This window comes from Oncorhynchus gorbuscha, linkage group LG05, assembly GCF_021184085.1.
Source record: "Oncorhynchus gorbuscha isolate QuinsamMale2020 ecotype Even-year linkage group LG05, OgorEven_v1.0, whole genome shotgun sequence".
In the NCBI taxonomy this organism is placed as follows: Eukaryota; Metazoa; Chordata; class Actinopteri; order Salmoniformes; family Salmonidae; genus Oncorhynchus; species Oncorhynchus gorbuscha.
The window spans coordinates 74,029,568-74,145,102 of record NC_060177.1 but is presented as its reverse complement, the minus strand read 5'-3'; the positions used below and the strand labels follow the sequence as shown (position 1 = coordinate 74,145,102).

General features: G+C 42.3%; 1 long non-coding RNA gene and 1 pseudogene across 5 annotated transcripts; both read right to left on the bottom strand.

Moving 5' to 3' along the window:
• Window positions 1-10,556: 10,556 nt before the first annotated feature.
• Window positions 10,557-60,038, bottom strand: LOC124035250. Of its 5 annotated transcripts, none has more exons than XR_006838708.1 (7): window positions 59,736-60,038; window positions 53,542-53,595; window positions 40,234-40,315; window positions 38,653-38,736; window positions 38,514-38,535; window positions 38,161-38,373; window positions 10,557-11,810 (listed from the first exon to the last, which is right to left on the bottom strand). It is a non-coding gene; the product is annotated as an uncharacterized LOC124035250 (long non-coding RNA). The 5 variants fall into 5 exon arrangements; XR_006838710.1 differs by having other exon boundaries at window positions 38,161-38,342; XR_006838709.1 differs by having other exon boundaries at window positions 38,161-38,342; window positions 38,514-38,736.
• A 34,327-nt stretch (window positions 60,039-94,365) lies between these two features.
• The window catches only part of LOC124036479, a 63,880-nt pseudogene continuing 42,710 nt past the window's right edge, over window positions 94,366-115,535 (bottom strand).

Below are 115,535 nucleotides of genomic sequence, written 5' to 3'. Positions count from 1 at the left end.
AAGTCCACTCTAAAATGGAGACTTAAATACTCTGACCAAGTGAGATATACATGGCGGAGGCTTAATCAAGCTAGTCGTCTCGACTACTTTTTTATGCCATTCTCTCAGGCAATAAAAGTTAGAAAAGTGTTGATAGGGGACAGAATGCAGTCGGATCATCACATAATTGGCATATGTATTAACCGTACAATATTTCCACGAGGGCGAGGATATTGGAAATTTAATCAAAGCCTACTAAATGATACATTGTTTAGAACTAGGACAAAATAATTTATAACTGCCTTTTTCCAGACATAACATAGGTACATCAGATCCCCTTATTGTACGGCACACTTTTAAGTGTGCCATTAGAGGCCATGCAATTCAGTACTCATCTATAAAACAAAAGCAATTTATATCAAGAGTCCATATTATCAAAGGAAATTGAAGGATTAACAGTACAGTTAGATAGCAATAAAAACTGTACCATAGAGGCACAGAATAAGTCAGAGGAAAAACTAAAATAAATGGAGGAACTTATTCAAGAAAGATCCAGTGAATAATTAATATATTATAATATATTACATATTATAAAAATAAAGCGAACTTTTTCAATCTTCAACATAAGAAATGCTACCAAAAGATGTATTAAAACTTGTTAAACATGATGGAGTCATGCATGGTTCACCAAATTATATTTTGAAAGAGGAAGTAAAGTTACTTTAAGAATATGTTTTCATTTCAGTCTCCTCCATCTCCACTAACAAACTAATTGTATGGATTTTTTCCCTAATAATAATGTAAAATGAACATCTGTAAAAGGCCAAACATCATGTGAAGGTCAAATTACAGAATAGGAACTTCTTGATGCAATTGGGGCCTTTAAGGATGGGAAAAAGTCAGGGCTGTATGGCATACCAGCAGAAGTATACCAAACTTTTTTTGATATAAACAGAGGACCATTATTAGCATGTTTTAATCACTCTGATATAAATGGTAGATTATCAGACACGCAACAAGAAGGTCTGATTTCATTATTACTGAAACAGGACCCAAATGGTATATATAAAGATCCAGTCCATTAGAAAAATTGGAGACCTCTTACCCTTCAGTGTTGCGATGCAAAAATCCAAGCAAAATGCTTGCCGCAAAGAATTTAAGTAGTATTGTCAGATATTATTTATCCTAATCAGACATTATTTTTACATGGACGATACATTGTAGATAATATAAGACAAGTACTGGAAACAATAGAATACTATGACATTTCGGGGACACCAGGCCTGGTTTTCATAGCTGGTTTTGAAAAGGCTTTTGATAAAGTACGACTGGAGTTTATATTTAAATGTCTAGAGTATTTCAATTTTGGGGAATCTCTTATAAAATGGGTTAAAATTATGTATAGTAACCCTAGGTGTAAAATAGTAAATAATGGCTACATCTCAGAAAGTTTTAAACTATCTAGAGGAGTAAAACAAGGTTGTCCACTATCGGCATATCTATTTATTATTGCCATCGAAATGTTAGCAGTTTAAATTAGATCAAACAATAATATTAAGGGATTAGAAATCTGTGGCTTAAAAACTAAGGTGTCATTCTACGCTGATGATTCATGTTTTCTTTTAAAACCATAATGTTAATCTCTCCATGGACTCATAGAGGATCTAGATACTTCTGCTATCCTCTGTACTGTATTGCGTATTGATCACACAAAAATGCTAATTCTACATTACCATGTAATTTACCAATTAAATGGTCTGACGGAGATGTGGACATACTCTGTATACAAATCCCAAAAGAAAGAAATGATCTCACTCCAATAACTTTTTATAGAAAGTTAGCAAAAATAGATAAGATCTTGCTACCATGGAAAGGAAAATACCTGTCTATTTGTGGAAAAATCACCCTGACTAACTCTTTAGTCATATCACAGTTGACCTATTTGCTTATGGTTTTGCCTACACCTAGTGACCTGCTTTTTAAATTATATCAACAAACAATATTAAATTATTATTTGGAACGGCAAGCCAGACAAAATTAAAAGGGCCTATTTGTATAATGAATATGAATTCGGAGGGCAGAAATGATTAAATATTAAAGCATTAGACCTCTTACTAAAGGCATCATTCATACAAACTTTATACTTAAATCCAAACTGGTTCTCTAGTAAATTGGTAAGAATGTCTCATCCTGTGTTCAAGAAGGGCCTTTTCCCTTTATTCAGATTACACCTGCTCACTTTCGGTTGTTTGAAAAGGAAATAATCTCCAAAATATCGTTATTTTTTAAACAAAATGTTGGTTGCAATTTCACTTTAATCCACCTGAAAAGACAGAACAAATAATACAACAAATAGTGGTTCAACTTAAATATACTAATTGATCAAATATATATATATATTTTAAAGGTATAATGTTTGTGAATGATATCATAAATAGGACTGGTGGAGTTGTCACACATACAGCTAACACAGACATGGACATGTCTGCTCTACCCAAAATTGCAGCATTGCCACAAAAATGGAAGAGGAAAAGGGAAGGAACTTGTATCTCAGCCCTGTGCTAAAGAACATAAATGGTTAAAGAAAAGTGTGATAAATAAAAACATTTACCAATTTAATTTAACTTCTTCGGGGTAGGGGGCAGTATTCAGAAGTTTGGATGACTGAGGTGCCCAAAGTAAACTGCCTAATACTCATGCCTAGAATCTACGATAAGCATATAATTGGTAGTATTTGATGAAAAACACTGAAGTTTCTAAAACTGTTTGAATGATGTCTGTGAGTATAACAGAACTTATTTGGCAGGCGAAACCCCAAGCACAATCCATCCAGGGGAAAAAATGGAGGTCAATCTGTTCTCCATTAGTTTTCTATGGCAAGCCCGTTTTAATAGAAATGTGATTGTAGTTCCTATTACTTCCACTGGATGTCAACAGTCTTTAGTAATGAGAAAGAAGTCACAATAATTATTTTAGCAAAAATGTTTATTTTACAATCTGTAGAAGCTATGAGAATAGACAGTTTCACTACTTTTGTGAAGCATCACTGCACAGTTGAAAAATATATGGCAAATAGAAATCCAAAATGGATGGTGTTAAGAAATAGATGGGAGGGGTTGAATTGAGCTGAAGGGTGGGACTAATAACAAGATAACCAATGTAAAACATACAGGGTCTGTAAAATGTAAATAGGTTCAGAACTTTTGTGAAATAGCACAGTTACAAATAGAAATCAAACTGGATGGACATCAGAAAGAGAGGAAGGACTAAAAACAAATCAAATATAACTATTATAAAATAAAATGTGTATAAGATATAAAATGAAGGTATAAGCCTAAGTGTTTATTGGTTTACTCCAATTGGGGGAAGGGTGGTAGGGTTTGCGGGAAACAATAAAGGTATATTCTATTCTAAAAAAAAGTATGTATTTCTAGATAGGTATGTATATATGTATGCATGCGTGCATATATATTTACCCCAAAATATATGGGGGATTGGAAATGATGCAGACAATTACAGTGATGGAAGCAACATTCTTTCCACAATATTAATGATCCACAAAAAAATCTGAAAAAAGTGCAGTTTTGTCACACAACCCAATGTCACAGATTTATCAAGTTGAGGGATTGTGCAATTGGCATGCTGACTGCAGGAATGTCCACCAGAGCTGTTGCAAGGGAATTTGTTAATTTCTCTACCATAAGCCACCTCCAACGTCACAGGGGCCCACCCAGGAATGCGTCCCTGACCAGTCATGTGAAATCCATAAATTAGGACTTAAAACATTTATTTAAATTGAATAATTTCCTTCTATGAACTGTAATTCAGTACAATGTTCGAAATTGTTACATGTTGTGTTTATATTTCCGTTCAGTAAACTTTGGCCAATACATCACTACATACTTGGTAGTGCACAAGTTTGGCTATTGGGACAAAGACAATGTAATCTACCTTTGATCTGGGCTTGAGGACATTTCAGAATGAATAACAATGATCTCATATCACAACTGTTTCATTGTGATACGCTTACCTCAGACGCACTAAGATGAAGCACAAGGACGCAAATATATGCACATAAAACTCAAGTCCACATCTACAAACTAGAGTGATGACTATTTTTACAGTATATTCAGAAAATAATATTAAAAAGTACTATACTATATATTGGCTCAGCTGGACACCTCAACCACTCAACCTGTCCTTTCAGGAATGAAATATTGGTAATGATTCATATTTGTTTCATGACTTATCTTGAGGCTGGTGAAATGATGAAACAGCCTTTGAAATGGAAGCTCTTCAAAATATGAGGCAGAACAATACATTGTGTTACCTTTTTGATAATGTAAAAATTACTGCAAACATCACTGAAGCCCTTTTGACCACTAAGCAAGCAGGTCTAAATGACGCTTCGAAATGTACTGTAAATATACTTTTTTAAGTAACAAAATGCCCACACCCTCCCCCTCATAGAACTCACTCAAAATGATGTTTATGACCACGAATAACAATTACTCTAGCGACTATAATGGAGAGGCGTGACACTCCACATTATAGTGTTTATAAGCATAGATAATTACTTTGCCACTTTGTAAATGCCACGCAGGGCTACAGGCCAGAAGGTTTAGGGGTGCTGACCACCACAGATAAGCTCACTCTCCCTGCCTATAGGCGTACCATACCATCAGAGCTGGCTGCAGACAATCAGATAGGGGGAAATCAGATTGAACATTTTGATGCCATATTTATAGTTCTATAAAATATATGCAACACATTTTCCACCAATAGGTTTGTGTGCCAATGTACCACACAACCAATAAACAAAGCATACCGACTTTGGGTGTTTCGATATCATGGTTTGCGTTTTCAACACCTAAATAAATGTACTATGACTATGTCAATCTGGACAAACAGAAAATACATCCATCCCTACCTTGTAGGTCTAACCAGTATTGAAGGCTTGGCTTGTCATGAAACCTTTTGGTGTTTTATAACGATTTCTCTTTCCATTCATCAAATGGCCGCTGCACAGTTTGGATTTTGTCAGTTTAAAAAAAATGACTTTCAGAAAGTATTCATACACCTGGACTTATTACACATTTTGTTGTGTTACAGCCTGAATAAAAAATGGATTAAATAAAAATTCTCTCACCCCTCTACACACAATGAATACCCCATAATGACTAAGTGAAAACATGTTTTTATTAAATGTTGCTAATTTATTGAAAGTTATATACAGAAATATCTCACTTAAACAAGTATTCACACCCCTGAGTCAACACGTTGTAAAAGCATCTTTGGCAGCAATTACAGCTGTGAGTGTTTCTGGGTAAGTCTCTAAGAGCTTTACACACCTTTTTCCAATTATTCTTTCAAAAATTCCTCAAGCTCTGTCAAATAGGTTGTTGATCATTGCAAGACAACTCAGCCACTCAGGAACATTCACTGTATTCTTGGTAAGTAACTCCAGTATATATTTCACCTTGGGTTGTAGGTTACTGCCCTGCTGAAAGGTAAATTAATCTCCCAGTGTTTGCTGGAAAGCAGACTGAACCAGGTTTTCCCTTTAGGTTTTGTCTGTGATTAGCTCCATTCCATTTATTTTTATCCTGAAAAACTTCTCAGTCCTGAACAATTACAACCGTACACATAACATGATGCAGTCACAACTATTCTTGAAATATGGAGAATGGTACAAAGTAATGTGTTGTATTGGATTTGCCCAAAACATACACTTTGTATTCAGGACAAAAAGGTCATTTCTTTTCCACATTATTTTAGTGCAAACAGGATGCATGTTTTGGAATATTTTTTATTCTGTACAGGCTTCCTTCTTTCCACTCTGTCAATTAGGTTAGTAATTGTGAAGTAACTATAATGTTGTTGATCCATCCTCAGTTTTCTCCTATCACAGCCATGAATTAAACTCTAATGGTTTTACAGAGTGGTTTCCTTCCTCTCAGGCAACTGAATTAGGAAGGGCGCTTGTATCTTTGTAGTGACAGGGTGTTTTAATTCACCATCCAATGTGTAATTAATAACTTCCCCATGATCAAAAGGATATGTTTTTACCCATCTACCAATAGGTGATCTTCTTTGTGAGGCATTGGAAAACTTCCCTGGTCTAAGTCGTTGAATCTGTGTTTGAAATGCCCTGCTCGATTGAGGGACCTTACAGATAATAATTGTATGTGATTTTTAAAAGTGACCGGGATTGCACAATATAGTCGGGGATTTATTTCCATTGTAGTCCCTATTTTTTACATAAATACATATGCAATTACATAGATAACCACTTTATGTCTGTAATGTGTCTATGGTTGGTATGGCTTTGAGTTGCTATGGTAGTTTTGTTCCACTCAACAGCGCCTGTAGATAAACACAATTTCTTACCAGATAAAGTCTTATATTTAAAAGAGTGAATATTAGAGTCTCTGGCTCTGGTATTATGCTGGTGGACATCTCTGACAAATGTAAAATAGTTAGATAGGTACCTGGGGGCTGAGTCCATGAAAATTCTGTGGACCAGACCATGTTAATTAATGTTACTTTTTTCGCCCCACAGATAGCCAGTTTAGCTGCTTAAAATGCTCAATGTCCAGATGAGTATGAGGGGGTGGGGGCATAGGTGTCTTTAGCCAGGTTTTCATTTAATTGGTGACACATTTCATACGAATGTCTAAAATCAGCATAAAAACAATATGCACATTTTCGTTTCCACCCAATTGACTTGTTACAGATAAAAGTCTGTGCCTAAATACATAGTGCATTTAAAAATAACTTTGTGTTTAAAAATAATAAAATATAAGTTAAATTGGTTTGTGATGGAACATTTTATGTTTGTGCTTTTATAATAACCAATGTCTTTGTACTGTTTGTGCTTTTCTAATAACACATTTCTGTGTTCATGCGAGTGACTGACTAGTGGGGATTCGTTCAGTGTTTTCAATTTGGCAGTAAGCCCAGAACCTTTTTTTGAGAACGAAATTCTCTCAGTTTCAAAGTCTCAGCTTGGAGAGAAGCCTCGTGAGGTATTGGTCAGTCACATGCATGAACCAAGCGTTAATGATTAATTAATTATGAATGATGAATAAGCTAAATCACGCCTGTAAGCAGTATAAGAGATCTTAACGGGACTGCCCCGAGAGAGCTCCTAACAGATATGTGCTATGGTGCCTCTACAGTTAACTGTTAATAAACAATGATTAATTGAAGATTGATTTCGCGTGTCCCTGTGTAGAATTTCCATGACAGGATTCCATCGCACTTTGAGCTCTAGGCCTACTGGTGGTTTTGTCACAGAAAATGTTGCGTAGTTATAGCAAATGTGCCCACTAGTGTTGGCACGTGCGCTCTAGTCAATAGCTCGCAGATACAGTGCGGTATAGCCTAGTGAAAATTCCTGTTTCCATCACAGGTGTCGTGATTTTTATTTTATACATAATGAGTTTACCCACATAACTATAGATGGAAATGTGGTCATTAGCTAGGTTTCCGTCCAATTGGCAACAGATTTTTATGTGAATATTCATCAAAACAAGGCGCACATTTTCCCACCAGAGATGTGTTTCCATCAAATTGACCTGTGGATAAAAGGCTGTGGGTGATGACATAGTGATATAATATACAGCGAGGAGAAAAAGTATTTGATAACCTGCAAAATTGGCAGTGTTTCCTACTTACAAAGCATGTAAAGGTCTGTCATTTTTATCATAGCTACACTTCAACTGTGAGATACGGAATCGAAAACAAATATCCATAAAATCACATTGTTTGATTTTTAACTAATTAATTTGCATGACATAAGAATTTGGTACATCAGAAAAGCAGAACTTTTTGCAATTACAGAGACAATAAGTTTCCTGTAGTTCCTGACCAGGTTTGCACACACTGCAGCAGGGATTTTGGCCCAATCCTCCATAAAGACCTTCTCCAGATCCTTCAGGTTTCGGGGCTGTCGCTGGGCAATACGGATTTTCTATTGGGTTCAGGTCTGGAGACTGGCTAGGCCACTCCAGGACCTTGAGATGCTTCTTACGGAGCCACTCCTTAGTTGCCCCGGCTGTGTGTTTTGGGTCGTTGTCATGCTGGAAGACCCAGCCACGAACCATCTTCAATGCTCTTACTGAGGGAAGGAGGTTGTTGGCCCCATCCATCCTCCCCTCAATAGTGGTCCTGTCCCCTTTGCAGAAAAGAATCCCCAAGGAATGATGTTTCCACCTCCATGCTTCACGGTTGGGATGAAGTTATTGGGGTTGTACTCATCCTTCTTCCTCCAAACACAGTGAGTGGAGTTTAGACCAAAAAGCTCTATTATTGTCTCATCAGACCACATGACCTTCTCCCATTCCTCCTCTGGATCATCCAGATGCTCATTGGCAAACTTCAGACGGGCCTGGACATGCGCAGCTTGAGCAGGGGGACCTTGCGTGCGCTGCAAGATTTTAATCCATGACAGCATAGTGTGTTACTAATGGTTTTCTTTGAGACTGTGGTCCCAGCTCTCTTCAGGTCATTGACCAGGTCCTGCCGTGTAGTTCTGGGCTGATCCCTCACCTTCCTCATGATCATTGATGCCCCACGAGGTGAGATCTTGCATGGAGCACCAGCCCGAGGGTGATTGACCGTCATCTTGAACTTCTTCCATTTTCTAATAATTGCGCCAACAGTTGTTGCAAACACACCAAGCTGCTTGCCTATTGTCCTGTAGCCCATCCCAGCCTTGTGCAGATCTACAATTTTATCCCTGATGTCCTTAAACAGCTCTCTGGTCTTGGCCATTGTGGAGAGGTCGGAGTCTGTTTGATTGAGTGTGTGGACAGGTGTCTTTTATACAGGTAACAAGTTCAAACAGGTGCAGTTAATGCAGGTAATGAGTGGAGAACAGGAGGGCTTCTTAAAAAAAAAACTAACAGGTCTGTGAGAGCCGGAATTCTTATTGGTTGGTAGGTGATCAAATACTTGTCATGCAATAAAATGCTAATTAATTACTTAAAAATCATACAACGGGATTTTCTGGATTTTTGTTTTAGATTCCGTCTCTCACAGTTGAAGTGTACCTATGATAAAAAGTACAGACCTCTACATGCTTTGTAAGTCGGAAAACCTGCAAAATTGGCAGTGTATCAAATACTTGTTCTCCCCACTGTACGTACGTATGTATGTATGTACGTGACTAAATACTTTTTTTGCCCCACTGTATGTATGTATGTATGTATGTATGTATGTATGTATGTATGTATGTATGTATGTTCAATGCAAATTTAGTTAGGTCGACCATGGGTTTACATCACATTTAACTCAACTGATGGTTTTGTAAAAAAAAAAAAGTGTTTTATTGCCACTCTGGCAATAAAAGTCCACTCTGGTCTTTCTAGCTAACAGCTTGCAGATACAGTGTGGGTAAATCAGCCTAAATAATGAGCGAGATTATTTTTATTTGTCAAAAGTCAAAGCATCAATCATCATGTCTCCAGAATAAGACTCTTGATATTTATTGGAAAGGAGCATCCATCACCGTGTGCATTTTCAGCACCTTCATAATTAATTTTCTCTCTAGCCTAATAAAGTGCCTTCTTTCCCAAGTCGTAGTGGGAGAACAACACATCACAACTCCAAGTTTACTCCAATAAGATGGTTATTATATCTGAGGCTAAATGCATTCTCTCATACTTCATTGTACAGACACAAAAAGATCCCATCTTGTCTTAGCGGATTTTATTTTGTCGACATTTGGAAAATATATCAACAAATTTGCTGTTTCCATCAGGCCTGTCGTGACATTGTTCATCCAACATACTTTACTCGCATAAAAGGTTGGATGGAAACCTGATTACTGTCTATGTTGAACATGTTATACCATCCATGGTTTAGAGGCTTTCCTATTGTTGAATGTGAGGTTATTCTAAGACAGCAGGACAGCAGCCAAGTCAATAACCACCATCATGGGACCAGCCTTAACACAGTTAAATTAGTCCAGGGTCTAAAAGTGGCCGATCTTGAGTTCAGTTGTAGCCTACGTTTAATCAATTTATTAGAGTTATCCAAAATTCATCTCTTCTAGTTCAGCGTCAGTTTGACATCATCTTGATTGTTATGTTCATTGGCTTTCTGAATTACCGTCTGTCTCTCAGTTGACAAATACTCAGTTCATTTCTGTAATATCTCTTGGGAAATGTGAAGATAGTGATTCAGTCATAGCAAATTGTGTGCTAAGTGGTTTGTGATAATATTGTTAAGTAAATGTGTACTGTACAGTAGACACGTCAATCTATCTCCAATTAAATGAGACATTCAGTTGGAATCATTCTAATTGTCACCATGACTATTTCTTCCCGCAATATCGGTACATTTAAATGTTTTCATGCCATCTTTTGAAAACATTTTTATTTTACTTGGTACTTATTTTAGACATGATGCTGTAGAATTGAGTTCACTCAGATAAATATAATCCAAGCTAGTGGGCATGGTGGGTATAATGGAGCAGTAATGCCATGCCCATTTTCAATAAAACATTAGATAAGGCAAGAAAAATGTCACAGTAAAGTTTTAAACTTTTTAAACCCATTTACTGAGGCAGCTTTATGGTTGCATTTGACATCTGGGAAAGTTTACTTTTCAAAATGATTTCCAAGACCACAATCACTTCCCCTTAGAAGCATCGATCCTTAATTTCACATTGCATCCTTGACGGAGTCGTGTACAATGATCATTACATGCTCTCTATGGCTGCGTTTACACAGGCAGCCCAATTATGCTATTTTTCCCCCAGCTAATTGCTATTTTGACAATAATTGGGCAAAATCTCAGAATTGGTCTGTCTTTGTTAACATAGCCATTCTATGCTCTCTAAGAATTGTACAATGAGAGACATTTACAACAAGTGACCTTAACCTGACATTTTTTTTCTGTCATTGCCTTTTGCACAGATACATACTGTACCTTCCTGAAACAGCATACTAGAAGGCCACGGAAAACAGTGAAAATATTGTTTGTGTTCCCCTGCTCTGACGTTGATGCCGCATGCCAGATCTTACAACACCTGGATAGGTGTTTTACCTATCCGCTAACCACATATGCTGTCGCAATCTGGTGCCCGACTGCACAGTCGATGATATGGCACGCAACCATTGGTAGACGCATGCAACGTCACATCAGAAGAACGCAAGCATTGCTGACCCTGGCCTGACATATATAGAGGTTGTGTCCGTAATCAAATACCTACAGTATACTTGCATTCTAAATAGTAGTCATTTAGCGTATGCGAAAATATAACCTTTTATAGTATGTAAAATGTATTTTTTTTTTTTAATATAGTTTAAAAGCCAGGATGTCATACTAATTGGTCCAGATCTGCAATAGGCTAAATAGCAATCATATCACACAAAAACATTCTAAGCTGCATACACTTTTTATATTAACCGACAAGAACACATCGGAATAGCTGATAGGGCCGCCAGGCTCTGCCGCTGCCTATATGCTCACTACGGAAGTTGTGTAGGGCCCCGCAAATTATGAAAGGGCCCTTCCTTACCCTCATGTCAAAGCGCGTATCAATGTTTACAACTTCGATGAGAGGATGAAGCGGAACCATCCTTCTGGCCACGAAAAGAGAGAAAAAATGAAAGTGAATTGCGGGATCAGCAATCAGGTAAACTTGTGTTCTCTCCAAGTTTGATGTCAGCAAATAACAGTAAAGTTGATGTGCTAGCTTGCAGTGCATCTCTCTCTAGTCTGTCTGTCTTGGTAACCTAGCTGGGCAGTGCATCTCTTGGTCTGTCTGTGTCTTGCTTGTTTACCAGCCACTTCCAGGGGTGTGTTCAGTGACTTGGTGCCTGACAAAAAAGAGAGGGAAACAACTATTTATTAATTACATTTGATAAAATGGCAATGGTGTTTATAAACTGCAGCTCTGAAAAGAAACGCATTGCGCGTGAACATGCGTTCATATGAGTGTGCACAAAATTAAACTCACGCTTTCCAATAGCAACCTCTGTGGGGACCAGTCCAGACAATATACAGGCGTGATGACACTCCTCATAGGCATACAATTTCAAAACAAGACAATGATTATCTAGTCTCTCAGTCAAGGTATAGTTACAACTCTGGGCTAATGCAAGATGGAAAGCAATGGATTGACATTGACTATTGATTTATATATTGAATTTGAAATGCTGATTAGCTGGGCATATGGATGCGGATCTCTCAGTAAATAATAACCATCAAGTATTTAGCCAAGCCATAGTATAAATACTGTAGTATTTTAGATTTTAAAATGTATAAAAGGAAATCTGGGGGAGACCGTTTGATTGGCCTAATGCAGCTGATAAATTAATAATATTATTGTGATCTATAATATACAGGTGCTATGCTTAAGTTTGTCAGCAGAGGAGATGCTGGATCATCAGCCAGTACAAGCACAGACTCAGTTGATCCACATCCAGCCAGTACTAACACCGACCCAGTACAAAATGGCTTGACATTAACCAGGTTTCCATCCAACCTTTTTATGTGAGTAAAGTAGCATACATGTCTGATAAAATGTCAACACATCAAAGAATGCAGTTTATTAGTCTACAGATGAAATAAGTTATGATGAACTTCATATGATGGTGAAAGTGCACAGTGATGAGGTTGATGCTCCTGTCGATAAATATTGAGGTTCTTATTCTGGTGACATGATGATCGATGCTTGGCTGCCATTTGACAAATAAAAATTATCTTGTGACAAAACCATCAGTATGCCTAGAGTTTAAAATGCAATGGAAACCCATTTAAGTTGTATTTGTTATTGGGTACATGGGAATTTAACCACAAACTGTATTTTTATGTGCATTACATATTTACACACAGTCAATTTGATGGAAAGATAACTGATTGGAAAATGCTCCAGGGTTTCCCTTAGCTGGTAATTGTCAGCATTTGGCCAATATTTTTTGTTTTTAAGCCCATAAATCAAATTGTAATCAGGCCAACTTGTCCAAGAGAGGCTGTCTATCATAGCCTACACCCCGAATTCGTACTTCAGCAGCATTTTCTCACACCTTGTGTGCACTTGATGCTGAGGAGAGAGCAAAAGAGGAGCCTTGACCTAGGCTACTTGTCATTGAAGTAAAACAAAAAGTTAGAGGGAAAAAAGTATGCATGGCAAGTGAAAAGCCTACAAGGGGAATTTAATGTAAGTTTTAATGGATGTAGTGGAATAACCTGAGAATGCAGGCCACTATGCAACTCCCTATTATTATTGTATGGCCATTTGTTAATCTAAACCAGTTCTTTCAATATGCAAAACCTGTTTCGCTTAATTCTGTTGAGACATTCATTGGCTAAATTAAATTAGATCTGTCTTTTTAATTGTGTGCTCCATATTTAGTTTGAGGTCTGTTGTAAAATAAATAACAGCCTATTGCTGTCAAAAGTTGTGTGAAGGTTTAAACCAGTTTGCAAGTGTTTGGTTTCATTCTGTTGAGCCATGTTCTTTGGCCAAATTAAGTTCCAACTGTAATGGTGTGTTTGCCACAATATTGCTTGTATTTTCCCTATAAACAATGACTTGACTTACTTTTGATATTACCCTAATAAAGTTGAAAACCTTTTGTGAAGGTTTGGTGTGGCTATTATTCATCTTTAGCTACTGCAAGCCTATGGTATTAAGGCAGCGTGGCCGACGCTCCAACTAACTCTTGAACTTGAAGTGAGGGAGAATGTTTCAGGCCCACCAGAGTTACTCCTATAATCTAACAATGTAATGCTTATCCCTATACACAATACTCTGATTGAAAATGTATGAATTAGCCTCCTTCTGTACATCTGTATAGCAGACGCAGTAGCCATCTGACTTGGTGTCATGGCATGCCACAGTCCATCTCTCTCTCTCTGGGGCTAAGCTGAAGCTTCTCTTCCTTTTATATAAGCAATAACTTTTTTATATCATAGTGGACACCTAAGCCTATAGGCCAATGCATGCAATGCCCTGATACAATTAGTACTCAAATCTCCAAAACCATACGATATGTAGATGTTTTAGGAAGATTAAGCTCAACATTTCTCCAAATTTTCACCATCATTGTAAAACCCTGGTTATTATTTTTGATTTGACAGTAATTTCTGAATATCAGTATGTATTTAATGTGATTAGTGATTCATTTGAAGGTAATACAAAAACATGATAATTGTCCCTGATTTTAAGGTTTAAGATAGCTAGGTGGGAAAGACTGTTCCTCAATAAGTAGCTATCAGAAAAGTCAGTGCTAGTAAGAAAAGACAAATGAGAGTGTTCGTTCAAGAAGACAATCGACTGAAGGTAGGGAGGGGCATCACTTAGTCATACACACTGTCAAGCTGTATCTACACAGTATGCTTGTTACATCCCTTTAACCTGAATCACACTAAGAGTGTGCAGTATAATGCCTATCTGAAGGAAGCAGCTGGTATTCTGAATGAAACACAAATTGTATTGTTGCTGGGATGGGGACTGATAAATTGCCTACAGAGGGAGAGGTTGAATTTCACAGCAGTTTGTATCAGAGGGATGCCTACAACAGAGAGAAGCAATGTTTTCTGATCAACTTCTTATCAGACCCTACTGGGCATTTCCATGTAAAAGGATCCATGAGCACCAACATGTGATAGGAGCATAACAAATTGGATGTCAAATGAAAGCTAAGAATCTATATTTTGGGGGAAATGAAGGCATAGATGCATTTTTCAACCATTTTCCATCTTTGAAATTAGGCATAAGTAAAGGCTTTGATTTCTGGTCAAACAGATGGAAAAGATGTCTTAGGAAAAAAAATCTTAAAAGCTACCAGAAATACATCAGAACACAATGTTGACGTAAAGACTCCTGCCAACTAACATCAACACTTTTAGGGGGGGGGGCAGAAATTATTTCCCTTCTGTAAGTAGACATTTCCTAAGACCCCTTGTGTAATTCCACTGCCAAAAACCCACATATCTAAGATATTTTCACATTTGTCTCCCTAATGTGGAGGGAGGATAATGAAAGTTCACAGAAGTAACAAGTAATGGAAAACCTACCAATTAGTTAGTGATTTTACTGATATACATTATTTAGTAGTAAAAATCTAAGGGATTTACTGCAGCTGAAGTATCAAAAATGGGAAATCATAAGTTACAAGCCACAGTTGTCACCTGCTAAAATCCTCCCTTCCACCAGCATACTGTTCTGTCCAGTGGAAAGCTGTTCTTTCTTTCTGTCGTCTGGTGGTCAAACCAAGAATGTAACAAATCTGGACAATCACACCCTCCCAGTCTCTCTCTCTTCCTTTATCTCCCTCTACTTACTGTCACCTCTCCCAGTCTCTCTCTCTTCCTTTATCTCCCTCTACTTACTGTCACCTCTCCCAGTCTCTCTCTCTCTTCCTTTATCTCCCTCTACTTACTGTCACCTCTCCCAGTCTCTCTCTCTTCCTTTATCTCCCTCTACTTACCGTCACCTCTCCCAGCTCTTACTAACACCTACCCATGTGTCCCCTCACTTTCCATTTACTCTAACCAGCATCCTCAGCCACTGAACACCAACCGACACCGGACTTCCATGCGTGTTGAAAAGTGGTTGAAATTTGGTCTGTCCACCTTGGCCTTAATGTTAATGTCCACAGACGGACCAGACTGGAACAAATCTGAACCTATCATAGATGTTTCATAAGTTTGGATAGCACAGTACAGTGAGCAGAGCACAGTAGAGAACAGTCCAGTACAATGGTAAAGTCCAATACAATACAGTAAAAGAGTATAGCAAAGAAATGTAGTGTATAGTACAGTAGAGTATATTGTACTGTACTCTAATGTACTGCTATGCTCTACTTTACTGTACTCTGCGGCACTGTCCAAACTTGTGAGACATCGGGAGAATGACATTCATATCCATAATTATGCATTTCTGTATAGTACAGATCAGGCACTCATTGATTTAATTCCATTACCAGGTGTAAATCCACTTCACTTACTGTAACCAAAATAGATTTGTTCAAACTTAAGGTGTCATGTCATAGCTGACACCCCAGTCTTTCTGCAGACATCTTTGAATTGTAATTCGGGACAGATATTTAACAGAGTTTCTGAAAAACGTGGTCACATTAAAACCTGAGAGAATATCGTAATTCCTTTAACAAAGTTTGTGTCTGCACAGTTCTTCCACTAAATACGTTTTTGTACATTTTTTAGTGCAAAGAATATGGTTTGTTCAACACGGAATGCATGGATTTTGTTAGGCATACAGTACATTTAAGTGAAAAAACTGAGTCAAAGCGTAATTCCATAGCCCTACTGCAATATACTGTACCTCTCATACAAAGTACAGTGGTTGACTTGTTGCTGACCTCTGGAACGTAGTGTACTGTACACCTGGAGAACATGGCGTCCACTCTAAAGACCATGGGTCTCATAAAGTAGGCCTATACAGTGGGTATCATTGTAACGTTCGTCGTCCTCGTCTGAGGAGGAGTAGGAGAGATCGGACCAATATGCAGCGTGGTTCATTTATTCAACAGAATACTAAACTAAATAACAACAGAGAATGAAACGAAACAGTTCTGAAAGGTGACATACAGAAAACATTCGCCCACAAAACACAGGTGGGAAAAGGCTACCTAAGTATGATTCTCAATCAGAGACAACTAACGACACCTGCCTCTGATTGAGAACCATAACAGGCCAAACACATAAACACAACCTAGAAAAACGAACATAGACTGCCCACCCCAACTCACGCCCTGACCATACTAAAACAAAGACAAAATAAAGGAACTAAGTGTAACAGTATAATTTTAAACCGTCCCCTCGCCCATACCCGGGCGCGAACCAGGGACCTTCTGCACACATCAACAACAGTCACCCACGAAGCATCGTTACCCATCGCTCCACAAAAGCCACGGCCCTTGCAGATCAAGGGGAACTACTACTTCAAGGTCTCAGAGCAAGTGACGTAACCGATTGAAACGCTATTTAGCGCACACCGCTAACTAAGCTAGCCGTTTCACATCCGTTACACTTTTGACCTTCCTCCTTTTTCCGCAGCAACCAGTAATCCGGGTCAACAGCATCAATGTAACAGAATAATTTTAAACCGTCCCCTCGCCCATACCCGGGCGCGAACCAGGGACCCTCTGCACACATCAACAACAGTCACCCACGAAGCATCCTTACCCATCGCTCCACAAAAGCCACGGCCCTTGCAGAGCAAGGGGAACTACTACTTCAAGGTCTCAGAGCAAGTGACGTAACCGATTGAAACGCTATTTAGCACACACCGCTAACTAAGCTAGCCGTTTCACATCCGTTACATAAGGTCAGAACGTGACAATCATAAGTATTCACCCCCCTTAGATTAATTTATTTTTAGATTAATTTATTTTTAACTTTTTTTTGCGTCAAAGGGATTGAAAGTAGTGATGCACCGATATGACATTTTTGGTCGATACCGATATCCAATATTTTCCTTGCCCCCGAAAAAACGATACCGATATTTAACATTTTAGCAACCTTTTATGCATTCTAGTTCAATTAAATAGTTACACACACGGATGCATAAGAGTCCTTGGTTCAAATCCAGGCTGTAACACATTCGGGTGGCTCCCATAGGGTGGCGCACAATTGGCCCAGCATCGTCTGCATCACCATCATTGTAAATAATAATTGGTTCTTAACTGACTTGTCTCGTTAAATAAAAGGTCACACACACACACACACACACACACTGACCAAAAAGTTATTTTGTTGGCATTTACGTATCTCCCCATTACCAGTAAAACATAATCAAAACCCATTTCTTTCACTTACTTGCTCTGCTGTTTTGTTGTTCATTTGCTCAGTCATTTCATTATCAACAAGGATTTCTATGGAACGCCGTTTGGGTCTTTGCATGTCAAAAAATATACACTATTTGACATGTCATGACCTATCAGGACCTGAATATGACTGCAAGTCACGTAAGTTAACGCATTCATACATTTCTTACGTAGGTATTAAACATTGATTACACTAGCACTCATATTTCATATGTCAAAACGATTCATTGATACGTATGCAATGATGCTGGTAAAGTTGTTTCACGCACCTACAGTGCTGGTCATAAAAAAAGCTAGCAAGCTCATGGATGCAAACAGTGGCGGCAGGTAGCCTAGTGGTTAGAGCATTGGACCAGTAACTAAAAGGTTGCTAGATCGAATCCCCGAGTTGACAAGGTCAAAATCTGTCCTTCTACGCCTGAACAATGCAGTTAACTCACTGTTCCTAGGCCGTCATTGTAAATAAGAATTTGTTCTTAACTGACTTGACTAGCTAAATACATTAAAAAATATATATGTTCTTCCCCAAAAACATAGCTAAATGTCAATCTGTTTCAGTAGCTATATAGTTAGCTAGCTAACAATATGGCTTGGTGTCACCATCTAAAATAATCCTAATTTATAAGACAGTTCTTACTTGATTAATGGTGGTCGGACCCATCTATGTGAAGCTAGCCACAATAGTGGACATTGCAGTTAGCCTTCAAAATAAGAGTATGGCATAATTCTACTATTTCTATTAATTTGCATCACTGGCAATGACAGTTTTATTTTGAAGGCAAACCGCAAATTCCGCTATTTTGCCTAATCCTTATTGTGGCTAACTTCACCACACATAACACAGTCCGGTCGAGCCTCACCAGCCAGATGAAGCTAGCTGGCTGCTTATAACGTTAGCTTTGGGCAACTGGGTTAAGTAGCTGGCTAGATATTTATTTTCATGAACTGAAGTTCAACTTCAATAGGCGAACAACAAGTGGCAACCTAGCTAATACTTACTCACAAGGAATCCTAAACTATTGCTATGAAAAATGACTACAGTTTCTACTGGTCATTGTTTTCAGACTGGTTGTATTGGTGCTAGCTAGATACCAAGCTAAAGCTAGCTACCCCAGGAAGTTGCGGTGGAACAAATGATGCTTTACTACCAATTCGGTATTGAAAGCACATCTTTTGTGGTCGGCATTTGCCTGTTTGCAGACTTTTTTGTACAGCTTTGACAGTGCTACTGTATCTTTTTTGACACGCAAAGACCCAAACGGCATTCCATAATATGCATGTCATGTAGCCCCAGTAGGGCAACATCAGAAAAATAGCGCACTTGGTAGTGTGCACCAGTGCTCGACCAGTCGACGAAAGCCAACATCACCCACGACGAAGAACAGTTGATTGTCAAGGGCAATGCATTCCATTATCTTGGCTTTCATGGATTTCGCCTTTGAGTTGACTTGCTGAAATGTTCTTACTCTTTCAAATGACTGCTCGACTTGTTGACTGCTCGATCCACACAGCAGACATTGTGTGGGCTAGGTTAAGAATGCTGTGTTGCACGTGTAGCGCAAAATTTTACGTTATATAGGTACAGTGCCTTGCGAAAGTATTCGGCCCCCTTGAACTTTGCGACCTTTTGCCACATTTCAGGCTTCAAACAAAGATATAAAACTGTATTTTTTTGTGAAGAATCAACAACAAGTGGGACACAATCATGAAGTGGAACGATATTTATTGGATATTTCAAACTTTAACAAATCAAAAACTGAAAAATTGGGCGTGCAAAATTATTCGGCCCCCTTTAAGTTAATACATTGTAGCGCCACCTTTTGCTGCGATTACAGCTGTAAGTCACTTGGGGTATGTCTCTATCAGTTTTGCACATCGAGAGACTGACATTTTTTCCCATTCCTCCTTGCAAAACAGCTCGAGCTCAGTGAGGTTGGATGGAGAGCATTTGTGAAAAGCAGTTTTCAGTTCTTTCCACAGATTCGATTGGATTCAGGTCTGGACTTTGACTTGGCCATTCTAACACCTGGATATGTTTATGTTTGAACCATTCCATTGTAGATTTTGCTTTATGTTTTGGATCATTGTCTTGTTGGAAGACAAATCTCCGTCCCAGTCTCAGGTCTTTTGCAGACTCCATCAGGTTTTGTTCCAGAATGGTCCTGTATTTGGCTCCATCCATCTTCCCATCAATTTGAACCATCTTCCCTGTTCCTGCTGAAGAAAAGCAGGCCCAAACCATGATGCTGCCACCACCATGTTTGACAGTGGGGATGGTGTGTTCAGGGTGACGGGCTGTGTTGTTTTTACGCCAAACATAACGTTTTGCATTGTTGCCAAAAAGTTCAATTTTTATGGATATCTTTTAAGAAATGGCTTTCTTCTTGCCACTCTTCCATAAAGGCCAGATTTGTGCAATATACAACTGATTGTTGTCCTATGGACAGAGTCTCCAACCTCAGCTGTAGATCTCTGCAGTTCATCCAGAGTGATCATGGGACTCTTGGCTGCATCTCTGATCAGTCTTCTCCTTGTATGAGCTGAAAGTTTAGAGGGACGGCCAGGTCTTGGTAGATTTGCAGTGGTCTGATACTCCTTCCATTTCAATATTATCACACTTTTAACGGACTTCTGAGACTATCACAGCACAGGTGCATTTATATGGAGACTTGATTACACACAGGTGGATTGTATTTGTCATCATTAGTCATTTAGGTCAACATTGGATCATTCAGAGATCCTCACTGAACTTCTGGAGAGAGTTTGCTGCACTGAAAGTAAAGGGGCTGAATAATTTTGCACGCACAATTTTTCAGTTTTTGATTAGTTAAAAAAGTTTGAAATATCCAATAAATGTCGTTCCACTTCATGATTATGTCCCACTTGTTGTTGATTCTTCAGCAAAAAAATACAGATTTATATCTTTATGTTTGAAGCCTGAAATGTGGCAAAAGGTCGCAAAGTTCAAGAGGGCCGAATACTTTCGCAAGGCACTGTATGCACGGTAGCTTTGACATTTGTTTTTGACATCTGCGTTAAACTAGACATCGGCTGATACCGATGTTGACATTTTTAGCTAATATCGGCCGATTCTGATATGTTCACCGATATATTGTGCATCCCTAATTTAAAGAGATGAATAGGGATTTTTTGGGGGTAATTTACCTACACAAAACACTCCACATTGTCAAAGTAAAAAGAAAATGAACTTGTAAAAATATGTATGAATTTTTAAAAAAAGGAGGATTCCGCCCCTTTGTGAGGCGGCAGGTAGCCTAGTGGTTAAAGCGTTGGGCCAGTAACTGAAAGGTTGCTGAATCAAATCCCCGAGCTAACAAAGTAAAAAGTCGTTCTGCTCCCGAACAAGGTAGTTAACCCACTGTACCCAGGTAGGCCGACATTGTAAATAAGAATGTTCTTAATTGACTTGCCTAGGTAAATAAAGGTTAAATAAAACGTTTAATAAAAAAATAGTTTAGGCAAGCCTAAATTAGTTCAGGGGGAAAATGTGGCATAGCAAATTACATCATTTGGCCTCACTGGGTCAAATAATAGGGGTTGACAATTTTTTAATGACTAACCCTTCCTCTGTCCCCTACACATACAACATCTGTATGATTCCTGATGACAATTACAGGCCTCTCATATTTTTAAGTGGGAGAACTTGCACAATTGGTGGCTGACTAAATACTTTTTTACCCCACTGTAGGTGAGACAACCGCATATCACAGTCATAGTAAGCAAAACATTTTCCTCAGTAAATAGCAACAGCAAAGTAAGTATCAACAAAGTCAGTGCTAGTAAGAAAAGACAAATGTGAATGTTCGTTCAAGAAGACAATAGACTGAAGGTAGGGAGGGGCATCACTTAGTCATATACAGTTGAAGTCGGAAATATACATGCACTTAGGTCGGAGTCATTAAAACTTGTTTTTCAACCACTCCACAAGTTTCTCCTTAAACTATAGCTTTGGCAAGTCAGTTAGGACATCTACTTTGTGCATGACACAAGTAATTATTCCAACAATTGTTTACAGACAGATTATTTCACTTATAATTCACTGTATCACAATTCCAGTGGGGCAGAAGTTTACATACACTAAGTTGACTGTGCCTTTAAACGGCTTGGAAATTCCAGAAAATGATGTCATGCTTTAGAAGCTTCTGATAGGCTAATTGACATCATTTGAGTCAATTGGAGGTGTACCTGTGGATGTATTTGAAGGCCTACCTTCAAATTCAGTGCCTCTTTGCTTGACATCATGGGAAAATCAAAAGAAATCAGCCAAGACCTCAGGAAAAAATGTGTAGACCTCCACACGTCTGGTTCAGCCATGGGGGCAATTTCCAAACGTCTTAAGGTACTACGTTCATCTGTACAAACAATAGTACGCAAGTATAAACACCATGGGACCACGCAGCCATCATACCACTCAGGAAGGAGACGCGTTCTGTCTCCTAGAGATGAACATACTTTGGTGCGAAAAGTGCAAATCAATTCCAGAACAACAGCAAAGGACCTTGTGAAGATGCTGGAGGAAAAAGGTACAAAATATCTATATCCACAGTAAAACGTGTCCTATATCGACATAACCTGAAGGGTCGCTCAGCAAGGAAGAAGCCACTGCTCCAAAACCACCATAAAAAAGCCAGACTACGGTTTGCAACTGCACATGGGGACAAAGATCATACTTTTTGGAAAAACGTCCTCTGGTCTGATGAAACTGTGTGGCCATAATGACCATCGTTATGTTTGTAGGAAAAATGGGGAGGCTTTCAAGCCCAAGAACACCATCCCAACCGTGAAGCACGGGGGTGGCAGCATCATGTTGTGGGGGGTGCTTTGCTGCAGGAGGGATTGGTGCTCTTCACAAAACAGATGGCATCATGAGGTAGGAAAAGTATGTGGATATATTGAAGCAACATCTCAAGACATCAGTCTGGAAGTTAAAGCTTGGACACAAATGGGTTTTCCAAATGGACAATGACCCCAAGCATACTTCCAAAGTTGTGGCAAAATGGCTTAAGGACAACAAAGTCAAGGTATTGGAGTGGTCATCACAAAGCCCTGACCTCAATCCTATAGAAAATGTGTGGGCAGAACTGAAAAAGTGTGTGGGAGCAAGGAGGCCTACAAACCTGACTCCGTTACACCAGCTCTGTCAGGAGGAATGGGCTAAAATTCACACAAATTATTGTGAGAAGCTTGTGGAAGGCTCCCCGTAACGTTTGACCCAAGTTAAACAATTTAAAGGTAATGCTACCAAATACTAATTGAGTGTATGTAAACTTCTGACCCACTGGGAATGTGATGAAATAAATAAAAGCTGAAATAAATCACTCTACTATTTTTCTGGCATATCACATTCTTAAAATAAAATGGTGATCCTAACTGACCTAAGACTGGGAATTTTTACTAGGATGAAATGTCAAGAATTGTGAAAAACTGAGATGAAATGTATTTGGCTAATGTGTATGTAAACTTCCGACTTCAACTGTACACTGTCAATCTGTACCTCCACAGTATGCTTGTTACATCCCTTTAATCTGAATCACACTAAGAGTGTGCAGTAGGGCACACTAAGAGTGTGCCCAACTGAAGGAAGCAGCTGGTATTCAGAATGAAATACAAATTGTATTGTTGCCGAGATAGGGACTGATAAATAGCTGACAGGTAGAAAGGCTGGGTTTCACAGCAGTTTTCATCAGAGGGATGTCTACAACAGAGAGAAGCAATGTTTTCTTATCAACTTCAAGACCCTACTGTAATATACCTCTCATACAGTTGTTGATTTGCTGCTGACCTCTGGAATGTACTGTACTCCTGGAGAATGAGTTCCACTCCAAAGACCCTGGGTCTTATAAGGCCCATATACAATAAGTATTCACACCCCTTGGATCTTAAATTGTTTTTTTGTATTACAAATTGGAATTGAAATAGATTTACTGGTCACCGATCTAAACAAAACTCCATCATGTCAAAGTGAAAATACATTTCCACACATTTTTACAAATGAATTGAAATTAAATAACTTAAATATAGTCATTGCATAAGTATTCACCCCCTTTGTTTAGGTTAGGCTAAATTAGTTCAGGAGTAACATTTGGCTTAACAAATCACATAATAAGTTACATGAAATAACAGGGGTTGACAATATATTCCTCTGACCCCCATGTATACAGTATAACAACTGTAAGGTTCCTCAGTCAAATACTGAATTTCAAGCACAGATTCAACTTCAAAGACCAGGGAGCTTTCCAAATGCCTCAAAGAAGGGTAGTGATTGGTAGATGGGTAACAATAGCACATTAAGACATTGAATATCTCTTTATGCATGGTCAAGCTAATGCTTATGCTATGGATAATTCAATAAACCAACCAGAGACATCAAAAAGATAGCCATCATTCTGAACTGTGCTGCAGGACAGGAAGAAAGCAGTTTTAATGGTGACATCCCTGAGCAGTTAAGTCGTTCAATGGCTGCGATGGGAGAAAACTGAGGATGGATCAACAGTAGTGACTCTACAATAATGAGAAATGACAGAGGGAAAAGAATACAAATATACAGAATATAAATATTCCAAAACATACATTCTCTATGCAACAAGGCACTAACGTAATACTGCAAAAAAACAAGGCAAATGTACACTTTCTGGCAAAGCCTTATATTCGGGGCAAAATACAACACATCACTGAGTAGCTGCCTCCTTATTTTCAAGCATGACGGTGGCTGCATCATGGTATGGGTATGCGTGACATCACCAAAGACTGGGGAGTTTTTCAGGATAAAAAGAAATGAGGTGGAGCTAAGCACAGACAAAATCCTAGAGGAAAATCTGTTTCAGTCTGCTTTACACCAGACACTAGGAGAGGAATTCACCGTTCAGCAAGATAATAGCCTACAACACAAGGCCAATCATACATTGGAATTGCTTACCAATAAGACAGTGAATGTTCCTGAGTGGCCAAGTTACAGTTTTGACTTAAATCTGCTTGAAAATCTATGGCAATACTTGGAAATTGTTGTCTAGCCATGATCCCCAACATCTTTTTAAAAGAATAATGTCCAAATATTGCACAATCCAGGTTTGCAAAGCTCCTACAGATTTCTACTAGAAAAGTCACAGCTGTAATAAATGCCAAATGTGTTTCTAGCATGTATTGACTCAGGGGGATGAATACTTATCTAATCAAGGTATATTAGTGTTTTGTCATTAATCGCTAATAAATGTGTTCTTCCTGTAGATTGACAGAAAAGGACAATTAAATCCATTTTAATCCCACTTGGTAACAATAAAATATTAAGAAATGCAATACTTAATGATGCCCAATGTATATTTGTTGTTGTAGTTGAACTGTGGCGCCTACTGTGTGTTTACCTGGAGGATATGCTGTATGTACCTAGTCAACTCCAAAGACCCTACCGTGGGTATTGTAAAAAAACATTACAGTTGTGTAATTCTAAAGCATATGATTGTGGTTCACCTAGATAATATTCTGTCCAAGTAGTGAACTCCAAAAAAATCTGTGTTTCATAAAGAAAATACAGTTGCTAAACTCTGGAATGTATACAGCATAGATGGATGTTTACACCCAAATACCTGTAGGCTATGACTTTCTCTGGTGTCATTATGGAATGCCTCAGGCTAGTCGAAACCGATTTCCTCTAGTCTGTTGTTTTGACAGTAGAATAAGTTTAGAAAAGGTCAACCGCACTAACCTCTCAATCTCTGACCTGTTCACACTCGTTTACAGATTGTAAAACAAAGTATACCCAATCACAAAGTCATCACAGAAACCGTTATTCTTTAAGTCATATCATATTTGGTCATCACCAAAAGATGGACATAGCCTGTGTTAATCTTTGTGCTTTATTATCTTATGAAGAGTTCTGAAGTTATGTGCACAGAAAGCATCCCTTCAGTGCCTCTATTGTGTCCTCAATCCATAAATTTACAGTTTTGACAAGAGGTTTGCTGCTTTCAACTGCTTTACGTTAAGTTTGAAAGGGCTGGCTGAATTTGCTTTGCTGTCAAGGCATCATTGTTATTTCCATGGTATTTAGCCAGGTCTTCGTTCTTTCCTGCGTGTCATTCAGAATGGTTAATCAATACAAAAGTGTAATATGTGTAGCTTCCAAATATGAAATACAGTCAGATATGACAATTAAAAAAGGTAATCTGTACTGAAGCACAGTAAAATAATATTTGAAATTGATGTAACAATGATCAGGGGTATATTTCAGAAATGTATTTCATTATTACATGGGTTATTATTACTTTAGATGATGGCTGATGAATTTGGCACCTGGCGTCACCCTGCAAGAGTTTGTCAAATTAAAGAACAGCTGAACTCACCACTTCCACATTTGTTTGTCGGCTGCTTATTAAGCAAAACAAGATTTGCGGCTTGGGGGTGTGGCTCGATGTGGGTGTTATATTGCAATATCATAAACTGCATGGTTCGAGCCCTGAATGCTGATTGTCTGAAAGTCGTGGTATGTATTTTGTATCATCTAATTACATTGTTAACCAGTTTATAATAGCAATAAGGCACCTCGTGGGGTTGTGGTATATTGCCAATATACCACAGCTAAGGGCTGAATCCAGGCAATCCGCTGCATCGCGTCTAACAGCTCTTTGCTGTGGTATTTTGCCATAGACCCCACCCCTTACTGCTTCATTATTAACCGGATAGTTTTGGTCCTGGATGGTGATTGGCTGAAACAGCATTCTAGCCTTGTGTATATCAGACATTATACCTTGGGTATGACTTAAAACTACTTGTTTACTGTTACATTTATGTTGGTAAGCGGTTTATAATAGCAATAAGCAATGTTTCCGCTAAGCTGCGCCCATCAGCCCGTGCAGAGAAGCTCGAGATTAAAGTTGATTGAAGTTCAACTTTAGAGTTTTCACCATTAGTTAACACTATCAACATTTCACTTTACTGTAGGAATTGTGATCGAGTCAACGCAATATTAGTCACTTTCAAAGCTTGAGGCAGTGACGCAACCATGCTCTCGATTATGCAGCTGTAGAACTTTGAGGATCTGGGGACCAATGCCAAATCTTTACAGTCTCCCGAGGGAGAATAGGCCCTTGTCGTGCCCTCTTCACGACTTTCTTGGTGTGTTTGGACCATGATAGTTTGTTGGTGATTTGGACAAACTCTTGACGTGCTGCACTACAGCCCTGCCGATGTGAATGGAGGCATGTTTTCCCTCCTTTTCTTGTAGTCCACCATCAGCTCCTTTGTCCTGCTCACATTGAGTGAGAGGTTGTTGTCCTGGCACCACACTGCCAGGTCTCTGACCTCCTCCCTATAGGCTGTCTCATCGTTGATCAGGCCTTCCACCATTGTGTCGTCAACAAACTTAATAATGGTGTTGGATTCGTGCTTGGCCACTCAGTCGTGGGTGAACAGGGAGTAGAGGAGGGGACTAAGCACTCACCCCTGAGGGGCCTCCGCGTTGAGGATCAGTGTAGCAGATGTGTTGTTGACTACCACCTGAGGGTGGCCTATCAGTAAGTCCAGGAGCCAGTTGCAGAGAGAGGTGTTTAGTCCCAGGGTCATTCACTTGGTGATGAGCTTTGTCAGCACTATGGTGTTGAACGCTGAGCTGTATTTAATGAACAGCATTCTCACATAAGTGTTCCGTTTGTCCAGGTGGGAAAGGGCAGTGTGGAGTGCGATCTGTGGATCTGTTGTGGCGGTATGTGAATTGGAGTGGATCTACAGTTTCCCGGATGATAGTGTTGATGTGAGCTATGACCACCCTTTCAAAGCACTTCATGGCTATCAACGTGAGTGCTAGGCAGGTTACCTTCACTTTCTAGGGCACAGGGACTATGGTAATCTTCTTGAGACATGTGCAGTACCGGTCAAAAGGTTGGACACACCTAATATTTTCTACATTGCAGAATAAAAGTGAAGACATCAAAACAATGAAATAACATATGGAATAGTTTAGTAACCAAATAAGTGTTAAACAAATCAAAAAATAATTTTATAGTTGAGATTCTTCAAAGTATCCACCCTTTGCCTTGATGACAGCTTTGCACAATCTTGGCATTCTCTCAACCAGCTTCCAGGTTAGTCACCTGGAATGCATTTCAATTAACAGTTGTTCCTTGTTAATTTGTGGAATTTCTTTCCTTCTAAATGCATTTGAGCCAATACGTTGTGTTCTGACAAGGTAGGGGTGGTACACAGAAGATAGCCGTACTTGATAAAAGACCATGTCCATATTATGGCAAGAACAGCTCATATAAACAAAGCGAAAAAGATAGCCCATCATTACTTCAAGATATGAAGGTCAGTCAATTCAGAACATTTCAAGAACCAACAAGCGCTGTGATGAAACTGGCTCTCGTGAGAACTGCCACAGGAAAGGAAGACCCAGAGTTACCTCTGCCACAGAGGATAAGTTCATTAGAGTTACCAGCCTCAGAAATTGCAGCCCAAATAAACACTTTACAAAGTTCAAGTAACAGACATCAACATCAATTGTTCAGAGGAGACTGTGTGAAACAGGCATTCATGGTCGAATTGTTGCAAAGAAACCACAACTAAAAGGACACCAATAATAAGAAGAGAGTTGCTTGGGCCAATAAACACGAGCAATGGACATTAGACAGGTGAAAATCTGTGCTTTGGTCTGATGAGTCCAAATATGAGATTTTTAGTTCCAAAAGCCATGTCTTTGTGAGACGCAGAGTAAGTGAAAGGACGATCTCTGCATCTGTGGTTCCCACCGTGAAGCAAGGAGGTGGTGTGACGGTGCTTTGCTAGTGACACTGTCTGATTAATTTACAATTCACGGCCCACGTTCTGCAGCGATACGCCATCCCATCTCGTTTGCGCTTAGTGGGAACTATCATTCATTTTTCAACAGGACAATAATCTAACACATCTCCATGTTGTGTAAGGGCTATTTGACCAAGAATGAGAGTGATAGAGTGCTGCATCAGTTGATCTGGCCTCCACGATCACCCGGCCTCAACCCAATTGAGATGGTTTGGGATGAGTTGGACTACAGAGTGAAGGAAAATCAGCCAACAAGTGCTCAGCATATGTGGGAACTCCAAGACTATTGGAAAAGCATTCCAGATGAAGCTGGTTGAGAGAATGCCAAGTGTGCAAAGTTGTCATCAAGGCAAAGGATTGCTACTATGAAGAATATAAAATATATTTTGTCTTGTTCAACACTTTTTTGGTTACTACATGATTCCAAGTGTTATTTCATAGTTTTGATGTCTTCATTATTATTCTGCAATGCAGAATAGTAAAAATAAAGAAAACCCCTTGGTTGAGTAGGTGTGTCCAGTCTTGACTAGTGCTGTAGGTATTACAGATTCGGTCAGGGAGAGGTTGAAAATGTCAGTGAAGACATTTGCCAGTTGGTCTGCACATGCTCCGAGTACACATCCTGGTAATCCGTCTGGCCCCGCTGCCTTTTGAATGTTGACCTGTTTAAAAGGCCTTGCTCACATTGGTTACGGAGAGCGGGATCACACAGTCGTCCGGAACAGCTGGTGCTCTCATGCTTCAGTGTTGCTTGTCTGGAAACGAGCATAAAAAAAGGCATTTATCCCATCTGGTAGGCTCGTGTCACTGGGCAGCTCGCGTCTGGGTTTTCCTTGGTAGTCTAATTGTTTGCATTCCCTGCCACATCCGACGAGCATCAGAGCCGGTGTAGTAGGATTCAGTCTTAGTCCTGTATTGATGCTTTGCCTGTTTGATGGTTCATAATATATAATATAATATATGCCATTTAGCAGACGCTTTTATCCAAAGCGACTTACAATCATGTGTGCATACATTCTATGTATGGGTGGTCCCGGGGATCGAACCCACTACCCTGGCGTTACAAGCGCCATGCTCTACCAACTGAGCTACAGAAGGACCACATCTGAGGGCATAGCAGGATTTCTTATAAGCATCCGGATTAGTGTCCCACTCCGTGAAAGCAGCAGCTCTAGCCTCGGTGCAGATGTTGCCTGTAATCCATGACTTCTGGTTGGAGTATGTCAGTAGGGTCACTGTGGGGACGACGTCATCGATCCACTTATTAATGAAGCCGGTGACTGAGGTGGTATACTGCTCAATGCCATTGGATGAATCCCGGAACATATTCCAGTCTGTGGTGATATTTGCCTAATAAAGGGCGAGGGAGAGATTTGTATGTGTCTCTGTGTGTGAAGTATTGTGTGGGCAGTATTGTATTTTGAGACTAGGCTTGAATAAGCTAAGTAGCCATAGGCAGAGGGAAGCATAATTTGTCTGATTCTCTGTAATAATGGTATGGGAATAATAATGCATTTTATTTTGTCAAGTGGTTTCTTGCATCAAACAACACAACAAAATGTTCAGTCACCTCCTAGTCTGAAGGACAAGTGGATAAACAGGTTAATGTCAAGCCCTGCATGTTTTTTTTCAAAAGCCTCATGGACTGTAGGCCTACATTGAACACGACACATTGGCTACTACTGTAGGCTGAATGATAGAACTGCTATTTCCAAGTGAAAATGTTTATGCGATGCATTTTCTACATTGTTTTGTATAGTAGGCCACTCTGGTAGGCCTACATTATGATCAAATAGCCACAGTAGCCTACAGTACTTAGCCACTTAAAACGGTGAAGCAGTTACAGCCTCAGTGTTCACATTAAACATGCGCCGGAAGTTGCACCAAATTTTGGGAACTTTGAAGTTTGAGCTCAGCAGAACTGAAATTTGCTTGGTGCCGGAATTTATTTAGGGAAATCTGTCAGTAAGACGTTTTGTGGTTTTTGGCCAATATACCACTGCTAAGGACTGTACCAGGTGATTCGCGTCGGGCCTAAGAACAGCCCGTAGACATGGAATATTGGCCAATTAATCGACATGGCCGATTAATTAGGTCCGATTAATTAGGGCCGATTTCAAGTTTTCATAACAAATTGGTAATCGCCAATTATGGCCGATTGCATTGCACTCCACGAGGAGACCTGCGTGGCAGGCTGACCACCTGTTACACGAGTGCAGCAAGGAGTCAAGGTAAGTTGCTAGCTAGCATTAAACTTATAAACTTATAAAAAAACAATGAATCTTAACATAATCACTAGTTAACTACACATGGTTGGTGATATTACCAGTTTAACTAGCTTGTCCTGCGTTGCATATAATCAATGCGGTGCCTGTTAACACTTAAACAACACAATGTAACTCCAAGTCAATCACACTTCTGTGAAATCAAACTGTCCACGTAGGAAGCAACACTGATTGACAATACATTTCACATGCTGTTGTGCAAATGGAATAGACAACAGGTGGAAATTATAGGCAATTAGCAAGACACCCCCAATAAAGGAGTGGTTCTGCAGGTGGTGACCACAGACCACTTCTCAGTTCCTATGCTTCCTGGCTGATGTTTTGGTCACTTTTGAATGCTGGCGGTGCTTTCACTCTAGTGGTAGCATGAGATGGAGTCTACAGCCCACACAAGTGGCTCAGGTAGTGCAGCTCATCCAGGATGGAACATCAATGCGAGCTGTGGCAAGAAAGTTTGCTGTGTCTGTCAGCGTAGTGTCCAGAGCATGGAGGTGCTACCAGGAGACAGGCCAGTACATCAGGAGACGTGGAGGAGGCCGTAGGAGGGCAACAACCCAGTAGCAGGACCACTACCTCCGCCTTTGTGCAAGGAGGAGCAGGAGGAGCACAGCCAGAGCCCTGCAAAATGACCTCCAGCAGGCCACAAATGTGCATATGTCTGCTCAAACGGTCAGAAACAGACTCCATGAGGGTGGTATGAGGGCCCGACGTCCACATGTGGGGGTTGTGCTTACAGCCCAATACCGTGCAGGACGTTTGGCATTTGCCAGAGAACACCAAGATTGGCAAATTCGCCACAGGTGACTTGTGCTCTTCACAGATGAAAGCAGGTTCACACTGAGCACATGTGACAGACATGACAGTCTAGAGACGTCGTGGAGAACGTTCTGCTGCCTGCAACATCCTCCAGCATGACCGGTTTGGGTCAGTCATGGTGTGGGGTGGCATTTCTTTGGGGGGCCGTACAGCCCTCCATGTGCTCACCAGAGGTAGCCTGACTGCCATTAGGTACCGAGATGAGATCCTCAGACCCCTTGTGAGACCATATGCTGGTGCAGTTGGCCCTGGGTTCCTCCTAATGCAAGACAATGCTAGACCTCATGTGGCAGTTCTTGCAAGAGGAAGGCATTGATGCTATGGACTGGCCCACCCGTTCCCCAGACCTGAATCCAATTGAGCACACCTGGGACATCATGTCTCGCTCCATCCATCAACACCACGTTGCACCACAGCCTGTCCAGGAGTTGGCGGATGCTTTAGTCCAGGTCTGGGAGAAGATCCCTCAGGAGACCATCCGCCACCTCATCAGGAGCATGGCCAGGCGTTGTAGGGAGGTCATACGGGCACGTGGAGGCCACCCACACACTACTGAGCCTCATTTTGACTTGTTTTAAGGACATTACATCAAAGTTGGATCAGCCTGTAGTGTGATTTTCCACTTTAATTTTGAGTGGGTTGATTTTGAGTGGGTTGATAAATTTGATTTCCATAATTTGTGTGATTTTGTTGTCATCACATTCAACTATGTAAAGAAAAAAGTATTTAATAAGAATATTTCATTCATTCAGATCTAGGATGTGTTATGTTAGTGTTCCCTTTATTTTTTTGAGCAGTGTATCATCGAATCACAGCCTACTTCGCCAAACGGGTTATGATTTAACAAGCACATTCACAAAAAAAAGCTATGTACCTAACCATAAACATCAATGCCTTTCTTAAAATCAATACACAAGTATATTTTTAAACTCCATATTTAGTTAAAATAAATTAATGTTAGCAGGCAATATTAACTAGGGAAATTGTGTCACCTCTCCAGCATTCTGTGCAAGCAGAGTCAGGGTATTATGCAGCTGTTTGGGCTGCCTGGCTCGTTGCGAACTGTGTGAAGACCATTTCTTCCTAACAAAGACCATAATTAAATTTGCCAGAATTTTACATAATTATAACAGTGAAGGTTGTGCAATGTAACAGCAATATTTAGACTTAGGGATGCCACCCTTTTGATAAAACTCGGAACGATTCCGTATTTCACTGAAAGAATAATCGTTTTGTTTTCTAAATGATAGTTTCCGGATTTGTGTATTTATATTATAATTAAGTCTGATTTGATTTTTGATAGAGCAGTCTGAGCGGTGGTAGGCAGCAGCAGGCTCGTAATCATTCATTCAAACAGCACTTTCCTGTTGTCGTGTCTTTGGCTATGCCTGGTTAAGTGATATGACATGCTATTCTATAACATCCTTTCTCCGTAATTAATATTACCTGATTGAACTAATCATGTAAATGTAATTAACTAGAGAGTCGGGGCACCACGAAATAATATTTATAGAGATGTTATCTTCCGAATAAACTCAAAGACCTAGTAATATTTTACATCAATAGCAGTCCATATTAATTGTCACCTTAATTCAGTCTCATCTGAAAGTTGTAAATTCTTGGTTATCTTCACGAACCCTGGCTAACAAGTTGAATCAGCAATATAAAATTAGGTTTAATTATTTATTTACTAAATACCTTACTAATCACACAGAATTACATGTACAAAGAATGAATCATACCTTGATGACAAATTACATCATAAAGGAAAACGTCCCTTGCGGGCGGAACAGTTATGACAGCTGGTTACACAAAAGAAAAGGGGCTGGGTTTGAGTGATAGAGCGGGAAGACTGAGGGACAAAGGGAGAAGCTGTGCTATCGTAAATACAGTATCTTGTGCATTCTAAATTACCGCTCATTTGGAAAAGGAAAATGCAATTTTATTATTATTTTACCTTTATTTAACAAGGCAAGTCAGTTAAGAACACATTCTTATTTTCAATGACGGCCTGGGAACAGTGGGTTAACTGCCTGTTCAGGGGCAGAACGACAGATTTGTACCTTGTCAGCTCGGGGGTTTGAACTCGCAACCTTCTGGTTACTAGTCCAATGCTCTAACCACTAGCCTACGCTGCCGCCCCAATAGATATTTACTCTGAGCTGCGCTTCGGTAGGTTGGTGGTAGATGGAAGGCCGTGTTGCCAAACCGAGTCCTGTGAAGAATGTCTCTGGTGGTCAATTGGATACGTGGTAGTAACGTTGTTGTGTGGTAGACTGGATACTCTGTCTGTTCTTTCCTAGCCTGCGTTTGCAGCTACTGTGGCTAACTCAACGGCTAGGAGGTATCACTTCTGTAGTGAATAAGAGTTCAAAGTTCATACCATTCGCAACCAAAGCTCACGCTGAGATTGGCTTAGTTCTGTAGTTGACATGTTAGTCCTTTTAACGCAGAGGCTGCAGACCTCACGTACTTGGAACAGGAGGTTATATTTTCATCAAGGCTTTATATAGGAAGGGAGAGGAGGGCGTGTTTGAAAAGTTTTATAACCCATGTGTAACGGCGTTCTTCGTTTGTCAAAAGAGAGTCGGACCGAAATGCAGCGTAGTGGTTACTCATTTCTTTAATGAAGAGATTGCGATACATGAAATAACTTATACATATACAAAAACAACAAACGGAACGAAAACCTATTACAGCCTATCTGGTGAAACTACACAGAGACAGGAACAATCACCCACGAAATACAAAGCGAAACTCAGGCTACCTAAATACGGTTCCCAATCAGAGACAACGAGAATCACCTGACTGATTGAGAACCGCCTCAGGCAGCCAAGCCTATACAACACCCCTAATCAGCCACGATCCCAAATACTACAAACCCCGATACGAAAATACAATAACATAAACCCATGTCACACCCTGGCCTGACCAAATAATATTACGAAAACACAAAATACAATGACCAAGGCGTGACAGAACCCCCCCTCCCCTAAGGTGCGGACTCCCGGACGCACCTCAAAACCATAGGGAGGGTCCGGGTGGGCGTCTGTCCATGGTGGCGGTTCCGGCTCAGGACGTGGCCCTCACTCCATTAATATCCTAGTTCCTCCCCTTCGCGTCCTGGAATAATCCACCCTCGCCGCCGACCATGGCCTACTAGTCCTCACCCAGAAACCCACTGAACTGAGGGGCAGCTCGGGACTGAGGGGCAGCTCGGGACTGAGAGGAAGCCCAGTACTGAGATGATGCTCAGGCAGGTAGTAGGCTCCGGTAGATCCTGGCTGGCGGATCTGGAAGAGACTGGTTGACTGGCAGATCTGGAAGAGACTGGTTGACTGGCAGATCTGGAAGAGACTGGTTGACTGGCAGATCTGGAAGAGACTGGTTGACTGGCAGATCTGGAAGAGACTGGTTGACTGGCAGATCTGGAAGAGACTGGTTCACTGGCAGATCTAGAAGATCATGGCTGACTGGCAGATCTAGCTGCTCTATGCAGACTGACCGCTCCTTGCAGACTGACAGCTCTGGCAGCTCCATGCAGGCTGACAGCTCTGACTGCTTCACACAGACTGACAGCTCTGACTGCTCCATGCAGGCTGACAGCACCCTGCAGACTGGCAGCTCCTTGCAGACTGACAGCTCCTTGCAGACTGACAGCTCCTTGCAGACTGACAGCTCTGGCTGCGTCATGCAGACTGACAGCTCTGACTGCTCCATGCAGGCTGACAGCACCCTGCAGACTGGCAGCTCTTTGCAGACTGACAGCTCTGGCTGCTTCGTGCAGACTGACAGTACCTTGCAGACTGACAGCTCCCTGCAGACTGGCAGCTCAGGCTGCTCCGAACAGGCAGGAGACTCCGGTAGCGCAGGAGAGGAGAAAGGCTCCGACAGCGCTGAACAGGCGGGAGACTCCGACAGCGCAGGAGGGAAGGAAGGCTCTGGCTGTGCTGAATAGGCGAGGCGCACAGAAGGCCTGGTGCGTGGTGCTAGAACTGGTGCTACAGGATCGAGGACGCGCACAGGAAGACTGGTGCGGGGAGCTGCTACCGGAGGACTGGTGTGTGGAGGTGGTTCTGGATAGACCGGACCGTGCAGGCGCACTGGAGCTCTTGAGCACAGAGCCTGCCCAAGCTTACCTGGCTCAATGCCCACTCTAGCCCGGCCAATAGGAAGGGCTGGTATGAACCGCACCGGGCTATGCACCCGCAGATCTGCACTGGAAACACCGTGCGCTCCATAGCATAACACGGTGTCTGCCCGGTCTCTCTAGCCCCCCGGTAAGCACAGGGAGTTTGCGCAGGTCTCCTACCTGGCATAGCCATACTCCCATTAAGCCCCCCCTCAATATTTTTTGGGGGCTGCTTTTCGGGCTTCCATCCGCGTCGCCGTGCTGCCTCCTCATACCAGCGTCTCTCCTTTTTCCGCCTCTATTTCCTCCTTGGGGCGGCGATATTCACCAGGCTGAGCCCAGGGTCCTTTTCCGTCCAGTTCCTCCTCCCATGTCCAATTCTCCAAGTGGTGCAGCCTCTCCCACTGCAACTGCTCTTCACGATTAACAGGGAGAGTTGGCTCAGGTCTGACTCCTGACTCAGCCACTCTCTCTCTGAGCCCTCCCCCAATAAATATTTGGGGGTGACTTTCGGTTTTCGCTCTGCGCCGCCGTGTCTTTTTTTTCCGACTCCATTCGCCTATAGCCCTCTTCGCACTGCTCCAGCGAATCCCAGGCGGGCTCCTGCACTCTCTCTGGGTCTGCCGCCCACCTGTCGATTTCTTCCCACGTCGTATACTCCATGCCTCTGCTGTCCATAACGTCCTCCCTTCGCTGTTCAAGCTGTCGCTGCCTGTTAACACGCTGCTCGTTCCGTGTGTGGTGGGTGATTCTGTAACGGCGTTCTTCGTTTGTCAAAAGAGAGTCGGACCGAAATGCAGCGTAGTGGTTACTCATGTCTTTAATGAAGAGATTGCGATACATGAAACATCTTATACATATACAAAAACAACAAACTGAATGAAAACCTATTACAGCCTATCTGGTGAAACTACACAGAGACAGGAACAATCACCCACGAAATACAAAGCGAAACTCAGGCTACCTAAATACGGTTCCCAATCAGAGACAACGAGAATCACCTGACTGATTGAGAACCGCCTCAGGCAGCCAAGCCTATACAACACCCCTAATCAGCCGCGATCCCAAATACTACAAACCCCAATACGAAAATACAATAACATAAACCCATGTCACACCCTGGCATGACCAAATAATATAACGAAAACACAAAATACAATGACCAAGGCGTGACACCATGTCTCTTTACAGGGGCGCGCCACTGATTGAGCAGAGCCCTAACCCAAATCTCTCAATTGGAAGCTAAAATTACATTTAATCTCTTCACCAATAATTTTATATTCAAACATTTAAATTGAACAACAATTCCATGTGAATCCGATAACTCTGATGTGTAGACTTTCCACTGTAGAGTTTATGTCATCTTATCATTGATGAGAATGTCTCAGATGACAACCGAACTGACATCATATTCATTAAGTAACACCATATATGTTCAATTGGTCGGATTACCAGAATATAGTTCATTTCCCCCCACCTTCTGATGTTCCCAGTATCTCTATGTTAACCAAGGGGTTTTCAAATGTCACATCAGTAGGGTAGAGAGAGGAAACAGGGGGGAAGAGGTATTTATGACTGTCATAAACCTACCCCCCAGGCCAACGTCATGACACTGTGTTTGCCAGCAGCTCTTCACAATGCTTGAAGCACATCGCTGTTTATGACTTCAAGCCTACCAACTCCCGAGATTAGGCTGGCAATACTATAGTGCCTATAAGAACTTCAAATAGTCAAAGGTATAGAGAAAAATAGTCCTATAATTCCTATAATAACTACAACCTAAAACATCTTACCTGGGAATATTGAAGACTCATGTTAAAAGGAACTACCAGCTTTCATATGTTCTCATGTTCTGAGCAAGGAACTTAAATGTTAGCTTTTTTACATAGCACATACTGCACTTTTACTTTCTTCTCCAACACTGTGCTATTGCATTATTTAAACCAAATTGAACATGTTTCATTATTTATTTGAGACTAAATTGATTTCATTCATTTGATATAGTAAGTGTTCATTCAGTCCTGTTGTAATTGTCATTAGTACCCAAACACACACAATTTTTGGTCCTCCAATAATCAGTATCGGCATTGAAAAATCATAATCGGTCGACCTCTATGGCCAATACACCACACCTCCTCGGGCCGTTTTGCTTAATCGTACCCTGGCAGTTATTGTTGAAAAGAAATTAACAGGATGGGAGACCCATGGTATAGGCGCCAACCGCACAGAGACAACGCGTGTTTCAATAATCGTCAATAACAAATTGTTTTAACCTAAAGCATTTAATAAAGACATGTATATTATGGGGAATTGGAATGAGAGGGTTACTTACACAGTGTTGGGAAAGGATCACAGCAGTGATTAAATGAGGGTATGAGGCATGAGTTGAGGTGTTCAGAGACTTGACTTCAGTGTAGGACAGGGGTCGAGGTGTTCATAGGCTTCAGTGCAGGACAGGCTCATCATGGATGGATGGATGGATGGATGGTGTTGGAGCAGAGCTCAACTCTTCCACTGAGGGCAGGACAGGATTTGACTGGGGAGACTAAAAACAATAACAAAATACACTACACAGACAAAATATCAAAACATTTGTTTGTCCAAGGAGTGAAATCATTGATGTGTAATAATGTGATTGTGATCGACTCTACACACAGTAATGAGAAAATGTACAGGTCTACTCACTGGATGGCTACTTTGTTAGATTCTTCAATGGTTGGAGAGGAAACATTCAATATGCCAGTGGTTGCGTGGGCAATATGAGACACGGCTTCAGTTAATGTCAAGAGAGTTGATAATGGTAGTGGAGTAGAGTGGTCATTACCTCTTTACATTTTTCTGAAATTTACTGAGTAGGATGGTCCTTCCCTTCCTCCTCTGAGAAGCCTCCACTGTTGTGTATGGTTTCCTAGAAACAAGGGTGTCTCAACTTATCCCACTCCCCCCTTATCACAATGTAAATAATTTAAACATTTGTAGGCCAATATTGAAACTCTGTAGACTGACCCATAATGCTCATTGACTGGACATCAAATTACCATGACAATTATGCATCACAATAGTCAAATGTACAGTGTTTATGCAACAGTTCACTGTATCCATCAACTGCACCGCTGCTGCACACAGCATATGAGTAGCCCAAGCAGTCTAATCTTACGTAACCGCATCCACTCCAGAGTCAAGTTCCTTCTAATTGGCTTAAACAGAATGAGCCTATCCCCCAGAGCCATTGAAGACTCTCCTACATACGTTATTGTACAGCCAGAGAGGGCCTCCTTCATGTGTATTAGTGATCAGTCAAATCACTACTAGTTAATGTCCTGTTCCTTGCATCCATCAACTATATTTAAAGAAAAAGCGAGCAGGTCACACCCGGTAACTGGCTATATTCTTTTACAAAGAAATCATGCTGTGACCAGGTGCTAGAATACTGAAAGACGAATCATCCTGTGACAAGACTATAGGCACTATTATTAGAATGTCATCACCACCTCCACAGTGTGAGAGTAGAGATCAATGTTAAGGACAAACTGGTTTCAATCAGTGTTCGAAAGTTATTATTCTGTAGGTCAGGACAGCTCCTGTGGCGGTAAGTGATGTGAGTAGCTGAGTCATAGCCTCTGGACTGATTCAATGCCATTATTCACATACGTTTTTTACTGTTGTCAAGTTCAATGGTTCAGAAGTCTATACCTACCCATCTTCTGTAATTGTCATGCAAATATTTGTTTTATTTCCCTTATCTGAGGTAATGGTGATAAGACGTTACGGTTATGTCCCAAATGACACCCTTTCTCTTTAGGGGAAACTAGAACATGAAACTAGAACAACAACAAAAAATACCTTGATTTGGGGGATTTTCACTAAATGTAATCCATAGTGTTACATCTGCCCTGCCACACCCTCTACTTCTCATACTGTGTCTCCCTAACCTGCCACCACTCCCCCAGTGCTCTCTCCCTCTCTGTGTGGGTGTATCTGATTGCGTGAGTGGAACAGGTGTGCTGGAGTCAGAGCAGATCCCCACCAGCTGCAGCCTGTTCCATAATCAAGACCTCTACAAATACTCAGTCCTGCCAGATTGTAGCCTTTGCTCAGTCAGTCTGCATTTCAAGCCGTTTGTTCCTGCATAGATCTTGTTATCCTGTGTTGCTTGTTTTCCCTAGCCTGACGCTGCATTTCTCTCCGCTACAGTTCCGTCCGCTCTGACTCTGGTCCCTGTGTCGTCAGTCCCTCATCTCATCAGTCTTGCTTCCCTGCCCTGGACGCCCCACTATACTGCTTCCTTCGATTCTGCTCCGGACCAGCTTCCCCTACCCCCCTTTGCCCAGTTCCTGGTTCCCTGCTACCCAACCGAGCTCCCCCTGGCCTGCACCCCATCTCCCACCTGCTTTTCAATAAATACCTTGGTTACCTTATCCCGGTCTCCTCATCTGAGTCTGCACTTGGGTTCACCTGCTCCACCCCGCTTAACACATAGAAGGGTGCTTTGGAGGAAGTGTTGTTGATATGACATTTGTATGTTAATAAAGCATAATTGAAACAATTAATTGAAGTTGAAACGTGAGATTTTGGCCTTAACCAGACTTCCTTTAAGAATTGGTGTCATGAGGATTTACCACTTGCTCTGTAATATAAGCAGTGTCTTCATTTCAATTCAATTTAAAAATATCCAAGTTCAAGAGCGGGATCTCTGCAACTTTTAGTTATGATCCAATATGTAACCATTAGCAACAGAATGTGAAAATCGATTCAAAATGGTTGCCCTCTGCTGGCGATTCGAAGGAAGTGCAATGACCAGTAAAAGGAGGGATTGTGATTGATTACATTGCCTACCATGTCAATTTCTCTCAAAAAATGGGCCATAACTTTCAAACTAGCAGAGATCCCACTGGAACTTTGATATGCCCGTAGAGTGGATAGGTTCAACAATATATTTTTTGACTAGCCAACTTAAAAACTGTATATATATTTATTTATTAATGTCTGAATATTTTATGCAAGAGCATTTTTATTTAATAAAAGAATACTCATGGGGGCGGAGCTAGCATGTTGGAGTGAACGGCTATGCGTGAGAGGCTCCTGCAACTTTTTTGCGAAATAATCTAATTTAACCTACTTTATGGCACTTTTTACAACAAACGTTTCTTTCTAATACAAGATTGTAACTTTTTATATGAAAATGCCGAGTAATAAGCGACCAAAGGACAATAAATCCACAGCGGAGGCCTACTCCCCACTAAACAACGAGACAGACATGGCGGGAGGCACCTGCAACAACGTGACACTTACAGAACTTACCCGGGCTTTGGGGGAGCTACGTGTTGCTATAGCTGAGGATCTTAAGGCCACTATTGCTGAGCTGGACACCAAAATCGAGAGCGTCATTCGAACGGTCGCTTCGCATGGCCAAAGTATTGTGGACCTTGAGAAAGCTTCTTCAACGCTGGTAGGATCGACGAGTTAGAGAAGCTATGCACATCATTGCAGGATACTGTGCAGAGGCTTTCTGTGAAAGTGGTGGACCTGGAGGGCCGATCCAGACGTAATAACCTTCGCGTTGTTGGTCTGGCAGAGGGGATCGAGGCGGGCTCTTGCCCTACCGACTTCTTCGCCAAGCTATTGAAGGATGCAATGGGATCGGATGTTTTGGATTCGGATCCCCAGCTGGACCGCGCACATCGCTCCCTTGTCCCAGTGCCTGGACCGGGCCAACGTCCTCGCCCAATAATAATCTGTTGTCACAGTTTCAAGACCAAGAATCTTATCCTGCGTGAAGCTCGAATGAGGGGCAACCTGTCACATAAAGGGCATCCATTCCGTGTCTATGAGGATTATGCGCCCGATGTGGCAAAGCATCGCGCCGACTACAGAGATGTCATGAACAAACTCTACAAACTCCAGCTTCGCCCAGCCTTTACTCTTCCCTGCAAGACTAAGAATTACCCCGCCTTCCGGTGAGAAGATTTGGCTCTCGGTTTTGGACGCGGAGAAGTTTATCCGGGGATATACACCAATCCCCCGTACAGGTTAGAGTGCCTTGTTGTTGCGTGTTAGGGTCTGCTCATGGACTCGAATCCATACTATACCATATTGGGTGAAAACGTATTAAACGGGCTCAACAAGGGCTACCGAACATGTAAGACGCTGAGCAGACCAATGGATGGCGGTCACAGCTCTCATTTAACGTTAAATTCACTTTCATCCCGGCTGTGCTCAGCAATGCATATTTTTTACTTCCAGGTTTGATCACTGACACCTTCGGTCGGATATACTTATATTCCCCCACTTTTGTTTCGTTATTTATTTTACAATCCTTACATCACTCTTACTACCATACCATTTATTTATTGCTTGCAGGGGACTGGGGGTGGTGGTTGGGAGGGGGCAGACGCCTCCCAACGGTATATATTTGTATTTATTTTTTATTAAACATGTTTTTTTATGGGGGGAACGTTTAATTTAACAAATCCTTGTTCCGATCTCCTGACCCACAGTATGTAAAGGTACGGCTGACTATGTCGGTTGCGGATGGTTTATTTTTTGACCGGCAGTGCTTAGCAATATAATCTTGAGGCTATATCTAGCTTATCTCTGGGATTGACCCAGGATGACGCTTAAATGCGCAATATGTTTAAGTTGCAACTTATTCGGTTTAGGTTTATTAGATGCTAACTGAACACTTAACTCGCGGGAGCCTCCTCAGTTCATATGTTAGTAGAAGTTCTAGGATAGTGAGAGGTGAATGTATAGTTGGGATTTTATTTTTGTTTTACCTCTTGTTCGAGGTCGCGCCGCGCTTTTTTGGCATCGGCCAGACAATGTGTTTATTATTTTTATTTTTCCTTTTTTTTTCTCTCCTGTTTGTACATGCCTGTTAAATGTGGGTTGATGGGGGGGTAAGTGTTGGGGAAATTAGGGGAACAGGGTGGGAAGTAAAGGTGCTTGCAGGGGGGAGGGGTGGGTTGGATACTGCTCGGGTGTAGGTGCTACATATGCTGATCGTGATGGTTTGGTGCGCTTTCTTACCTTTTTATCAAGTTACATGGTATGCAGGCCACCATAGGATCTACAAACGAGAGGAGGGCGGGGCTTACATTCACTTCCTGGAATGTCAAGGGTTTAAACGAACCAATTAAGAGGGGCAAGGTCCTAGCCCACTTGAAAGCACTCTCGTCTGATATTATATTTTTGCAAGAAACCCATCTGAAGAATAACTCTCATAGCAGACTTAAGTGTAGGTGGGTGGGGCAAGTGTATAACTCTAACTTCTCTGCCAAAACGAGAGGCACAGCGATTCTGGTACGGAAAGGAATTCCCTTTCTACATAAAACCACTATTGCGGATAAAGAGGGTCGGTATGTGATCGCAATAGGAGAAATCCACTCTACCTCAGTAACTCTACTAAATATCTATGGGCCAAACATTGACAACCCCTCTTTTTTCAAAAGAGTCCTTGCCCTGATTCCAGATATCTCCCATACTAACCTGGTCAATGGAGGGGACCTTAACTGTGTGCTAGACCAATATTTGGATAGATCCTCTACCCGGTGAACCCCTACCTCCTATTCAAGCGAAATCTTGAATACCTACATAAAGAATTCAAACTTATTTGATATATGGAGGATCGCTAACCCTACGGGTAGGGAATACTCCTTTTACTCTCATGTTCACAAGGTTTACACTCGAATTGACTACTTTTTGTTGGATGCTAGACTACGCCCCTATACCTGTAATGTGAGATATCATGATATTATAATCTCGGACCACAGTCCACTCACCTTCTCCCTGAGATTGGGTGACATTGTACCAAACGAGATGGTCTGGAAGCTGAATCCTCAGCTCCTCACAGAACCAACATTCTGTGAATATCTTAAAGACCAAATTACATTTTTCTTTGATACCAACGACAACACAGAGACCTCCCCAGCATTATTGTGGGAAACACTGAAGGCTTATCTGAGAGGCTGTATCATCTCCTTTCAGGCTGCCAGGAGTAGGCAAAACAGGAAGAACTAGAGGGACAAATTCACTTACTGGATAGGGAGAATGCTAGCCACCCATCTATGGAGAAACATACAAAAATTACCTCTTTAAAATTTGAATATAATCAGATTCTCTCAGCTAAAATTGCTAAATCTTTTCTCTATGCCAAGCAAAAATATTTTGAGTTTGGTGACAAACCACACAAATTACTCGCCAGACAACTTCGAAAAAATGTGAGTGACCGAATGATTCACAGGGTTAAATCTGCATCTGGGGAATTACTCTCTTCCCCCAAAGACAATGACAGATTCCGGCAGTTTTATGAGTCTCTATATACACATGTAAAGCGGATCCTAACCCCTTAATTATGCAAACATTTTTGGAGGACTGTAATCTTCCTGCCCTGAACCAGGAAGATTCTAACTTCCTGAATAAGGAAATAGCTCTTGATGAAATTCGAGAAACAATTAAATCTCTAAAGAGTGGCAAGACCCCGGGCTCAGATGGATACCCTGGTGAATTCTATAAAACATTCAGCAACATGCTCTCCCCCTATCTGCACAAAATGTTGATTCAGGCCAATGAGGATGGAGCTCTCCCTTCTACTTTGGATGAAGCGTTCCTTTACAGTTATACATAAGAAGGGTAAAGATCCAGAAGAGGTAGGATCATACAGACCAATATCTCTCCTTAAAGATTTAAAGACTTAAAGACCAAAAGATTTTAGCAAAAACTCTGGCTAACAGGCTTAGCACTTTAATTGGCAAATTGGTCCATTCGGATCAGACCGGCTTTATCCCTAACAGAAACTCATTCTTCAATCTCAGGCGCCTCTTCAATATTATGTATTCTCAGAGGTTACCCAACGTGGACCTTCCCGTCATATCTCTTGACGCCGAAAAGGCCTTTGACCAAGTTGAGTGGCCCTATCTATTCAAGGTCCTACAGAAATGTAATATTGGAGATTGGTTCATAAATTGGATCCAGCTTTTATATAGGAACCCCTGTGCCAGAATACTCACTAACCAATCATTGTCGCCCCGATTTAACCTCAACAGGGGGACAAGGCAGGGTTGTGCGCTGTTGCCTATGCTCTTCGCCCTAATTATCGAACCGCTCACTCAGACGATTAGATCTCATGCAGCAATACACGGCTATAATACTAAAGATACTCTAAATAAGATCTCTCTATACGCAGATGACATCCTCCTCTATGTAACAGAACCCCAGGCTAGTATCCCAGCTATTCTTGATGTGATCAATTGGTTTGGTACCTTCTCGGGATACAGAATAAATTGGAACAAGAGTGAATTAATGCCCATACGGTCGCAAAATACCTCCAGGCTAGAACATCTCCCTTTTAAGTTATCTTCAGAAAAATTTACCTACCTAGGAATTGTAGTTAGCAAACAATACTCCTTACTATTTAAAGAGAATTTCCTCTCTCTGATACAAAAACTCAAAGCAAACATACTATTTTGGAGAACTCTCCCAATTTCTCTGCTCGGAAGAATTAATGCCATAAATGGTCTTCCTCCCACAACTGCTCTACCTATATCAGAACATCCCAGTATTCATACCTAAATTATTTCATAAACAACTGGACTCAATTATCAATCCTTTCATCTGGGATTATAAAACACACAGGATAGGTAAAAAACACCTCTGTAAATACAAGATGGAAGGAGGATTGTCTCTCCCAAATGTTATATTTTATTACTGGGCCGCTAACCTCCGCATTGTTACGTTTCTGTTGGATGACGTACTCCCGGCATCCAGCTGGCTTAGTATGGAGCGGGAGGAGTGTCATCCCTTCTCTATTGGCGCTGTGATTTTGTCGCCTGTCAATCTGGAGATGTCACTTTATTGTAACAATCCTATAATAGATAGCACAGTCCGAATCTGGAAGCAAATTAAAGTCCACTTTGAGCTCAGACCAATGTCATTCATGCTTCCTGTCACCAGGAATCCCTCCTTTGCCCCTTCTAACCTTGATAACACCTTTGAGCGATGGGGAGAGTTGGGGATAAGTACCATAGGGGATTTATACATAGAAGGGTCCTTTGCTTCCTTTGAGCTTCTGAGGGAAACTTATAATCTTCCCAGAAGTAATTTTTTCAGATACCTACAAATTAGAGACTACATTAGAAAACACCTCCCAACATTTGGGAATGCTAAACCTACCATGTTTGACGGATGCATAAAAATATGCCCCACCTCAGATAAACTGACATCTGTTAGCACACCTTCTACTGATGCCATCAAGGCAAAATGGGAGGAATAACTAGGGACTGACATCTCAGTGGCAGACTGGGAAGAGAGCTTGGAGTATATCCACACATGCTCCATTAATTCCAGACATCGTCTCATACAATTCAAGGTATTACACAGATTACACTATTCCAAAACTAAACTGCATAGGATATTTCCTGACACATCCCCTACATGTGATAAATGTCAGGCTGCGCAGGGTACACTACTCCACTGCTTTGCCCTATGCTCTAGCTTGCATGGTTATTGGTGTGGAATTTTTAGGATCCTCTCTGAAGTTTTGGAGACTTCAATAGATCCAGAACCGCTTCTGATAATCCTGGGAGTATCTGAGTCCCTAAACGGATTAACCAACCCCCAAAAACAACTAATCTCATATGGTCTCATCTCGGCAAAAAAACAAATCTTGTTGTTTTGGAAAAGGAGGGAAGCGCCCTCTACCAAATTATGGCTCAGTGAATTGGCAAACACTGTACACTTAGAAATAATTAGATATATTCTGAAAAATAAATTATCAACATTTGATAAAAATCTGGCAGCCTTTCCTCTCCCTCTTGGACGTGTCGGCGCTGTGAATTTGTACTTATTAACGCACTATATTTTAATCTACCTTTGGGCAGCGTGTGCTGGCCCTACCACCCGAGCAGTTGGGGGGGGGGGGGGGGGGGGGATCTTCCCTCTTTCTTTCTACGTGTCCTCGTTTTGTATTATGTGTTCTGCACCCAGAACTCTGGGTCTTGTTGTTCCTGTATGCTCTTTTATGTCTAGAAAATAATTGTATACCTGTCATGTATACCTATACACCATTCTTGTGTGTGTTTAATAAAAATATTTGAAACAAAAAAATACTCACAGATCAACAGGTAAAGCTTCATATATTACCAATTTTTGCTTTGTAGCTCCTACAGATGAATCATTACGGTGTCTTAAAGGAGGCCTGGGTAAGGCCAAAATGTCAAATATTCAAACTTCTATTAATTATTTGTCAATGATGCTTTAAGATCTAAATATCAAAATCAATGTCATTTGAAAGCTTACAAAAAAAGGTTGTCAAACTATTTTATAATTCAACTCAAGTGTTTATAATTTTCCCGTATGTTGTAGCGTGGACCCTAGTTTACATTGTCTGAGCTGTTTGTGTTGTGCCAGACATCGGTTGAGACACAGCATTCTCTTGAATATAGGGTCATTTCAAATCATAGAAACTGATTTGGTCTCCTTCCAACAAAGGTTCAGCTTAAACAGGCTTCATAAAGCGTTCATAATGCCTTCATAAGAGCTACATAAAGTCTTAACAAGCATCTAGAACTGTTCGTCATGCTCTATAAAAGGTTGATAAAATGGAATAGCTGTGTGACATAACCCATGTCAAATCAGACATAACCCACCATGTCAAAAATGACATGAACCTGTTCTTTATGAAGTGGGGCATAAAGGCATTATAAATCACATTAGAATGGAGGCTTCACAAAAAATGTATAACCTTGTCACGGATCTTGGTAGAGCATTGCAACACCAGGATAATGGTAAAGATTCCCAGGATCACCCATACATCAAAATGTAAGTCACTTTGGATAAATGGTATATACAAGTATTACTCTAAACTCTTTCTAGAATGGCCCAAACAATGTTGGACCTGATCTAAACTTTCCCCAAATGCTGTGCTGCAGAAGAATACACTCTAAAAAAGTTGTTAAGGCACTTTAAAATCCAATTCTGTTTTTTTACTACTCCGTTTTCTACGTTTTGTTTTTTCAGGTTTCGGATTTGCTCCATTTTATTTCAGGTTTCTCCAGAAAATATCAAATTTGGATTTCCTTGGATTTTCTGTGTTCAGAATAATGCCTAAATCACATCAGGGGACCATGTTTGAGGTCTGGGAAAAATTAAGAAAACTTTTTTTTGTGTGTATGTCACGCCTTGGTCATTGTATCTTGTGTTTTTGTTATATGTTTGGGTAGGCCAGGGTGTGACATGGGTTTATATGTTGTATTTCGTATTAGGGTTTGTATTAATTGGGAGTGTGTATTATTAGGGGTGTGTCTAGTTAGGCTTGGCTGCCTGAGGCGATTCCTAATTGGAGTCAGCTGATTCTAGTTGTCTCGGATTGGGAACCGTATTTAGGTAGCCTGAGTGCGCGTTGTATTTCGTGGGTGATTGTACCTGTCTTAGTGTTAGTCACCAGATAGGCTGTATTAGTTTCATTCGTTTGTTGTTTTCTTCTTCCGTTATTTCATGTACCGTATTAGCTTCATTAAAAGTCATGAGTAACCTACACGCTGCATTTCGGTCTGACTTTCTACAAACAACAGACGAAGATCATTACAGTGTAGTTCCCTTTAATTCAGTATGCATGCACCATCTGGTTAGCAGTGTTTCTGTAGTTCAGTAAACGCACGTTATGGAGTTCGCAAATCAAATGACCACTTCTGGTGCCACTGGGCAGCGAAAAAAATATAGTAAGTTAAAATAATTTGAATTACAATAAAAAGGTTGTAGTAGTTGTATAAGTGTTAGATTACACATACAGTATAAGTGTTAGATTACACATACAGTATAAGTGTTAGATTACACATACAGTATAAGTGTTAGATTACACATACAGTATAAGTGTTAGATTACACATACAGTATAAATGTTAGATTACACATACAGTGCACTCAAAGTATTCACACCTCTTGACTGTTCAACATTGTTACAGCCTTATTCTAACACTGATTAAATCGTTTCCCCCCCTCAATCTACACACAGTAGCCCATAAAGACAAAGCAAAAACATGTTTTTAGAAACAAAAAAATATATATAAAATCAAAAAAACAAAACAATGTCCTCTCACTGTCAACTGCGTTTATTTTCAGCAAACTTAGTTAACATGTGTAAATATTTGTATGAACATAAGATTCAACAGACAAACTGAACAAGTTCCACAGATATGTGACCAACAGAAATGGAATAATGTGTCCCTGAACAAATCAAAAGTAACAGTATCTGGTGTGGCCACCAACTGCATTAAGTACTGCAGTGGATCTCCTCCTCATGGACTGCACCAGATTTGACAGTTCTTGCTGTGAGATGTTACTCCACTCCACCAAGGCAAGTTCCTGGACATTTCTGGGGGGAATGGCCCTAGACCTCTCCCTCCGATCCAACAGGTTCCAGACGTGCTCAACGGGATTGAGATCCGGGGCTCTTCGCTGGCCATGGCAGAACACTGACATTCCGGTCTTGCAGGAAATCACGCACAGAACGAGCAGTACGGCTGGTGGCATTGTCATACTGGAGGGTCATGTCAGGATGAGCCTGCAGGAAGGGTACCACATGAGGGAGGATGTCTTCCCTGTAACGCACAGCATTGAGTTTGCCTGCAATGACAAGCTCAGTCCGATGATGCTGTGACATCGCCCCAGACCATGACGTACCCTCCACCTCCAAAATCGATCCCGCTCCAGAGTACAGGCCTCTGTGTAATGCTCATTCCTTCGACGATAAACGCAAAGCCGACCATCACCCCTGGTGAGACAAAACTGCGACTCTTCAGTGAAGAGCACTTTTTTGCCAGTCCTGTTTGGTCTAGCGACAGTGGGTTTGTGCCCATAGGCAATGTTGTTGCTGGTTATGTCTGGTGAGGACCTGCCTTACAACAGGCCTACAAGCACACAGGCCAGACTGTCAGCCTATTGCGGACAGTCTGAGCACTGATGGAGGAATTGTGTGTTCCTGGTGTAAGTCGGGCAGTTGTTGTTGCCATCCTGTACCTGTCCCGCAGGTGTGATGTTCGGATGTACCGATCCTGTGCAGGTATTGTTACACATGGTTTGCCTCTGCGAGGACGATCAGCTGTCCATCCCGTCTCCCTGGAGCACTGTCTTAGGCGTCTCACAGTACGGACATTGCAATTTATTGCCCTGGCCACATCTGCAGTCCTCATGCCTCCTTGCAGCATGCCAAATGCACGTTCACAAAACTGGGCAGGGACCCTGGGCATCTTTCTTTTGGTGTTTTTCCTGAGTCAGTAGAAAGGCCTCTTTATAGAGTCCTAAGTTTTCATGACTGACCTTAATTGCCTCCCGTCTGTAAGCTGTTAGTGTCTTAATGACAGTTACACAGGTGCATGTTCATGAATTGCTCATGGTTCAATGAATAAGCATGGGAAACAGTGTCAAAACCCTTTACAATGAGGATCTGAAGTTATTTGGATTTTTACCAATTATTTTTGAAAGACCGGTCCTGAAAAAGGGACGTTTCTTTTTTTGCTGAGTTTATACACTGCTCAAAAAAATAAAGGGAACACTTAAACAACACAATGTAACTCCAAGTCAATCACACTTCTGTGAAATTAAACGGTCCACGTAGGAAGCAACACTGATTGACAATACATTTCACATGCTGTTGTGCAAATGGAATAGACAACAGGTGGAAATTATACCCCCCAATAAAGGAGTGGTTCTGCAGGTGGTGACCACAGACCACTTCTCAGTTCCTATGCTTCCTGGCTGATGTTTTGGTCACTTTTGAATGCTGGCGTTGCTTTCACTCTTGTAGTAGCATGAGACGGAGTCTACAACCCACACAAGTGGCTCAGGTAGTGCAGCTCATCCAGGATGGCACATCAACGCGAGCTGTGGCAAGAAGGTTTGCTGTGTCTGTCAGCGTAGTGTCCAGAGCATGGAGGCGCTACCAGGAGACAGGCCAGTACATCAGGAGACGTGGAGGAGGCCGTAGGAGGGCAACAACCCAGCAGCAGGACCGCTACCTCCGCCTTTGTGCAAGGAGGAGCACTGCCAGAGCCCTGCAAAATGACCTCCAACAGGTCACAAATGTGCATGTGTGGGCTTGGTTGGTAGGGATGTCCTTGTCTCACCAGCGACTCCTGTGGCGGGCTGGGCGCAGTGCGCGCTAGCCAAGGTTGCCAGGTGCACGGTGTACCCTCCAACACATTGGTGCGGCTGGCTTCCGGGTGGGATGCACGCTGTGTTAAGAAGCAGTACGGCTGGTTGGGTTGTGTATCGGAGGATGCATGACTATCAACCTTCGTCTCTCCCGAGCCCGTACGGGAGTTGTAGCGATGAGACAAGATAGTAGCTACTACAACAATTGGATACCACAAAATTGGGGAGAAAAAGGGGTAAAAATAATAATAATAATAATTCATTCATTCAGATCTAGGGTGTGTTATTTTAGTGTTCCCTTTATTTTGTTGAGCAGTATATATACATTTACATAAGTATTCAGCCCCTTTGCTATGAGACTCGAAATTGAGCTCAGGTGCATCCTGTTTCCATTGATCATCCTTGAGATGTTTCTACAACTTGGGAGTCCACATGTTGTACATTCAATTGATTGGACTTGATTTGGAACGGCACACACCTGTCTATAAGGTGCTACAGTTGACAGTGCATGTCAGAACAAAAACAAAGCCATGAGCTCCGAGACAGGATTGTGTCGAGGCACAGATCTGTGGAAGGGTACAAAAAAATGCGTGCAGCATTGAAGGTCCCCAAGGACACCGTGGCCTCCATCATTCTTAAACGGACAAAGTTCGGAATCGCCAAGACTCTTGCTAGAGCTGGCCGCCTGGACAAACTGAGCAATGGGAGGAGAAGGGCCTTGGTCAGCGAGGTGACCAAGAAACCGATGGTCACTCTGACAGAGCTCCAGAGTTCCTCTGTGGAGATGGGAGAACCTTCCAGAAGGACAACCATCTCTGCAGCACTCCACCAATCAGGCCTTTATGGTAGTGGGCAAACAGAAGCCACTCCTCAGTAAAAAGGCTTGCCAAAAGGCACCTAAAGGACTCAGACCATGAGAAACAAGATTATCTGGTCTGATGAAACCAAGATTGAACTCTGAACTCTGGCAGCATCATGTTTTGAGGATGTTTTTCAGCAGCAGGCACTGGGAGACTAGTCAGGATCAAGGGAAAGATGAACAGTTTAAAGTACAGAGAGATCATTGTTGAAAACCTGCTCCAGAGCGCTCAGGAACTCAGACTGGGGTGAAGGTTCACCTAACAGGATAACTACCCAAAGCACACAGCCAATACAACACAGGAGAGGTTTTGGGACAAGTCTCTGAATGTCCTTGAGTGGCCCAGCCAGAGCCCAGATTTGAACCCGAACTAACATCTATTGAGGCCTGAAAATAGCTGTGAAACGATACTCCCCATCCAACCTGACAGAGCTTGAGAGGATCTGCAGAGAATAAATGGTATAAACTCCCAAATACAGGTGTGCCAAGCTTGTAGCGTTATCCCCCAAAAAACTCAAGGCTGTAATCACTGCCAAAGGTGTTTCAACAAAGTACTGAGTAAAGGGTCTGAATACTTACGTAAATGTGGTATTTAATTTATTTATTTTGCAAAAATTGCTTCATCATTATGGGGTAAGTCTCATTTCAAACAAAGCATTACAGGACACTACCTAATGTGTCAATAAGTAGGTTAAAAGTTCTGCTGATTTATGAAAGTTCTCTCATGATCCAAAGGTTACTGTAGGGTGTGAAGTTTTTACATAGGTTGATGGAACTGCAAAGCTTGCGTTTGTGTATGTCAGACCCGAGATGGTTTGGAGTAGTAGTACCTGAGACTACCACACCAGGTAGTCCTCTTCTGTTTACTAGATGGAGACCAAACTTGATTACAACCTGTTGCAATGGTGCCAACATTTTGTGGCTGATCTTTCAGCGGGAGAGAGGGTGAATGTGTCAAAGACCTGACTGGGCCCAGCACCCCACGGTATGGCTTGTTATATTGTTGTCAAAAACCTGACTGGGCCCAGCACCCCACGGTATGGCTTGTTATATTGTTGTCAAAAACCTGACTGGGCCCAGCACCCCACAGTATGGCTTGTTATATTGTTGTCAAAAACCTGACTGGGCCCAGCACCCCACGGTATGGCTTGTTATATTGTTGTCAAAGACCTGACTGGGCCCAGCACCCCACGGTATGGCTTGTTATACTGTTGTCAAAGACCTGACTGGGCCCAGCACCCCACGGTATGGCTTGTTATATTGTTGTGTGCGTGTTTGTGAGGAACATTTAACTTTGTTTCACAACAAAGCCATTTTCAATTTCCTTATGTTGGTGGCTTTCATCAAGGTAATTGTTGCCTGGTGTCACATTACTTCTCTTTAGAGCGTGTGTCATCCTGCAGCACAACATGTCACCCTTTATAATGCACATGTTTGTCATATTCGACATAGTGGATTGTCACATTTGACATTGGTGATTGTTACACAGTTATGTCACATTTGTGAACCCTTTATTAATCACGACGTATGGTTATAAATGCTTTATAACACATTTATGTAGTTCTTATGAAAGCATTATTAAGTCTTTATGAAGCCTTTATTAACTGAACGTAATTTAAAGTGGGACCAGAGAATTCATAGAATGCTATCCCTTCAGACCACTGCAATTTAGATGGTAAACTTTTTTTTAAATAATAAGATTACTAACCTTTATTTTAGCAGGGAGTCCCATTGAGACCAATGCCTCTTTTCCAAGGGAGCCCTGCATAAACAAAATTTAAGAAAAATGTACAACATTCAAACATACAATGTACACTGAGTGTACAAACATTAAGAACACCTGCTCCTTCCATGACCAGGTGAACCCAGGTGAAAGCTATGATCCCTTATTGAAGTCACTTGTTACATCCACTTCAAATCAGTGGAGACAGATTAAAGAAGGATTTTCAAGCCTTGAGACATGGATTGTGTGTGTGCAATTGAGGGTGAATTGGCAAGACAAAATATTTAAGTGCCTTTGAACATGGTATGGTAGCAGGTGCAAGGCGCGCCAGTTTGTATCAAGAACTGCAACGCTGCTGGTTTTTTTCACTCAACAGTTTCCCGTGTGTATCAAGAATGGTCCACCACCCAAAGGACATCCAGGGAACTTGACACAACTGTGGGAAGCAGCGTCTCAGCCAGCCTTGACCGGGAGACCCATGAGGTGGCAACACAATTGGCTCAACATTGTCCGGATTAGGGGAGGATTTAAATTTCCTTGTCCCATCACGCTTCAGTGACTCCTTGTGGCGGGCCAGGTACCTGCATGCTGACTTTGGTTGCCAGCTGGACGGTGTTTCCTCTGACATAAATTGGTGCAGCTGGCTTCCGGGTTACACCCTGACTACACCGCTCTCGTCGCGTGCAAAATAAATGTAGAAATCTATATTATTCAATTATTGCACCCACTGTGCGTGCGTGCCAAGGAGCGTCTGCGTTGCCAAGGACTAAAATACAAGTTTGTGCTATTTGTGAAGCAGATCGCACAGCAAGTCCTTTCTTTCCCATCTCCTCATTGGTTTATAGAAGCAGGTACCCACGTGCCATCTCCTCATTGGTTATACCCACGTGGGTGACTGAAAGACAGGTCAGTGGTGGCAATGCACCTAATTTATGAAAGTTGCCAAACGCAATATAAAGTCCAGAGAAGAAAAGGCCTGGAAGGAGGAGAGATGACTAGAAACGATTCGGTTGACCGTTTTATGTGTGGATTAATTGTTGGAGTAGAGGAACTTGTGCATTTCAGGTAAAATAACAACTCAATGTTTATATCCCAGGACAAATTAGCTAGTAACAGCAAGCTAGCTAAGTAGGACAAATTAGCTAGCTTGCTAAATTGACATAAATGTTTCATGCTTTTTGACCTGTCCCCAAATTAATGTAATTGGTTCAGAGTTTGTTTTTGATATTTTAACCTGCATGCCATGATCGCGTTTGGTGTGGGGGTACAAAATAAATGTATGCACGATGGCGCACGTGCGCAGCGGTTTTGGGTTCCGTGTTATTCAAGCAGTGTGTCAAGAAGCAGTGCGGCTTAGCAGAGTAGTGTTTCGGAGGAGGGATGGTTCTCAACCTTTGCCTCTCCCGAGTCTGGAGGAGAGTTGCAGAGATTGGACAAAACTATAACTACCAATTGGATATCACAATATTGGGGAGAAAAGGGGAGGGGTACAACAACAAAAATGCTCTGCAGATCATTCCATACAAAATAGTGAGAGTGGCTCCCCCTTTGAAGAGGGGGATGACCGCGGCAGCTTTCCAAACTTTAGGGATCTCAGACGATAAGAAAGTGGTTTGATCAGGCTAGCAATAGGGTTTCAACCATTGTGGTGGATAATTTTAGAAAGAGAGGGTCCAGATTGTCTAGCCCAGCTGATTTGTAAGGGTCCAGATTTTCCAGCTCTTTCAGAACATCAGCTATCTGGATTTGGGTGAAGGGGAAATGGGGGAGGCTTGGGCAAGTTGCTATGGGGGGGTGAAGAGCTGTTGACCGGAGTAGGGGTAGCCAGCTGGAAAGCATGGCCAGCTGTAGAAAAATGCTTATTGAATTTAGCGATTATCGTAGATGTATCAGTGGTGACAGTGTTTCCTAGCCTCAGTGCAGTGGGCAGCTGGGAGGAGGCGCTCGTATTCGCCATGGACTTTAGTGTCCCAGAACTTTTTGGAGTTTGTGAAACAGGATGCAAGTTTCTGAAAAAGCTAGCCTTTGCTGTCCTGACTGCCTGTGTATATTGGTTCCTAACTTCCCTGAAAAGTTGCATATTGCAGGGGCTATTTGATGCTAATGCAATACGCCACAGGATGTTTCTGTGCTGGTCAAGGAAAGTCAAGTCTGTAGTGAACCAAGGGCTATATCTGTTCTTAGTTCTAAATGAATGGGGCAAGCTTATTTAAGATGGTGAGGAAAGCACTTTTAAAGAATAACCAGGCATTCTCTACTGACGGAATGAGGCCAGGTCGATTAGAAAGGCATGCTCGCTGAAGTGATTTAGGGAGCGTTTGACAGTGATGAGGGGTGGTCGTCTGACCGCGGACCCATTATGGACGCAGGCAATGATCGCTGAGATCCTGGTTGAAGACAGCAGAGGTTTATTTAGAGGGCAGATTGGTCAGGATGATATCTTGAAGGTGCCCTTGTTTACAGATTTAGGGTTGTACCTGGTAGGTTCCTTGATAATTTGTGTGAAATTGAGGGCATCGATCTTAGATTGTAGGATGGCCGGGGTGTTAAGCATATCCCAGTTTAGGTCACCTAACAGTACAAACTCTGAAGATAAATGGGGCAATTAATTCACATATGGTGTCCAGAAAAGAGCTGGGAGCTGAGGGGGTCTATAACAAGAACTGTTTGTCGGGAGCTTCATGAAATGGGTTTCAATGGCCGAGGAGTCGCACCCAAGGCTAAAATCACCATGTGCAATGCCAAAATAGGTCAACTTTGAAATCACCGCACTAAACTTTGATATCATTCAGATCAATAAGGAAAATATTTACACAAGAAGCAACCTAATAATCACACAGTGAACTCTAGTCATTTTGTAAATTCACCATTCTGCGATTCTCACTTTTAAACATTGCACAGTGTTCAACACAATGCTCTTTACGTCATCCAAAAGTAAACCAAAATATAAAATCAAAACCAAGCAAGTATAATTGCGTATAGTATAATTATGGAATGCGGTATACACATTCCAACCAAAAAGATAAATACACTCACTACATGACCAAAAGTATGTGGACACCTGCTCGTCAAACATCTCATTCCAATATCATGGGCATTACTATGGAGTTGGTCCACCTTTGCTGCTATAACTGCTTCCAATCTTCAGGGAAGGCTTTCCACTAGATGTTGGAACATTGCTGCAGGGACTTGCTTCCATTCAGCCATAAAATCATTAGTGAGGTCGGGCACTGATGTTGGGCGATTAAACCTGGTTCGCAGTCGTGGTTCCAAATGATCCCAAACATGTTCGATGGGGTTGAGGTCAGGGCTTTGTGGAGGCCAGTCAATTTCTTCCACACCAATCTCAAAAAAACATTTCTGTATGGACCTCGCTTTGTGCACGTGGGCATTACCATGCTGAAACAAACGAGGACCTCCCCCAAACTGTTGCCACAAAGTCGTAGGCACAAAGTCGTCTAATGTCATTGTATGCTGTAGCATTAAGATTTCCCTTCACTGGAACTAAGGGGCATAATCCAAACCAAAAACAGCCCTAGACCATTATTCCTTCTTCGGCAAACTTTACACTTGGCACTGCTTTGGGGCAGGTAGCGTTCTCCTAACATCCACAAAACCCAGATTTGTCCGTTGGACTGCCAGATGGTCAAGCATGATTCATCACTCCAGAGAACGCGTTTCTACTGCTCCAGAGTCCAATGGCGGCAAGCGTTAAACCACTCCAGCAGACGCTTGGCATTGCACATGGTGATTTTAGGCTTGGGTGCGGCTGCTCGGCCATAGAAACCCATTTTACGAAGCTCCCGACAAACAGTTATATTGCTGACGTTGCTTCCAGAGGCAGTTTGGAACTCGGTAGTGAGAGTAGCAACTGAGGACAGACCAATTTTACGCGGAAAGGTGGCATCCTATGACGGTGCCACGTTGAAAGTCACAGAGCTCTTCAGTAAGGCCATTCTACTACTGTACCAATGTTTGTCTATTGTGATTGCATGGCTGTATGCTCAATTTTGTACACCCATCAGCAACGGGTATGGTTGAAATTGCCAAATCCACTCATTTGAAGTCGTGTCAAAATGTGTGGATTTGTCAATATCAGAACTTTTCAAAATGCACATAAGTTCTTCGTTGCAAGGGTTCACCTTCCTCCAAAGGACCCTTCTATGGATTCCGTTTTGTGAAAATCTCTAAAATCATGGTATTTTTGTTTCTAGTTTCATGAGGAATCACCCATGATGCCTGGAGTAACACACACTTATGCCAATATCATCTTCTATCAAGGACAATGAAGAGTATTTTAAGTTTGACTCCTCAGTCCTCACTGGACTAGCAGAGTCATCAAATATTTTTTTTCATATAGTTGTCAAGTGTACATTTTTGCAGATACCTACCCATGTACTGAACTTTTAAGAAATGTGCTTTGTTATTTCTGACTATGGGGATACAGGCTCATTTGTAGCGGCACAGTTGAGGTAGACAATTCTCTCTGACACATCACCTCTGTACTCATCACCTCACTAAAGGAGTCAAAGCTGTGTCTCATTTCAGTCCATCTTCACCTCAAATACAAGATAGAAGACAGGGATGTCCACTCAACAGCAGCACTACACAGTAAGGCTACTTGAGACTGAAACCATGCATCTTTGGCCAGTTCACACCACTCTTGGCTAAATGTCACCAAGTGTATTGTTACACATACTCTCATTTCTAGCACACACTGAAGCAATGACTCATATCTTTATAGCATATACTGTATTTGGTACAAAGTATCACACATTCAACGATATTGTAACTATTTTTTAAGATCACTAAGCACGTTTCCATGCAGTTTTTATGCGAGTTAAGTCATATCATATATACAAAAATTAATGACAGCGGTGATGGAAACAGAAAGTATAAATGTCAACTGATCATTTGTTCTTCACATGGTGGGGATCTTTTTGTGTCGGTAAAAGGAATTATGCGGGGGAAAAATAAATCGGTGGAAACTCCATTGTGCGGAAATAGTGATATAATAAATATCATGTAGAAGTACATTTGGAGTCACGAGATTATAGATCGTGTGTGGTCATCCCACAACGATTTGGGGAAACCATGCAGTTTATTAGGCTACTGTTTAAATAAATGATGATGAAATTCACAGGCTGGTGAAAGTGCACGGTAATGAGTTCGATGGCGCTTTCCAAAAAATATCGAGGGTTTTATTCTGGTGACATGATGATCGGTGCTTGAATGCCATTTGACGAAAACAAATATTCTCGCGCTTATCCATAATAATCAAATCCTTGACAACCCGCACAGTGTCTGTGAACGGTTGGCTAGAGCGCAGGTACCAAGACCAGAGTAGGCACATTTGCTATTTAACGCAACAGTTTTCGTGACAAAACTATCCATAGAGTTGAAAATGCGATGGAAACACATTGAACTTTAAGTTAATGTACTGAATAAAAATCAAAGCGAAAAAGTAGTCTGTGTGCACTACCTCATTACCTGATTTTTATCCGCAACAGGTCCATTTGGTGGAAACACTGGGTTGGAAAATGCGAATATTTTCTTTATGCGGATTCTAGAATATTCATATGAAAATCTGTCTCCATTTGAATGGAAACCCAGTTACCGGTTTAAAAATACTATCTTAAAAAATCTCTCCCCCCCTCTCCAAAGTGTAACTGATTTTAAAAATATGAGAATTTCAAATGAGGGGAAGGCAAATAGCCTTATCTTTAATACCCTAAAAAAATGAATATTTTCTACGGTCATATAGATGGAAAATATTGGATAGTAAATATTTATTCTGGCTGGCATAGCACACCAACCTAACATAAACCAACGTTTGTGCAAATGCCTCGTTGTATGCAAGTAAAAGTAATTCAATATCTGTGAACTTATGTTTATTGATCGTTTCGTCCCAAAAATATATTTATATGAAAATGTATTGCTTCAGGTCAACCTTTTTTTCTGATTGAGAGCAATGCTACTTTAATTTACAGGTTAAACAAAATATACTCGTTTGGTTCTAAACACCCACGAAGCACAGCTGCTAGCATGCGTCTAGAATCTTGCGGATAAAAATATATACTTTACAAAAGGTAATGCAACTTCTGAGAACATACATGCGATTCATTGACAGTTGTTGACCCATGCAACAATAACGCCCAAACATTTAAGAAAAAGCCTACCTTCTTGAGCGAGCGCTTCACTCCAATTACTTTGACAGAAGTTGAAAATAGTTATAAGCTATGCAAATGTTGATGAAACACGCCACGAGTGGTTGTCGCAGAATAGCCTAGACGTTTTCCCAATTAATCCAAATCAAGTTGCAGGAATTGATTATTCATTGCTGATCAAATTTCGCAAACTCAACGAGACATGCGGCTTGGCGAGGTAATTCCATATTTCTTATCTTAACGCCTCGCCTCTCAAGTCCAACTGAGCTACTGAGTTCAGGGAGCTGTGTCAATCACACAAAGTCCATGGGAGCAAGTACCCACCTAACAAGCATACATGACTAGCATAGCCTACTGTGCACGTCCCTTCCCCATACACACTCCCTCCACCCGGCACGCACGTGCACACGCACGCACTAAACCTCTCCCCTTGAGAACTGAGGTGGTTTTCTGACACTCTGAATTCAGTAAGCCCTACAATAGCTATTTTTTTTCAATACTGTGTCAAATTGTTCAAGTTCTAACTTGCCAATTAAACTCATTCCCACAAGGGGCTGAAGGCACATAAGCCCACACACACCATGTGGTGAATTCAATTCTCAGCTGGAATGGTGAACAAGGCTGATTCATTCATTGCTAATTCAAGGACACTATGAGAGCCAGATTCAAGCAAATCAGTATTGTCCAAAACTCAGAGCTCCACCACTGAAATACACCCTTTATTTTCACCCAGCAAACGTTGTTTCATTAATTAATCATATTACCATTGATTACCGGATGGGTTAGAGAGGGGGGCTTGGGGGGTGGGGAAGGCAGATGGGCAAGAATCCATGCAACATGTTAATTACACTAAAATAGATTTCACCCATTGAATTGTGTTTCCTATCTATCTATACCATGAATACTATGATCGATCTTACAGTATTTTCCTGAAATGCACAGGATCTGAATAAATCTCATGAGCGCACAAGCACACTGAATTGAAAAATGTATTTAGCCAGCAATCTCAGTTCGAAATGGGATGTAAACAGGGATGGAACCTAAGGATTTTAGGCACTGGCCAGCCGGGCTAGTAGACTCCAATTTTGACTCTCCCGGGTCGAAAATCTGTGCCATGCGATATCTTAAAATACAACATTTCACTGGCTGGTGGGCTCATTGGGCACATTTTCTACTAGCCCGGTCTGAAGGGCTAGCGGGCTGGCTTAATTTCCATCCCTGGATGTAAACAAATAGAAAACAGATACAGTATGTCCATGTTCTTGCCCCCTCTTAGAGCAGCAAGAAGACCAAATGGAGGCTGATTGTTGCTAGATGCAATTATCATTATGAAATTGATATTGATTGTGCTGCTGAATCTTAATTAATAAAGTCCATAGTAAAGTAGATGGACAGCCCACACCAAAATAGTATTCTATCGATGTACCCACTGGGTGCACACTAGTTAAATCAACGTTCTTTCAACGTTATTTCAAAGAAATTACATTGAACCGACATGGAATAGACATTCAAAATCAAATCAAATTTTATTTGTCACATATACATGGTCAGCAGATGTTAATGCGAGTGTCGCAAAATGCTTGTGCTTCTAGTTCCGACAATGCAGTAATAACCAACAAGTAATCTAACTAACAATTCCAAAACTACTGTCTTATACACAGTGTAAGGGGATAAAGAATATGTACATAAAGATATATGAATGAGTGATGGTACAGAGCGGCATAGGCAAGATGCAGTAGATGGTATCGAGTACAGTATATACATATGAGATGAGTATGTAAACAAAGTGGCATAGTTAAAGTGGCTAGTGATACATGTATTACATAAAGATGCAGTAGATGATATAGAGTACATTATATTATTATTATTATATTATATGAGATGAATAATGTAGGGTATGTACATTGCCTTGCGAAAGTATTCGGCCCCCTTGAACTTTGCAACCTTTTGCCACATTTCAGGCTTCAAACATAAAGATATAAAACTGTATTTTTTTGTGAAGAATCAACAACAAGTGGGACACAATCATGAAGTGGAACGACATTTATTGGATATTTCAAACTTTTGTAACAAATCAAAAACTGAAAAATTGGGCGTGCAAAATTATTTAACCCCCCTTAAGTTAATACTTTGTAGCGCGAAGCGTGAAGCTATAAACACGAGTGCTGACATGCAACCACACATAGACAATAACCCACATAACACCCTCATCACACCCTGACCTAACCAAAATAATAAAGAAAACAAAGATAGCTAAGGTCAGGGCGTGACATCGACTTTTGGTCTGATAGCATGAGGTACGCGTTGTGCTTTCAGAAACTTTGGTTTGGTGTCTGGCTTATTGCAAAACTTCACTGTAGTCTTTAATGCTTCCCAGCTCTCCATTGAATAATTATCCATGTTTCTTTAAGATGGAGGGTATGCTTGTGTCTTCATGTGTCATTGCATGCACTGATGGCCAGTCCAGTGTGATTTTCTCCAACCACAAATATCCCAGTAGTGATGGAAAGTTCCCTTTCACGATGTAGAGTGGCAGCTTTTCAGTTTGTCCGTTTAACTGAACTGTGACCTCAGTTATACCTCTCACAGCAACAGATTCACCTGTGTAAGTCTTTAACACAATGTGTGCTGGTTGAAGTGGAAGGTGTTTCAATGTCTTTTTGTGGACTGTGTCTGAAATAAATCAAATCAAATTGATTTATATAGCCCTTCGTACATCAGCTGATATCTCAAAGTGTTGTACAGAAACCCAGCCTAAAACCGAAACAGCAAGCAATGCAGGTGTAGAAGCACGGTAGCTAGGAAAAACTCACTAGAAAGGCCAAAACCTAGGAAGAAATTTAGAGAGGAACCAGGCTATGAGGGGTGGCCAGTCCTCTTCTGGCTGTGCCGGGTGGAGATTATAACAGAACATGGCCAATATGTTCAAATGTTCTTTTAACAAACAGCATGGTCAAATAATAATAATCACAGGCAGAACAGTTGAAACTGGAGCAGCAGCACGGCCAGGTGGACTGGGGACAGCAAGGAGTCATCATGCCAGGTAGTCCTGAGGCATGGTCCTACGGCTCAGGTCCTCCGAGAGAGAGAGAAAGAAAGAAAGAGAGAACTTAAATTCACACAGGACTCCAGATATGACAGGAGAAGTACTCCAGATATAACAAACTGACTCTAGCCCCCCAACACATAAACTACTGCAGCATAAATACTGGAGGCTGAGACAGGAGGGGTCAGGAGACACTGTTGCCCCATCCAATGATACCCCCAGACAGGGCCAAACAGGAAGGATATAACCCCACCCACTTTGCCAAAGCACAGCCCCCACACCACTAGAGAGATATCTTCAACCACCAACTTAGCATCCTGAGACAAGGCCGAGTATAGCCCACAAAGGTCTCCGCCACGGCACAACCCAAGGGGAGATGCCAACCCAGACAGGAAGATCACATCAGTGACTCAACCCACTCAAGTGATGCACCCCTCCTAGGGACGGCATGAAAGAACACCAGTAAGCCAGTGACTCAGACCCTGTAATAGGGTTAGAGGCAGAGAATCCCAGTGGAAAGAGGGGAACCGGCCAGGCAGAGACAGCAAAGGCGGTTTGTTGCTCCAGAGCGTCATTTTTGGACAGAAAGTTTCTGGTTTTTGGAATGTTAAGTAGATGGGATAAAGCTGTCCTTGAAACAGTCTTGAAATGTTCATCAAAAGAGAGATCGGGGTCCAGAGTAACGCCGAGGTCCTTCACAGTTTTAACAAGACTTTCTCATCTGAGTTACTCACCTCTCTCAACAGTGTGAACATGTCTATTTTTCTTTTGTTGGAATGTCTTTTTTTTCTTCAGTCTTTGATGTTTTCTCTGAGCTCTTGTTGTTTATACAAGCTTGTTCGATGTGTCCCTTTTACCACAGACTCGGCAATCCAACACCTTACACCAGCATCAGACGGCTGATGTCCTACTTTGCCACAGTGGAAGCATGTGCCTTGATTTCCCTGTCTCTGATTTTCAGTTGCAACTCGGTGCACTTTTCCTGAAGAACTCAACTCCCCAGCCTCTTGAGCAGCTAGTTCCAAGGACACACAGACTTCAACAGCCTTTGCCAAGCTCAGATTACTTTGTCAATCGTCGCTTTTGTGTAGCTTCACTCTGTAGCCCACATTGTAGTCTGTCTCTAATGGTGTCATTTAGAACATCATTAAACTCAGTGCTCGGATAGTTTCTTTAATGCAGCAGCAAACATTATCCCGGATTCTCCCTCTTCCTGATTTCTTCTGTGGAACCTTTCAGCATAATAACTAGTGGTTTTGGTCAAAATATCCACAATATCTCCATATTGTACGTCTTATTACCTGGCCTGTCTGGCTGTAGCCTTCTGCATTGTAAATTAAATGTCTTTGGCCCCATAACACAAAAATATGTAGGCACAATTTTGTCCTCATCTATGTCATTGGCGAGAACGAAATAGTCAAACCATTCTGTATATGAGCTCCACTGCTCAATACTTTCATCAAACTGTCCAATGTTTCCAACAATTCCAGACATTTTTAATTTCTCAATAAGCTCCTGATTGTCACTCACTTCAATATTGTCCTCAATCATGGCAATATTTTGTGATCATTTGATCTTCATTCACTTCACTTACTAACGTTGCATCCTAAAGTTCGCTCATTTAGCAGTTTTTAATTTCAAAGTTTGTCTTCACAGTTGAGTAAATGTCCTTTCCTTTACTCACTCTATATTCCTCCCTTTTAAATCACCTTGTTTTCCTTCTCCGAAGTCCGTCTCAAATCCTTTTTTGTAGTGATGATGCTAACTCTGTCTCTTAGCTAGCTCGACTATGCACTTGCTTCTGATAGCAATACACTGTGCTAACATTAGCTTAGACTGTACCATGGAAGATTACAGTTTTAAAAACAACTTTTTCTGGACAGAATAGTCACTGTAGGTTCACACATACTCTTCACCACTTTGGTTATGTTTCATGGGTTTCCTAACCACACAAAAAAATTCAAGTCAATAATGATGAGACGGGAATCAATTCAACCATTTAACTAGAAAGTGCTCATCTCAACGCATTCAACACTCATGATGCTCTGCAGCACAACTCCAATACACAACACTTGCCACTTCCAGGCAAGATTCCTGGAATCTGTAATACTGTGCAGTCAGTGTCTATACGATTAGGTGTGAATATGCTTTATAGGTGGTCTCTCCCTCTAAGTTACTCTAACTAGCCATTCAGCTAACTGCTAACCTCTGTAGTTAGCCTGCAAGCTAGCTAGCAAAGCTGACGGGATTGCAAACGGGTTAACATAAAAATCTTATTTAAGTCCAGCCAAACCCCCAAAATAGTTTTTCTAAATATTAGCTAGCTCACATTTATGAAGCCAGCAAACATGTTCCTCGCACACTAGGAACATATTCCCTCCAACGTTATAACAAAAATGTTTAGATTGCTCCCAAAACACAAGTTTTCTGGAGACTTGTGAGCAAAATGCTGATGAAATCTCCCACTGTATGCATTTTTGGTAGACTGACTGTGTCCAGCACGAGGGTAAATCCACACACAATGCTTCTCTGACCTGAACACAATCAGACCTCAATGGAACTTTTGTGCATCTAGACTTTTCATCTTATTCTAATAGCAGAAGTCACATGTAAGTGTCAAGTGTAGACATGCCCTCATTGGCCTTGTGGTTAGAATGTCTGCCCTGATATCCAAAGGTTGGGGGTTTGATCACCAGTCATACCAAAGACTCTAAATATGGAACCAGATGCCTCTCTTGTTGGCACTTAGCATTAAAGGCCCAATGCAACCCTTTTTATATCAATATTAAATCATTTCTGGGTAAAAATTAACTACCTTACTGTAATAGTTTTCCATTCAAATTGACAAAAAAAATAGCTTTTTAGCAGAAAACCTTTTTGCTATGACTGATCTGAGTAGGGAAGGGAAAAATTCAAACTAGATGTTATTGGCAGAGACGTTTGGAAGTCTTTGTTATTGGTCAATTAACCAATTTACCTCCTGATGTCACCAGGCAAGCCGAAACTCCGGCCCATGTGTAACGGCAGATTTCCTCTTCGTCCAAAGAGGAGTAAGGATCGGAACCAAGATGCAGCGTGGTAAGTGTTCATGACGATTTATTAAAAACGAACTGAACACTGAAATACAACACAATAAATGATGTGATGCAAACCGAACCAGTACCGTGTGGCGACAAACACGGAAACAAACACCCACAAACCAACAGTGAAACCAAGGCTACCTAAGTATGATTCTCAATCAGAGACAACTAACGACACCTGCCTCTGATTGAGAACCATACTAGGCTGAACACCCCAACTCACGCCCTGACCATACTAAATAAAGACAAAACAAAGGAAATAAAGGTCAGAATGTGACACCTTTCGAACCTGTTGATTATCAGGTCCTGTGTACAGTGTTGTAGTGGAGGCTATACACAGGAATACACCGTATACCCACTTATTTTTCAATTGACATTGCGTATACTCACTTCTTAATCCTTACAATGCATATCAAAGTAGTGTAGTGGAGGTACAGTGGGGCAAAAAGTATTTAGTCAGCCACCAATTGTGCAAGTTCTCCCACTTAAAAAGATGAGAGAGGCCTGTAATTTTCATCATAGGTACACTTCAACTATGACAGACAAAATGAGAAAAAAATCCAGAAAATCACATTGTAGGATTTTTATGAATTTATTTGCAAATGATGGTGGAAAATAAGTATTTGGTCACCTAGAAACATGCAAGATTTCTGGCTCTCACAGACCAAATCAAATCAAATGTATTTATATAGCCCTTCGTACATCTGCTGATATCTCAAAGTGCTGTACAGAAACCCAGCCTAAAACCCCAAACAGCAAGCAATGCAGGTGTAGAAGCACGGTAGCTAGGAAAAACTCCCTAGAAAGGCCAAAACCTAGGAAGAAACCTAGAGAGGAACCAGGCTATGTGGGGTGGCCAGTCCTCTTCTGGCTGTGCCGGGTGGAGATTATAACAGAACATAGTCAAGATGTTCAAATGTTCATAAATGACCAGCATGGTCGAATAATAATAAGGCAGAACAGTTGAAACTGGAGCAGCAGCACGGCCAGGTGGACTGGGGACAGCGAGGAGTCATCATGTCAGGTAGTCCTGAGGCATGGTCCTAGGACTCAGGTCCTCCGAGAGAGAGAAAGAGAGAATAAGAGAGAGCACGCTTAAATTCACACAGGACACCAAATAGGACAGGAGAAGTACTCCAGATATAACAAACTGACCCTAGCCCCCCGACACATAAGCTACTGCAGCATAAATACTGGAGGCTGAGACAGGAGGAGTCAGGAGACACTGTGGCCCCATCCGAGGACACCCCCAGACAGGGCCAAACAGAAGGATATAACCCCACCCACTTTGCCAAAGCACAGCCCCCACACCACTAGAGGGATATCTTCAACCACCAACTTACCATCCTGAGACAAGGCTGAGTATAGCCCACAAAGATCTGCGCCACGGCACAACCCAAGGGGGGGGGGGGGGCGCCAACCCAGACAGGATGACCACATCAGTGAATCAACCCACTCAGGTGACACACCCCCTCCGGGGACGGTATGAGAGAGCCCCAGTAAGCCAGTGACTCAGCCTCTGTAATAGGGTTAGAGGCAGAGAATCCCAGTGGAAAGAGGGGAACCGGCCAGGCAGAGACAGCAAGGGCGGTTCGTTGCTCAAGAGCCTTTCTGTTCACCTTCCCACTCCTGGGCCGGACTACACTCAATCATATGACCCACTGAAGAGATGAGTCTCAGTAAGGACTTAAAGGTTGAGACCGAGTTTGCGTCTCTGACATGGGTAGGCAGACAGTTCCATAAAAATGGAGCTCTATAGGAGAAAGCCCTGCCTCCAGCTGTTTGCTTAGAAATTCTAGGGACAATTAGGAGGCCTGCGTCTTGTGACCGTAGCGTATGTGTAGGTATGTACGGCAGGACCAAATCAGAGAGATAGGTAGGAGCAAGCCCATGTAATGCTTTGTAGGTTAGCAGTAAAACTTTGAAATCAGCCCTTGCTTTGACAGGAAGCCAGTGTAGGGAGGCTAGCACTGGAGTCAATTTTTTTGGTTCAAGTCAGGATTCTAGCAGCCGTATTTAGCACTAACTGAAGTTTATTTAGTGCTTTATCCGGGTAGCCGGAAAGTAGAGCATTGCAGTAGTTTAACCTAGAAGTGACAAAAGCATGGATTAATTTTTCTGCATCCTTTTTGGACGGAAAGTTTCTGATTTTTGCAATGTTACGTAGATGGAAAAAAGCAGTCCTTGAAATGGTCTTGATATGTTCATCAAAAGAGAGATCAGGGTCCAGAGTAACGCCGAGGTCCTTCACAGTTTTATTTGAGACGACTGTACAACCATTAAGATTAATTATCAGATTCAACAGAAGATCTCTTTGTTTCTTGGGACCTAGAACAAGCATCTCTGTTTTGGCCGAGTTTAAAAGTAGAAAGTTTGCAGCCATCCACTTCCTTATGTCTGAAACACAGGCTTCTAGCGAGGGCAATTTTGGGGCTTCACCATGTTTCATTGAAATGTCCAGCTGTGTGTCATCCGCATAGCAGTGAAAGTTAACATTATGTTTTCGAATGACATCCCCAAGAGGTAAAATATATAGTGAAAACAATAGTGGTCCTAAAACGGAACCTTGAGGAACACCGAAATTTACAGTTGATTTGTCAGAGGACAAACCATTCACAGAGACAAACTGATATCTTTCCGACAGGTAAATCTAAACCAGGCCAGAACTTGCCTGTGTAGACCAATTTGGGTTTCCAATCTCTCCAAAAGAATGTGGTGATCGATGGTATCAAAACCAGCACTAAGGTCTAGGAGCACGAGGACAGATGCAGAGCCTCGGTCTGATGCCATTAAAAGGTCATTTACCACCTTCACAAATGCAGTCTCAATGCTATGATGGGGTCTAAAACCAGACTGAAGCATTTCGTATACATTGTTTGTCTTCAGGAAGGCAGTGAGTTGCTGCACAACAGCCTTTTCTAAAAAATTTCAGAGGAATGGAAGATTCGATATAGGCTGATAGTTTTTTATATTTTCTGGGTCAAGGTTTGGCTTTTTCAAGAGAGGCTTTATTACTGCCACTTTTAGTGAGTTTGGTACACATCCAGTGGATAGAGATCCGTTTATTATGTTCAACATAGGAGGGCCAAGCACAGGAAGCAGCTCTTTCAGTAGTTTAGTTGGAATAGGGTCCAGTATGCAGCTTGAAGGTTTAGAGGCCATGATTATTTTCATCATTGTGTCAACAGATATAGTACTAAAACACTTGAGCGTCTCTCTTGATCCTAGGTCCTGGCAGAGTTGTGCAGACTCAGGACAACTGAGCTTTGAAGGAATACGCAGATTTAAAGAGGAGTCTGTAATTTGCTTTCTAATAATCATGATCTTTTCCTCAAAGAAGTTCATGACTTTATCACTGCTAAAGTGAAAGCCATCCTCTCTTTGGGAATGTTGCTTTTTAGTTAGCTTTGCGACAGTATCAAAAAGGAATTTCGGATTGTTCTTATTTTCCTCAATGAAGTTAGAAAAATAGGATGATCAGTAAGGGCTCTTCGGTACTGCACTGTACTGTCTTTCCAAGCTAGTCGGAAGACTTCCAGTTTGGTGTGGCGCCATTTCCGTTCCAATTTTCTGGAAGCTTGCTTCAGAGCTCGGGTATTTTCTGTGTACCAGGGAGCTAGTTTCTTATGAGAAATGTTTTTAGTTTTTAGGGGTGCAACTGCATCTAGGGTATTGTGCAAGGTTAAATTGAGTTCCTCAGTTAGGTGGTTAACTGATTTTTGTCCTCTGGCGTCCTTGGGTAGTCAGAGGGAATCTGGAAGGACATCAAGGAATCTTTGTGTTGTCTGTGAATTTATAGCACAACTTTTGATGTTCCTTGGTTGGGGTCTGAGAAGTTTATTTGTTGCAATTGCAAACGTAATAAAATGGTGGTCCGATAGTCCAGGATTATGAGGAAAAACATTAAGATCCACAACATTTATTCCATGGGACAAAACTAGGTCCAGAGTATGACTGTGACAGTGAGTGGGTCTAGAGACATGTTGGACAAAACCCAATGAGTCGATGATGGCTCCGAAAGCATTTTGGAGTGGGTCTGTGAACTTTTCCATGTGAATATTAAAGTCACCAAAGATTAGAATATTATCTGCTATGACTACAAGGTCCGATAGGAATTCAGGGAACTCAATGAGGAATGCTGTATATGGCCCAGGAGGCCTGTAAACAGTTGCTATAAAAAGTGATTGAGTAGGCTGCATAGATTTCATGACTAGAAGCTCAAAAGACGAAAACGTCATTTTATTTTTGTAAATTGAAATTTGCTATCGTAAATGTTAGCAACACTTCCGCCTTTGCGGGATGCACGGGGGATATGGTCACTAGTGTAGCCAGGAGGTGAGGTCTCATTTAACACAGTAAATTCATCAGGCTTAAGCCATGTTTCAGTCAGGCCAATCACATCAAGATTATGATCAGTGATTAGTTCATTGACTATAATTGCCTTTGAAGTAAGGGATCTAACATTAAGTAGCCCTATTTTGAGATGTGAGGTATCATGATCTCTTTCAATAATGACAGGAATGGAGGAGGTCTTTATCCTAGTGAGATTGCTAAGGCGAACACCGCCATGTTTAGTTTTGCCCAACCTAGGTCGAGGCACAGACACGGTCTCAATGGTGATAGCTGAGCTAACTACACTGACTGTGCTAGTGGCAGACTCCACTATGCTGGCAGGCTGGCTAACAGCCTGCTGCCTGGCCTGCACCCTATTTCATTGTGGAGCTAGAGGAGTTAGAGCCCTGTCTATGTTGGTAGATAAGATGAGAGCACCCCTCCAGCTAGGATGGAGTCCGTCACTCCTGTTTGTGGGTGAGTCCCAGAAAGAGGGCCAATTATCTACAAATTCTATCTTTTGGGAGGGGCAGAAAACAGTTTTCAACCAGCGATTGAGTTGTGAGACTCTGCTGTTGAGCTCATCACTCCCCCTAACTGGGACCTGTAACTTCTACTTTAAGAGGCTCCTCTGTCCTCCACTCATTACCTGTATTAATGGCACCTATTTGAACATGTTATCAGTATAAAAAACACCTGTCCACAACCTCAAACAGTCACACTCCAAACTCCACTATGGCCAAGACCAAAGAGCTGTCAAAGGACACCAGTTGTGTCCCACAGGCCACAATCAACAGCCTGATCAACTATATGCGAAGGAGATGTGTTGCACTGCATGAGTCAAATGGTGGTCACACCAGATACTGACTGGTTTTCTGATCCACGCCCCGACCTCTTTTTTAAGGTATCTCTTTTTTAAGTCATGTGAAATCCATAGGTTAATGACGAATTAATAAATATCAGTTGACTGATTTCCTTATATGATTTCCTGTAACTCAGTAAAATCTTAGAAATTGTTGCACTGCCTTTGAAATGTATACAAACAAGCGATGTAGGCTATGAAAAAAATACTTAAAATGAAAACCGAGATGACTGCATAAAAACAGTAGGCTATAGGCCTATTTCAATCATATTGAAATACATTTCATGTTAATAATAATAATAATAATATATGCCATTTAGCAGACGCTTTTATCCAAAGCGACTTACAGTCATGTGTGCATACATTCTACGTATGTTCAATGAATTGAGTTCTATTTTGCTACATGTGGGCTACTGCCTGTAATTTGTCTCAATATATTTCATGATGTGTAGCCTAACAGGTGAGCACCAATATTCCAATAGGGTTAGGAGGTAATATCTCTCTAGGAGCTGATCCGTCATCAGTATTGTGAAATCATTCTAAAGTTATAGCTTCAATCAGCAGTTGAAACAATAACAACTCACATCCTCACCCCTTTTACAGTAAATGGCTGAGTAAAAAGCGGAGGGATGGTGCTGGAGAAATTTTACCACTCTTAAATTAATAGAGAGAACTATAGATTCAAGGACTGACCATCCATTATATAAAAAGTATAGTTTAATCATGTTATGAGGCTATATAGTGTTTTTTTTACATTTACTTTCTTTACAAACATTGGCGTAAAACAAGCTTATATTTTGGGTTCTGATGGGGTACGACAGTTTAAATAAGCTCATGAGGCATTTACACTGAGTGAACAAAACATTAGGATCATCTTCATAATATTGAGTTGCACCCTTTTTCCCTCAGGACAGCCTCGATGTTTGAGGGCATGGACTCTACAAGTTGTCTGTCAAAAGCATTCCACAGGGACACTGACCCATGTTGACTCCAATGCTTCTCACAGTTGTGTCTAGTTGGCTGGATGTCTTTTGGGTGGTGGGCCATTTTTGATACACAGGAAAAACAGTTGAGCGTGGAAAACCTAGCAGTATTGCAGTTCTTGACACACACAAATTGATGCGCCTGGCACCCACTTCCATACCCAGTTCAAAGGCATTTTTCTCTTGCTCATTCACCCTCTGAATTGTGCATACACAATCCATGTCTCAATTGTCTCAAGGCGTACAAATAGTTCTTTAACCCTGTCTCCTCCCCTTCATCTACACTGATTGAAGTGGATTTAACAGGTCACATCAATAAAAGACCACCTGGATTCACCAGGTCAAACTACTGTGTGCTATGGAAAGAGCATGTTTTGTATACCCAGTGTAGAAGTTATATTCTTTAAGAATCAATGCGTACATATCATTAATTTAAGTCCAAAAATGGATGTAGCAACTGCAGATTGCCTCTTTATTAAGGAAAGATTTGAATGGAGAAAACGGATCCAAGAGCAGTGCTCTCTTTCTTTTGATCATATCAGTATGGACACATGCTCCAACCAGGCACTTAGCGACCGTTCACTCTGCGCGGCATGTTACATCTTCGTGTTGTAAGAAACAAGCATCTTTAAAACACTCGTAAGCAGTGTTTATCTCTATCTTAAACATATGTTTTTTGATGGGGATTTTTTAAATCCTTCTGTGGTCCTTCTGTAGCTCAGTTGGTAGAGCATGGCGCTTGTAACGCCAGGGTAGTGGGTTCGATCCCCGGGACCACCCATAAGTCGAATGTATGCACACATGACTGTAAGTCGCTTTGGATAAAAGCGTCTGCTAAATGGCATATATTTTATATATTAAAATATGCTAATTCGATTTCCGAGGGGGTGCGGACATTGACTCTAGGGGATAACACTGATCAAATGTTTTCACACTTTTACAGTGTTAGTTTCATCAACTGTTGTACAATATTATACAAAACACAAGAACAACTTCATTTTCACTGCCCGGGGCCTTTAAGGAGATGGATTGTGTGTAAAACCCTGCATCAGACTAGCTTCTTGTCCAGGGGGTGTACTTGTAAATCAAGCTATGTAACGCTAAAAACAGCCTATGGGCTGTCTAGCTTATTCAAGGCTTACTTACTGAATGCTTGTTGCTCTGTCAATCTAAGAGACCATGGTGCAGATGGAGAGGAAACATCCCCCCATAGACAACAGGCTGCCAATTAAATTCAGGAATGTTTTTATTAATTGAACTGTGTCATGTAGAGCAGGTGGACAAGACACTGTTATAAGTGACGCAGGGAGATGGATGATCACGTTGTCATGAATGGATGTTTTCTGGTTGATGTATTAATTATCAGATATTTTGGATGTTTGTATAATTGGGATGCAGTTGTTGACTTGGCTATTCAATTTATGCAATGTGGTTGAGTTCAGATGGTTAGGTAGAGAGCATAAAGACACATTTCCATTCCATTAAAAAAGGATTAAAAGCTTTCTTTCTAATTAATAAGTACTAGAGTTAGTATAACTTACAGCACTTTCATTAGAGCTCTTTACATAGACCAAACTATGGATTACGGCCTAATTACGCATACTTGAAATGGTGAATTAATGCCAAAATGGTTCACCTTTGTTTTCTTGTCGATCTACACAACCTACTCCACATTTAAGTGAAGGAGAAATTACAGAAACATTTTCTCTTCACACCACAGAGTTAATACTTGGTCGAAGCACCTTTGGCAGCCATTGCTGGCAAGAAAAGACTGTAATGATTTTGCTGATAGCTGATTTACTTAGAAGGATTGTGAGTTCTGTGGTTTCTTACCTAGCTACCTTATTAAAGTTGAATGCACTGACTTGTAAGTCGCTCTTGGTAAGAGTGTCTGCTAAATTACCCAAATGTTAATGCAAAATGTCTATCCCGTGTCCATTCCCAGAGGGATCACGTTCGCATAGATCTACTAAAAATGGATGCACTCTGTGTCCTGAAAGTCCCTTTATAGACAGTATAAAGTGCCTTCAGAAAGTATTCACAGCTCTTGACTTTTTCCACATTTTTTTGTTTTACAGCCTGAATTAAAAAATGTATTAAATTATGATTATTATGGGGTCACTGGTTTACACACAATACCCCATAATGGTCAAAGTGGAATGATGTTTTTAGAATTTTTTTACAAGTTAATACAAAATGAAAAGCTGAAATATCTTGAGTCAATAAGTATTTGACCTCTTTGTTACGGAAAGCCTAAATAAGTTCAGAAGTAAAAATGTGTTGAACAGGTCACATAATTCGTTGCATGAAATAGCATTGCAGTGCTAGAGGCGTCACTACAGACCTGGGTTCGATCCTGCTGTGTCGCAGACGGCCGTGACTGGGAGACCCATGAGGTGGCGCACAATTGGCTCAGTGTCGTCCGGGATAGGGGAGGGTTTGACCAGCCGGGATGTCCTTGTCCCATTGTGCTCTAGTGACTCTTTGTGGCGAGCCGGGCCCATGCACGCTGATTTCGGGCACCAGTTGTACGATGTTTCCTCCAGCACATTGGTGGGGCTGGCTTCTGGGGTAAGCAAGCAGTGTGTCAAGAAGCAGTGTGGCTTGGAAGGGTCGTGTTTTGGGGGACGCATGGCTCTCGACATTCACCTCTCCCGAATCCGTACAGGAGTTGCAGCGACAGGACAAGACTGTAACTACCAATTGGATATCATGAAAAAGGGGTAAAAAGTACCACATAAAAAATGAATGACTACATAATCTCTGCACTCAGCACATATTTTGTCTGATTTTAACATTGTTATTGAACAGCTATTAATCTGGCTTTTCTGTTTGATCAAATCCATTAATAAACTGACAAAGGCACATTGTCGACAAGCAGACTGCACTTGACTTTTAAAGGCAATTTTCTTTTGTCGTTTTGTTGCTCAGTCGAGCAAATAATTTCAAACACAGATTCAACCACAAACACCAGGGAGGTTTTCCAATGCTTGCAAAAGAAGTGCACCAATTGTTGGATGGGAAAGAATTGAATGTCCCTTATGAATTACACTTTGGATGGTGTATCTATACACCCTGTCACTACAAAGAAGTAAACCACTCAGGGATTTCACCATGAGGCCAAATGTGACTTTAAAACAGTTACAGAGTTTAACGGCTGTGATAGGAAAAAACTGAGGATGGATCAACAACATTGTAGGTACTCTACATACCTAACGAAAAGAAGGAAGCAGAATAAAAAACATTGCAAAACATGCATCCTATTTGCAACAAGTCACTAAAGTGCTAAAGTGACACTGCCAAAATGTGGCAAAGCAATTCATTTTCTGGAATGGATACAAAGTTTTATGTTTGGGGCAAATATAACACATTGCTGATTACCACTCTTCATATTTTCAAGCATAGTGGTGCCTGTATAATGTTATGGGTATGCTTGGAAAGGTTGTAAAGGATTGGGGACTTTTTCAGAATAAAAAAAAACAGAATGGAGCTAAACACTGACAAATTCCAAGAAAAAAACCCAGGTTCAGTCTGCTTTCCACCAGACACTGGGAGATGAATTCACCTTTCAGCAGGACAATAACACAAGGCCAAATCTACACGAGAGTTGAATAACAAGAAGACATTGAATGTTCCTGAGTGGCCTTGTTACTGTTTTGACTTAAATCTGCTACAAAGTCTATGACAAGACCTGAAAATGGTTATCTAGCAATGATCAACAACCAATTTGACAGAGCTCAAAGAATTTTGAAAAGAATAATGGACAAATGTTGCACAATCCAGGTGTGCAAAGCTCTTAGAGACTCACCCAGAAAGACTCACAGCTGTAATCACTGCCAAAGGTCATTGTGTATTGTGTATTGTGTATTGTGTATTGTGTATTGATTCAGGGGTGTGTATACTTATCTAATCAAAATAAATTAGTGTATCTTTATTATTATTATTTTTTTACAAATGTTAGAATTGTTCTTCCACTTTGACATTACATATTATTTTGTGTAGATCATTGACAAAAAAATGACAATTCAATATTTTTTAGTCCCACATTGTAACACAATAAAATGTGGATACTTTCTGAAGGTACTGTATCTGCTAAGTAACATATACTATTATAAGTCACCCACGTTTCTAATATTGATTGAGGTACTACAGATACGGCATAATGTAGTACTGTATTTTAAATCCCGGGAACATTTCTGACGCAAAAGTCTACGCTCTCTTCCAATTCTGTAACACTCTCACACAACATATTGATGTTAATGACTATTTTAATGGAAGAGTGACCAACTGCATAGAGAAGGAAGAACGGCACACAACCACAACAGTGGATTCATGTGGAGTAGTAGCCCGTTGTATAAAACATCTTATGGATTTTACTGGTCTCTCGCTGCCGATTTGGTTCTGGGCACCGAGATTAGGGTTTCACTTAAGATGTTTTATGCATCTGGACTTCTCCACCCTAAGACACCATCTGTTTAGTAGTCTGTAGCAGGGTTCTAGTGTGAGATAGACGATGCTGTCAATATGGGAGATGTATTGATGCTATATTGCTATAGGCTGCTCGGACAGCCCAGGGTTCTCACAGACTATTTGATTGATCTGGCATTGTGTCACCTCTGTCTTATGGATAGAAAGCCTGAGTCAAGATAGGGCCCTTAAAATGGTCTCAGACTCAACAGGACACTGTGCAACTGTCCAGAGAGCATAATCAGGTGAGCTCTCAGGACAGTTATGAAACCTTTCCAACCTTTTTCTGAATTAATCACACTAACACTGTGTGGTGTCTGGTGTGAAGGTGTGTCTACCATAGCTAGACATCTGCCTTGTGTAACTAATCAGGTCACCGATCTGGGCATGAAGACGTGACATCTACATAACATCACCTCACACTCACAAAGCAACTTCCAACCAATCACTCTACCAAAACCATGGTCTTGGATTGGTTGAGCAAAGGAAAGTCTCAGGCAGGGTGAAGACACTGCGCAATGCTCACTCTGGTGCTCGGGCAAACAACTAGTAATACTACATCTTAGCTCACACATGCACACATACAGTGAGGTCCGAAATGATTGAAACCCTTGATAAAGATTATAAAAAATTACTGTATAAAATAAATTATTCAAATACAGCTTCAAAAAATGGGGAAGTTATATTATTTAATACTGATACCTCACCTTGCAAGGATAACGGCACTGAGCCCTTTTCTAAAATGTTTTATAAGTTAGAGAAAACATTGGGAAGGAACTTAGACCCTTCCTCCATATAGAATCCTTTTAGATCCTTGATATCCTTCACATGCACTTATTTATGGACTGTCCTCTTCAATTCAAACCACAGGTTTTCAATGGGTTTCAGGTCCGAAGACTGAGATGGCCATTGCAAAATGTTTATTTTGGGGCCAATTAACCATACCTTTGTGGATTTTGATGTGTGCTTGGGGTTATCCACTTGCGGCCAAGTTTCAACCTCCTGGCAGAGGCAAAGAAGTTTTTTTGCTAAAATGTCCTGCGAGTAGGTAAAGTTCATGATGACATTAACCTTAACAATGGATGCAAAATAGCCTCATAAAATCAAAGATCCACCACCATATTTTACAGTAGATATGGGGTTATTTTCTGCACATGCATTCTCATTTCGAAGCCAAACCCACCACTGGTGTGCGTGCCCATCTGACCAAAGCACCAGTTCCAATCCAAGTGTCAATGCAGTTTAGCAAACTCCAGGCATGTGTTGGATGACATGAAAATAGAGCTCTTTGAAGCTCTGTCGCAATCGTTGGACCAGCCAGAACAGAACCCCAATAGGATTAAGATTTGAAACTCTCTCTGACCTGGGGTAAAATAATATATTTCCCAGTACTTAAGTGTACTTTAGTTATTGCCTTAAAGGGACAGTGTTTAATTTGGGAGTGTTTTGGAGTGTTTCAGTGAACTTTATTTTGGGACATGAAGAGTTTCCAAGCTACCTGTTAAGCCTTTTGAGTTAATAAATCCCCATTTGAGAACTGAATTGCCTTGCCTGACTCTTGGTTTTGACACACTCTTCCACCTACGGAGTTGTTACAATTTTTTTTTAACAAAATCTCTTTCTCTCAGCAATTGTATTAGTATAAAATAGTATAACTTCCCAGTTGTTTAGAGTATACAATACAGCTACATTTGATAGTCATTTTTGCATATCTTTAACAAGGGTGTCAATCATTTCAGACCCCACTGTATGTACACACAGACACACACGTGTGCAAGTAAGCATTTCATTGTACTGTGTACCATGTGTATCCTGTGCATATGACAAATACATTTGACTTCTATAGGGTACATCTGTTCCACTTGAGAGCAGTGAGTGTGTTTGACAATCTTAGCCTACAATCAACCGACCATCATGGCTTAGAAATCCATTGGCTGTGCTCCTTTTATCAGTACACTCTTAGGAAAAAAAATGTGCAATCTAGAACCTAAAATTGTTATTTGGCTGTCCCCATGGGATAACCTTTTGAAGAACCATTTAGGTTCCAGGTTGAATAACCATTTTGGGTTCCATGTAAAAAAAAACTTTCCACAGAGGGTTGATGGGACCCAAAACGAGTTCTACCTGGAACCAGAAGGGGTTCTCCCTGGAACCAAAAGGGGTTATCCTATGGGGACAGCTGAATAACCCCTTTTGGAACCTTTTCTTCTAAGAGTGGTAGCCATAGCAAACAGACTATCTGTATAGATGTGCTTCAATGATTTCAATGCATATTCAATGCATCAATATGCTGTGCAACCATCTCAGTGCTTTGCCTTCCATTCCAGAATGTGCATCACATTCCAAGAGTTTAACGCTCCATTAAACAATGCTCCATCGAAGGGCCGTTTGACCTTCCATCCAATGTGTTATCCATTAGACTGCATTATCTGTATTTCATTTATATTTTAGTGCTGTAGTCTAACCTTACATGCAGGCCTGACATTTGGATAGCTATGAGGCTCATGTGCGAGAAAAAAACGATGATATTTTGGGACCAAATTAATGGTAAATTGATGAGAAATATATGAAAGGTTTTCCAAGGGAAATGGCCTGGTACTGACATTTTCAGGGTTTTCAAGAATTGCTGAATTAAGGATATTTTCTGTGTTGGCTGGTTGGGAAATGCTTCTAATATATAAAATAACAGATGGGAACCTACTGTAGATTTGGCACCTATGTAAGGAATTGTTTATGTTTTTGTGACGGTTTATGGAATTTGAACAGCATGGCCAGTCTTTGGCAGCAGAGCCAACCCACTGGGCACACACTGGTTGAATCAAGGTTATTTCCATGTAATTTCAATGAAATTATGTTGAATCAACGTGGAATAGACATTGTATTGAAGTCTGTGCCCAGTGGAAAATGCCTCGTGTTATCGTGCTCTTGCTTTTGAACTTTAAATGGATTTTCCTCGATTGTCCGCTTAAAAATGACTGATCCCGGTCACTGTCATTACATCCTGCAGGGCTTTGACTTGCTAACTGTACAAAAAATGGCGAGACACTCAGTCAATGACATTGAACAAAGGGCAAGTCTTCAGTTCCTATTGATTTTTGCCACAAAGTGCTTCTTGGCAACATATGCTTTTTGGACAATTATTTCCCATTGAAGACATGATTGAAGAAAAATAGTTTTTTGACCTCCCTGGACTGAACAATGAAAAGGGGCTGGACAAAAAAAAAAGGTATCCATCCATCCTGGCTCTTGAAACAGAGACAGAGAACGTGTGTTTTTCATAGCGTAAAACATTAAAAAACATCCAAAACTGTAACTATTTTTGCCCAAGGCACATGTAAACACAATTTTGAATTAATAGCACTTAAATAGAATAAAATATGGGATGTAACATACAGATGTAGGATCTTAATTTAACCGATATTTTCACAGAAACAGGATTTGAACTTTTAATCCATGATGTTGCTTGATTGGTGGATCAAATTTGCTGATCAAAATGAGGCTACATGAAAAGCGGAATACTGTTAATATAACCATGTTTCAGTGCAGGTTTTCAGTGAATTTATGTAAATCATGAAGCTCATACGCATATCCTATGGCACAGGAAAATTCTATGCAAAAAAAGAAGAGTGATCAAATTAAGATCCTTAACCTGTATGCATCAACTGACTTACTAGGAAAAGTGAGCATCCATTAGAAGGTTTTAAGGTACCAGGCCTCCTGTGCATAGCATGTGTATCCTTATCCTGTACATAGCAATAATAACAACTTGGAACCAGCTTAAGTGCCGCTTTAGATACATAGATACTCTTTTGAGTGTCCATTTCCTCAATATAAACCTTTTTGTAGGGTAAACAACTGGACCGTGTAAAATAGAAATGAAAACTGTATGTTCGTCAGAGATACAGTAGATGGGAGGGGTTGAGGGCAGCTGAAGGATGGGACTAAAAACAAACAAACGATAACTAACGTCAAATATACTGTGTCCGTAACATGTACAGTATATAAAGTATGTATAAACTAGAAGTAGAAGCCTAAGTGTTGTTGTCTATCAGTTTACTCCAATTAGGGGAGGAGTGGTAGTGTTAGGGGAAAATTATACAAAAATACAGCACCAGTCAAAGGTTTGGACACACTTACTCATTCAAGGGTTTTTCTTAATATGTACTATTTTCTACATTGTAGAATAATAGTGGACATCAAAACTATGAAATAACACATTTGGAATCATGTAGTAACCAAAATAGGGTGGCTACTCTTCATAGTACCCACCCTTTGCCTTGATGACAGCTTTGCACACTTGGCATTCTATCAACCTGCTTCACCTGGAAGGCATTTCCAACAGTCTTGAAGGAGTTCCCACATATGCACTTGTTGGCTGCTATTCCTTCACTCTGCAGGTCCAACTCATCCAAAACCATGCACTCCATCACTCTCCTTCTTGGTCAAATAGCCCTTACGCAGCCTGGAGGTGTGTTTTTGGGTCATTGTCCTGTTGAAAAACAAATGATAGTCCCACTAAGCGCAAACCAGATAGTTTTTATGGTGCTATGACACTGTGCGCATGAGCCACATTTGTAGTTCCCATTTGGGATAGATGTTAAGAGATTTGACATGTCCTTTGAGCCCACTCAAACACTCTTAACAACTATCCCAAATGGGAACTACAAATGTGTCTCATGCACACAGTGTAATAGCACTATAAAAACATCTTTCTTCAGACACCCACATGCAGGTCAAAAGATCCCTGTTAGGAGTATCATCTCATGCAAGACCAAGGGAGTAATCTACCTCATCACCTGTTCATGTGGAAAAGCCTATGTAGGACAAACAAAAAGACAGTAAAAACAACACATAGCTGAACACCACAGCTCAATCAGGTGTAAGAACATTGACTATTCAGTAGCAGCTCACTGTGTTGAATCTAACCATCCCATCTCTTCCCTCAAATACACAGGCATTGAGCATGTTGCTCTACCAAGGAGAGGAGGTAACATTGAGATCTTACAACTACAAAGGGAGGCATACTGGATATCCTATATAAAAACATTGACCCCTTGTGGTCTGAATATTGACTTTGATCTCAGGCCCTTCTTATGAACACATTTTCCTTTATGAACAAGGCTTATAAATTGAGCAACATTTTTTTTCTTATTTTTACAGCTTATTAGCGTACACCTAATATGTTGATGATGTTCATTATATATTAAGGTTGAACCAATATTACATGTAACAAAAATGAAATATGAAATGATGTGAAATTGAATGAAACAATAATGTATGTTGGCGCTAATAGGATGTACAACATTCCATGATGTTTCTATATGATAACATAATATATTTAATATGCCATATACTATTTTTTAACCATTTCACTAATTCATTTGAATTAACTTATCGGTCATTATGACACACCCCTCACCCCTGTCATTGGTTACACTAATTGCACTGTGTGTCTACATAACCTGGTTCAAGTATTCATGACATTAACCAGAGGAAGGCACAGTGATGCAGAAACGTTGGTAAATACCCATTAAATTGCTTGTAGTTTATACATGGAGTGTGTGACTTTCTTTATTTTGATAGTTTATAGTTTATTCGCCGTTAGTCAGCACCTCCACACAAACTATTATTCTAGGTGTGTGCCAGCTCATGGTTTTTTATCTACTTTAAAGAATCTAAAATATATTTTGATGTTTCTACATAATTCCATATGTATTATTCCATAGGTTTGATGTCTTCACTATTATTCTACAATGTAGAAAAGAGTAAAAATAAAGAAAAACCTTTGAATGAGTAGGTGTGTCCAAACTTTTGATTGGCACTGTATATATGCAAAAAAATATATTGGGGATTGGAAATGATGCAGACAATTACATTGATAGAATCCACAATCTATTTGCAATATTAAGGCTGTTCCACCCCTCCCCCCCAAATGATTATTATTATTTTTAAAACAACTGGACCTTGTCTCTTCAGATTGGGTCATTCTATTTATATGGTGCCTTTGCCTTGCTTTTATGAAATTGATTTCTGGAGAAGCCCAAAAAAGCACTGCGTCATTTGCACTACACTCTGGCAGGCATACGTGTTGATCTGCCCTGAGTTCCCCCCCAGATGTGAAAGTGTCTATTTATTTGAATGTATTCTATGCTTTTCTCATCTTCACATTTGAATGGCAGTTCAGCCCAGGGAATAAATACATCATATTTTGCATATCATCATGCCTTGCCCCCTGCTCCTGGGCTCTTAGGACCCGATTCAGAATTACTGTCTGAAATCTATTTATTTTTTACACATTTTGCTTTAAGCACTTCTCAGTAGTTGGTATTCAGACTCAACATATTTTCAGGTGGGTAACGGGCTTTGCAGATGTTGTTCCCTTGCACATGCTGAATAAATTTAATTCAGCCACTGAAGCCCTCTCCCTTGCTGGCCAACAAATGTTCTCATGGAGTTTTTATTCAATATTGTTTTCAGTACATTTATCTAAAGCCATCCCTTTAAGTACCTTTAATTAGGATTTCCGGTAACACACTCAGCGTCATAACCATGTCATAATATGTCATAACAGCTGACATAACTTGTCTTAACCTGTCATAATATGGTCATATCACTGTCATGACCCATATATTTACATCTGTTGTAACATATATCATGTTCTTTTATGGTTGTTTATGACACCACACAAGAGTGTTAAAACCCACATTAATTGAAATGTGTTTTTTCCCTGCCAAGAAGTTTCCTTTCATTTGAAAGTTGATTTATTTTGCCCTTTGTTGTGTTATAATAAATGTTTTGCAGTCATGTTTTTTTTCTTCATCTTATTTTAAACAACTTGCAGGAAATGTACTTTATGACACTGTCATGAAGCATTATGACCCTTCTGTGTCAATTTACTTGGACTAATAAAATACACTTTATGACACTGTCATGAAGCATTATGACCCTTCTGTGTCAATTTACTTGGACTAATAAAATACACTTTATGACACTGTCATGAAGCATTATGACCCTTCTGTGTCAATTTACTTGGACTAATAAAATACACTTTATGACACTGTCATGAAGCTTTGTGACCCTTCTGTGTCAATTTACTTGGACTAATAAAATACACTTTATGACACTGTCATGAAGCTTTGTGACCCTTCTGTGTCAATTTACTTGGACTAATAAAATACACTTTATGACACTGTCATGAAGCTTTGTGACCCTTCTGTGTCAATTTACTTGGACTAATAAAATACACTTTATGACACTGTCATGAAGCATTATGACCCTTCTGTGTCAATTTACTTGGACTAATAAAATACACTTTATGACACTGTCATGAAGCTTTGTGACCCTTCTGTGTCAATTTACTTGGACTAATAAAATACACTTTATGACACTGTCATGAAGCTTTGTGACCCTTCTGTGTCAATTTACTTGGACTAATAAAATACACTTTATGACACTGTCAAGAACCATTATGACCATCATAATCACACAGTGCATTCGGAAAGTATTCAGGCTCCTCCACTTTTTCCACATTGTTACTTTACAGTCTTATTCTAAAATGTATTAAATAGTTTTTCCCCCTCATCAATCTACACACAATACCCCATAATGACAAATCAAAAAGAGGTTTTAAGAAATTTTACATAAGTATTCAGACCCTTTGCTATGAGACTCGAAATTTAACTCAGGTGCATCATGTTTCCATTGATCATCCTTGAGATGTTACTACAACTTGATTGGAGTCCACCTGTGGTAAATTAAATTGATTGGACATGATTTGAAAAGGCACAAGCTTGTCTATCAGTTGACAGTGGAAGTCAGAGCAAAACCAAGCCATGAGGTCAAAGATATTGTCCATAGAGCTCCCAGACAGGATTGTGTCGAGGCACAGATCTAAGGAAGGGTAGCAGAGCATATCTGCAGCATTGTAGGTCCCTAAGAACACAGTGGCCTCCATCATTGTTAAATGGAAGAAGTTTGGAACCACCAAGGCTTTCCCTATAGCTGGCCACCTGGCCAAACTAACCGACCTGATGGTCACTCTGATAGAGCTCCAGAGTTCATCTTTGGGGATGGGAGAATCTTCCAGACGGACAACCATCTCTGAAACACTCCATCAATCAGGCCTTTATGGTAGAGTGGCCAGACGGAAGCCATTCCGCAGTAAAAGGCAAATGACAGCCCACTTGGACTCTCAACCCATGAGATACAAGATTCCCTGGTCTGATGAAACCAAGATTTAACTCCTTGGCCTGAATGCCAAGCGTCACGTCCGGAGGAAACCTGGCACCATCCCTATGGTGAAGCATGGTGATGGCAGCATCATGCTGTGGGGATGTCTTTCAGTGGGAGGGACTTGGATACTAGTCAGGTGTTTTGCGGGTACTATTTAATGAAGCTGCTAGTTGAGGACTTGTGAGGCATCTGTTTCTCAAACGATACACTCTAATGTACTTTGTTCAGTTGTGCACCGGGGCCTTCCACTCCTCTTTCTATTCTGGTTAGAGACAATTTGCTCTGTTCTGTGAAGGGAGTAGTACACAGCATTGTACAAGATCTTCAGTTTCTTTGCAATTTCTCACATGGAATATCCTTAATTTCTCCGAGCAAGAATAGACTGACAAGTTTCAGAAGAAAGTTCTTTGTTTCTGGCCATTTTGAGCCTGTATTCAAACCCACAAATGCTGATGCTCCAGATACGCAACATAATTGCAAAAGGGTTTTCTAATGACCAATTAGCCTTTTAAAATGATAAACTTGGATTGGCTAACCCAACGTGCCATTGGAACACAGGAGTGATGACTGCTGATAATGGGCCACTGAAAGCCTATGTAGATATTCCATTACAAATCAGCCGTTTCCATCTACAATACAACATTAACAATGTCTACACTTTATTTCTGATCAATTTGATGTTATTTTAATGGACAAAAAAAGTGCTTTTCTTTTAAGAAACAAGGCCATTTCTAAGTGTCCCCAAACTTTTGGACGGTAGTGTATGTGGGTATAACTGACGGTGGCTACCGATAGTGGCTAATATTTAACATGATCCAAATTGCAGTGAAAAGTCTAGGCATACAATTAAAACATTCTAGAAATCATAAATCAGCTCGGTAGGTTTGGGGCTATAACGTAATTTACAGAAGCCTATAGCTTGGGTCTCCATATTTCATATTTGCAAGTTATAAGGCCAGCGTTTCATTTACTGTGGAAAAGGTGATATGTTGATATGCTTCAGTTTGCTGCCATGTTACTGGTTTCACATGTGTCTTCAGCGATTATACGGTAAAATGCACTATATATACACAAAAAGTATGTGGACACCTCTTCAAATTAGTGGATTCAACTATTTCAGCCACACCTGTTGCTGACAGGTGTATAAAATCGAGCACACCGCCATGCAATCTCCATAGACAAACATTGGCAGTAGAATGGCCTTCCTGAAGAGCTCAGTGACTTTCAACGTGGCACCGTCAAAGGATGGCACCTTTCCAACAAGTAAATTTGTCACATTTCTGCCCTGCTGAGCTTCCCCGGTCAACTGTAAGTGCTGTTATTGTGAAGTGGAAATGTCTGAAAGAGCAACAACGGCTCAGCCGCAAAGTGGTAGGCCACACAAGCTCACAGACCGGGACCGCCGAGTGCTGAAGCACATAAAAATCGTCTGTCCTCATTTACAACATTCACCACTGAGTTCCAAACTGCCTCTGGAATCAAAGTCAGCACAGGAAGTGTTCATAGGGAGCTTCCTGAAATGGGTTTCCATGGTCGAGCAGCCGCACACAAGCCTAAGATCACTATGCGCAATGTCAAGTGTCGGCTGAAGTGGTGTAAAGCTTGCCGCCATTGGACTCTGGAGCAGTGGAATCGCGTTCTCTGGAGTGATGGATCATGCTTCCCCATCTGGCAGTCTGACGGACAAATCTATGTTTGGCGGATAACAGGAGAACGCTACCTGCCCAAATGCATAGTGCCAACTGTAAAGTTTGATGGAGGTGGAATAATGGTCTGGTGCTGTTTTTCATGGTTCGGGCTAGGCCCTTTAGTTCCAGTGAAGGACAAACTTAACGCTGCAGCATACAATGACATCCTAGACAATTCAGTGCTTCCAACTTTTAGACAACTGTTTGAGGAAGGCCCTTTCCTGTTTCAGCATGACAATGTCCCCGTGCACTAGACTGGCCTGCACAGAGCCCTGATCTCATCAACCCCATCGAACATCTTGCAGCTGTATTGGAACGCCGACTGCGAGCCAGCCCTAATCACCCAACATCAGTGCCCGACCTCACTAATGCTCTTGTGGCTGAATGGAAGCAAGTCCCTGCAGCAATGTTCCAACATCTAGTGGAGGCTGTTATAGCAGCAAAAGGGGGGACCAACTCCATATTAATGCCCATGATTTTGGAATGAGATGTTCGACGAGCAGGTGTACACATCATTTTGGTCATGTGGTGTGTATATAAAAAAAATGGTAATTTAATATTTAAAACGGAATACTCATTTATCTAGCTCGTATCAATTTGTAAAATTGCAGTGCATGAAGAATGGTGTTATTTCTATCAGAGAAAAAGAAAGTAGATGTTGTTTCATTTGGAACCGACAGGTTGCGCGACCTTATTCATCGTTTCATCGTGAGGGAATTAAGTCAAGTTCAAAATATGGTGTATCTGTAGACACACCGCAACACCTTCATTTCTTTGATCTCCCAAAATGAATAGCGTTTGAATAGCATGCTATTCTCATGCTTAAGTTCAACGTCAGAACACACGTAGAGGAAGGTGCATAAGAAAAGGGAATAACATTCCATTTGGAATTGGCCCCTTATTGCAGAATGTGCAGACAGACAGACACCCATTGAACATCATATTGCTGTGCTGCCCTCATGTGGACGTGAAGAGTTAACTGAACCATGGTTTGTGTGGTTGTTATACTAAACTAATATACTATTTACTGTCATACAAGTCAGAAAGTATTCAGACTTTTTCCACATGTTGTTACGTTACAGCCTTATTCTAAAATGTATTAAATATGTATTTCCTCATCAATCTATACACAATACCCAATAATGACAATGTGAAAACATGTTATAGAAATTTTAACAAGTAAAAATAAAAAACCCTTGTTCACATAAGCATTCAGATCCTTTGCGATGAGACTCGATTTTTTAAATATATTTTTTATTTTCACCTTTATTTTACTAGGCAAGTCAGTTAAGAACAAATTCTTATTTTCAATGACGGCCTAGGAACAGTGGGTTAACTGCCTGTTCAGGGGCAGAACGACAGCTCTGGGATTTGAACTTGCAACCTTTCGGTTACTAGTCCAACGCTCTAACCACTAGGCTACCCTGCCGCCCCATTGAGCTCAGGTGCATCCTGTTTCCATTGATCATCCTTGATTGGGAGGTGACCAAGAACCCGAGGGTCACTCTGGCAGTGCTCTGAAGTCCCTCTGTGGAGATGGAAGAATCTTCCAGAAGGACAACCATCTCTGCAGCACTCCACCAATCAGGCCTTTATGGCCAGGATGATGCCACTCCTCAGTAAAAGGCACATGACAGCCCACTTGGAGTTTGCTAAAAGACACCTAAAGGAATCTCAGACCATGAGAAACAAGATTCTCTGGTCTGATGAAACCAAGATTTAACTCCTTGGCCTGAATGCCAAGCGTCACGTCTGGAGTTAACCTGGCACCATCCCCACGGTAAAACATGGTGGTGGCAGCATCATGCTGTGGGGATATTTTTCAGCGGCAGGGACTGGGAGACTAGTCAGAATCAAGGGAAAGATGAACGGAGCAAGGTACAGAGAGATCCTTGAAAAAAACCTGCTCCAGAGCGCTCAGGACCTCAGACCGAAGGTTCACCTTCCAACAGGACAACGACCATAAGCACACAGCAAGACAACGCAGGAGTGGCTTCGGGAGTCTCTGTATGTCCTTGAGTGGCCCAGCCAGAGCCCGGACTTGAGCCCGATCTAACATCTCTGGAGAGACTTGAAAATAGCTGTCCAGCGACGCTCCGCATCCAACCTGACAGAGCTTGAGAGGATCTGCAGAGAAGAATGGGAGAAACTCCCCAAATACAGGTGTGGCAAGCTTGTAACCCAAGAAGACTGGAGGCTGTAATCACTGCCAAAGGTGCTTCAACAAAGTACATAGTGAAGGGTCTAAATACTTATGTAAATGTGATATTACATTTCTGTATTTCTTAAACGGTTTTTGCTTGTCATTGTGGGGTATTGTGTGTAGATTTATGAGGGGAAAAAACTTTTAAATTGTTTTTAGAATAAGACTGTAACGTAACAAAATGTGGAAAAAGTCAACAGTTCTGAATACTTTCTGAATGCACCGTATATAGCAAAAATGTTGATCATAACACTAATTATTTTTAGTTTTTTTTAATTATCTCGCAACATAAAACAATATTGTGGGTTGTACCACATACATTATGTATTCACATAGTACACCATACAGCTACAAAGAGAGACTGAACAAAAACAAAGAAACAAATCTTTTTTTTTTAACACACTGCATACTTGACATGAAAAAATAGAACCATGAACAATCTTTAAACTCAAAAAGGAATGTAGCTGCCAGATGTGATGTTTTGTTTATTTGGGACAGGATATAAGCCTGAGCCCAGATTGAGTCCACCCTAAACCCAGCTTGATTCCAGCTTGGAAGAGTGGGCAGATGGGGTGATCAATGAAGATCAGTACTGAGAGCAGAGTACACATCCTAATAATATTTGTGAGTGTGAGAGAGAGAGAAGAGAAAGACAAAGTATGGGATAAAAATGGAAAATATGTGAAGTGTGTATATGTAGGGAGTTAGACGTATTTACTTACATACTTATACACTCGCTATGAGGGAGAAACATGCAGGTTGGGGTTTATTGTCATAAGTCTTGCCCTGGATGCAGAATTGAGTTGTTTCCGCTAGATGGGCCAGCTGCAAAGTCAACATTTGCTATATCGTAGTAATGTTTGAAAACAAACATTTGCTTTTTGGTCTTCAATTTAGGTAAGGGTTATTTATGCATTAGGGTTAGCAGTGTGGTTAAGGTCAGGGATAAGGTCAGGTTTAAAATCAGATTTTAAGACTTTGTGGCTGTGCAAGCTAATGAACACCCTGCAGAGCTGCCTCCAGTACATGAATCAACTCAATAAATGCCAACCTGTGAGAAACATAGGGAGGGAGTATGCTCGTTGTTCCAATATCTTAACATTCTCCCATCACCATAAAAATGTACAACATACCCAAAAGAGTCATGTATAATAGCTTCCAGCACATACACTGCACCAAGTTTTTAATTAAGATAAGTCTGTTCACTTCAATATAATATGATTCTTCAATCCCCATACCAGTTAAAGCGAGAATAGAGTCCCTTTTCAAGTAGTTTATGTGGACAATGGATTAACAAAAGTTGTGTATGAACTGTGTGAGTAGTTCAATTAAACAGTTGTATTTTTTTATTTTATTACCTTGAACATGCACCGGAGTTGTTCCATCATTGAAACTGCAATATTCAAAGAAATAGTTTATCTTATCATTCTAAGAGCTCAGACAAATATCAGTGATATAAATCATGTCTCCCCCCCATTTTATTCCACAGTGAAGTTAGGGAGTAGCACCATAGCATTAGCCTCCCCAAAAATGTTGTACAAATAAAATATGAATATGCAGTATATATGATCAGCACCCATTATTACATAGATCATAAATATGACTGAATCATTAGAACTGTGTGTCGATCATGCATTGACGTTATTAAAGGGGGAGTTTGTTCTTACGGTGGGAATAGAATAGCCATATTCCCCAGGTCCCTAAATTAGTCAAAGTCCTGTTGGTCATGTCTGTGACAATCTACAACAACCAACAAAACATATTACAAACTAAACTACCAGTTATTATCTGGTGTCTTCCATGAATACACTGTACCTTCAGTCTGGTACTACAAGTGTGAAGTTGTCATGGTTCTCCATTACTGTTACATCTTTTACTACTGTTAAAATCACTATCATTGATAATACCACATTAAAAACAAGTTACGGTGGTGACAACCTCTCACCTCAGTCTAACACAATGGACAAGACAGATTGCTGGGGCTACACCTCACCTGTCACTAGAGTTCTCTCATACAAGCACTTCTGACAACTTTGATTCGGCAACTGTTTGATTCTTGTGTTGAAAAACAAGAAATACTTTGTTTCTCATTGGTTCTCAGTGTGGATTGGCTAGATATCATACTCTGGCTTATAAATGGCCTGATTACTGATTACGTCAATCTTTTCTCATGAAGGAAGGGTGGCTGGTTGGTTGCTGTCAGAGGTATCGTGTAGTACAGTACTTATGAAATCAGGACAGCAGTATTGAGTATACATATGCAGACATAACAACACATTGGAAATCACTGAGTTGTTTTCTGTTACTAAAGGCTGTCTGGCAAACTGACTGGACTAAAAAGCCTGGAATCATTTATGATTTAGTCATTATCCCTCAACAGTTAAATAATCTTACCTAAATATTTTAAATATGTACATTTTTTTAAATCTCTCTTGGGAGAGAAAAAAATAAAATAAAAAGTTTAAAAAAGTAAGCTTCAAGTTGTCAATAATCTGTTCTCTTTTTCTCTCAATGAAATCAAGATTAAAAGTGCTTTTATAAAATATTTTCTTCTGTATGTACAATTTCTATTAGCTATAACAAAAAAAAACAATAACAACAATCATCATCATCATTATCATGTAATAAATAATAAAAAAGTGGATTAAAATGAGTTTGTAGAGCACATGGGGAATCTGGACTAATATTCATCATGTTCCTCTGACCTGGTGCCTGTGTGTGTGTTTGTAGCGTTTTGCAACCATGACCATTGTCTCGGCAACGTTGAGGTATAGAGAGCTCTATCTCGACCACTTCATAAGCACCAAGATTTCTCATCTCAAAAGTGAGCCCCAAAGCAGGCTCTGGCTCTGACACGCAAGCAATGCAGAGGCAGCCATGATTGGTGAATAAGGGTTTACTGGCTCTGTCGTGACAGTGTGTGCATAGAGACAAACCTTGCTCTGCTTCAAAACGAATAACAGCACCAGGCAAAAGCAGGACTCACTGACTGAGCCCTTTGTGTGTCAACATGTGTAGGGAAAGCACCAGTGTGTTTAGAAGTGCATTTCTGTCCACACACTATTCCCATCAATGTCTCCGGTTTCAGGATAAAGGGCTTGCGTGGCCCGTGCTGCCTGTGGTCATTGGAAGGACCAGACTTTGGCGGCCATGCTTCTGTCGTTTAAAGCAGTAAGGCTGTATGACAGGAGCTGTGCTGGCTCGATGACAGGAGCTTTGTGTGTGTGTGTGTGTGTGTAAGTGAGAGTTGGTGTCTGTGTGTATCAGTGCACCATTTTACAGGGGTCAGTGCTGCCCTCTTGTGCTTCAAATAGAAAGCGCTCACTAATCCCCACAGGAGCCATAGAACTGGAGGGATAGATCTCTCAACCAACACCTGAAGGAAGATGAGGACTTCTACTGGCAGTTGTTCTCACTCTACATCTATGCTATAAGAGCAGCCTTATGTTCAGCATCTAGTGCCTGTTGTTCTCACTCTACATCTATGCTATAAGAGCAGCCTTATGTTCAGCATCTAGTGCCTGTTGTTCTCACTCTACATCTATGCTATAAGAGCAGCCTTATGTTCAGCATCTAGTGCCTGTTGTTCTCACTCTGCATCTATGCTATAAGAGCAGCCTTATGTTCAGCATCTAGTGCCTGTTGTTCTCACTCTGCATCTATGCTATAAGAGCAGCCTTATGTTCAGCATCTAGTGCCTGTTGTTCTCACTCTGCATCTATGCTATAAGAGCAGCCTTATGTTCAGCATCTAGTGCCTGTTGTTCTCACTCTGCATCTATGCTATAAGAGCAGCCTTATGTTCAGCATCTAGTGCCTGTTGTTCTCACTCTGCATCTATGCTATAAGAGCAGCCTATATTATGTTCAGCATCTAGTGCCTGTTGTTCTCACTCTACATCTATGCTATAAGAGCAGCCTTATGTTCAGCATCTAGTGCCTGTTGTTCTCACTCTGCATCTATGCTATAAGAGCAGCCTTATGTTCAGCATCTAGTGCCTGTTGTTCTCACTCTACATCTATGCTATAAGAGCAGCCTTATGTTCAGCATCTAGTGCCTGTTGTTCTCACTCTACATCTATGCTATAAGAGCAGCCTTATGTTCAGCATCTAGTGCCTGTTGTTCTCACTCTGCATCTATGCTATAAGAGCAGCCTTATGTTCAGCATCTAGTGCCTGTTGTTCTCACTCTGCATCTATGCTATAAGAGCAGCCTTATGTTCAGCATCTAGTGCCTGTTGTTCTCACTCTGCATCTATGCTATAAGAGCAGCCTTATGTTCAGCATCTAGTGCCTGTTGTTCTCACTCTGCATCTATGCTATAAGAGCAGCCTTATGTTCAGCATCTAGTGCCTGTTGTTCTCACTCTGCATCTATGCTATAAGAGCAGCCTTATGTTCAGCATCTAGTGCCTGTTGTTCTCACTCTGCATCTATGCTATAAGAGCAGCCTTATGTTCAGCATCTAGTGCATGTTGTTCTCACTCTACATCTATGCTATAAGAGCAGCCTTATATTCAGCATCTAGTGCCTGTTGTTCTCACTCTGCATCTATGCTATAAGAGCAGCCTTATGTTCAGCATCTAGTGCCTGTTGTTCTCACTCTGCATCTATGCTATAAGAGCAGCCTTATGTTCAGCATCTAGTGCCTGTTGTTCTCACTCTGCATCTATGCTATAAGAGCAGCCTTATGTTCAGCATCTAGTGCCTGTTGTTCTCACTCTACATCTATGCTATAAGAGCAGCCTTATGTTCAGCATCTAGTGCCTGTTGTTCTCACTCTACATCTATGCTATAAGAGCAGCCTTATGTTCAGCATTGCCTGTTGTTCTCATGTTCAGCATCTAGTGCCTGTTGTTCTCACTCTACATCTATGCTATAAGAGCAGCCTTATGTTCAGCATCTAGTGCCTGTTGTTCTCACTCTGCATCTATGCTATAAGAGCAGCCTTATGTTCAGCATCTAGTGCCTGTTGTTCTCACTCTACATCTATGCTATAAGAGCAGCCTTATGTTCAGCATCTAGTGCCTGTTGTTCTCACTCTGCATCTATGCTATAAGAGCAGCCTTATGTTCAGCATCTAGTGCCTGTTGTTCTCACTCTGCATCTATGCTATAAGAGCAGCCTTATGTTCAGCATCTAGTGCCTGTTGTTAAGAGCAGCCTCAGCATCTAGTGCATCTATGCTATAAGAGCAGCCTTATGTTCAGCATCTAGTGCCTGTTGTTCTCACTCTGCATCTATGCTATAAGAGCAGCCTTATGTTCAGCATCTAGTGCCTGTTGTTCTCACTCTGCATCTATGCTATAAGAGCAGCCTTATGTTCAGCATCTAGTGCCTGTTGTTCTCACTCTCTACATCTATGCTATAAGAGCAGCCTTATGTTCAGCATCTAGTGCCTGTTGTTCTCACTCTGCATCTATGCTATAAGAGCAGCCTTATGTTCAGCATCTAGTGCCTGTTGTTCTCACTCTACATCTATGCTATAAGAGCAGCCTTATGTTCAGCATCTAGTGCCTGTTGTTCTCACTCTGCATCTATGCTATAAGAGCAGCCTTATGTTCAGCATCTAGTGCCTGTTGTTCTCATCTGCATCTATGCTATAAGAGCAGCCTTATGTTCAGCATCTAGTGCCTGTTGTTCTCACTCTACATCTATGCTATAAGAGCAGCCTTATGTTCAGCATCTAGTGCCTGTTGTTCTCACTCTGCATCTATGCTATAAGAGCAGCCTTATGTTCAGCATCTAGTGCCTCTCACTCTGCATCTATGCTATAAGAGCAGCCTTATGTTCAGCATCTAGTGCCTGTTGTTCTCACTCTACATCTATGCTATAAGAGCAGCCTTATGTTCAGCATCTAGTGCCTGTTGTTCTCACTCTGCATCTATGCTATAAGAGCAGCCTTATGTTCAGCATCTAGTGCCTGTTGTTCTCACTCTACATCTATGCTATAAGAGCAGCCTTATGTTCAGCATCTAGTGCCTGTTGTTCTCACTCTACATCTATGCTATAAGAGCAGCCTTATGTTCAGCATCTAGTGCCTGTTGTTCTCACTCTGCATCTATGCTATAAGAGCAGCCTTATGTTCAGCATCTAGTGCCTGTTGTTCTCACTCTACATCTATGCTATAAGAGCAGCCTTATGTTCAGCATCTAGTGCATGTTGTTCTCACTCTACATCTATGCTATAAGAGCAGCCTTATGTTCAGCATCTAGTGCCAGTTGTTCTCACTCTACATCTATGCTATAAGAGCAGCCTTATATTCAGCATATAGTGCCATGAAGAAGAGACTGATATGATCTCTGTAAAAGGGATAAAGATCAATGAAGCACCACAGCAGTAAGAGTGAGGCGGATCGGTGGGGTGAGAGTAATAATGGAGAGAGAAGAACCCTTCTCTTCACAGCAAGGCAGACAGGACAGGAGTTGGTTTAAAAAAGGCTATGTGGGATGGTTCAGAGAAGTTTCTGTGGGTTTCTCTTCCCTCTTTTGGTCAAGACTAATGATTCAAATGTAAAATGTGTATGTCGTGCTTGTTGGAAAGACCGTCTTGAAGAGCCTTGCAGTGCTGAGAACGGCCTTTTTCTCCAAGTACAGTTAAACATTTCAAAAGCCAAAGGGGAAAAAAAAGAAAAGGGCAGATTTACAGAAATATGGGAAAAAAGCAAGACAGACCCCTCTGTAAAAAAACACAACATAAACTAAATAATAATTAATAACAACATGAAAAAACAACCACATCAATAAACAAACAAATCAAATCAGAATCTTCATAATAATAATAATACCTGTAATAACAACATTGACAGTAACAATAACAATTGTAATAATATTGATAATAATAGTAATAATTAGGAGGATCATTAAAATTCTATGAAGAAGGAGAAGCAATGGAGTCCCTCCCGCAGAGGAGAGAGAAAGAGCACCACAGGCAGTGTGTCTGTCTGGTCCAGGGTCGGGCCCATACTGCTGCCTGACATGAGGTAAAAAACAAACAAAACAAAACGAGGATTCAAACCAGTAGTTCCCCTCCTTCCAGCCCAGAGCACCAGAGTGAGAAAACAGAGCAGGAGGAGGATGGAGATACACAGGACTAAAGGAGGGGTTGTCTGCTCAGCCCGCTCTCCCTCCACCAGCCTGTGTGTCCGTCTGTCTGTTCATCATCACACAAAGTGGCTGTAGGGCCCAGTGAGGGTGGTAAAGGCATAGGGGGACACAGTGACCGTGGAGGTGGTGTGGTGGGTGGAGGCCAACCGCGTCGCCATCCCCATCACTGGCCCCTCCGTGGTCTGGCCAGGACCTGGGCTGGCCCCTCCTGCCGTGGCCCCCAACTTGCGTTTCTTCCCAGGTTTGATGTCCTCGTAGGGCAGCCCCAGTAGTGCTGCCTCCTGCTGCCTCTCTCTAGCCCGCTCCGCCAGCATCTTCATCTTGGCCTCCCAGAGCCACTGGCCGTGGCAGGGCTGGTTCATGTTCTTGTGCTGGTAGAACACCAGGGAGATGCGGGTGGGGTGAGAGCGGTCGGGCCTCTTGAGTGGCGTGGTGGCGTGCAGCTCACGCCGGGCACACTCGATCAGGATGGAACCGTGAGCGGGTGCCACCGCCACCCCTCCGATGCTGGGGTCCAGGAAGTTATGCTCGCTGTCTGACCACTGCTCTTCCTCGTCCAGGTCGCGACCTCTCTGGCTCTCGACGTCGCTCGGGGTCTCAGCCCGGTTAGGGTCCCAGCAGGCCTCTGGGGTTGGAGACTGTGTACCTGCCATGGATCCTCCAAAAGACTTCCAGGCCTTCTCCTGGAGACCTAGAGGGGTCGAGCCCCGACTCTCGCCCGCTTTGGAGCATATCTTGTCGGGGAAGCCTCTGGCAGGGCTAGGGCAGTACCCAGCAGGAACCATGTCCATGGGCCAAGCCTTAGGCTGAGGGCTGGGAGCAGGGCTGTCCCAGTGGCGGGGGGTGCTGGGGTGTGGGGAAGGAGAGGGTGATGGGGAGGGAACAGGAGAGGCCTTGGGGGTGTTGGGGCCAGGGTAAGAGTTCCATTGCTGGGGGTATGGGGAGGGCTGTTGTGGGGGATACTGATGCTGCTGTTGGGAGTATGGAGATTGGGAAGTCTGGTGAGGTCCCTGCTGGTGGACCTGCTGCTTGTCTGAAGTGAAGGGAGCCTCCGGGGGGCATGGTGGTTGGGGGTTGCCTTCCCAGCTGCCTGATACCATACTCCCGTTGGGCTTGTGCCCGGACCAGGGCCCTCCAGGCTGTGGGGTGGGGATGGGAGTGTCAGGACAGCTCTGGGTATTGCCCCCCTCACACACTGGCACATCCATGGGCTCCTGCTTGATGACAGGGGTCCCTCTGTGGGAGGGCTCTGAGGAGACTGATGAGGGACGTGATTGGTTGTAGTCAGGCTGGTGGGGGTGTGGGTAAGCGTTGCATTGGTGTTGGTTGGCTGGGTCTCCATGCTGCTGCTCAGGGAGGCCTGGGCCTGAGTAGGAGTGTGCCAGCTTGGCCTGGAGGCTCTGAATGTCTGGCTTCTTGTCCACAAGGCCAGGGGAAGCATTGTGCCCTGCGTGATGCCAGGAGCTGTTACGGCCCTCGTAAGTGAGCTCACGGGGGAAAAGTGTGTTAGGGTTGGGGGGATAGTTGTAATAGCCGTAAGGCAGTGCTGAGGGTATATTGGGGTGGTAGCCATTGACAGGACCTGGTGGAGGTGGAAGTGCAGGGGGCTGGCCATTGGAAGGGGGGCCTCCCCGTGTGTAGTAGCCAGGGTGGGAGGGGTAGACGTGGTAGGGGTATTGGCACTGGTCCACTGCCTCCTTCTTTATGGTGGGCTTCACCTCCTGCTTAGGGATCACTGTGGGGGAGAGTAGGCAGAGGAGAAAGGGGTGATAAGACATGAGATAATCACTTGCCTCTGCACAAATCTGTGTTTTTTATGGTTCACTTGGTTGGAGTTTTACTTAGAACACCAGTAGTGGGTTTGATTCCTGAATGGGCTGCATACTGTATGCTGACTAGCTATAAGTCTTAACCCAGAGGTCAGTTTGGATTAAATATACTCTCCTCCTATGACCATATTATTATCGTCATATTGTAAAGTTCGCTGGAGTTTTGTTTAAAACACCTGAGTTCTGGGTTTATTATTAGCATAAAGCTCACAACACTCATGAAGCCACTCTCCCATGTTTCTAGTAGAGTTCAGGGGTTATCTCGCCTTTATTGCCATGCTGTCTGACAGGGGAGCCAGCGTGCCGGACCTCCATCTTGATCACAGTCTTATCCGGCGTCTCCGTGGGCGTTGGCAGCTGCTGCTTGGCCTTCTTCTTCTCCGAGGCGCGGTTCTTAGCGTCCAGGCGGCGCTGGCGGCAGGACTTGGCGGGCTCAGGCAGCTTGCGGACCTCACGGCGGAAGTTGCTGAGCCCCTGAATGGCGCCGGTGCGCATCTTTTGCCGCTGACCCTCCTCGCTGCCAAACTCGTCTGTGAGGGCGGCCTTGTAGAGGGGAAGTACATGGAGCTGCTCGTCCTCTGGGATCTCCCCCACTGTACGGTTGTCCTCTTTAGTCAGAGTGCACACCTTGGGGAGGGGGGAGGTTAGTGTGGGACACTCACTGTCTGTACCAATCCAAACAGTCTCTATACCACCATACGCCCCTGCCACACATTCAAACACACACAGCAGAGCATCCATTCGATGTCCACACAAAGAGAGGGAAAGAGTGAGAAAGAAGACAGACTGGAAGCTATTAAGACAGTGACAGAGAGTGACAGAAAGAGAGAGAGGTAGGGCTGTGTGTCGTACCACAGTGCAGCCGTTGTAGAGGTTGTGCTGGTCCTTGTGAGCGTGGGCACAGAAATCCATGCAGGCGGTGACACCAGAGAAGGGCCGGCCCTCCTTCAGACCCAACCTGCAGTCTGGAGCCGTCACCTCATTCTGACACTGAGGGACAGGAGAGGGTACACAGCAAGGTAAGCATGGGAATACTCTACAGACTATGTCCAACACTCACATCATCCTTGAGTTTCTAGTGTGTACTTTTGGGGGGAAGTATACCAAGTAATTCTCCAGTAGAGTGTAAAACTACTGAGGGACACGGGGAAGAGGATGGTCAGCATGTCAAAGGACACCATGTTACACAGACTATACATTCTGACACTGAGGGACACGGGGAAGAGGATGGGCAGCATGTCAAAGGACACCATGTTACACAGACTATACATTCTGACACTGAGGGACACGGGGAAGAGGATGGTCAGCATGTCAAAGGACACCATGTTACACAGACTAAACATTCTGACACTGAGGGACACGGGGAAGAGGATGGTCAGCATGTCAAAGGACACCATGTTACACAGACTAAACATTCTGACACTGAGGGACACGGGGAAGAGGATGGTCAGCATGTCAAAGGACACCATGTTACACAGACTATACATTCTGACACTGACACAGGGAAGAGGATGGTCAGCATGTCAAAGGACACCATGTTACACAGACTATACATTCTGACACTGAGGGACACGGGGAAGAGGGTGGTCAGCATGTCAAAGGACACCATGTTACACAGACTATACATTCTGACACTGAGGGACAAGGGGAAGAGGATGGTCAGCATGTCAAAGGACACCATGTTACACAGACTATACATTCTGAGACTGAGGGACACGGGGAAGAGGATGGGCAGCATGTCAAAGGACACCATGTTACACAGACTATACATTCTGACACTGAGGGACACGGGGAAGAGGGTGGTCAGCATGTCAAAGGACACCATGTTACACAGACTATACATTCTGACACTGAGGGACAAGGGGAAGAGGATGGTCAGCATGTCAAAGGACACCATGTTACACTGACTATACATTCTGACACTGAGGGACACGGGGAAGAGGATGGTCAGCATGTCAAAGGACACCATGTTACACAGTCTTTACATTCTGACACTGAGGGACACGGGGAAGAGGATGGTCAGCATGTCAAAGGACACCATGTTACACAGACTATACATTCTAACACTGAGGGACACGGGGAAGAGGATTGTCAGCATGTCAAAGGACACCATGTTACACAGACTATACATTCTGACACTGAGGGACACGGGGAAGAGGATGGTCAGCATGTCAAAGGACACCATGTTACACAGACTATACATTCTGACACTGAGGGACACGGGGAAGAGGATGGTCAGCATGTCAAAGGACACCATGTTACACAGACTATACATTCTGACACTGAGGGACACAGGGGGAGGAGGATGCCATATCCAAGAGCAACCTGTTACTACACACAACATCAAAAACTCATAGCATCCTGCAGCTTGTGTCGTTTACTATTGGAGGGATAGTCTACTATTTAGAGGGCTCTGGCGCTATAACTTAACAGCAAGGTGGGTGTGAAGGCAGGTGTTACCTGGTTATTGTATGCCTGTGGGGCCAGCTGCTTGTACAGGGGAGCCAACTCAGTGGCCAGATCCTGGAAGTTATCCCTGAGTTGATCCTCCTGACACACACACACACACACACACACACACACACACACACACACACAGACACTGACACAGTCATCTTCATCATTCTGGAACAGATGCCTCACACAATATCAGTTTTTTTAAACACATACAAGTGACACACACACACAACACACAACACACACACATATTACACACAACACACATCACACACATGTTTCACAAAGCCTCCCTCAGGTCAGCATAACCACATCAGTAACAGTTTTATCTTGGTGTGGTGCTGTCAATAATATAGCAGTGCTGTGAAGGTGGTATCAGAGTTGTGTGTTCCACAAGCCAGTTCTCCACAATTAAGGTGCCACCAACCTCCTGCGAGATAGACCATAGATCTCGTGGTCCCTTACCTCTTGGGGGTGGTCTCCTGCCAGTCTGAACTTGCGGGGTGTTTTGCTGCGGGCGTACTTGCAGCCGTTAAAGTATGAGCATGCTCCAGGAGCAGCACTTATTCAGGAGAAGGAAGCTCCATTCAGACTGTCAGGGTCCTTGCCTTATTCAGATGAGCCACGGGTCTGTGCTGCAGGCAGGCAGGCCAGGGTCTGTGCTGTCACATTCAGATGAGCCACAGTCAGCACCACTCAACGAACACAGTCAGACACTGACACAGTCATCTTCATCATTCTGGAACAGATGCCTCAGTTCATTGAATATCAGTTTTTTTTAAAAGGATAATGAAGTGATCTGCAGTCCAGAAGTAGAACTAGAATAACATATCAACTTATTATATTATTTCAATCTACAACAGCGATTATCATGCACAGATGTTTCGGCTGAAAGCCTCCCTCAGTGTGCCATCTAAATGGCAACGCACTGCACTGTATATAGCCTCCTCAAGTTTAATGCTAATTTAACAGAAGAACATGAGCGTATTCAGATAAGTGCTGTCACTTATTCAGATGAGCCATGGTTCTGTGCTGTCACTTATTCAGATGAGCCATGGGTCTGTGCTGTCACTTATTCAGATGAGCCATGGGTCTGTGCTGTCACTTATTCAGATGAGCCATGGGTCTGTGCTGTCACTTATTCAGATGAGCCATGGGTCTGTGCTGTCACTTATTCAGATGAGCCATGGGTCTGTGCTGTCACTTATTCAGATGAGCCATGGGTCTGTGCTGTCACTTATTCAGATGAGCCATGGGTCTGTGCTGTCACTTATTCAGATGAGCCATGGGTCTGTGCTGTCACTTATTCAGATGAGCCATGGGTCTGTGCTGTCACTTATTCAGATGAGCCATGGTTCTGTGCTGTCACTTATTCAGATGAGCCATGGGTCTGTGCTGTCACTTATTCAGATGAGCCATGGGTCTGTGCTGTCACTTATTCAGATGAGCCATGGGTCTGTGCTGTCACTTATTCAGATGAGCCATGGGTCTGTGCTGTCACTTATTCAGATGAGCCATGGGTGTGCTGTCACTTATTCAGATGAGCCATGGGTCTGTGCTGTCACTTATTCAGATGAGCCATGGGTCTGTGCTGTCACTTATTCAGATGAGCCATGGGTCTGTGCTGTCACTTATTCAGATGAGCCATGGGTCTGTGCTGTCACTTATTCAGATGAGCCATGGGTCTGTGCTGTCACTTATTCAGATGAGCCATGGGTCTGTGCTGTCACTTATTCAGATGAGCCATGGTTCTGTGCTGTCACTTATTCAGATGAGCCATGGGTCTGTGCTGTCACTTATTCAGATGAGCCATGGTTCTGTGCTGTCACTTATTCAGATGAGCCATGGGCCTGTGCTGTCACTTATTCAGATGAGCCATGGGTCTGTGCTGTCACTTATTCAGATGAGCCATGGGTCTGTGCTGTCACTTATTCAGATGAGCCATGGGCCTGTGCTGTCACTTATTCAGATGAGCCATGGGTCTGTGCTGTCACTTATTCAGATGAGCCATGGGTCTGTGCTGTCACTTATTCAGATGAGCCATGGTTCTGTGCTGTCACTTATTCAGATGAGCCATGGGTCTGTGCTGTCACTTATTCAGATGAGCCATGGGTCTGTGCTGTCACTTATTCAGATGAGCCATGGGTCTGTGCTGTCACTTATTCAGATGAGCAATGGGTCTGTGCTGTCACTTATTCAGATGAGCCATGGTTTTGTGCTGTTACTTATTCAGATGAGCCATGGGTCTGTGCTGGTACTTACTCGTCGTTGAGTCCACAACGGCGGCTGGTGGGGTTGCCGAACTTGGTGATGGTGGCGGAGAGCTCTCGGTAGAGCTTGTCGCCTAGCGCCCGTGGCACGCCCTCCCACGCCATGATGAGGATGATGATGACAGCGTTGGGACAGTGGTGACCTGGCCGGGGACGCACCAGACACAGCAACTTCTCTGTCTCACTGCCCCGACGAATCACCTGAGATGAGGAGAGGGGGAAAGAGAGAACGGGTGAGAAAGAGAGAAAAAGAAAGAGAGAGAGAGAAAGGGTAAGATCAACACCTGTCTTGTCTTCCCCCAGCTCCCTCCCGCCTTGTGTCTATATTGTCACTAACAACCTGTCTTCTCCTCTACTCTCTCTATAGTGTCTGTTTTGAATCCATAAAGCCATTAGCAGGGTGTCAGAGGTGGATAAACCCAACTGGGAGGGATAGGGACCAGGGAGACCCCCTGCTGGACCCCCTACTGCTTTACTGTCTGGGGTTGAGGCTGTGGTGTCTGAGGGGGTGATGCTGTGGTGTCTGAGGGGGTGAGGCTATGGTGCCTGTGGGGGTGAGGCTGTGGTGCCTGTGGGGGTGAGGCTGTGGTGCCTGTGGGGGTGAGGCTGTGGTGCCTGTGGGGGTGAGGCTGTGGTGCCTGTGGGGGTGAGGCTGTGGTGCCTGTGGGGGTGAGGCTGTGGTGCCTGTGGGGGTGAGGCTGTGGTGCCATCTACTCTACTCTTATTCATTTTTGCATGTTTTTTTACCTCATGGCTCTTAGTATATAGAAGATAAAATATATTATTGTCTGGTGTCTGTTGGTATTAAAATGCACAGACAATAAAGATGCAACAAGTCTAATGAAACATTGTGTGATGATATGAATGTTTTTGGTTCCCTACACTCGTTAGCCCAACGAGGGCCAGTCTGTTTGTGCTACCATGCCAACCATTTACACTCATTTTCATGTTTGGCTTGACAATGACAACAGTGGAGTTGGTAAGAGGCCAAACAGATCTGAGACCAGGCTAGTATTGTTTAGGGTGGTTAGGCTTGATTTGTTCTGTGAAAGGTATAGGTTCAGTTTGTAATGTATGGCTACTTGTACTCACCCACTTGGCAATGGGACATCCCTGAGAGCTCTTGCCTTCCCGGCCGGTATAGACCACCTTCTCAATACGGATAGCATCTCCCTTCTCTCCATACCTACACAGAGAGACAGACAGCACAGTGTGAGTGTGAGTGTCTTACTGAACACAACAGTTTAACTGTATTGTATAGTGTTCATTATAAACTGGGTCGTTTGAGCCCTGAATGCCGATTGGCTGACAGCCGTGGTATATCAGACCGTATACCACGGGTATGACAAACCATTTATTTTTACTGCTCTAATTACATTGGTAACCAGTTCATAATAGCATAAAGGCACCTCGAGGGTTTGTGGTATATGGCCAATATACCACAGCTAAATCAAATCAAAATCAAACTTTATATTTGTCACATGCACCGAATACAAGTGTAGTCTTTACCGTGAAATGTTTACTTACAAGCCCTTAACCAACAGTGCAGTTCAAGAAGAGTTAAGAAAATATTTACCAATTTACCAAGGAGACTAAAATAAGAAGTAATAATAAAAAAAGTGACACAATAAGAATAACGAAGCTATATACAGGGGGCACTGGTAACAAGTTAGTGTGCGGGGGTACAGGTTAGTTGAGGTTATTTGTAAATGTAGGTGGGGGTGAAGTGACTATGCATAGATAATAAACAGCAAGTGGCAGCAGTGTACAAGGGGGGTCAATGTAAATCGGTGGCGATTTTATTAATTGTTCAGAACAGCCCTTAGCCATGGTATATTGGCCATATAACACACCCCTGGTGCCCTTTTGCTTAATTATAAAACTTTCACATCGTGCCTAAAAACACCCCTTAGCTGTGGTATATTCACAATATATCACACCCCCTCTGGCCTTATTTCTTGCTCCCAGGCAGACTAAATAACTTTTTTTTGAGGACAATACAGTGCCACTGACACGGCCTGCAACGGAAACATGCGGTCTCTCCTTCACTGCAGCCGAGGTGAGTAAGACATTTAAACGTGTTAACCCTCGCAAGGCTGCAGGCCCAGACGGCATCCCCAGCCGCGCCCTCAGAGCATGCGCAGACCAGCTGGCCGGTGTGTTTACGGACATATTCAATCAATCCCTATACCAGTCTGCTGTTCCCACATGCTTCAAGAGGGCCACCATTGTTCCTGTTCCCAAGAAAGCTAAGGTAACTGAGCTAAACGACTACCGCCCCGTAGCACTCACTTCCGTCATCATGAAGTGCTTTGAGAGACTAGTCAAGGACCATATCACCTCCACCCTACCTGACACCCTAGACCCACTCCAATTTGCTTACCGCCCAAATAGGTCCACAGACGATGCAATCTCAACCACACTGCACACTGCCCTAACCCACCTGGACAAGAGGAATACCTATGTGAGAATGCTGTTCATCGACTACAGCTCGGCATTCAACACCATAGTACCCTCCAAGCTCGTCATCAAGCTCGAGACCCTGGGTCTCGACCCCGCCCTGTGCAACTGGGTACTGGACTTCCTGACGGGCCGTCCCCAGGTGGTGAGGGTAGGCAACAACATCTCCTCCCCGCTGATCCTCAACACGGGGCCCCACAAGGGTGCGTTCTGAGCCCTCTCCTGTACTCCCTGTTCACCCACGACTGCGTGGCCACGCACGCCTCCAACTCAATCATCAAGTTTGCGGACGACACAACAGTGGTAGGCTTGATTACCAACAACGACGAGACGGCCTACAGGGAGGAGGTGAGGGCCCTCGGAGTGTGGTGTCAGGAAAATAACCTCACACTCAACGTCAACAAAACTAAGGAGATGATTGTGGACTTCAGGAAACAGCAGAGGGAACACCCCCTATCCACATCGATGGAACAGTAGTGGAGAGGGTAGCTAGTTTTAAGTTCCTCGGCATACACATCACAGACAAACTGAATTGGTCCACTCACACTGACAGCGTCGTGAAGAAGGCGCAGCAGCGCCTCTTCAACCTCAGGAGGCTGAAGAAATTCGGCTTGTCACCAAAAGCACTCACAAACTTCTACAGATGCACAATCGAGAGCATCCTGGCGGGCTGTATCACCGCCTGGTACGGCAACTGCTCCGCCCTCAACCGTAAGGCTCTCCAGAGGGTAGTGAGGACTGCACAACGCATCACCGGGGGCAAACTACCTGCCCTCCAGGACACCTACACCACCCGTTGTTACAGGAAGGCCATAAAGATCATCAAGGACATCAACCACCCGAACCACTGCCTGTTCACCCCGCTATCATCCAGAAGGCGAGGTCAGTACAGGTGCATCAAAGCTGGGACCGAGAGACTGAAAAACAGCTTCTATCTCAAGGCCATCAGACTGTTAAACAGCCACCACTAACATTGAGTGGCTGCTGCCAACACACTGTCATTGACACTGACCCAACTCCAGCCATTTTAATAATGGGAATTGATGGGAAATTATGTAAATATATCACTAGCCACTTTAAACAATGCTACCTTATATAATGTTACTTACCCTACATTATTCATCTCATATGCATATGTATATACTGTACTCTACATCATCGACTGCATCCTTATGTAACACATGTATCACTAGCCACTTTAACTATGCCACTTTGTTTACTTTGTCTACACACTCATCTCATATGTATATACTGTACTCGATACCATCTACTGTATGCTGCTCTGTACCATCACTCATTCATATATCCTTATGTACATGTTCCTTATCCCCTTACACTGTGTATAAGACAGTAGTTTTGGAATTGTTAGTTAGATTACTTGTTGGTTATCACTGCATTGTCGGAACTCGAAGCACAAGCATTTCGCTACACTCGCATTTAACATCTGCTAACCATGTGTATGTGACAAATAAAATTTGATTTGATTTAATAAGCAAGTAGCCTATGTCCTTCTGCAAGACCATAATGTAAGCTTTTGGTCTCCATGAGAGTTGGACGTGTCTTGTCAAACAAAGATACCACAAGCTGGCTGACCCTGGCTGGCCAAGAGGAGTGTTCACAGAGGCTTACAGTAGCAGCCAAAGAACAACATAATCAGACCTAAATCTGACCCTAACCGTAATCCTTACTCCAACCCGAGCTGACAAGGTAAAAATCTGTCGCTCTGTTCCTGAGCAAGGCAGTTAACCCACTGTTCCCTGGGCGCCAAAGCGTGAATGTTGATTATGGAGGCCCCCCGCACCTCTGAACCAGAGGGGTTGGGTGGAAGACACATTTCATTTGAATTTCAGTTGTACAACTGATTAGGTATCTGATTATGTATCCCCATTTCCCCTTCCCTTAAAACCTTTTAGGGTCACAGAGTGTTTTTTGTAGTCTTAAACAAATCTACTTAGAAACAAATGTATACACCTCACACACATTGTTATGGGCTTAAAAAAGAAGACACATTTACCATGTCAGATATAATATATTACATTTTGAGTTTGCATCCCAATATTACACTTCATATACACTGCTCAAAACAATAAAGGGAACACTTAAACAACACAATGTAACTCCAAGTCAATCACACTTCTGTGAAATCAAACTGTCCACTTAGGAAGTCTGCTAAATGACTTAAATGTAATGTAAATGATAATAAATTTCACATGCTGTTGTGCAAATGGAATAGACAACAGGTGGAAATTATAGGCAATTAGCAAGACACCCCCAATAAAGGAGTGGTTCTGCAGGTGGTGACCACAGACCACTTCTCGGTTCCTATGCTTCCTGGCTGATGTTTTGGTCACTTTTGAATGCTGGCGGTGCTTTCACTCTAGTGGTAGCATGAGACGGAGTCTACAACCCACACAAGTGGCTCAGGTAGTGCAGCTCATCCAGGATGGCACATCAATGCGAGATGTGGCAAGAAGGTTTGCTGTGTCTGTCAGCGTAGTGTCCAGAGCATGGAGGGGCTACCAGGAGACAGGCCAGTACATCAGGAGACGTGGAGGAGGCCATAGGAGGGCAACAACCCAGCAGCAGGACCGCTACCTCTGCCTTTGTGCAAGGAGGAGCAGGAGGAGCACTGCCAGAGCCCTGCAAAATGACCTCCAGCAGGCAACAAATGTGCATGTGTCTGCTCAAACGGTCAGAAACAGACTCCATGAGGGTGGTATGAGGGCCCGACTTCCACAGGTGGGGGTTGTGCTTACAGCCCAACACTGTGCAGGACGTTTGGCAAATTCGCCACTGGCGCCCTGTGTTCTTCACAGATGAAAGCAGGTTCACACTGAGCACATGTGACAGACGTGACAGAGTCTGGAGACGCCATGGAGAACGTTCTGCTGCCTGCAACATCCTCCAGCATGACCGGTTTGGCAGTGGGTCAGTCATGGTGTGGGGTGGCATTTCGTTGGGGGGCCGCACAGCCCTCCATGTGCTCACCAGAGGTAGCCTGACTGCCATTAGGTACAGAGATGAGATCCTCAGACCCCTTGTGAGACCATATGCTGGTGCAGTTGGCCCTGGGTTCCTCCTAATGCAAGACAATGCTAGGCCTCATGTGGCTGGAGTGTGTCAGCAGTTCCTGCAAGAGGAAGGCATTGATGCTATGGACTGGCCCACCCATTCCCCAGACCTGAATCCAATTGAGCACATCTGGGACATCATGTCTCGCTCCATCCACCAACGCCATGTTGCACCACAAACTGTCCAGGAGTTGGCGGATGCTTTAGTTCAGGTCTGGGAGGAGATCCCTCAGGAGACCATCCGCCACCTCATCAGGAGAATGACCAGGCGTTGTAGGGAGGTCATACAGGCAGGTGGAGTCCACACACACTACTGTGACTCATTTTGACTTGTTTTAAGGACATGACATCATAGTTGGATCAGCCTGTAGTGTGGTTTTCCACTTTAATTTTGAGTGTGACTGCAAATCCAGACCTCCATGGGTTGATACATTTTAATTCCATTGAATAATTTGTGTGTGATTTTGTTGTCAGCACATTCAACTATGTAAAGAAAAAAGTATTTAACAAGAATATTTCATTCATTCAGATCTAGGATGTGCTATTTTAGTGTTCCCTTTATTTCTTTGAGCAGTGTATATCACAGAAGACTGAAATATAACAAAATCATTTGACATGTTGTTTAAATATTGTTTAGTAATTTTGAAATTATGAAAAATATGAATAACATTCCACCCATGAGGCCACTAGAGGGCGATGTGGTCATTTGACTTCAGAAAAGGGCTACTCCGAACCCTTACAGTAACCCTAGCAAGCGGTTGCATTTCAACAGAGTTTATTGATATACTATCTGCTATCTAGAACCTAAGAGTGTCAGCATCTGTAGATCATTTATAGGGGACTATCCAAATAAAGTGCAACTACACGAATGTGTGTTTGCTCGGTGTGTGTATGTGCCTGGTTACGTTCTGGCGTGTGTCTCTCTCTCTGCACAATGTAGTGGATTAACTACCAGCATTACTCAGATGTTCGCCCACAGCTCACCCTTTCCTCCCTGTGTATCATACATGTCATGTTGATAACGTCACCCCTGAGCGGGTCTACTATGGTGGGACACATGTGGCTATGTCCTGAATGGGAACTCATTCACCAATCACCAGCCAGTCGGAAGGAGTGGGCTTGGCCTCCATAGGGGTGGGCCAATGGGGTCAGAGGTGGGTTCAGGGGTCGGGAGAAGACTATAGAGGGCTTTAGTTCTTAAGTCACCTCTCAAATACAAACAAAGAGGGATCTTCCCCTCTTCTCCTCAGCCATCCCCCTCATCTGCTACCCCGCCCTCTCTCAGGAGAGTGATGAGTCACTGGTCAATGGAAATGATCCTCTGTTACTATAATTGCCAGTCACTCTCGACGCCGGTCCCCTATACAACAATGTATGGAACATGTACTAAGCAGCCCCCCCCATGTTTAGTCAACAAAAACACTGATCCCAAGACATTCCAGCTGCCAATGAACTATTTCTGTTTTGTCAGTTGAGATTTCCCTGACTTTTAGGGTACTGAATTGGTCAATGTGATTAAGTAGCTACTGTATGTAATGTTTCCAAACCGAGTCTATCTATTTCCTAATGCAAATGTATCCCTGTTTGACTCGCTCTCAATTTCTCCCCCCTTCTTTCTCTCATTACTCTCTACCGCTCTCTGTTCCTCTCCTCTGTCTCCTCATCTCATCTCTGTCTCTCCTCTGATTTCGCATTTCAGTCATTTAGCAGACACTCTTACCCAGAGTTATTTAAGGAGCAATTAGGGTTATGTGCCTTGCTCAAGGGCACATAGACATATTTTTCACCTAGTTGGCTCTGGGAATCGAACCAGTGACGTTTCGGTTACTGGCCCAATGCTTTAAACCGCTAGGCTACCTGCTGCCTCTCTCCTCATCTCCTTTCCTCTCACTGTGCCTATCCCTCTGTTCTGTCTAATCAGCTGATGCTGATAGTTCCTCCTATTGGATTCTGGGTCAGGGATTCCCTGGGGACAGGATCAGAGGAGTGGGGAGGGGAGAAGGGGATGGAGAAAAGGGAGAGGGGGATAGACCGCAGCGCTGGGGGAGAGGGAGAGATATAAAGAGAGAGAAAGGGAGGCAAGGAGAGAGGGAGGGAGAGTGATGCTAGCTCAAAGCCGTGGGAGGGTTGGATGCCAAGACAGCAGGCCATAGCCAGCAGCTCTGGATAACCTCCTGTTCACAGGCAGAGGTGACGAGAGAGGGAGAGGAGAGAGAGGTAGAAAGAAAGAGAGGGAGATGAAGAGAAGGACAGAAAAGGAGAGATGGAGGGGGAAAGGGAGAGAACAGCTAACTCTGTTCCAGGAAAATCAGGAGGCTGCCATCAATATTTTTGTGGCTATAATCTAGGGGGCTAAAATCCCTGAACAAGCACACTACAACAGTATTCTGTAGTGTTTCCTCCACCCATCTATTCCCTGATATTTCCCTTCAGGTTAAGGCTATTTCAGTCCTTGCTCCTTTGCACTATGTCTTATCTATAAGGGAAATACACTACATATACACAAAAGTATGTGGACACAGCACACAGCTATGCAATAAAACATTGTCAAAAGAATGGCCTTACTGAAGAGCTCAGTGACTTTCAACGTGGCACCACCTCGGTCAACTGTAAGTGCTGTCATTTTGAAGTGGACACGTCTTGGAGCAACAAAGGCTCAGCCGCAAAGTGGTAGGCCGCACAAGCTCACAGAACGGGACCGCTGAGTGCAGAAGCGTGTAAAAATTGTCTGTCCTAGGTTGCAACACTCACTACCGAGTTCCAAACGGCCTCTGGAAGCAACGTCAGCACAAGAACTGTTCGTTCTATGGTTTCTATGGCTGAGCAGCCGCATACATGCCTAAGGTCACCATGCGCAATGCCAAGCGTCGTCTGGAGTGGTGTAAAGCTCGCCGCCAACGGTCTCTGGAGCAGTGGAAACGCGTTCTCTGGAGTGATGAATTACGCTTCACCATCTGGCAGTCCGATGGACGAATCTGGGTTTGACGGATGCCAGGAGAAAGCTACCTGCCCCAATGCATAGTGCCAACTGTAAAGTTTGGTGGAGGAGGAATAATGGTCTGGGGCTGTTTTTCATGGTTCGGGCTAGGCCCCTTAGTTCCAGTGAAGGGAAATCTTCGCTACAGCAAGTCTGCTCCAGAAGTCTCACCTGGTCTCCATCAGCTCTCGTATGGAGGCCACAGTGGGCCCGGAGCCCAGGTGATTGTAGTACGGACCCTCATCCTTCTCCAGGACTTGCTCTGGGAAGAGGAGAGAGAGAGAGCGAATTACAAAGAGTTCACAATGCAATGTAGTACACCTCTAATTCAACCACATACTTTTTTACTTCGTCACAATAATATCTGTATTATTTGGATTAGTGCAGGGACATTTAATGTATCAGAAGTAGTAGTGATTGCTTATTCATATCTAACAGGCCATGGAAACCAAGAGGGACCATAGATAGGTGTGACTGAAGATAGATGTAAAGCCACACACACTTCCTCTAACCTGAAACTGACTATGTTATGACTGGGGTATAGTCGGGGTGGGGGCACTACATTAGAACCAAGGCTGTTTGAGGGAGTGAATGAATCAGTGTGTGTGGTGTGTGTGTGTTTAACTCTTCTTGTGGGGACCAGAAGTAGTAGTAAACAAACAAACAAACATTTGACCAACTGGGGACATTTTGTTAGTCCCTGCAAGGTCAAATGTTACTTCTACAGGGTTTGACAGTTAATTACTTCCCACGGTAAGTGACAGTGAATTAACATAAACATGTTTAGCATCTCCAGGCCTCCACACATACAAGCCAGTGATGCATGCCTTTGGGACATCTACGTTTAAAAAAGTCTAATGAATCAATTTAATAACAACCATCACAATAAATCCAATATTTATTTTAGTCAGGTCTAAAGAAACATGATATGAAGAAAATGTATTTCAGGAGAACAGAATATGAGTCGGCCTACTGTATGTTATCTGGCTATGTGCCATGCCATAGGCTGTAGGCTTGTTCATTCAGTTGACAAGATATGCTTAGAAATCCCCTCCATTATTTTTATTTTATATGATTTTATAGTAAGAAGAATATAATTGAACTTCGCTGAATAAAATAGAAAGGATATTTTTCCCATTATGGAGCGAGTGCACATATGAAGTGGCTATGTTGAGCGTAAAAGTGATCATTTGAAACAGGTCCTGTCAGGATTTGGCCAGGGTTGTTCCGGTTTTTGGTCACTAGATGCCCCCATTGTGCCTTTTGACCTTTTGTTTTCCCTTGATCCCCATTATTATTTGCACCTGTGCCTCGTTTCCCCTGATTGTATTTAAACCCTTTGTTTTACTCAGTTCTTTGCTCTGTGTTTGTATGTTAGCACCCAGCCCGAGTACTCTGAGAACTCTTGTTGATCCCGGTGGACTCTCTTGTGGAGTTCTGTTTTTTGTTCTTGTTTGTTTGTTTTTGAGTATCTTTTGAGGCTTTTTGTGCTATACCTTCCACCTTGTGGATTTGCCTTTTTGTCTTGGAGGATTGCCTTTGTTCTTGTGGAATTCCTTTTGAGGTTGTGGAGTTACATGTTTTCCTGAAGAACTTCACTTTTTAGTTCATTAAATACACCATCTCAAGTACTGCTGTGTCTGCCTCATCTTCTGGGTTCTGCTGACTATTCCTGGCTCAGTTGGTTTAGTGACTGTTTCTCACTCCGGAGACCCGGGTTCGTAACCAGGTCCTATAGGGTACGTTAGATTTAGAGTTATTTGGCAACTTTAGTTGTTAATGATACAAACCTTTGAATGTCTTAGAAATCAGAACATACAATATATGGGCTACATGATGTGGCTATTGATGGTTTGATAAAGTAGCAAAAAAAAGGTTGACCTCTGTTCCTTGTCTCAGGCTGCACAACTGTTCTCTCAAGTATTCATATTTTCAACCATGAGACTGTTCTCAATTTAATCTAGTCTTTACTAATATGTCAAACTAGTTGGGATTTATAATTGGCCATTATCAAAACGGGCAGAAACAGGGGTAGGGAAAAAAGACCAAGCATATTCTGAAAGTATTCAGACCCCTTGACTTTTTCCACATGTTACATTACATCCTTATTCTAAAATGTATTAATAATAACATGTCTCAATTTACACACAATACCCCATAATGACAAAGCTAAAATAGGTTGAGAAATGTTTGCAAATGTATTAAAAATAAGTATTCAGACACTTTGCTATGAGACTCAAAATTGAGCTCAGGTGCATCCGGTTTCCATTGATCATCATTGAGATGTTTCTACAACTTGATTGGAGTCCACCTGTGGTAAATTCAATTGATTGGTCATGATTTGGAATGGCACAGACCTGCCTATATAACGTCCCACAGTTGACAGTGCATGTCAGAGCAAAAACCAAGCAATGAGGTCGAAGGAATTGTCCGTAAAGCTCCAAGAGAGGATTGTGACGAGGCACGGATCTGGGGAAAGGTACCAAAAAATATCTACTGTGTTGAAGGTCCCCAAGAACACAGTGGTTTCCATCATTCTTAAATGGAAAAAGTTTTGAACCACCAAAACTCTTCCTAGAGCTGGCCGTTCAGCCAAACTGAGCAATCGGAGGAGAAGGGACTTTTTTCAGGGAGGTGACCAAGAACCCAATGGTCACTCAGACAGAGCTCCAGAGTTCCTCTGTGGTGATGGGAGAACCTTCCAGAAGGACAACCATCTCTGGAGCACTCCACTAATCAGGACTTTATGGTAGATAGGCCAGACGGAAGCCACTCCTCAGTAAAAAGGCACATGACAGCCCACTTGGAGTTTGCCAAAAGGCACCTAAAGGACTCTCAGAACATAAGAAACAAGAATCTCTGATCTGATGAAACCAAGATTGAACTCCTTGGCCTGAATGCCAAGCGTCACGTCTGGAGGAAACCTGGCACCATCCCTACAGTGAGGCATGGTGGTGGCAGCATCATGCTGTGGGGAGGTTTTTCAGCAGGTAGTGACTGGGAGACTAGTCAGGATTGAGGGAAAGATGAACGGAGCAAAGTACAGAGAGATCCTGCTCCAGAGCACTCAGGACCTCAGACTGGGGCAACAACCCTATGGACACAGCCAAGACAACACAATATTGGTTTCAGGACAAGTTTCTAAATGTCCTTGATTGACCCAGTCAGAGCCCGGACTCGAACGCGATCAAACATATCTGGAGAGACCTGAAAATAGCTATGCAGCGACGCTCCCCATCCAACCTGACAGAGCTTGAGAGGATCTGCAGAGAAGAAATGGGAGAAACTCCCCAAATACAGGTGTGCCAAGCTTGTAGCATCATATCCAAGAAGACGCAAGGCTGTAATCGCTGCCAATAATACTTCAACAAAGTACTGAGTAAAGGGTCTGAATACTTCTGTAACTGTGATATTTCCGGGCGGGTTTTGTGGATAAATTTGCACAAAAAAAAAAAAAATCGAACAACCCGTTTTTACTTTGTCATTATGGGGTATTGTGTGTAGATTGGTGAGGAAGTAAAACCATTTTAATCCATTTTAGAAGAAGGCTGTAACGTAATAAAATGTGGAAAACGTCAAGGGGTTCGAATGCACTGTATCATCTGTATTCGCTACTCCAGTGCATGGAGGCCGCAAGCTTTTCCGCCAATCCGTTTTGTAGGCTACTTTGGTTTTATAGCGGAGCATGTGCTTAATATGAGTAGTTAAGCATTAAATATAAGAAAATGTATTTCACTCCATACATCAACCTCTATTTGAGGAGCATGCTCTCGCTGCCTGACAGGGGATATTCCAGTCAAACTCCGTATGCCTTGGGCTCTCCAACCCCTTACCCATGCTTCATTTTGGAAACTAAACATATACGACATGACCAAAGGTTTGTGGACATCAGCTCATTGTACATCTCATTCCAAAATCATTTGCATTCCTTTGGAGTTGTTCCCCTCTTTGCTGCTACAACAGCATCCACTCTTCTGGGAAGGCTTTCCACTAGATGTTTGAACATTGCTGCAGGGACTTGCTTCCATTCAGCCACAAGAGTACTAGTACTAGTACTAGTACTACAGGATGCAAATTTCTGTTTGAAAAAGCTTGCCTTAGCTTTTCTAACTGCCTGTGTATATTTGTTCCTAACTTCCCTGAAAAGTTGCATATCACAGGGGCTATTTGATGCTAATGCAGAATGCCACAGGATGTCTTTGTGCTGGTCAAGGGCAGACAGGTCTGGTGTGAACCAAGGACTATATCTATTCCTAGTTCTAATTTTTTTGAGAGGGGCATGCTTATTTAAGATGGTGAGGAAGGTACTTTTAAAGAATAGCCAGGCATCATCTACTGACGGGATGAGGTCAATGTCATTCCAGGATACCCCTGCCAGGTCGATTAGAAAGGCCTGCTCGCAGAAGTGTATCAGGGAGCGTTTGACAGTGATGAGGGATGGTCGTTTGGTCGCCGACCCATTACGGATGCAGGTAATGAGGCAGTGATCGATGAGATCTTGATTGAAAACAGCAGAGGGGTATTTGGAGGGCGAATTAGTTAGGATGACATCTATGAGGGTGTTTACTGATTTGGGGTTGTACTTGGTAGGTTCATTGATAATTTGTGTGAGATTGAGGGCATCAAGCTTAGTTTGTAGGATGGCCGGGGTGTTAAGCATGTCCCAGTTTAGGTCACCTAGTAGCACGAGCTCAAAAGATAGATGGGGGGCAATCAGTTCACATATCAGTTCGAGGGCACAGCTGGGGGCAGA